Source organism: Mesoplodon mirus (assembly GCF_964341445.2).
Source record: "Mesoplodon mirus genome assembly, chromosome: 4".
Taxonomy (NCBI): Eukaryota; Metazoa; Chordata; class Mammalia; order Artiodactyla; family Ziphiidae; genus Mesoplodon; species Mesoplodon mirus.
Genome location: NC_138979.1, coordinates 197,421 through 341,173, shown reverse-complemented (window position 1 = coordinate 341,173; position 143,753 = coordinate 197,421). Strand labels below are relative to the sequence as shown.

Sequence of the window (143,753 nt, the reverse complement as noted above, 5' to 3'; positions counted from 1 at the left end):
GGTTCTATAAAGAAAACACTGGTTTTTAAAAACCTAATAAATATCAATGAGTTTGTTCGTCGTCCTTAGTTCCTCTGATTCTTCCCTTTTGTTCAGCTGAATACAACTGAAATCCACAAAGCTGGCAGCAGGGGGAGTGTCGGGATGCAGTTTATGACACACTACGTAAAGCTGTGTCAGTGTAGGCCCTCCTACCTTGATCATACGCATACAACGTCTGAATCAGAGGCAAAGTGCAACTCCCAGTACCCTCCCAGGTAATCCATGGAGAAGAGCTCTTAAAATTGAAATGAAAATCAGCATGTTAGTTCCAAGTACTGAATTTGTATCAATATACACAGAAACAGAGATGTACATGAATGAAAGCAGTAGAAAGCTTGAGGGAGATGAAATTTGTCTGCAACATGCTCATGCTGTCCTTTGTAATCCCATTTCTTCTCTGTGGTCCTCCTCTCCTAGCCTTCATTGATGGTTTCAGAGTCCTCAGATGTTCTCCTGTCCTCTTTATTCCAAACCAATCAGGAAACGTCATTGTGGAAAAGACTGATTACCTTAGTAGGCATTTAATATATAAAGGCTTCTTCTTTTTTTTTTTTAAGATGTTGGGGGTAGGAGTTTATTGCTTTATTTATTTATTTTTGCTGTGTTGGGTCTTCATTTCTGTGCGAGGGCTTTCTCTAGTTGTGGCAAGTAGGGGCCACTCTTCATCGTGGTGCATGGGCCCCTCACCATCGTGGCCTCTCTTGTTGCGGAGCACAGGCTCCAGACACGCAGGCTCAGCAGTTGTGGCTCACGGGCCCAGCTGCTCCGCGGCATGTGGGATCCTCCCAGACCAGGGCTCGAGCCCGTGTCCCCTGCATTAGCAGGCAGACTCTCAGCCACTGCGCCACCAGGGAAGCCCCTATAAAGGATTCTTAATATTTACTTTGGTGCATATTTCTGATCTCAAGAGAGCCTGCATTTTATTGAGATAATGCCTTAACCTGGGCAAGTGAAGTTTGAATGACAGCCTTCTGGGTATCAAAAACAGACTAGCAGGAAAACTGCATTTGTGTGTGTGTGTGTGTGTGTGTGTGTCTATAAACTATGGGGTGCCTCTACAATCAGACCACATTGATAGCTAGATGCTAACTGTAGAACAGATAAATCCAGCTCATATTTTAAGCAACAGTATGTTGGCTCAACATTAGTGCATTAGAATAAAATGGTTTATGGGAGAAAATGGTCTCTCAAGTATTCTAATGGAGTCAAGGATACATTGCTAATCCTACTTCACCTAACACCCAGCAGCCAGTTTCCTGACTCATCATTAAAACAGCCTAGATGATGACTAGGAGCAGAGTATACTGTGCTCTGTGCAAATAGGAGTCTGTACAAAGCACAGAGCTACTACAGAGCAAGGAGTGATAAGTTCTGTTGTGGATTCAGAGGCAACCAGAGAAAGCATCACAGAAAGACGTATCAAAACACAGATTGAGGAAGATAAATAAGACCTTAAGAGATGGACAAAGAAATGGTGTGAACTGATCTGTTTAATGTTTAATGGATGTTCATATGTATGAAGATTCTGTTTCTTTTTTTAACAGGCGTTGGGGTCGATGACATGTTTATCATGATTTTGGCCTGGCAGAAGACCAACCTCATGGATAGCATAAAAGAACGGATGTCCAATGTCTGTTCAAAAGTGGCAGTGTCCATTACAATCACCACCATCACCAACATCCTGGCCTTCTATACAGGATTTATGGCCTCTTTCAGGTCCGTACAATACTTCTGCATCTATACAGGAACAACCCTGCTCTTTTGTTATTTTTATAACCTCACCTGTTTTGGAGCATTTATGGCCCTGGATGGTAAAAGAGAAGTAGTGTTTCTACGCTGGTTGAAGAAACCAGAAACTCCTGACCAAAAGTGTTCCTCATTAAAAAAGCCTTGCTGCCTCCCATGTAATTCTCTTCGAGACAAACATAAAGCTGATATCCACCCAATGCATTAGTTCTTTAGAGACTATTTTGGTCCTTTTCTCACAAGCACTGAGTCCAAGTTTTTTGTAGTGCTTATATACATTTTGTACGTCATAAGTAGTATGTATGGGTGTTTTCAAGTGCAGGAAGGTTTAGACCTCCGAAATTTGGCAAGTGATGACTCCTACATCACACCGTATTTTAATGTAGAAGAAGAACATTTTTCAACTTATGGTCCCAGGGTTATGGTTATTGTTACTGAAGCTCTTGACTATTGGGATGGAGATACTAGGCAAAAATTGGAAAAAAGTCTTGTAGATTTTGAAAACAGTGACTATGTATATAAAAATCTTACAGAGTTTTGGTTACGAGAATATGTGAAATATATGGAAAACCACCATCACGATGTACATGACAACTTTTCTAAAAAATATTCCCAATTTTGTAATAGATTCTCCACTTTTTATGTATGGTATTAACATTACATCATCACAGGAAATCATTTGTTCCCGAGCCTTCATTCAGACCATGGGTGTTTCTTCTTCAACCAATAAGAAGCTGATGTTACTCCAGTTCCAAGACATGGCCGAAAAGTGTGAAATTCCCCTAATGGTGTATAACCAGGCATTCATATATTTTGATCAGTATTCTACAATATTAGAAAACACTGTTCAAAATGTAATTGTTGCCTCAACAGCTATGTTCATTGTTTCCTTTCTGTTAATCCCTCACCCGCTGTGTTCTTCGTGGGTAACTTTTGCTATCGCTTCTGTGATTGTGGGAGTAACGGGTTTCATGGCATTCTGGAACGTCAACCTTGATTCCATATCCATGATTAATCTTGTCATTTGTATAGGGTTTTCTTTTGATTTTTCTGCGCACATTTCCTATGCATTTGTTTCCAGTTCAAAGCCCTCAGTAAACCAAAAAACCATCGAGGCATTGTATCTGCTAGGCTACCCTGTGTTGCAAAGTGCAATTTCAACAATAATAGGGGTGTGTGTCTTATCTGCAGCTAAACCATACATCTTCAGGACATTTTTTAAGATTATGTTTCTTGTTACGGTATTTGGAGTTGCTCATGGCCTAATTTTTATTCCGGTATTCTTAACCTTTTTTTGAAAGTTTGACTAGCCACTAACCAATCAAAGACCAATTATAGAATTCCTGATTGCCCCAATCCAACCTGATAAAAATGTGCTGTTAAGAATAGTCAATAAACTAAAAACAAAGGCATGTTTCCTTGGTGTGGAAATCCCATTTTAAAATGTTACTTAAAATATCCTGAGAAAAATTAATTAGTCTTACATTAAAATATCTTTGCTAAATTAGGAAGTGTTGTCATCTTTATTATGATCTATACAACCAAGCATAACTTTCCAGTTATTTTTTTCCTTTTATTTCATCATTAATAGTTTATGCCTGGGATTCAAATATTTTATGTATTATGCTATAAATGGAATATTATTTTCATTGTACTTCCCATATGCATTATTATGTAAAAATGCAACTGATTATTATTTATTCTCCTAGTCTGGGGTTTTTCTATGCATTTTCTTAGTGGTGTATTTTGATGAACTGAAGTTTTTAAGTTTTGGAATCCAATTTATCATTTTTTTAATGGTTAGTGTTTTCTGTGTCCTCTGTAAGAAATTTTTGCCTAATCCAAGATTACAAAAAATTCATCTATGTTTTCTTCTCAAAGCTAGTAGTTTTATTTTTACATTTAGGTCTATGATTCATAGACCCATGTTTGTTGGGAAGTATGGATAGAGGTTCATTGTCTTCCCATTATAGTTATCCAGTTGTCCCAGCAACATTAGTGAAAAGACTGTCCTTTCACCATAGGGATTAATTTGGCACCTCTGTCAAAGAATCAATTGACAATTTATGTGTGGCTCTATTTTTGTGCATTGATCTGTTTTTCTATCATACCACACTGCATTGATTACTGAAGCTTTCTATTAATTATTGAAATTAGGTTAGGTAAGGTATCCAACATTTTTCCTCTTTTCCAAATTGTTTTGGCTATTCTAGGTTCTTTGCATTTAGATACTAATTTTAGAATCATTTGTCAATTTATCAAACAAAATCTGGGATTTTTGATTGGGATCATGATTGGGTTATGGTGAATCTACAGATGAATTTGGGGAAAATAGATATCTTAGCAGTATGGAATCTTCCAATCTGTGAACATAGTTTATCTCTCCATTTATTTGTATCTTCTTTAATTTCTCTCAGGCATGTCTTATAGATTTACATGGATTTACTTCTAAGTCCATTAATTTATTATATCGTTGTAAATATTTTAAATCCCCTTTCCATATTTTTTACTAGTACATAAAAATACAATTGGTTTTGGTATACCTACCTTATACTGTGTAATCTTTTTAGGTTCATTTATTAGTTCATGTAGAGTTTTTTAGTTTCTCTAATAGTTTTTATCTATGCAATTATGTAAAGGTCACATAAAGACAATTCTGCTTCTCCCTACATAAGCTTTATCTTGTACTTATTGCACTGGCTTAAAATGTCCAGTAAAATGTGGGAAAATGTACTGAAAGCAGACATCATTGCCTTGTTCTCAACTTTGTAAGGAATGTGGTCAATATCTCAGGAAGTATGATTATTACCTGGAGGTTTTTCATAGCCACCTTCTGTCAGATTGTGGAAGCTCTTTTCTACATATAGTTTTCTGGGATGTTTTAACATGAATGGGTATTAAATTTTGTTAAATAATTTCTGTCCATGGACTGAGATTATCATGTCTGTTTTTCTATCTTAATCTGTGAACGTGACAATTTATATTGAATGATTTTTTAATATTATACCAACCTTGCATTCCTAGGATGACTCACATTTAGTCATGGAATGTTACAATTTTCATATATTGCTGTCTTTGTTTTGTTAATATTTTGTCAGTGATATATGTTCCTATGTTCATGAGACATATTGGCCTACAATTCCCTTTTTTGTAACGCCTTTCTCAGGTCTTTATATCAGGGTTATGCTGTCCTCAGGAAACAAGCCAGTAGATATATATTCCTCCTCTTCTATTTTCTGAAATATATGATGTATGGTTGGTATAATTCTTTCATTTCTTACTTAAATGTTCAGTAGAATTCACCAGTGAAGTCTTCTGGGCATGGAGTTTTTCTGGGAAGGATTTTTATTTCAGATTCACTTTCTTTAACAAATAGAAGGCCATTCAGATGTTCTTTTTCTTCTTGGGTCAATTTTGGTATGTTTGGTTTTATAAGGAATTTGCCCATTTTGCTAATTGGCTAATTGATTATTTTCTTACCGTTTTAATGTCTAGTGATGTCCCCTGTGCAGTTCTTGATATTGGTAATTTGTATTATGTACCTTTTATTTCTTGATCAAGGTATTATCAATTTTATTAAGTTTTTCCAAGAACCAACTTTTGACTTTATTGATTTCTTTTATTTCACTATTTGCTACTTGATTGCCACACTCTTTATTCATTCTTTGAGTTTAACTTTCTCTTCATTTTCTAGCTTTTCAAGGTGGTAGGATAAGTCACTGATTTTAACATTTATTCTTTTCTGAGAAAGCTTTTAATGCGATAAATTTCCTTCTAACTACTCTTTTAACTGTATCCACAAATTTTTATATGAGGGATGTTCATTATCATTCATTTTGAAATAAGCTCGTATTTTCCTTGTGATTTCTTCTTTGACCATGAATCAAACAATACATTTATTTTCTCTTCATTATTTAAGAATAGTTTAACTAAGTGGTCCCCAACCTTTTTGGCACCAGGGACCAATTTCATGGGAGACAAATTTTCCATGGGCCAGGGAGGGTGGGGGATGGTTTGGGGATGATTCAAGCAAATTACATTTATTGTACACTTTATTTCTATTATCATTACATTGTGATATATAATGAAATAATTATACAACTCACCATAATGCAGAATCAATGGGAGCCCTGAGCTTGTTTTCACTTCCCACTCACCGATAGGGTTTTGATATGAGTCTGCAAGCAATTGATTTATTGTGGTCTCTGTGCAGTCAAACCTCTCTGCTGATGATAATCTGTATTTGCAGCCACTCCCCAGCACTAGAATCACCGCCTCAGCTCCACCTCAGATCATCAGGCATTAGATTCTCATAAGGAACACGCAACCTAGATCCCTTGCATGTGCAGTTCACAGTAGGGTTCACGCTCCTATGAGAATCTAATGCCACTGTTGATCTGACAGAAGGTGGAGCTCGGGCGGTAATGGGAGCAATGGGGAGTGGCTGTAAATACAGATGAAGCTTCACTCGCTCACCCGCTGCTGACCTCCTGCTGTGCGGCCCGGTTCCTAACAGGCCACGGACCTGTACTGGTCTGTGGCCCTGGCATTGGGGACCCTTGGTTTAACTGGATATAGAATTCTAGGTTGAGAAGATGTTTTTCTTTCAGCCCTTTAAAAATGTCATTGCATTGTCTTCTTGATGTAATGCTTTGATTAGAATTCATCCTTCACTGTTATATTTTTTAAATTAATTTTTATTGGAGTATAGTTGCTTTACAATGTTGTGTTAGTTTCTACTGTACAGCAAAGTGAATCAGCTATATGTATACATGTATCCCCTCTTTTTTGGATTTCCTTCCCATTTAGGTCACCACAGAGCACTGAATAGAGTTCCCTGAGCTATACAATAAGTTCTCATTAGTTATGTTTTGTTTTGGTTTTTTTTTTTTGCAGTACGTGGGCCTCTCACTGTTATGGCCTCTCCCGTTGTGGAGCACAGGCTCCGGACGCACAGGCTCAGCGCCATGGCTCATGGGCTCAGCCGCACCGTGGCATGTGGGATCCTCCCGGACCGGGGCATGAACCCATGTCCCCTGTATCGGCAGGCAGACTCTCAACCACTGCGCCAGCAGGGAAGCCCTAGTTATGTATTTTATACATAGTATCAGTGGTGTATATATGTAAATCCCAATCTCCAATTCATCCCACCCCCTTCCCTGTTTGGTGTCCATATGTTTGTCCTCTATGTCCGTGTGTCTATTTCTGTTTTGCAAATAAGATCATTGACACCATTTTTCTAGATTCCAAATATGTCTGTTAACATACAGTATTTGTTTTTCTCTTTCTGACTTAACTTCACTTTGTACGACAATCTCTAGGTCCATCCATGTCTATACAAATGACCCAATTTCATTCCTTTTTATGGCTGAGTAAAATTCCATTGTATATATGTACCACAATTTCTTTTTCCATTCCTCTGTTGATAGACACTTAGGTTGCTTCCATGTCCTGGCTATTGTAAATAGTGCTGCAATGAATATTGGGTACATGCGTCTTTTTGAATTATGGTTTTCTCTGGGTAAATGCCCAGCAGTGGGATTGCTGGGTCATATGATAGTTCTATTTTTAGTTTTTTAAGGAACCTCCATACTGTTCTCCATAGTGGCTGTATCAATTTACATTCCCACAAACAGTGCAAGAGGGTTCCCTTTTCTCCACACCCTCTCCAGCATTTTTGTACATTTTTTTGATTATGGCCATTCTGACCGGTGTGAGGTGATACCTCACACCTAGTTTTGATTTGCATTTCTTTAATAATTAGTGATGTTGAGCATCTTTTCATGTGTTTGTTGGCCATCTGTGTGTATTCTTTGGAGAAATGTCTATTTAGGTCTTCCATCCATTTTTTTGATTGGGTTGTTTTTTTCTGATATTGAGCTTCATGAGCTGTTTGTATGTTTTGGAGATTAATCCTTTGTTGCTTCATTTGCAAATATTTTCTCCCCTTCACTGTTATATTGATCTTCTTTATGGAATGTGCCTTTTTTCTTCTAGCTTCATTTAAGCTTTTTTTTATTATTGGTTTTCAGCAATTTGACTATGATGAGATTGTATATGGTGTTTTTTCTATTCAATCTTCTTAGGTATCTTTAAGCACTGAGGACCTGTGGCTTGATAGTTTCTGTCATATTTGGAAATATTTTAGCATTTATTTCTTCAAATGTTTTCCTGCCACATTGTCTTTCCCCTCTCCTTCAGTGACTTAATTACAAATATGCTCTCATGATTTTTAGTTGGTTCATAAAATTGTAATTGTCTCCAAGGTTGCATTTTATTATTAATAAATTGAAATTTATTGACACCTTTGATAAACTCTTCTCTGTAGCCCATATTTTGTTGGAAAAATACTCTTTCTACTTATGGTGAGATTCTTGGTAAGCTCAGGAAAATTCTGCTCAGTAAAGGTACTTAATTATGCTTTTATGTATGGAAATATTTAAATATTTTAGTCCAAATATTTTCATCATACTGTCCATTTTTATTTCATTGAGACTGTCATTCTTAGACAAATAATTTTTAACACAAAACTCATCAACTATGTTGTCTCTATTTCTAATTATCTTGAATATTTTGCCAAACAAAATAGAGATATCACAAAATAATAGAGCTTTTCAATTTCATTCTATTCATTACAGAATGTTAATTTATCCCCCAAATGGAAGCTCAGCCAAAAATTCTTCTCACAAGTTATGAAATTACAAAGCATAATTATAAAATTTCAATCAGGTACACTGTTTGAACTCCCTTATTTGGTTTGGTCATTTCCTTCCTCACTTTTGTAGTGACAGATTCAATGACTTCCTTTTTTTTTTTTTTTTTTTTTTTTTTTGTGGTACGCGGGCCTCTCACTGTTGTGGCCTCTCCCGTCGCGGAGCACAGGCTCCAGATGCGCAGGCTCAGTGGCCATGGCTCACGGGCCCAGCCGCTCCGCGGCATGTGGGATCTCCCCGGACAGGGGCACGAACCCACATCCTCTGCATTGGCAGGCGGACCCTCAACCACTGCGCCACCAGGGAAGCCCTGACTTCCTATTTATACACCACGTTTTCGAGAATTCCAATTTGCTAAAGGCTTCAAAACTTTAAGTTCCACTCACTGAACACTTTGATTAAAGATTCACAAGTGATTTTGAACAAATTGCAACAAAAAATAATAGAAGACTAGTTTACAAACTAGTTGAATAACTTTGTAGAGCACTAGATTGCTTTTCCAAGTAGTTCATGAAAGAAACATTTAAAAAATCTGTAATATTGGGCAGCTAAGAGGGACAAGTGTGTACTGTAATGCTTGAATATTTTTAATTCAACCTCAACTTAAATGGCAAATAATTGTTGTTCACTTACTTTAAGTATTTTATTAGCTCGTCACCTCCTTCTTCATGTATCCTGCTGGAGGAATCTTTGGTTACCCATTCATATTTACAAATGAAGCCTATTTTGCTCAGGTCACTGATAAATCCATATGCAATTGTTAATTCTGTGTCTAGTAGCTAAAACTGGTTTCTACTGCTGTTCTGGTATACTACCTATTTTAAGTTTGTCCTGGATGTCTTGCTTTAAATGAAGTATTATTATTAACAGATGAATTGAAATAAGCCTGGATTGGTTTGACATACCTCTGCTTTTTACTTTCAGATTCTTCCATGGTCTAGTCTAGTGATGTGGATGACACAAATGCCCTGAGTAGAATTTTCACTTTAACATGTAGTTAACTGTGAAAGTCACCCACTGATAAACTGCCTCCCTTCCAGATCCTTTACAAATACTATGTAACTAACATTTCCCTTTCATTGGCAGTGAGCAGAGTGTTCAATGAATAAAACAAAGTATGCTCAGACGCAAGTGCTTAGGGACAGCTATCTCCTCATTGGATTCTTTATTGGTGAAGCCATACTGGCCACTTTAATAAATAAGCCCCAACATTTTAGTGGCTCCATTTCCCTGTCTACTTTCAGGAAAATTCCCTTATGTTTATACTTCTTATCCTGACCCTTACATTGATCCCTTTCCTTCTTGAAAAACCTGTAAACCAGCCCTGTTTGCTAGGACTGAGCGCTCTCCCTTGATTACAATCCATATCCGTGGGTGATATCCTCTATTCCACCAACTGATTTTCGATCCTCAGTTGGTTGACTCGAACCATGCAGAATTGAGGATGTGGAGGGTCGACTGTACTAGCTAGTTCATATAAAGGACTTGAACATCCACAGACTTTGGTACCTGCAGGGGGTACTGGAACCAATCTCCCTCGAATACCAAATGACTATTGTAATTTCCCTTGACTTGGGGCCAGATATTTGTTTTCTAACATAGTCGTCTTATCTTGATGTGGAAGGTCTAGCACAGGCAGAAATATGAAGTCAATGAGTTACTGAATTATCAGACCATTCATTGTTTAGCTAAAGCTTGCCCACCTTCACCTCTTTCACTCAGATAAACTCATCTAGGTTGCCCCTCCCAATCATCCCATCATGTACTTCATGATGTAGGTCAATCGCTTTTGTCTTCCTTGGTTCCTTTTTGTGTTTCTCCTCTTCTGTATGCTTCTTTTTTGAGGAGACTTAACTCTAGAAGTTCTTGATCCCCTAGGGCTCAGGAAATACATTGGCAGTGAGCAGAGTGCTTGCTGAATAAAATGAAGTGTGCTCAGAAACAAGTGCTTAGGGACAGCTATCTCCTCACTGGATTCTTTAGTGGTGAAGCCATACTGGCCACTTTAATAAGTAAGCCCCAACATTTTAGTGGTTTACCACAATGAAAGTGTATTTATCACTCATGTAACAGTCACTGTAGATGTTCCTGGTCAGTGAGTACCTATCTTGACCATGGTGATTCAGGGACCCAGGTTCCTGCCAACTTATGGTGTCACAATCCAAATGGCCTCTTTTGTTGCCTGTGTCTAGATGGCAGATGGGACAGAGAACTTCTTAAAGGTCCTGGCCTATAGGTGAAACACATCACTTGGAAGTGCATATTTTGACCATATTCTACTGGTTACATGGCCACACGTATAAATCAAAGGAATTAGAAAATGTAGTCCTTGATTGGGCAGCCATGTTTCAGTTAAATTCCATATTATGGGAAGGTAGCACAATTTTTGATTGAAGAAAGCACTCAATGTCATTGTTTCTTAAACTGTTTACATTTCACTAAAATAAATTTCCAGATGGCTCAATATTTAAATATAAAAAAGGGACTTTCCTGATAGCACAGTGGTTAAGAGTCTGCCTGCCATTGCAGGGGACACAGAATCTAATGCCACTGACCTGACAGGAGGTGGAGCTCAGGCGGTGATGCAAGCGATGGGGAGTGGCTATAAATACAGAAGGAGCTATGCTCACTTGCCAGCCGCTCACCTCGTGTTGTGCGGTACTGGTCCATGGCCCTGGGTTGAGGACCCCAGGTGTATCACATTGATTGATTTATGTATATTGAAGAATCCTTGCATCCCTGGGAGAAGTCCTACTTGATCAATGTGTATGATCATTTTAATGTGTTGCTGGATTCTGTTTGCTAGTATTCTGTTGAGGATTTTTCTGTCTATGTTCATCATTGATATTGGATTGTAATTTTCTTTTCTTGTGATATCTTTGTCTGGTTTCGGTTGCAGGGTGATGGTGGCCTTGTAGAATGAGTTTGGGAGTGTTCCTTCCTCTGCCATTTTTTGGAAGAGTTTCAGAAAGATAGGTGTTAGCTCTCCTCCAAATGTTTGCTAGAATTTGACTGTGAAGCCATCTGGTCCTAGACTTTTGTTTGTTGGAAGATTTTTAATTAGTTTCGATTTCATTGCTTGTGATTCATATGTTTATATTTTCTGTTTCTTCCTGGTTCAGTCTTGGAAGATTGTACCTTTCTAAGAGTTTGTCCACTTTTTTTCAGGTTGTCCATTTTATTGCCATATAGTTGCTTGTAGTAGTCTCTTATGATGCTTTGTATTTCTTCAGTGTTTGTTGTAAATTCTCCTTTTTCATTTTTAATTTTATTGATTTGAATCCTCTCCCTTTTTTTCTTGATGAGTCTGGCTAAAGGTTTATCAATTTTGTTTATCTTCTCAAAGAACCAACGTTTAGTTTTATTGATCTTTGCTATTGTTTTCTTCATTTCTATTTATTTCTGCTCTGATCTTTATGATTTCTTTCCTTCTACTAACTTTGGGACTTTTTGTTCTTCTTTGTCTAGTTGCTTTAGGTGTACACTTAGATTCTTTGAGATTTTTCTTGTTTCTTGAGGTGAGATCGAATTGCTATAAACTTCCCTCTTAGAACTGCTTTTGCTGCATCCCATAGGTTTTTGGTCACTGTGGTTTCATTGTCATTTATTTCTATGTATTTTTAAAATTTCTTCTTTGATTTCTGCAGTGATCTCTTGGTTATTAGCAGCGTAATGTTTAGCCTACATGTGTTTGTGTTTTTTATAGTGTCTTTTTTTTCTTCCTGTAGTTGATTTCTAATCTCACAGCGTTTTGGTTAGGGTTAGGGATTAGGGTTAGGGTTAGGGTTAGGGTTAAGGTTAGGGATAGGATAGGAACCTCTTATCAGATATATATTTTTTTTCCTTTTTTTTTTTTTTTTTTTTTTGCTTTACGTGGGCCTCTCACTGTCGTGGCCTCTCCCGTTGCGGAGCACAGGCTCCAGACACGCAGGCTCAGCAGCCATGGCTCACAGGCCCAGCCGTTCCATGGCATGTGGGATCTTCCCAGACCAGGGCACGAACCCGTGTCCCCTGAATCAGCAGGCAGACTCTCAACCACTGCGCCACCAGGGAAGCCCTATTTTTTCCATTTTTTTAAATTTATTTTTTAATGCCCGACGTTGGAAGTTCCACATCTTGAGTTTTGGGTGGTTGTTTTATTTTGTTTCTTTTATTGGACTACAGTTTATCATCATCATCTAACATATTTCAAACACACACAACACACAATGTTGCATTGTACCGATGTACTGGAACTCGGTGTGTAGTGGATAGCTACTGACACACACACACTTCCCCCCCACCCGTTATTGTGGTAAGTCATGCTGAAATCCATGTCCTCATGACCACAAGTGCATTTTCCCCAGTGTCCCCCACACACCCATTTGTTGTCTTTGGACGTTGTCACGGTCTATGCAGAGATAGATTTTTATTTCCACTTGTATGGGTTTGAGCGTATCAGCCTTTCCTTTCCAGCTTCTGGGCTTTCCCTGTGCATTTGAAAGACCTCCTCCGTTAGAAAGTAAGGAATGAAAACCGACTCATTGTTGTTCTTTGAGCTTGGTTTCGGTTTGACAGTCCACGGCTTCCCTCCTTCGCAGGAGCCAGGATCTCGCTCTTGTACTCTGGGCAGCCCTTGCTGTCCACCAGGCCCCGCCGGCGTCTCCGTGGAATTTTAACCACCTGGAAAACGCGTGGCTAGCGTGTCTCCATGGCGGCAGACGCCAGCCAATATCTTCCCAGCCTCCTCTCCCCGCCCCCGCTCCCCCTGTCTGCTGCCGGGGTCGGTAGTGCCGTGCTGTGCCAGGCGAAACCGGGAGCTAAGTGCCACGAGGATGCCTCAGGGCCGAGGAGGACGCCCTCCACCCGCCCCGGGACAAGCTCTGGCTTTGGGGCGGCCAGCGCTGCGTCCTCGCTCCCGGGCGTTCGGGATCTGTCTCGCTTACTTTCGCGCCGGTTGTCGGCCGCCATCTGGCGGCCTCTTTTATATCGCTTCCCTCTGGCGCTCTGGCGACCTTTGCGATGGATGGGACGCGGCCTCGGAGCGTGAGGCGGAGCCCGGGAGTCCGGCGAAGCTGGCGGCGACTCTCCTGGTCACGCAGGGGCGTGGGCGTGTCATTCTCTCACCGCAGACGGGGCGTGCAGGCTTCCGGGCGGGGGTGGGGGGGGGGTCCACGCCGCGCTTCCGCCCGGACGTGGAGCCGCCGGGCCCGGCGTGCCAGTACCCACCAGCGCCCTTTTGGCTGCGTGGACCCACCCTACGGTGGCCCGGCGCTGCGGGGAGGAAAGGGAGAGTGTCCTGCACCCACCCAGACGCCTGTGGCGCGGTTGTTCTTTGTCAACCTTAGTAATTTCCCCACTCCCTCTACACTTCCTGCTCCTGAGGAGAAGACTGAGCGGTATGTGCTGAGGCCCGGGAGTATGGAATGGACTCCGTGGCGGGCACGCTTGAGTCCTGGTGGTTGGATTCTTTCTTAGAGATTTTTCGGAGTCGCACTCAGGAGGTGGGGACCGCCCCGGGCCATGAGAGATAACCTGGATAGGGTGGCACGGGTCTGGGTGTTGTCCCTCTTGGGGCCCAGTCGTCAGAGGTGCGTCTGCAGAATTTTCCCCAAGTCCCCATTGAGAGACATTGACGGACCGGTACCTGCCAACTTGGGCGAACTGGAGAGGGCATGCCCCGCCCACTCTCCCCCTCATTCCCGGCACTGCTCCCCCCCACCCCCCTTTGCTGCCACGCTACCCTGAGATGGCCCTGAGAGCTCTGGGGCTGGCAGTGATGGGGTGGCGCTGGGGACCAGTGGCTGCACTGAGGTGCCCGAGGCCCCCTGCAACTTGTGAATAGCCAGCCCCCATTGCTGGGTGTGGTAAGTTTTTCACCTAATGTTGGCGTTTTTTTTGCTGCTAGAGAGGTGTGGTTTTCTTCAGCACGTGTTGCCAGGGACATTGGGCTTCTGGAGCATAGGGCTCTGGGTTTGACCACAACTTTGCACCTGGCTCTCCCCTTGCTTCTTGAGCTGCCCGCCTGGGCGTGTGCATCGGCTCTTAGGTGTGTGTCCAGCTGACCCAATCCTGCATCATACTCGCCCATCTCTGGCCCCTGGCAACCCGAGGGCAGTGAGGCCATGCAGTGTGGGTCCTCTACTCTGCTGTGGCTGTGATAACCTCATCTCACAGGTGTCATGTCATGCGTGAGATGTAATAGTCCCAGAATTGTTGGGCACTGTCACCTGAGAAGAGGTGGCTGGTGAGGCTGAAGCAGGCCCTGCTGGTGACGGCCTCCCTGGGTCTCCCCTTTGGGGATTCCATGCACATGGATTGGTGGTTATGTCATGCTCTCCAGGGCTGGGGCTAAGTTGAACAAGATGAGGGCTGGAAGTTCAAAGCGAATGGGGCCACTCGTGTCCTGCCCTTGGGGCCCTTGCCCCCCCCCCCACCTATTGGTGTGTGTGGAGCTCAGGAGCGCCGACTCTATCCCGACCTTAGTGTCTTGTCCTTTGCTTCAGGGCATCAGTGTGGCTGTGGTCCTCTGACGCAACAGACGCTTTTTTCACCTTCCTGGCGTGTCTTGCAAGTGGCCCTCTGTGCCCTGGGGAGAGCCATCCCCCCGCTCTGCTGCATGCCTCCTTGGGGTGTGAGCATGTGTCACCTACTCTCTGTGGTGCCTCTGCAGTTGGACAGGTTGTCCGTCAGGTGCTGAAAACCAAGCAGTGCCATTTCCTTTTCCCAGCAAACCCCTCGTGTCACCACTGTGGTGGTGTGTCCTGTGAGTAGCTTTCTTGGGCGCCTTGATGGTAAGGTGGCACACCTGTCCCACTTGTGGGGCAAGTACCTCATTGTGGTCATCCTTACTGTGCTAGAGGGACCGAGGTTGCCGGTGAATGCCGTGAATACCTTTGTGCCAGGACTTGTGTGCAATAGTGGCAGGCTGGGCAGCACAGAGAGGGGCTCAGTCAGACTTCAGGGTGAGGGTGAGGGTTAGGGTTAGGGTTAGGGTGAGGGTTAGGGTGAGGGTGAGGGTGAGGGTTAGGGTGAGGGTGAGGGTGAGGGTTAGGTTAGGGTTAGGGTGAGGGTTAGGGTGAGGGTTAGGTTAGGGTGAGGGTGAGGGTTGGGGTTAGGGTTAGGTCAGGTTTAGGGTTAGGGTTTAGGGTTAGGGTTAGGTTTAGGGTTTAGGGTTAAGGTTAGGGTTAGGGGTTAGGGTTAGTGGTTAGGGCTTTAGGTTTAGGGTTAGGGTTAGTGTTGGTTTAGGGTTAGGGTTAGGGTTAGCGATAGTTTTAGGACCTTTGTAAGACATGGGTGAGGATATTAGCTCAGGATAATGTCAGGACTAGATATTGATGGCTGCAGGGCCTTAGAGACAGTGTCAGGGCCTGACTTAGGATGAGCATCAAAGCCTTTGTTAGGTACAGTGTTTGGGACTGAGTTCGGATGAGCCTCCAGGCCTCAGTTAGGGACAGGTTCATGGCCTCGGGGCTAATTTCATGGCCATAGTTAGGGACAGCATCAGGGGTTACTTTGGGTCAGTTTCAGGACCTTAGTAAGACATGGGTGAGGATATTAGCTCAGAATAATGTCAGGACTTTATATATTGATGGCAGCAGGGCCTTAGTTAGGCACAGTGTCGGGGCCTGCATTAGGACTAGCATCAGAGCCTCTGTAAGGTATCGTGTCAGGGCCTGAGTTAGGAATAGTGTTAGGGCCTTAGTGAGGGACAGTTCTGGTCCGGATTTAGGACGAGCATCTAAGCCTTAGTTAGGGACAGTGTCACGGCCTTGGGACTAAATTCGGGGCCTGAGTTAAATACAGCATAAGGTCTTCAGTTAGCATAAGAGGCAGGACAGTTGCTAGGGACAGGGTTAGGGTAAAGTTTAGGGATCCTGTCAGGAAATGACCCAGGTAGAGTGTCAAGTCCTTAGTTACTGAGAGTATCGGGGCCTTATTTAGGACCAGTGTCAGGGCTTCAGGTAGGGACAGCGTCAGAGCCTGACGTAGGGAGAGCGACAGGGCCTGAGTGAAGCCTAGCGTCAGGCCCTTAGCTGGGGACTCTGTCAGGGCATGACTCAGGAGCAGCATCAGGCCCGTTGTTGGATCAGCATTAGGGTCTTAGTTAAAGACATGATCAGGGCCTGAGGTCGTCACAGAGTCAAGGCCTCAGTTAAGCATAGCTACAGGGCCTGAGTTAGGCACAGCCTCAGGCCTTCACTTAGGGACAGCGACAGGGCTTTCTTAGGGATAGTGTCAGGACCTTGGTTAGAAATGGGTCAGGATATTAGCTCAGGATATTGTCCAGATTTTAGTTATTGCCGGCAGCAGGGCCTATATTAGGGACAGATTCGGGGCCTTAGTTAGAGACAGTGTCAGGGCCTTAGTTAGGACTAGTCTGGGTCTTAGTTAGGGACAGCACTAGGGCTTCAGTGAGGATAAGAGGCAGGAAATAAGCTCGGGACAGAGTCAGGTTCCAGGCCAGGGATAGTGTCAGGAAATGAGCTAGGGAGAGCATGAAGACCTTAGTTATTGAGAGCATCAGGGCCTTAGTTACGACCAGCGTCAGGGCCTTAATCAGGACCAGTGTCAGGGCTTGATGTAGGGACAGCATCAGAGCCTAACTAAGGTACGGCAACAGGGCCTAAGTGAGGCCTATCTCTAGGGCTTGAGTTAGGGACAGTGTCACGGCATGACTTAGGAGTAGTATAATTGCCTCTGTAGGATCAGCATTAGGGTCTTCGTTAAAGACAATCTCAGGGCCTCTGTTAGGGACAGCCTCAGGGCCTCACTTAGGGACAGCGTCAGGGCTTACTTAGGGACAGTTTCAGGATCTTGGTAAGAGATGGGTCAGGAAATGAGCTCAGGATAGTGTCAGGACATTAGATATTGACGGCAGCAGGGCCTTAGTTAGGGACAGTATCAAGGCCTTAGTTAGGACTAGCATCTGGGCCTCTGTTAGGTAGAGTGTCAGGGCCTGAGTTAGGAATAGTGTCAGGGCCGGATTTAGGATGAGCATCTAGGCCTTAGTTAGGGACAGTGTCACGGCCTTGGGACTAAATTCAGGGCCGGAGGTATTCACAGCATAAGGGCTTCAGTTAGCTTAAGAGGCAGGACAGTTGCTAGGGACAAGGTTAGGGTAAAGTTTAGGGATTTTGTCAGGAAATGACTTAGGGATAGTGTCAAGACCTTAGTTACTGAGAGTATCGGGGCCTTGTTTAGAACCAGTGTCAGGGTTTCAGGTAGGGACAGCGTCAGTGCCTGACGTAGGGAGAGCAACAGGGCCTGAGTGAAGCCTAGCGTCAGGCCCTTAGCTGGGGACACTCTCAGGGCCTGATGTAGGAGCAGCATCAGGGCCTTTGTTGGATCAGCATTAGGGACTTAGTTGCTAAGCAACATCCAGTCCCGTAGCCCTTCGAAGCCATTCTGTGTATGCCTAGTGTAGGGCAACACACTGTGCTCTTTCTTGGGACAGGTTGAAATCCCCAGCACTCCCACAGTTTCCCGAGCACCGTTCTGGCAGGTCCAACATGCCGTGGAAACCTGACTCATTGCCCTGGTCTGAGCGGCACTGAGAAAAACCCTCGGCATCACATTCCATCGAGGACCTCTTGCCTGAAGTCACCCTGCCTCCAGGAGAAAGTCGGCTTGCGTTCCGACTGCATCTAAAGCGCAGTTCCTTGTGTAACACTGCAGGCTTTTGAAGAGCCACAGGCCCGGAGGCCTAGCTAGGGCGCTCCTTCGTTGAGGCAGTTCCCTAGATGCAGAAAACCCTGCTTCGAGGAGTTGATTCAGGGAATGAACCACTGGGTAACCTGTGTCTCTTTTGACTTGTTAGAAACCACAGGGATGTTTGCTGCATGTGCTCATGGAAATGGGGGCCTGATGGAACTAGCCTTGCTTTCCCATTTTGAAAGCTGCATTCATGCTCCCTTGAAGCTACCTGAAATTCACTGCTGTTGAAAAGCCTCTAGCCACTGTAGGCATGGCTGTGGGAAGAAAATGAGTTTTCTCAAGCTAAACCGGGTGCTTCCATGGCCGGGGTGGAGCTCATCCTGCCATGCTCTAGAGCTAAAGGGAGACTCAATGTGAGTAGTGGCCTCGAGGAAAGGCCCTGAGTAGCCGTGCAGAAAGGGAGGCATGCAGCTCTTTCCATGAGGTCTTAGTCGCTGGTCTGCTTTATTCTAGAGGAAGTACCCTTTTCAGGACTCCTAGGCCCCTCGGATGTGCATCATTTTTCCTCCAAGATCACTGAGTACCTCCAGACCCCTGTGAGCCTGCTGAGCAACCTCGAGGCCCACAGGTCGGTCCCTCGGAGGCCCTCTGTGTATGCCGAGTGAAGGGCAACACACTGCACGTTCCTTAAGGAGAGTTACATGTCCAGAGCCCTCGAACAGCCTCAGGACCACATTTGTGGCCAGTCCGACGTGACATGGAAGTCTTCGTCATGGCCGTCGTCTGAGCTGCTATGAGAAAACACTCTGCTCAAAATTCTTCGAGGACCTCGTACCTGAAGTCACTCTGCTCGAGGAGAAAATCAGCATCCTACCATGCTGTGTTGCTAACGGGACACTCAGCGTGAGCGCTTGCCTCAAGGTAATGCCTACTGCGTGCTGTGACCCATCTCAGCTGTGAGGACACAAGCCACGAGCATGTGCCGAGTCCTGTGAGCCTCCAGCCAGTCCCTGAAGGTGAGGGCAGCCCTGCAGACCCCAGCCCTCTCCTCCACGTCTAGTAGGTGGAAGACTCACTTCTTGCCATTCCAGAAGCGGTTCTGGGGCTGTCCTGGGAGGGCTTCTGGGGTTATGCAGGCTGAGCCCCTGTGGCTAAGTCCCCACTTCCCCACAAGAGCCTCCAGAGCAAGCTGTTTGCCCTGTTGCCTGAATGACCGCCCAGACATTTTCTCAGGAAACAATCAGGGGTTTCTGTACCAGCGTCCGCAGGCAGCTCTGCATCTGGACCCATGTTCACATCTTCTGTGTAAACACCGAGAACCTTCCCTGACATGTGCCCCCGGCTGACCACCTCCGCATGCCGACCACAGGCCCCAGTGTGGGCGTCAGACTGACCGCCCGTCTCAGCCTCCTCTTGTTGTCAGAGCTGCTCCAGGCCTTGCTCAAAACCCGTGGACCCACCTTTCACAGGGTTGTCCTCCACCCCCAAACTTCAGCAGGATTTCACCTAAGTATTTAAGTTAAGGGGTCCAGAGGTAAGAAAGGAAGCCAGAAACAAACAAACAGATGGAACCAGCTGGGACCAAGATGGCAACAAATGTGACCTCCAACAGACCCTGAGTCTCATCACGTGCTGAATTTACTATATCAGCATATTAAGTGACACACCCACCGGTGGCCATGACTGGACATGAAGGACCAGAAACAGGTCAAAAGAGGTGGAACCCCACCCCCTTGGGAAAAGCCCCGCCCCTTCCCCGGAAGGCCTCTTCATCCCATCACTAGCCTCGCTCCTCCTCCCTTTGTCTTTACTCTTTAAAATTAAGCCGCTCTCTCCAGGAGGGCGAGAAGTTGATCTGTGAACTTAGTTCCCGCTTCTCCATTCTTTGGCCACTGGATAGAGCCTGTGTGTGGTGGTCTGGGCTTTGGTTTTGTTATTTGCCTACTTGAACCCACGTGGAAAAAGGAAACCTCCCCCGCTGGGGCAGAGCGCCTCGCCAGGCTGGGGCCCGAGCAGGGTCCACGTGACTTCACTGGGTAACAGTCTGTAAGGGGGCGGTGGTCTCTGCCCGTGGGGTGGGGGCAGGGAACACCTACAGCCACAGCGCCGGCTCCGTGGATGGCACGGCCCCTCATGGGCCTGGACCGTGTGCTCTCGTCCCCCCACGCCTGACACCCCCTGACAGTCATGACACGGTGACACTGGCTGCTGGGCATTCAGTCAGGGGGGACCAGAGGCAGCACCTGGTGCCAGGTGAGACGTGCCTTTTCATGGGCAGGGGACATAGGAGATATTAGGACTTTGTGTCTAGAAAACAAACCAAGCGGCTAGAAGGTGATCTGAGCTCTGGACCTGAAACCCATGTGCGAGGTGAGAGCTCCCACTGGACACTGGCTCGGAAGCTTCCGTACAGGTGAGACCACCCGCCTGACCCCTCCAGGCCTCCCTGTGGGCACAGCTGGGCCTGCGCCCCTCAGGCTCCCCGACCCAGAGCCTGGAGGGCTGATGCTGCCAGGGCCTGGGGACGCGAGGGGTCCCTCCACCAACGCTGCTCGGCCCCTCCTCCCCAGTGACCAGGGGAGGGAAGCCCCATGGAGTCTGAGGCCTGGCACAGGCAAAGCTCGCACACACACACCCCAGGACCCCTGGCCCCACCCTGTTTCCTCAGGCCCACCGTCTGCTCTTCCTAGGGCCCGCGTCCCACCGACCCACATTCCCAGTGTGGACGTCCACGTGCACAAGCTGCTCCATGTCCTCTTCCCACATGGGACACCCCCATCCCTGCTTCTCCCTAATGACGGCCTGGACCCCGAATGTTCTGGGCAGGAAGAGGGCCGAGGAGGACGCCGGCCTGTCCCGTCTGCCTCCCAGGGGCCTAGACACAGGACTCGGGGTTGCTGGGCCTTGAGGTCTGGATGCTTCCAGGTGTGGGATGAAGCTGCCACTGCCCGCTGGAGCTGCTCCTTCCGAGACTCAGGAAGCAGGGGGACCCACCACACGGAGCCCGTCCCCAGGCTCTGCTGGGAGTCTGCTTGGATCTGCTCTCCCGATCCTGAAGGTAGACCTGCAGGAAACAGGACCTGCGATTCCTATACTGATGGTGTTCCGTGGAATTTCCACTAGACCCCTTCCTACCCTGTTCTGAGCAAATTGCTAGTCAATCCAGGAAGCTGAGGCTCCGAGAAGCCAAGTAATCCAGCCGGAAGCACAGATGTGGGACACGGAGTGGGGTCTGCACCTGCCGCCCCCCCAGGGGGACTGCCCACTCCCCGCAGGTTCCACGCCTGCTCCCTTCACCCCCCTCCCGGAACCAGCTCACAGAGCCTCCTCTTGGGGGGATTCACTTCTTCTAACAGGATCCGTCTCACTGTCCTGTTTTGGGATCATCTGGAAGGCTTGTCACTGAAGCAGGATCAGCCTCACGTCACCAGGGCAGCTTTCCTGGATCACACTCACCACCTGCACGTCCACACTCAGCTCAGACCCAGAAAGGACCCCTCGGCCCCGAACCCCATGGCTCTGCCTGGGCTCCCACCTCCTCCTGCCTGGTCCGTCTCTCTCATGTCCCCTTCAGGGTCACCAGGAGCTCCCACCTGCCCCAGGCAGGCTGTCTGCTGTGTCCTGGGGAGGCCTCCGTGGTGTCAGGTGGATGACACAAGAGGTACCCGTGGGGCCTCCCTCACGCAGCACAGTGGCCAGCACCCGCCTACTGACCTCATCACTCAGGATGGACAGGTTCAGGGGGCCCGTGGCATCTTCTGGTTCTCATTTCATCCCAGCACTGCCCACAGGAAGTTGCTAAGCAACTCTGTGCCGGCTGCACAGAGAGGGCGCTCATACACACGACCCCCGCCCAGCCCACGGGGCTCTCGTGGCCAGGCCCCTCCCAGGATATGGAGCTCCCCTGGGCAGACACCCGGCAGGGCTGGGCACCCAGGAACCGTGCATGTAGCCCTCATTGCAGAGCACCCCCAGCCCTCCTGTCGGTCAGAGCTGACCCTGAGCACCTGAGAGCAGGACCTGAACTAACAAACAGCAGCTCCTGGACAGGTCTGTGACCCTGGGCTTCACTCTGTGCGGCCTCCCTCCACCTGGTCTTCCAGAGGCTTCCACTGCAGCCGGGGCACCAGGCCTCTGTCTCCACCCACCACCGCTCCTCTCCCTGACTCCTGGGTTACTCTCATTAGCAGAGTATCTGGAAGTTGTCTCCCACTCACGGACCAGATAAAATGTTGAGAATACAAGCAGAGTTGCAGCCCTGTGTCTATCCTGACCCTCAGGACCCCACACCTGTTCCTTGGACCTGGCCGGTGCAGCAAGGCCCATTTTCCGCACCTCTGAGTCCCTGATGGGCAAAGATTGGCTGACCTGGGCAGCCTGACCTGGCCGGCCAGCCCTCCCCAGGTGTGCCTGTGTTGAGGTCTATATTAACACCCTTCCAGGGAGCAAGAGCCCCTGCAGCTGTGCCTGACGCCATATTCTCTGCCCCGTTAGCAGTATCGGGGCTGGGCTGGTGGGAGGGAGTGAGGGGCTGTGGCTTTATGGGTGGCCCGGTGTGAGTGGGGCTCTGCTGAACTTTCTGCAGGAGTTGCCAGGCTGCCACCTGCTAAAGAAGAGGATGTGTCACCCATACCTGCCGCTGGAATTTCTCCCCGGGCAGAGGTGAGGAAGGAAAAAAGCAGTGGGGGCTGGGACAGGAGGGGTACCTCAGGCAGGGAAGTGGAAGGCTTCCAGAGGAGCGCCCGGGGCCAGGACCATCCTGGCTGGCCTGCAGGCACCAGGTTGGCCTGCGTGCTGTCGCTGGTGTGGCTCCACAGCCCTTCCTCTAGACTTTCAAGTCCTTGCACACATCCAGGTGTTTTACCTGGGAAGGGTGGGAACAGTTCAGCAGCAGCTGGCCTGGGGCTCAGCTCACGTTTACTCAGAGACGCCTCGGCACGGTCCCCCAGCTTTGCAATGAGGACAGTCCTTGCGGGGGTGCTGCTGGCTGCCTGGGAGACGATTCCCCACCTCTGACCAACTTCAGAATTGTTTACCACTGAAGCAAGTGCCCTGATAGGGTTTTCATCTGTGTAACTAGGGGTTTCTTAATTAGCAACGTGAACGGTGACATCAGAGGTCCTGAATCAAGATGGAAATACTTATCCCCAACATGTACAGGCGTAAAAACCTGGGGAGGCCGTGTGCAGCCAGCACCCTTAGGGATGGGCTTCCGACTGACCCCTCAACATTCTGGTGTTCAGCCACTACTCTACGATTTCTGGGGCCCAATGCTGACTCTAAGGGGTCTGCAATCCAGCCTCTGTTGGCCTTTAATGAGACCTGCACTTCCAGGATCCTACAGAGCAGGGTCGGTGTGACTGTTCTGTGGCTTCTGTAACAAAAGACCACAAGCTGGGTTGGGTGGCTTAAGACAATAGGAATTCATCTTCCCCCCAGGCCTGGAGACCAGACATCTGATATCAAGGTGTCGCAGGGCTGAAGTCCCTCCAGAGGCTCCAGGATAGGGTTCTTCCTGCCTTTTTCAGCTTCTGGGGGCTCCAGGCGTCCCCAGGCTTGCGGCTGCATCCCTCCCATCTCTGCCTTCATCTTCATGTGGCTTCTCCTCTGTGTCTGTGCCTCTCCTCTTTTGTCTCTCATAAGGACTCTCTCAATTGGATTGAGGGCCACCCTAACCCAAGATGACCTCACCTTGAAATCCTTAACTACGTATACAAAGACGCTTTTCCCAGATATGGTCCTGTTCACGTGTTCTGGGGGGACACATCTTTTGGGACCATGACCCTCATTTTAGGAGATTACCAAGGTCCCGTATAGACTGGCACAGACAGCAGCCACGTGGGTGGGGGTCTGGGCAGAATGAGGACCCTGGAATCACCTGGAAAGGATGAAGTCCTGGCTGCATTAGGTGAGCTCTTCCACCATGGGAGCCGTGGAAACAGCCACTCCACTTTGTCCGTGGAAAGAGATCCAGTGCCAAGTCTAGAAGTGGTTACCTTGCAAAGCTGTCTCTTCTGGGATTTCATCATCAATAGCATCATGTAACTAATAACTACGGGCTTGGGGGAATCGTTTTCTGGCACGTGATGACAGCAATGTCACTTCAGGTGCAGCAAGCCTAGAATAGGAACGTTTGAAGGAGAAGAGTTTGGGAGATTGCGAAACTTGGTTTTCAAGGAAACTGAGCAGGTTTGTCAAGGTTGTCAAGGAAACTTCTCCCTTAAACTGAAGGCAGAGCTGAGGGAGCTGAACTCCAGGGATGTTTTAAAGGGGCTGCTCTGAAGCACCATCACCTGAGTGGTGGTCTCAGCGTGAGCTGGGGCTTGAGAAAAGTGTGATGAGATTAAGCCTGACTTTCTCTGACAGCTGGGGAGGGCTTTGTAAAGCACCTTGGCTTTTAAGGCAAAGGTTTGTTGCTGGAACAAAGTGTCTCCCAAAAATGGGCCGAAGCTCAAGACGTCTCTGTCCCCTTCTTGTGAGAGTCCAGGGCAGGTGGGTGTCAGGGCCCAGGCTCTGTCCCCCTTGTTTCTCCTCCCTGCTTCCAGGTGAGGGCTCCAACCAGCAGGGTGGGGTGACCAGGTGGGCATGATGCCCTCCGTCCTAGGATGCAGGCTGGCCAGGGCCCTCACCACCTCCACCCCTTCCCCTTGGTAACACGAGACACTGCGCCCCAGCTCTAAGGGGTGGGAAGGCTAGGAGGTGCAGGGTAGCTGTGAACAGGAAAAAGGGAAATGGTTTCTGACAGGCAGCTCCATGGCTCTGCTGTGAGGGTCACCTGGACGGTAGCGCACAGACTCTGGGTCCTGTGAAGCTTTGATGCTTTGTGGTTCTGGAAATCCTATAGGAGACGGTCCACAGCAGGTGAAGCTAATGCCCTGAGTGGAGGTGGTGAAGCCAAAGATCTTCAGTTCAGACTAAAGGTGATGATGTGGGCGTACATACAGGACAAAACCATCTCGTGTGAATGGACTTCAGGCACGTTTAACATGAATGCAGTCATGTTAATGCCTAACATCTTCTATCTTGTGCTTCCCATCAGGGACCCCCTCCTCAGTTTCTGGGGCTCCTGTAAGTCAGGTACAGGGGGATGGAAAGTGGGCTCTGTCCAGTGTGAGCCCTGAGTTACCCTGCATGTCAGTCTGCTCAGGACCGCTGTAACAAACACCACAGACTGGGCAGCTTGAATAACAGGCCTATCTCCCAGTCCTGGATGCTGTCGGAGATCAAGGTGTGTGCAGGCTGGCTTCTGAGGACTCTCTTCTTGGCTCGTAGACAGCCATCTTCTCCCCAGGTCCTCACATGGTCTCCCCCTGTGCCTGTGTCCTAATCTCTTCTTGTAGGACATCAATCCTATTGGATTAGGATCCACCCTAGTGACCTCATTTTTACCTTGATCACCTCTTTAAAAATCCCATCTCCAAATACAGCCACGTCCTGGGGTCCTGGGGGTTAGGGATTCAGCATGTGGATTTGGGGGGACGTGGCTGAGCCTGTACCATCCTCCTTAGGAAACGAGGGTGCCTCGGTCCTTCCTTCCCTCAAGTCACACGAGGTGATGTAATGGCTCAAGGAGAGGCCACTCGTGCAGAGTTTGTGTCCCAGCTGGGGAACCCTTCTCTGCTCTCTTTGATCAGGCAGTGGCAGTGCCAGTCCCCTCCAGAGGTGAGCAGTTCTGGGGTTTCCTGCCGTGTCTCCTGGCTTGCTGAGGTGCTCACTGTCAGGGAACCCAGGAGCCAGCAGCCTAGTGGGGATGCCGGGGACTCTCAGGGCCTTGGCAGATGTCTCTCCCGGCAGGTACCCTAGTGAAAGTGGGGAAAGTTTGGGGGATTACAGGTGGGAGAGAGTCAGTCTCGTTTATGCTTCAGGAAGACCACGTTGGGGTGGGATGTGAGATGCACTGTGGGGGCAGGGAGCTTTGTCAGGCCTGATGGAGGAACCAAGCACAAGATCGGGCTTGGGCCAGGGCTGTGGGCATAGAGGGCAATTAGTGTGGGAACTGGCCACAGACTGTTGTCGAAATATCAGCTTCCCTGTGCACTGAGGCCGAGGAGAAATACAGAGACAGGGATTTTGGAGGAAGAGAGAGATGGCTTTATTTTTCTGCCAGGCAGAAGGGAAGACACAGCTAGCTAGTGCCTCAAGAACTGGGCACCCCTCCTTGAGAATCAGGGAAGATTTTATATGTGGGGCTCTCGCAGTCCGGGGTATAGGATGAGGATCAAAGTAGTGAAGGTCTTGCATTCCTCCTTTCCTTTGCATTATTTCAAAACAGTCATAGTTGGCATCAGACCGCCCGGTAATTGGGGTCCAGCAGTCTGGTAATTGCATATGTTTGTCTCTGGTTTATCGGCCGATGAACTTGTTTCTGAAATGAAAAATTAGTGGGTGATTTGTTATGAGGGGCATATAGAATGTAAGTGCTGGACATAATAAGGTTAGGGAGTGAGAGGCAGGGGATGTAACTCACACAGAGTCAGGGGTGATGGGTGCCGAATGTAAATTACATAGTGTTAGGGAGTGAGGTTAGCTTTGTAAAGTACAAATCTAGTTACTACAAATGAGTGACAAAGTAAAACAAGGAGTGATGAACTCTTTCAGGCCAGGTAATGTTTCTTCTCTAGCCTGTTCGCTGTTCCCTTTGTTTTCCTTGTTCTCAAGGGAAGGAAAACTTCGTTTCTATTTTTGCTGCAACAAGAGTCTGGAGGAGCAGATGACAGTCACTGGGGCGCAAGGAGGGTGGGAGCCTGGGAGCCCCCAGTGTTACCGAACAAAACGTGGGTCCGCTTGCCCGAGTGCAGTAAAGCCAGTCTACTGACACCGGGGGTGGTGAAGGAAAGTGCAGCTCTAATTGTACAAGTGCCAATACAAGGAGGCCAGGTGGCCTGTGCTCTAAAACCCCGAACTCCCTGAAGGATTTCAGCAAAGAAATTTCAAAGGCCAAGTGAAGGAGGGGGGTCGCAGGGTATGTGATCAGCTGGTGCACAATTCTCTGGTTGATGGTGAGGTAACAGGCGGTTAACATTGTAAATTCTTAGGCACCAGAAGCTCCGGGGCTACCTGTTCATGATCATCAAGTAGTTAATTCCTTCCACTTGGTGGTGGAGGAAGCGTGCGTCAGACACTGTTATCTGGGTACTTCAGAGAGGACCTACAGCAGAGGACGTGGGGGAGGGCTCTGCCCTGGGAAGGCCCCGTAGGGTCCTGCTCGGTTACACCCGGTGCCTGGGCTCAGCAACCTGGGAAGGTGGGGCTGCTCCTGGGTGTGGGGAGCTGCGGGATCCCAGTCCTCTGAGGGGCCTGTTAGCCCCCAAGGTGAGATGAGGGTGCAGTGGCTGGACAGAGGCGTCTGGCCTGGGGGAGGGTTCCAGGCTGGAAATGTCACTGGAATCATCGCAGGGAGGGAGAGGGAAGGCAAAGTGGGGGCAGATGGGTCACAGCAGACTACGTGCAGGTGACTGCGGTCCTGTTGGAAGCAACTCAGAGCAAGAAAGGAGTGGCCGTCAGGGGCTCAGCTCCATCCTCTTGTTCCTTTGTAAAACCGCTGTGTCAAGAGTTTGAGACACCGCCAGGAGACGTCTGGGCCCAGTGCTGCCATGGCTTCATCAAAGGGCCCAGGGGGAACACAGAACCACTGCAGGCCCCGCTCATGTCCTCACTGGGAATGAACCCCATCAGGGCTCCTGGGCTCACAGACTTCAGGGAACCTCTGTCCTCAGGAATGGTCTTCCTCCCTCCTCTCACCTGCTGGTCAGAAGCCCAGGAACCCCCAACCTGGCTCCACCCCCAGGGCCTGGATTCAGAGGCCCAGGAACCCCCAACCTGGCTCCACCCCCAGGGCCTGGATTCTGGGACAGCTTAAGGGTAAGCAAGACCCTCATGCTCCTTTATCTGCCTGGGGGTGAGAATGTCTTAAATGCTGCAATTGACTGATTAGGGAGGGCTGAGTGTTTCCAGCAGGTATGGGTGGAAAGATGGGGCGTGAAGTTCCTAGGTCTGCAGGGTCTTCCCAGCGTGAAGATGTGTTTCCCCCGGCCAGTCAGCATCCTCCCAGGAAGCCCAGATCCAGGATTATGAGGGCAGAGGCTCTCCCCTTGCTTATCTGTAACTTCCCACGCCCACAGCAAGGAGCCTGGCTGCCACCATCTCCCATTTATCTGTGCATTGCTCCTTTCCAGGTTACATGTGCAGAGGTTTCAGAATTGTTAGCTACTACACCCTGGAAGGAACTTCGTAAAATAAAGCCCACTGTTTATATATGGGCCATTTTGCCTTTAGTCTACAGGTTCCAATCATTTCCAAAGGTAACTTAGGTCAGCAGCTTTTACCCCATCCCCTACAGTGAGTTGTTTCCATATATTTCTAACACAGTTAGACTCTGTGACATTATGTATTCCATCCTGCAACACTCCTACATCCTAAATAACTAAATCTGAATAGATTATGATTGGCCCCTTGGGCTATGCACATCTTTGCGCTTAGACAAATGTATAGTGACAGGTATCCATCCTAGAGTATCACGTGGACTACTTCAAAACCCCCACCCCATGATCTGCTATCATCTATGTAGGTTTGTCTTTCCCAGAATGTCATCAATTGGGTCATACTGTGTGCAGCCTGCTCAGACTGGATTCTTTCACTTAGCAGTATATACTGAAGATTTATCCATGTCTTTCCATAGGTTGATGGTGCATTCCTTTCTGCTGAGTAGTATTCCACTGCATGTGTATGGGAGGAAAAACAATTTTCCCTCTACTTTTCTACGTTCTTGGTTGAGGGCCCCCCTGCCCCTGTAATAAAAGACAGATTACCAGGAGACAAGCAGAAGTTTAATAACATGTATACCTTCTGAATCCAGGGGGGATACCACGGAAACTGAGTCACTCCCTGAAATGACCAAAACCATCCCCTTAAATACTGTCTTCAGCTAAAAACAGAAGAAAGATACTAGGTAAGGGGGGAAGGCCCGTTATGGCAGGTTATCATGCAAAGCACAGTAAACAAGAGTATGATTGTTTGCACATTAAAGTCAGGACCTCTCCATTGAAAAGAGTTACTTAAGATTTACTTATCCTTCTATTTTTGATGCAAAGAGGGGCATACACTTATAAATGGAGATTTCTCTATTGTAAATGTCCTTCATAAAACGGCAATCTCAGTTTTCTGAGATTTTTTTAAAAATAAATTTATTATTTTATTTTTGGCTGCATTGGGTCTTCGTTGCTGCGTGCAGGCTTTTCTCTGGTTGTGGTGAGCAGAGGCTACTCTTCATTGCAGTGTGTGGGCTTCTCATTGTGGTGGCTTTTCTTGTCGGGGAGCACAGGCTCTAGGTGTGCAGGCTTCAGTAGTTGTTGCTTGCGGGCTCTAGAGTGCAGGCTCAGTAGTTGTGGCACACCGGCTTAGTTGCTCTGTGGCATGTGGGATCTTCCCGGACCAGGGCTCAAACCCATGTTCCCTGCATTGGCAGGTGGACTCTTAACCACTGAGCCACCAGGGAAGCCTTTTTTTTTTTTTTAAAGCAGACAAATAATCCTTATGCCAGGGAGACATATTTTGGGGTGGCATATTCTACTCGCCTTGACATGGATGTACCCCAATTTGCTTATGCCTTCATCTTTTGAAGGATATCCTGATTTCTTCAAGTTTTTAGCCATTATGGAAGTGCTGCTGTGCATAATTGCATCCTTGTTTGCATTTGGACATAGATTTTCAAACCAGTTGCTTAAATACTGGAAGCATGATTGTTGGATCCCAACGTGAGACTTGTTTAGCTTTGGAAAAAACTGCCAACTTGTCTTACAAAGTGGCTGCACATGCATCCCCCCAGCTATGAGGGAGAGTTCCTCTTGTTCCTCACCCTCTAGCAATTGGTAGAGTCCTATTTTTGGAGCTTAGCAGTCCTAATAGGTGTGCTGTCTTATCTCATGATTTTAATTTGTAATTCCCTAATGGTATATGATGTTGAGCTTGTTTCTGTATGACTTTTACTATCTGTGTATCTTTTTCGGTGGGATGTCTGTTCAGATCATGCTGTCATGTTCATGCTGAGAGGAGCCCTGTCTCCTCAGGACCCGCTGGGGCTTTGGCTTCTGGGACATGCGGGGCTGAGTCCACGCTGATGGCCGGGCTTTGGGACAAGCCGGGGTCAAGTCCACACTCACAGAAGCTGGTTCTCCTCAGGATCCGCTGGGGCTTCAGCTTTGGGACACTGGGGGGTCCAGTTCATGCTGACAGGAGCCTGGTCTCCTCAGGACCTGCCGGGAGGTGATGTCACTGAGGGAAAAGGTGAGGAAAAGTGGGGAGAATGTTCCTGTGCGTTTTTGACCACTGAGGGTGTCTGTCTTCAGAGGACCCAGGAGAGGAGGGGCTTGGTGTGGAAAACTGGGGTTTTGGCCCCTTTTAGACAAAGTGCAGTAGACAGAGTGCAGTGTTGTTCTTTGGCGTGTGGTGTCTAGTTTTCCCAGCACCGCTTACTGAGGCGACTGTCCTTTCCCTGGTGTATGTTCTTGGCTCCTTTCTTGTGAATTAACTGACCACATACCTGTGGGTTTATTCCTGGGCTCCCTGCTCTGTTCCTCTGGTCTGTGGGCCTGTTTTTGTGCCAATTCCACACGTTTTGGGGACTGTAGTTTCGTAATGAAGTGTGAAGTCGGGGAGCGAGATGCCTCCAGCCCATTCTCCTGCCGCAGGGTCGCTTTGGCTCTTCTGGGTTCTTTGTGGCTCCACACACAACTTACGATTGTTTGTTCTGTTTCTATGGAAAATGTCATTGGACTTTTGGTAGGGATTGCGTTGAATGTGTACGTTAATTTGGCTAGGATGTATATATATTTTTTAATTAAAAATATTTGGGGCCACACCATGTGGCATGCAGGATGTGGGATCTTAATTTCCCAACCAGGAATGGAACCCGCGCCCCCTGCAGTGGGAGAGCAGAGTCCCAACCCCTGGACGGCCAGGGAAGTCCCACCTTAGAATTCATATTTTCACAGTATTCTTTTCACTCATGAGCACGGGGTATCTTCCCATTTATTTTTGTCTGTTCAGTTTCCTTTATCAGTGTCTCCCAGTTTTCAGTGTGCAGGTCCTTTATGTCCTTGGTGAAATTTACTCCTAGTTATCTTTTTGGATGCAATTGTAAGTGGGATTTTTTAAAAAAAATCTTTTTCTGATGGTTCATTATCAGTGTATAAAATCACAAATGATTTTTGTGCATTGATTTTTCTTTTTTTTGTATCCTGCAGCTTTACTGAATTCATTTTTTAGTTGTAACAGTTTTTTGGTGGTTGAACGTGGAAAACTAGAATTCAGAAATCCCACTGTTTCAGCTACATCCAGGTCATCCACAGCACCCAAGACATAGTGACTCCCAATATAATCTTCCCATGGTGCCTCTTGTAGTATGTGGACTCCTACAAGGGTGATTAGCATCACCACTGTGGGTGAACTGGATCTGGGTAGGGGTTGGCCTCTATAACAGAGTTTGATGTCTGCATTTCTGGCGTGGTATGACATGGTTGTTTTGATAAGTATTTTATTTTCTAATAAATTTCAAGTGTTTAAAAACTTTAAATAGCAGTATAAAGTTTTCCACATTCATAAAATACTCCAGTTTGTTTTTACTCAACTTTCACCAGCTGCCCCAGCTTTGTGGAAATGTATTTTTCCATTCGAATCCACTTTTCTTTTCTTGGAACCATCACTGGGGCTTTTCCTCACTTTAAAAACCTTGCTGGATTTAAAGTGTACAAGATGAGCATGATCTGGGTGGTTTTTCTCTATGGCTTCTTTCACTTAGGATGTTTTCAGTATTTATCCACATTGTAACATTGATCATTATTTCATTCACTTTTTCCATTGTGATTAAAAACACATAACATTTACCATTTAAGCCATTTTTTTTAAGTTTTTTTTTTTTTTTTTTTTTTGTGGTACGCGGGCCTCTCACTGTTGTGGCCTCTCCCGGTGCAGAGCACAGGCTCCGGACGCACAGGCTCAGCGGCCATGGCTCATGGGCCCAGCCGCCCCACGGCATGTGGGACCTTCCCGGACCGGGGCACGAACCCGTGTCCCCTGCATCGGCAGGTGGACTCTCAACCACTGCGCCTCCAGTGAAGCCCAGCCTGTGTCTTTTTGATTCTCATCCTCTCAGGCGATAGGCCCAGCAGTGGGTTTGCTTGATTGAATGGTATAGCTCAGTATTTACCTTTTCAAGGCACCTCCTTTGTGTTTTCCTTACTGGCTCTTACCATGTCTCACGTTGAACCAAGGGTAGGCATTTCTCGACAACCCCTTCAGCATTTATTGTTTGCAGAATTTTTGCTGATGGCCATTCTGACTGGTGTGAGCTGATAGGATTTTTGTAATTTGGATTTGCATGTCTTTAATTACTCCTAATGTTCGGCATTTGTCCCCACCTTTTTTTTTTAACATCTTTATTGCAGTATAATTGCTTTACAATGGTGTGTTAGTTTCTGCTTTATAACAAAGTGAATCAGCTGTACATATACATATATCCCCATATCTCCTCCCTCTTGCATCTCCCTCCCTCCCACCCTCCCTATCCCAACACTCTGGGTGGTCACAAAGCACCGAGCTTATCTCCCTGTGCTACGTGGATGCTTCCCACTAGCTATCTGTTTTACATATGGTTAAGGACACGGGTAGGGGGAAGGGCAAGCTGGGACAAAGTGAGAGAGTGGCATGGACTTATATATACTACCATATGTCCACACCTTTTACAATTTCTGTTAAAAAGTGAAAAAAAAACGGAGAGTACAATTAACCACCTGAAATTGTCTTCTTGAAAGGTTGCCATCAAAATTGAATTTTTTGGTCAATTTTCGACCCCAGGATTGTTTTTTAGGGCAGGTGTCATTCACAGGCCTGTAATGAGTGTGAATATTTAGTGACCGTTAGCACTGGGTTTAAAGCGGCTGTTGTGGGAAACGGCCACAAGGCGGCAGCATTTTTCCATTCCCAAATCTGGTTACTAGGGCAGCAGAGCCTTTCTGGAAGTCCTGTGCCTAGGTTGTAAATTAAAATGGAATGTGCCAGGAGAAACCCCCATAAGTTTATCTTACATTAATTCTTGTTCGTTGTTTTAGTTTTTTAATCAGGGTAATGATTAGAATATTGTTTGTCCTAGGTGTACACAATCTGGTTCATTTGTGCATTATATATATATATATATATATATATATATATATATATATATATATATATATTCCTGTACAGAGCCAATTCCCATGTAAATTATTGCAGTGTTCCATAGACCTCCCTCTTTTTAATATATGTATTTAATAGGTATTTGTACACGTATGGTAACCCTAATCTTAATTTTTCCATTCACCCCACCATTCCTTTTAGATAAGCATAGTTTGTTTTCTAAGTCTGTGAGTGTCTTTCTCTGTGGAAATATGTTCATTTGTGTCAGTTGTTAGGTAACGCCTATAAGTGATATCATAGGATATATCTTTTGCTTTCCGACTTACCTCATGTTCTGTGATTATCTCCAGGATCAACTATGGTGCCTCAAAGAGCAGTGTTTCATTGTTTTCCATGGCGAATATTCCATTTTGTACATGGACCGCTCCTTCTTTTTCCACTCATCTGGTGATGGACATTTTGGTTACTTCCATGTCTTGGTTATTGTGAAAATTCCTGTAGTGCAGCTGTTGAAACCTGTGCCTTCTCGACTCTGGACTTCTCAGGTGAGAGGCTCAGCAGTGGGCCTGCTGGATGGAATGGTGGCTCAATTTTTACGTTTAAACACAGCTCCTTTCTGTTCTCATTATTTGCTGTTACCACTTTACATCTCACCAGAAGCTAGAGGGTACAGAGTTCTCTAAAACCCCTTCAGCATTTATTGCTTGTACACTTTTTGCTGATGGTAGTTGACATGTGTGAGTTGAAAATTTTTGGAGGTTAGACTTGCATGAGTCTAATAATTCCTGATGTTGAGCTTTTATCCATTTTCCTCTTTTTTGAAAATGAGTGAGTAAAACTTACCCCTCCATACTATCTCCTTGAAAATTTGCCAGTTTTGAATTTTTTTGGCCATTCCCTACCTCCACACAATTGTTTAGGGCAGGTGTCCTTTACAGCCCTGAGTCCTTGGGAATGTTAAGTGACCATTAGCTGTGGGTTTAAAGTTGCTCTTGTGGGAAACAGCCACAAGGCGGCAGCATTTCTACATTTCCAACTCGGTTTTTGGGCAACAGAGCTTTCCTGGAAATCGTGTTAGTAAGCTGCAAATTAGAGTGGAATGTGCCAGCGAAAAGCCCTAAGAGTTTATATCTCCTAAATTATTGTTTGTTTTTTAAATTTAATTTTTATTAGCAGAGCAAATTTGATAAAAATATAGATTCTCCTAAGTGTACAGTCTCTGGTTCATCCTATCAATGTATCTGTCTATTCCTCTTTGGATCCTTTCCCGTGTATGTTATAGAGTGTTGAGTAGACCTCTCTTCGTATTCCATAGGTATTGTGTGATTATATATTTCATATGTATTAGTACATGTCTGTTAACCCCCATATCCTAATTCATACATTCCTTACACCTTTCCATTTGGTTAAACATAATTTGGTTTTCTGAATCTATGTGTGTTCTTCTCTTGGAAATTATTTCATGGGTATCAATTTTTAGGTAACACCTATAAGTGATGTCATAGGATGTCTGTCTTTCGGTTTCTTTCTTACTTCAAGTTGGGTGATTATCTGTAGATCCTTCTATGGTGGTGCCAACGGCACTGTTCCATGCTTTTTCATGGCTAATATTCCACTGTGTACATGGACGACTTCTTCTTGGTGCATTTTTCTGTTGATGGATATTTTGGTTTCTTCCAGGTCTTGGGATGGTACATGTTGCTGCAGTGCAGGATTGCCAGCCTGTGTCTTTTTGATTCTGGTCTAATCAGGTGATAACCCCATGAGTGGGCCTACCAGATCACATGGTAGCTCCATTTTTACCCTTAAACGCACCTCCAATCTGGTCTCACTACTGGCTGTTACCAGGTTTCATCCCACCGGCAGCTAAAGGGTACACAGTTCTCTAAAACCCCTTCAGCATTTATTCTTTTAGACTTTTTTTGCTGATAATCATTCTGACGGCTGTGAGGTGAACGTTTTCGTACACTGGACTTGCATGGCTTTATTAATTCCTGATGTTCAGCCTTTTTCCGTTCCCATTTTTTTAACAAAAAAAGAAAGGAAAAGAAATAGAAGCCAAATGTGCATAAATTATGCCTCTTGAAACTGTCGGTTTGAAATATGGACGTCTTTTTAATTTTTTGGTCGATATATGACCCCAGGATTTGTTTTCAGGGCAGGTGTCGTTTACAGGCCTGAAATTATTTTGAATATCAACTGACCATTAGCGCTGGGATTAAAGCTGCTGTTGTGTGAAACGGCCACAAGGTGGCAGCAGTTCTCCTTTACCAAATCTTGTTACTAGGGCAACAGAGCCTCAATGGAAGTCGTGTTCTAGGTTATAACTGAGAATGGAATGTGCCAGGAAAAAGCCCCTTAACTTTATGTCTCACTACTTCTTGTTCGTTGTTTTTATTTAATTTTTATTTTTTATCACAGCAAGTTTGATTACAGGGTTTGGCTTGTTCTAGGTGTGCAAGATGTGGTTCTTTTACACATAAACATATGTCTATTCTTCCTGGGATCCTTATCCCACGTACGTTATGACAGAATGTTGAATAGTCTTCTCTTGGTATTCCGTAGGTGTTTGGTGATTATATATTTCACCTGTGTTTGTATACGTCTGTTAACCCCAATATCCTAATGTATCCAATCCTCACACCTTTCCATTGGTGAACCATAAATTTGTTTAATGAATCTCTGATAGCCCTTCTCTGTGGGAATATCTTCACTGGTATCAATTTTTAGGTAACACCTATAAGTGATATCATGCGATATGTGTCTTTCTCTTTCTGACTTACTCCAGGTTGTGTGATTACATCTAGAATCATCTATGGTGCTGCACAGGGCAATGTGTCCTTTTTTTCCTTGGGTAATATTTTGTCTGTACTTGTACCAGTTCTTCTTTGTCCACTCATCTGTTGCTGGACACTTTGGTTACTTCCATATCTTGGCTATTGTAATACTGTGCAGTGCACATTTGCCTTCCTGTGCCTTTCCAATTCTATCTTCTTTGGTTATAGGTCCAGGAATGGGCCTGCTGAATGATATTGTAGCTCAATGTGTACCTTTTAAAGGCATCTCCATTCTGTTCTCATTAGTGGATCTTTCAAGGGTACGTCCAACTGAAAGTTGAGGTTATGCATTTCTCCACAAACACTTCAGCATTTATTGTTTATAGGTTTCTTGCTGATGGTTATTCTGAGGTGTACCAGCTGAAACCTCTTTGTAGCTGAATTTGCGTGTGTCTCATAATCCGTTGAAATTAAGCTTTAAGGCATGTCCATTTTATTTTTCAAACTGTGATTACAGCTTAGCTCTTCAAAGTGTTTTCTTAAAGTATGTGTCACATTTTGAAATTTATTGGCCATTACCTCCCTCAAGGCATTTTGTGGGCAGGTCTCATTTACAGCCATGCAGTACTTGTTCACATGAAGTGACCATTAGCACAGGTTTTAAGCTGCTTTTGCAGGTAACGGCCAGAGGGTGGCAGCCTTTCTACGTTCCCCATGCTGGTACTAGGGAAACAGACCTTCCTGCTACTGGTGTTCCTCGGTTATAAATTAGAGAGGAATGTGCCCGGATAAACCCCCAATTGCTTCTGTCTCCTTACTTATATTTCATTTTAAATTTAAATTATACTTTTTATTGGAGTAATATTCCGTTGTGTACATGGACCACTGCTTCTCGGTGCACTCCTCTGTTGATGGACATTTTCGTTGCTTCCAGGTGTTGGCTATGGTAAGTATTGCTGGAGTGCAGAATTGCCAGTCTGTGAGGTTTTGATTCTCATTTTCTCAGGTGACAGGTCCAGCAGTGGGTATGATTGATTGCCTGGTAGCGCAATGTTTCCCTTTTCAAAGCACCTCCATTGTGTTTTCATGAGTGGCTCTTACCACGTCCCCCTTAGAACGGAGGGTACGCACTTCTCCACAATCGCTTCAGCATTTATTGCTTGCAGCATTTTGTTAATGGCCATTCTGACTGCTGTGAGCTGATAGGTTTTTGTAATTTGGGTTTGCATGTCTTTATAAATTCCTAAAACTCATCATTTTTCCAAGCTTTTTTTGTTTGTGTTTTTTAAAAAAGGAGAAAAAAGTATGCATACAATAAACCTTTTCAAATTGTCCTCTTGGAAGGTTGCCCTCTTTTCAATTTCTTATTCAATTTTCGACCCCAGGGTTATTTTGGTGGACAGGTGTCATTACAGAACTGCAAGATTGGTGAATAGTTAGTGACCATTAGCAGTGGGTTTAAAGCTGCTGTTGTGTGAAACGGCCACTAGGAGGCAGCATTTCTCCATTCCCCAATCTGGGTAGTAGGGCAGCAGAGCCCTTCTGGAAGTCGTGTTCCTAGGTTGTAAATTAGAATGGAATGTGCCAAGAGAAACCCCCATAAGTTTATGTCTCATTACTTCTTGTTGGTTGTCTTAATTTTTGTAATCGGTGTAGTGATTAGAATATTGTTTGTCCTAGGTGTACACAATCTGGTTCATTTGTACATTTTATATGTCTGTTCATATACAGATCCTCTTTCCATGCAAAATATTACACAGTGTTCCGTAGACCTCCCTTGCTATATGGTTGGTCTTTTTGACACATGTATATAATACGTATTGGTATACATAACACTGATCTTCATTTATCCATTCCCCCCACCTTTCTTTTTAGATAAGTATATTTTTTTCTACATTTGTTATTGTCTTTCTCTGTGGAAATATGTAAATTTGGGTCAGCTATTAGATAACGCCTATAAGTAATATCATAGGATATAGGTCTTTTGCTTTGCAAATTACCTCATGTTCCATGATTATCTCTAAGCTCATTTGTGGTGCCTCAAAGAGCAGTGTTTCATTGTTTTAAATGGGGAACGTTCCACTGTGTACATGGACCACTACTTCATTATCCATTCACCTGTTGATGGACATTTTGGTTGCTTCACCATCTTGGCTATTGTGAATAAGGCTGCAGTGCAGCTGTTGCAGCCTCTGTCTTCCCGATTCGGCACTTCACAGGTGAGAGGCCTGCTGGTGGGTCTGCTGCATCGAATGGTAGTTCAATTTTTGTTTTTCTAACGCAGCTCCTTTCTGTTCTCATGATTCACTCTTACCATTTTACATCTCACCAGCAGCTAGAGGGTACACAGTCCTCTAAATGTCCTTCAGTATTTATTGTTTGTAGAATTTTTGCTGATCGTCAGTTGACAGATGTGAGTTGTAAACTTTCTGTAAATTAGAGTTGCATGAATCTAATAATTCCTAAGGTTAAGTTTTTATTCATTTTCCATTTTTTTAAAGAGAGTGAGTCAAACGTACCTCTTCATACTCTCTTCTTGAAACATTTGCGTGCTCTGAAATTTTTTGTCGGTTCCCTTCTGCAGCACAATTTTTTTAGGGCAGGTGTCCTTTACAGCGCTGAGTCCTTGTGAATGTTAAGTGACCATTAGCTGTGGGCTTAAAGCTGCACTTGTGGGAAACGTCCACAGGCCGGCAGCATTTGTACATTTCCCACTCCATTTTTGGGCAGTACAGCCTACCAGGAAATCGTGTTAGTAGGCTGCAAATTAGAGTAGAATGTGCCAGGGAAAACCCCCAAGAGCTTATATCTCCTTTCTTCTTGATTGTTTTTAAATTTAGTTTTTATTAATTATGAGAGCAAATTCGATAAAAAAAAATATTTTGTTTCTCCTAGGTTTACAGAATCTGGTTCATTATATCAATGTATCTGTCTACTCATCTTTGGAGCCCTTCCCGTGTAGGTTATTACAGAGTGTCGAGTAGACCTTTCTTGGTATTCCATAGATATTTTGTGATTAAATATTTCATATGTATTAGTACATGTCTCTTAACCCCCATATCCTAATTCATCCATTCCTTTCAACTTTCCATCAGGTTAAACGTACTTTTATTTTCTTAATCCATGCTTTTCCTTCTCTTGGAAATAAGTTCGTGGGTATCAATTTTTAGCTAACACCTAAAAGTGATGTCATAGGATGTCTGTCTTTCAATTTTTTTCATACTTCAAGTTGGGTGATGATCTTTAGGTCCTTCTATGGTGGTGCAAACGGCACACTTTTATTCTATTCCATGGCTAATATTCCATTGTGTACATGGACCACTTCTTCCTTGTACATTTTTCTGTTGATGGACCTTTTGGGTTCTTCCAAGTCTTGGCGATGGTAAACATTCCTGCAGTGCAGGATTGCCAGCCGGTATCATTTTCATTCTGGTCTGCTCAGGTGGTAGGCGCATGAAAGGACCTACCAGATCACAAGGCAGCTCAATTTTTACCTTTAAACGCACCGCCACTCTCTTCTCCCTACTGTCTCTTACCAGTTTATCTACCCGCAGCGGCTAGAGGGTACATAGTACTCTAAAACCTTTTCAGCATTTATACCTTTGTACACTATCCTCCTGGTGATCATTCTGATGGCTGTGTGGTAAAGGTTTCTGTAGATTGGATTTGCAATCTTTATTAATTGCTGACGTTGAGCATTCCCATTCCCTTTTTCTTAAAGAAAAAAAAAGCAAGAAAAGACAAAATGTGCGTAAAATATGGCTCTTGACTGTGTTTTTGAAACGTTGACGTCTTTTGAATTTTCTGATTGATTTACGACCCCAGGATTTTTTTCTTTGATGGTAGCTGTCCATTACAGGCCTGCAATTATTTTGAATATTAAATGACCACTAGCGCTGGGTTCAAAGCTGCTGTTGTGTGAAACGGCCAGAAGACAGAAGCATTTCTCCTTACCAAATCTGGTTACTAGGGCAAGACAGCCAAAATGGAAGTTGTGCTGTAGGTTGTAAATTGGAACGGAAAGTGCCAGGAAAATTCCCTTAAGATTATGTCTCATTCTGTCCTGTTCGTTTTTTAATTTAATTACTATTTTTGATCACAGCCAATTTGATTACAATGTTTTCTTTGTTCTAGGTGTGCAAGATGGGGATGTTTTACACATATACGTATATCTAGTCTTCTTCAGATCCTTTTCCCATGTAGGTTATGACACAATGTTGAGTAGTCTTCCCTTGGTATGTCGTAGGTCTTTGGTGATTATATATTTCACATGCGTTTGTATATCTCTGAAAACCCAATAATGTAATGTATCCAATCCTCACACCTTTCCTTATGGTGGACCCTACGTTGGTTTAATGGATCTGTAATTGCCTTTCTCTGTGGAAATATCTTCATTGGTATCAACTTTTAGCTCACACCTATAAGTGACATGATAGGATATGTGTCTTTCACTTTCTCACTTACAACAACTCGGGTGATTACTTCTAGACTCATCGATGGTGCTGCAAATGGCATTGTTTCATTTTTTCCCCAGCTAATATTCCATCTCTACGTGTAGCAGTTCTTCTTTGTCCACCCACCTGTTGCCGGACTTTTTGGTTACTTCCATATCTTGGCTATTGTAATACTGTGCAGTGCACATTTGCCTTCCTGTGCCTTTCCAATTCTGTCTTCTTTGGTTATAGGTCCAGGAATGGGCCTGCTGGTTTATATTGTAGCTCAATGTTTACCTTTTAAAGGCATCTCCATTCTGTTCTCATTAGTGGCTCTTTCCAGGGTACGTCCCACTGAAAGTTGAGGGTATGCATTTCTCCACAACACCTTCAGCATTTATTTATTTGTTTATTTATTTATTTATGTTTCTTTGTTTTGCGGTACGCAGACCTCTCACTGTTGTGGCCTCTCCCGTTGCGGAGCACAGGCACCCGCGGCATGTGGGATCTTCCCAAAATGGAGTACGAACCCGCGTCCCCTGCATCGCAGGTGGACTCTCAACCACTGCGCCACCAGGGAAGCCCCAGCATTTATTGATTATGGGTTTCGTGCTGAAGGTTATTCTGAGGGGTGTGAACTGATACCTCTTTGTGGTTGAATTTTCGTGTGTCTCATAATCCCTTGACATTAAGATTTAAGGCATGTCCTTCTTATTTTTCAAACTGTGATTACAGCTTAGCTCTTCAAAGTGTTTTCTCAAAGTATGAGTCACATTTTGAAATTTTTTGGCCATTACCTCCCTCAAGACATTTTGAGGGCAGGTTTCATTTACAGCCCTGCAGTACTTGTTCACATGAAGTGACCATTAGCACAGGCTTTAAAGCTGCTTTTGCAGGTAACGGCCAGAGGGTGGCAGCCTTTCTACGTTCCCCACGCTGGTACTAGGGAAACAGACCTTCCTGCCACTGGTGTTCCTCGGTTATAAATTAGAGAAGAATGTGCCCAGATAAACCCCCAAATGCTTACGTCTCCTTACTTATGTTTGTTTTTAAATTTAATTTATACTTTTTATTGGAGTAATATTCCATTGTGTACATGGACCACTGCTTCTTGGTGCACTCCTCTGTTGATGGACATTTTCGTTGCTTCCAAGTGTTGGCTATGGTAAGTATTGCCGGAGTGCAGAATTGCCAGTCTGTGAGGTTTTGATTCTCATTTTCTCAGGTGACAGGTCCAGCAGTGGGTATGATTGATTGCCTGGTAGTGCAATGTTTCCCTTTTCAAAGCACCTCCATTGTGTTTTCATGAGTGGCTCTTACCACGTCCCCCTTAGAACGGAGGGTACGCACTTCTCCACAATCGCTTCAGCATTTATTGCTTGCAGCGTTTTTGCTAATGACCATTCTGACTGCTGTGAGCTGATAGGTTTTTGTAATTTGGGTTTGCATGTCTTTACAAATACCTAAAATTCATCATTTTTCCAAGCCGTTTTTGTTTCTGTTTAAAAAAAAGGAGAACAAAGTGTGCATAAAATATACCTCTTGAAATTGTCTTCTTGGAAGGTTGCCCTCTTTTGAATTTCTTATTCGGTTTTCGACCCCAGGAATTTTTTGGTGGACAAGTGCCATTACAGAACTGCACGTTTGGTGAATAGTTAGTGACCATTAGCAGTGGGTTTAAAGCTGCTGTTGTGTGAAACGGCCACTGGGAGGCAGCATTTCTCCATTCCCCAATCTGGGTAGTAGGGCAGTAGAGCCTTTCTGGAAGTCCTGTTCCTAAGTTGTAAATTAGAATGGAATGTGCCAGGAGAAACCCCCATACGTTTATGTTTCATTACTTCTTGTTGGTTGCCTTAATTTTTGTAATCGGGGTAATGATTAGAATATTGTTAGTCCTAGCTGTACACAATCTGGCTCATTTGTACATTATATATGTCTATTCATATACAGATCTTCTTCCCATGCAAAATATTACACAGTGTTCCGTAGACCTCCCTTGCTATATGGTCGCTCTTTGTGACACATGTATATAATATGTATTGGTATATGTAACACTGATCTTAATTTATCCATTCCTCCCACCTTTCCTTTTAGATAAGTATAGTTTTTTCCTACATCTGTGAGTGTCTTTCTCTGTGGAAATATTTTCCTGTGGGTCAGTTATTAGATAACGCCTATAAGTAATATCATAGGATATAGGTCTTTTGATTTCCAACTTACCTCATGTTCCATGATTATCTCTAGGCTCATCTGTGGTGCCTCAAAGAGCAGTAATTCATTGTTCTCCATGGTGAATATTCCATTGTGTACATGGACCTCTTCTTCTTTATCCATTCACCTGTTGATGGACATTTTGGTTGCTTCACCATCTTGGCTATTGTGAATAAGGCCGCAGTGCAACTGATACAGCCTGTGTCTTCCCGATTCTGGACTTCTCAGGTGAGAGGCCTAGCGGTGGGACTGCTGCGTCGAATGGAAAACGTAGGGAGTAACCAGGCAACGTCAGTTACCATGGCAGCCCTGGGAAAAACATTACCAAGTGACACGAACACTCCCAGGAGCCTACATTTGTTTCCACAATAAGTAAACCTTTCTCATTTCTAAAGTACTATACTGTGAAATATGCATCTCAGTCACAACTAGAGGTTACTCAGTGTCTGCTGTGAGCGGGAGGAAAAGAGAAGGGCCTTACACAGTACCTAAAGCAAAGACAAGAAGAAACTAGGGGCCACGGGCAGAGACAGGATCAGACAGGCTCCTATCCCTATGACATTCTGAGGAGATCACGTTGTAAGGGCTTGAGCAAGAGAAAGCAGCCACTAACCAGCTACCCTGTCTCAAATATTTGGAGAAAGTCAATGCAAATACATACCTATGTATTATTCTTTTCTGATCATTCTTTCAGTGTAGCCCTTCTGGCTTTGTGCAAAGCGATTCTTTGTTTTGTACCTGAAAAATGAGTGGCACATGTAAATGGATGAAACCTGTCAGAGCAGACATCCAACGAGCACTTCAGGTAATGAACGAGGAGCTCCGAGTTCTGGGAAAGAATTGTAAAAGTAGTGTAGAATCACAATATCTTAGAGCATCCTTTATATCAACTCCCCTCTATCATATCACCAATCAGTGGTTATCAGCCTATACATGAACTTTGCAGTGACAGAAAACACAGCACTCTCTAGACAGATCTAGGCATTTCTAGTTGCTACAGCAGTCTATATCAAATTCAGAATCTGATTCCCTGTCACGCATCAGTCCCAGTCTGCCTTCTGCAATGGTACACCCCATGGCACACCTCATCTCTTTTCCATCTGGCACATTTCCCAAACACATGAGGACAATTTTGTTCTTCCTAAAGCTCTCTTCTCCCACGTCACCCTCCTAAATCACTCCTTCCTGTGTTTATGACTTTGAGGAGCCCCCAAGGTTTTCTCATCCCAAGGCCATGACAAGCAATGGCATCAGTGTGCCTGCTACAGATTCTAGGAAAGGGGCAGGGCCACACAAGGGTCTGGCAAATGTGACTGACTACCTGAAGTGAGAGTACATGTGAAAACCTCAGCCTCTCTTCAGTCCTCAGCCTCTATCCAAGGTTTCTCCATAGCATGCTATTGACATTTTGGGCCAGATAATTCTTTTGGGGTGGTGGGGAGGGCTGTCCTATGCCTTGTACGATAGGTAGTAGCATCCTGACCTCTACCCACTAGATGCCTGCAGCACCACCACCCCCACACCCTGGGTGTGACAAAGAAAATTGTCTCCAGCCATTGTCAAACGTTCTGGAGGACGGGTGAGGGCAAAATCACCCTCACTCAAGAGCCACTGCTCTATCCAATGACTCTGTTCACCCATGAGTACTCAAAACTCTCTCCTTCGCTGGCTTAACAGGTAACTCTCCAGAAAGTTTATCGGGTATCAAAATGCTATTTGAAATTTAATAGTATTTATCTCTATAACAGTATCTGATGAAAGTAAAACTCTTTCGCCAGATGTTAAGAACCTCCCAGGTGGTTAATCCACGTTTACCTTATCTCCTACCCCAGGCCCTGGAAATTACAGAAATGATCGGACACCCATTTTCGGGTTCCGTTCAATAAGTACCAGTAGCGTAAGGCTTTCTGGCAACCTGAACACTGAATTCAAGTAAACTATTCTGCCTGACCGTGGCTTTGTGGGACAGGCCACAAACCTGTAGCAGGACCCTCCTCGCTGCTATTTACGGAATTGAGGTATCTGACTGGAAAGCCAGTGGAGGTGAACTACCCAAGAAAGCAGTGGGTTCAGGATTAGAAGATGTAAAGGGTGACGAGGGGAGAATGAACCTCAGCTGAAAAGAAAGGGGAAAAGTATCAAGAGATGAGTTCTCTTGACTGAAGAGAAGATACGCTGAAAGCCATCAGCTTGCCCTCGGGGCCCTCAGCTCTCTGGGGAGCTCTAAGGGAAGGGTGAGCCTGGACCTACGACTCCGGACTCCTGGTCTCGGCCCCCAGGCCTGACCATTCACTCAGACTCTCAATAAATACTTGTATTCAGAGACCTTACACGGGGACCACATCTGGGAAAACATCGCCGCACCCTCATCATAAGTCACAGGGGGAGACCCGAACTGGCCAAGCCATGACAGGAGCTGTGAGGGCGACAAAAGAGCACGGCAGGGATCGGACATCGGATCGCCAGAAGCCCTCCGCCCTCCTGGTTCGTAATGCCAAGGCCCCATCGCCGCGCATCGCCGGACCCCGGTCCTGCCTCCGTCGCGCACCTTTCCCCAAGGTTGGCCGGGGTCTGGAGTCACCATCCCCGGTTCGGACCTACAGACCTCGCCGCTGCTGAGCTCTACAGATCCCGCTCCTTCCACACAGTTCGCCGATTCCGCGGGCCTTACTGAGCCGCGCCGGCCACCGTCCGCGAGGCCTTGGCGCGCCTGTGACGTCACTGTCGTGTGCCTCTCCCGCAACAAGGGGTGTATGGCTCTCGCACGGCGGCTGCGGCTGTTGTCGCTCGCGGCTCGGTTGCTTCTGGCGCCTCGCCGGGACCTGACGGTCTGCGGTCCCATCGAGCCCCTGCCCGTGGTGCGCATCCTGTGGGCTCTACAGCAGCGGCAGGAAGAGCGGCAGAGTGGGCAGCGGAGCCCCCCGCGGCCGGTGCTGGCGCCACCTGGGCCGCTGCCACAACGACTGAGCTCACGTGCCGCAACTACTGAAGCCCACGCGCCTAGAGCCAGTGGTCCCCAACAAGAGAAGCCACCACAATGAGAAGCCGGTGCACCGCAACAAAGAGGAGCCCCCACTCACCTCAACTAGAGAAAGCCCACGTGCAGCAACGAAGACCCAACACAGCCAAAAGTAAACAAATAAATAAAATGAAAAAAGATACAATACAGTATTGTTAACCATAGTTGCCATGCTGCACATTACATCCCAGAACGTATTTGTCTCGTAACTGGAAGTTTGTATCCTCTGACCACCCGCACCCATTCCCCCCCCGCCTCATCCCCATAGGTTAAACTTTTAAATACAGGAGCCCAGATAAACTTCAATGAGAAGGTGACATCTGAGCAGAGATTTGAGTTAGCCAAGTTCGTATCTAATGGAAGAGCGCACAGGAGAGGTAAGGGCCGGTGCAAAGACCCTGGGGCAGGAGCTTGTCTGGTGTGTTGGAAGAACAGGAAGGAGGCCACTGTGGTTGCAGCACAGAAAGGAGAAGAGGGTAACGGAAGTCAGATACACAATGGATGGAGAGCAGTGAGCAGGTAGGACACAGGGGTCGGACCCCGAATGGCCTTGTCGGATGCTCTGCCGGCTGTGTTAGCGCTTCACGATAGGAGCCAGTGAAGGCTTTTAAGGAGAGGAGTGGCATGACTGATCACATTCCCCATGATCACGCTGACTGCTGTATGAAAAACAGACTGTGGGGGCCACGGTAGACACTGGCAGATCATCAGAAGGCTCTTCTGTCACCGATGTCAGAGATGATGGTGGCTCAGGACGGAGAGATAGTAGGGGAGGTGGTGAGACGTGGTCACAGTCTAAAAATATTTTGAAGGTAGAGCAACAGGAGTAAAACGAAGAAAATCCAAATCCCGTGGCCCAGAGATAACTGTTAATTTATTTATTCTAAGCAAACGCGGTCCCTCCTAAAAACCACAAAGCTTGCCAAGGATGCTCTTCTCAGAGGTACTACCTTTTTACTACTCAGCCCGCTCCGGCATGCCCTCCCCCTCTGCCACTCTCCCAAAACTGCTCTGATTAAAGTCACCAATTACCTCGAAGTGGCTCAATCTATGAGACACTGACCTGTCCTCAATCTTGTTCTGCTAGCAGCACATGGCATGGTGAAGCCTCCCCTCTTGCTTGATCTCTCTCCTCCCTGGGTTCGTCGACCGCACACACTCCCAGTTTTTCTCTCTACCCCTGCTTTGCAGTCTCTTTTCCTGGTTTCACCTCCTGCCCTCACATGTTGAGGTTGCTCCTCAGTCGTGGGCCCTCTTCCCTGCTAATTTCACACATCCTCCCCCACAAATGTATTCACTCCCATGGTATAAAATATTGGCCACGATCATCTCCAAAGGCATCCCAACCTCACACCAACTGCTCAAAACACATCCCCACTCGGATGTGTTAAGGGCATCTCCTACTCCACGTGTAGAAAACAAAGCCTTGATCAACCTTCCTAAGCCTCGTACTCTGTCTCCAATTATTTATTCAACGGACACTTACTGAGCCCCTAAGATATGCCAAGCACCGCTAGGCACTAGAGACAAAAAGATGAGGCAGGAGGGTAAGGTTCAATAGAACAGAGGGTTATAGAAAGGGAACTTACAAATATGTGTGAAAATAAAAGTGTGCATGGTGCTATGATGGAGCACTTACGTAAGGCTGTAGGAGTCTAGCTCAGCAGCGAAGAGACTGATGGGGGTTGAGGAGGGCCTCCCTCAAAAAATAATCTCTGTGGGCTTCCCTGGTGGCGCAGCGGCTCAGAATCCACCAGCCAGCACTATTTACAATAGCCAGGACATGGAAGCAACCCAAGTGTCCATCGACAGACGAATAGATAAGAAGATGTGGCACATATATACAATGGAATATTACTCAGCCTTAAAAAGAAACGAAATTGAGTTACTTGTACTGAGGTGGATAGACCTAGAGTCTGTCATACAGAGTGAATGAAGTAAGTCAGAAAGAAAAACAAACACCGTACGCTAACACATATGTATGGAATCTAAAAAAATAAAATAGTTCTGATGAAGGTAGGGGCAGGACAGGAATAAAGACGCAGATGTAGGGAATGGACTTGAGGACACGGGGAGGGGGAAGGGTAAGCTGCGGTGAAGTAATAGAGTCGCACTGACATACATACAATACCAAATGTAAAATAGCTAGGTAGTGGGAAGCAGCGGCATCGCAAAGGGAGATCAGTTCAGTGCCTTGCCACCACCTAGAGGGGTGGGATCAGGAGGGTGGAGGCAGACTCGAGAGGGAGGGGATATGGGGATATACGTATGCATAGAGCTGATTCACTTTGTTATACAGCAAAAACTAACACACCATTGTAAAGCAATTATACTCCAATAAATATGTTTAAAACAAAACAAAACAAAAACAAAAACAAGAATCCGCCTGCCAACGCAGGGGACACGGGTTTGCTCCCTGCTCCAGGAAGATTCCGCATGCCTCGGAGCAACTAAGCCCACGAGCCACCGCTACTGAGCCCATGCGCCACAACTTCTGAAGCCCGCGCACATAGAGCCCGTGCTCCGCAACAAGAGAAGCCCCTGCAGTGAGAAGCCCGTGCCCCACGACGAAGGGTAGCTCCTCGCCGCAACGACAGAAAGCCCACGCGCGGCAACGAAGGCCCAACGCGACCAAAAATTAATTAATTAAAGCTTATATTGAAAAAAAAAATCTCTGCTGGGAATTCCCTGGTGGTCCTCTGGTTAGGACCCTGTGCCTCCAGTTCAGGGGGCCTGGGTTCAGTCCCTGGTTGGGGAACTAAGATCCTGAAAGCCGGCACCGCAGCCCAAATAAAAATGAAATAAAATAAAATATATTAAAATAAAAAAAGAAAGGATCTCTGATTCAAGGTCTAAAGGGTGAGAAGGTGTTTATCAGGCCAATATGTGGGGAGAAAATTTTTCCCATTTCAGTAAGTAGCACCTCCATTTACCCAATTACACACCATTAACCCACATTCCCCACATCCAATTCATCGCTTACTCCTATTCGCCTCCAAGCCATTACTAACCTTCCAAATATGACTCTAACCTGCCTGCTTTACTCCACCTCCAAGGCCACCACTGTGCACAAAGCCAGTCTCCTAATGAGTCTCCCCAAATCTTCTCCTGCCCCCTCCTATCCATTCTCTTACAATAGCCAGTATGGTGTCTGAAAAAGGCATCTCTGCTAACACCACTTCCCTGTTTATACCCTGCAATGGCTTCCCACCAAGTTTAGGATAAATCCCAAACAGATGATGGACTGGAGGTTGGAAGACCAGAAGGAGGTAGGGTGTTAGGTTAGAAAGAGGGATAAAGGGTCTAGGCAAACAGCGAAGAGGGCTGAAAAGAAAATGATCGGCACTTGTACAACAGTCCGGATGCAGGCAGGAGAATGCAGGAATAGCGAAGGAATACGAATAGCCAGCCACTTTTTATTTCTGCAATGCCCTTGCAATTCCCAAAGTGCTTCACTTATAACTGTGATTCTCAAACCTAGCTGTACATTAGAATCATGTGGAGAGATTTTTAAAACTACCAATGGCCAGGCCTCACCCCATTTTAATCAGAATATACACTTCACTAGGGCAGGAATTTTGTCTGTTTCATTCACTGTCCATATGAAAAGTACCTGGGACATACATGGTGCTCAGAAAATATACACTGAATGAATAAATGAAGGAAGGAATGTACCACTATCACCTGAGATCCAAGGAGACATTCTTTTCAAAACTTAGGGAGTAACCAGGCAACGTCAGTTACCACGGCAGCCCTGGGAAAAACATTACCATGTGACACTAACATTCCCAGGAGCCTACATTTGTTTCCACAATAGGTAAACCTCTCTCATTTCAAAGTACTATAATGTGAAATATGCATCTCAGTCAGAACTAGAGGTTACTCAATGTCTGCTGTGATCGGAGGAAAAGAGAAGGGCCTTACGCAGTATCTAAAGCAATGACACGAAGAAACTAGGGGCCACGGGCAGAGACACACAGGCTTAGATAGGCTCCAATCTCTATGACATTCTGAGGAGATTCACTTTGTAAGGGCTCGAGCACGAGAAAACAGCCACTAACCAGCTACCCTGTCTCAAATATGTGGCGAAAGTCAATGTAAATGCTTACCTATGTATTATTCTTTTCTGATCATTCTTTCAGTGTATCCCTTCTGGCTTTGTGCAAAGCGATTCTTTGTTTTGTACCTGAAAAATGAGTGGCACATGTAAATGGATGAAACCTGTCAGAGCAGACATCCAAGGAGCTCTTCAGCTAACGAACGAGGAGCTCCGAGTTCTGGGAAAGAATCATAAAAGTAGTGTAGAATCACAATATCTTAGAGCATCCTTTATATGAAATCCCCTCTTGCATATCACCAGTCACTGGTCATCAGGCTATACATGAACTTTGCAGTGACAGAAAACCCAGCACTCTCTAGACGGATCTAGGCATTTCTAGTTGCTACAGCAGTCTATATCAAGTTCAGAATCTGACTCCCTGTCGCGCATCAGTCCCAGTCTGCCTTCTGCAATGGTACACCCCATGGCACACCTCATCTCTTTTCCATCTGGCACATTTCCCAAACACATGAGGACAATTTTGTTCTTCCTAAAGCTCTCTTCTCCCACGTCACCCTCCTAAATCACTCCTTCCTTCCTGTGTTTAGGACTTTGAGGAGCCCCCAAGGTTTTCTCATCCCAAGGCCATGACAAGCAATGGCATCAGTGTGCCTGCTACAGATTCTGGGAAAGGGGCAGGGCCACACAAGGGTCTGGCAAATGTGACTGACTACCTGAAGTGAGAGTACATGGGACAACCTCAGCCTCTCTTCAGTCCTCAGCCTCTATCCAAGGTTTCTCCATAGCACACTATTGACATTTTGGGCCAGGTAATTCTTTTGGGGTGGTGGGGAGGGCTGTCCTATGCCTTGTACGGTATGTAGTAGCATCCTGGCCACTACCCACTAGATGTCTGCAGCACCGTCCCCCCACACCCCGGATGTGACAAAGAAAAATGTCTCCAGCCATTGTCAAACGTTCTGGAGGACGGGTGAGGGCAAAATCACCCTCACTCAAGAGCCACTGCTCTATCCAATGACTCTGTTCACCCATGAGGACTCAAAACCCTCTCCTCTGCTGGCTTAGCATTCAACTCTCCAGAACGTCTATCGTGTATCAAAATGCTATTTGAAATTTGATAGTATTTATCTCTATAACGGTATCTGATGAAAGTAAAACTCTTTCGCCAGATGTTAAGAACCTCCCAGGTGATTAATCCACGTTTACCTTATCTCCTACCCAAGACACTGGAAATTACAGAAATGATCGGACACCCATTTTCGGTATCCGTTCAGGAAGTACCTGTTGTCTAAGGCTTTTTGGCAACCTGAACAACTGAATTCAAGTAAACTATTCTGCCTGACCGTGGCTTTGTGGGACAGGCCACAAACCTGTAGCAGGACCCTCCTCGCTGCTATTTACGGAATTGAGGTATCTGACTGGAAAGCCAGTGGAGGTGAACTACCCAAGAAAGCAGTGGGTTCAGGATGAGAATTTGGAAAGGGTGACAAGGGACGGGAGAATGAACCTCAGCTGAAAAGAAAGGGAAAAAGTACCAAGAGATGAGTTCTCTTGACTGAAGAGAAGATACGCTGAAAGCCATCAGCTTGCCCTCGGGGCCCTCAGCTCTCTGGGGAGCTCTAAGGGAAGGGTGAGCCTGGACCTACGACTCCGGACTCCTGGTCTCGGCCCCCAGGCCTGACCATTCACTCAGACTCTCAATAAATACTTGTATTCAGAGACCTTACACGGGGACCACATCTGGGAAAACATCGCCGCACCCTCATCATAAGTCACAGGGGGAGACCCGAACTGGCCAAGCCATGACAGGAGCTGTGAGGGCGACAAAAGAGCACGGCAGGGATCGGACATCGGATCGCCAGAAGCCCTCCGCCCTCCTGGTTCGTAATGCCAGGGCCCCATCGCCGCGTATCGCCGGATCCCGGTCCTGCCTCCGTCGCGCACCTTTCCCCAAGGTTGGCCGGGGTCTGGAGTCACCATCCCCGGTTCGGACCTACAGACCTCGCCGCTGCTAAGCTCTACAGATCCCGCTCCTTCCACACAGTTCACCGAGTCCGCGGGCCTTACTGAGCCGCGCCAGCCACCGTCCGCGAGGCCTTGGCGCGCCCGTGACGTCACTGTCGTGCGCCTCTCCCGCAGCAAGGGGTGTATGGCTCTCGCACGGCGGCTGCGGCTGTTGTCGCTCGCGGCTCGGTTGCTTCTGGCGCCTCGCCGGGACCTGACGGTCCGCGGTCCCAACGAGCCGCTGCCCGTGGTGCGCATCCCGCGGGCTCTACAGCGGCAGCAGGAAGAGCGGCATAGCGGCCAGCGTAGCCCCCCCGCGGCCGACGCTGGCGCGTCCTGGGCTGCCGCTGATGTCAGCGTGGCCACCCGAATTGAACCAGCCGGCTCACCTCACGCTGGGCTCTTGGAACCCGCGCCACTCTCTTCGCGCGGCTGGAGGAATCGGCGCACCCACGCGGGCCATTTCTCCATCGAGTGCGCGCAACATGAGGCTCCAGCGCTGCGGAACCTTTCGCCCAAGGGCAGCTGCACTGAAGTGTGTCTGGAGCTCCCCGTTCTGAGCGCGCTACAGGAGGCTGCTCCCGAAGTTGTTCGGCCCACAAACGTGCAGTCGAGTACCGTTCCCCCACTTCTTCGCGGCCGCCACATTCTCTGCGCCGCAGAAACCGGCAGTGGCAAAACTCTCAGCTACATGCTACCTCTCCTTCAACGGCTGTTGGGCCAGCCAAGCCTGGACCCCTGTCGTATCCCTGCTCCTCGAGGCCTGGTTCTTGTGCCTTCTCGAGAATTAGCCGAACTGGTGCGTGCCGTGGCCCAGGCCTTGGGCAGCTCCTTGGACCTCCAGGTGCGGGAGTTAGGGGGAGGCCATGGCATGAGGAGGATCTGGCTGCAACTGTCCAAACAACCTCCAGCAGATGTTCTGGTGGCCACTCCGGGGGCTCTGTGGAAGGCCCTGAAAACTCAACTGATCAGCCTGGAGCCGCTCTCCTTCTTGGTGTTGGATGATGCAGACATGCTTTTGGATGAAATCTTCCTGGAACTGGTGGATTACATCTTGGAGGGGAGCCATACAGCAGAAGGCTCAGCTGACATAAAAGACCCCTTCAATCCCAAAGCTCAGTTAGTGCTGGTGGGGGCCACTTTTCCCGAAGGTGGAGGCCAGCTGCTGAGTAAAGTTGCCAGCTTAGACTCTCTAACCCCCGTTACCAGTGACAAGCTCCACTGCATCATGCCTCATGTCAGACAGACATTCATGAGGCCGAAGGGAACAGAGAAGGTGACTGGGTTGGTACAGATCCTTAGGCAGCATGACAGAGCATATAGGACTGGCCCCGCAGGAACTGTTCTGGTGTTCTGTAATTGCTACAGCGCTGTGAACTGGCTGGGGTATATATTCTGGATGACCACAAAATCCAACACTTAAGACTGCAGGGACAAATGCCAGCCTCAATGAGAGCAGGCATCTTCCAGTCCTTCCAGAAGGGCTCCCGAGACATTCTTCTCTGCACAGACATCGCCTCTCAGGGCCTGGACAGCACCCAGGTGGAGCTAGTCATCAATTATGATTTCCCTCCTACCCAGCAAGACTACATCCACAGAGCAGGGAGGGTGGGCCGGGTGGGGATCGAGGTGCCAGTCACTGTCATCAGCTTTGTGACCCATCCCTGGGACGTGAGCCTGGCTCAGAAGATTGAACTGGCAGCTCGCCGGAGGAGAAGCCTTCCAGGACTGGGGTCCTCAGTGAGAGAGCCTTTGCACCAGCAAACCTTATTGCAGCAGGCTTATATATGATGCCGTAACAGGGACCTTTCCCTCTGTGCTGGACGGGTGAGCACACTTGTCAGTGGGGTGCTCTGGGCTGCCTAGTCACCTTCTGAAGACCCGGGCTGCTGTCTGGCTTCAAAAGGTAAGTTGCTGGCCAACACTGGAGGGTGATCTACTGAGCTCGGCTCTCTGTAGTCTTTCACGTGAAGAATAATGTCGATCTTGGCTCTGTATTATGTCATGGTTTCTAACAATAAGCGATGTTTCTATGGGTGCCCCTTAATAACAGTTTCCACTGCGGCAGAATTCAGTAGACCCTGAGAAGATTCACACTCCAAACTACCACACTTAGGACGAAGGCTCTTTCAATTGATGTTTTAGTTTAGATTTTGTTTCCGGCCCCCAAACATCCATTAAGCCTCCAGGAGAAGGAAAAGGGGATGTGACTAGCAATAAAGAGAAATTTTCTTCACAACAATGGCCATGGCAAGCTTAGGCACTTTTGGTGAAATCTCTCTGGGAAGTACTGGCAGAGGAATAAAAGGCAAACTGACACAGAAATATTGCTTGGTGTGCATTTCCAGGCTCTGCCTTCTTTCTCATCTCTTGGTGGCAGGTGGAGGAAGAGAAGAAAAGGTTAAACTTTTTTATAAACCAGCAGAATAAGCTTATAACATCCTCTCACTATCTCTGCATAGGTTCTAGTCTCTGCAGCATTATATAAGCTTTGCCCAAAGTAATGAACTGTTGAAAGTCAAATGTAATACTTCACCAAACAACTTAAAAATGCTTGCGCACTGGAAAGGGTTAAGTTGCAGAGAACACAAATGGACCCAGAGCAACCTTTGCCGAAAGAGAATATTGTGCTAAATGTACAGTCATAGCTCTTTTCCATATAAAGAAACAGTCAGAAGGATAAAAGAACTTGGTCAAAATCACACAAGTCAGTAGGAAAGAATCTGGTTTGTCTGTCCTCAGGGCTGTGTTCTTTAACCACCAGGCTAGCTTTTCTCAAATCTGATTCATGCATAGAATAACTATACACCTTTGCTTGCCTTGAATATTCCCTGTTTATACATATGCCTGCTGCAGTTTTTAATATTGCCCACTTTGACTCCCAAAAGCAACCGAGAATACACAATAATTTGGTCTCTCTATCCATGGACCACTGTGGTGGGACTGCCCAGGAAGCTTATGAAAAGTGCAGCTTCCTGAGCCCTACTCCAGATCTAGATAAGTTTTCTGAGGGTTGGCTCAAGAATCCAGGTACAAGGCCTTTTAGGTGGTTTGGTGGAACCCCCCAGGTGATTCTCTCACTCTCTTAAGTTAATAAACCGTTTATTCTGCCTCCCCCAGATGCCCAGCCAGGTCCTGTTAAGGTAGGAGTCCCCACACCATATCAGAGGGATGCTCCCAGCCAAGTAATCTCCGGAGCCTTGGATAGTCTGAATGGTCTCATGCTGGCCCACCTGCCATGACAAACCTCCGCCAGAGCATTCCCCTTCACATTTACCTTCTACCACTCCAAAAGGCAGTCTGCTCCAATGAGGCCTGACTTCGTCTGTCCTAACGGGCACCCACTGATTCAAGCAGTTTAGGGATAGAAGGTGCTGTGGTTCTCAACCAGGGTGGCCCAACCTCTAAAAGGGTAGCCCAAGCAGTCTCTACCTCCTGGCCACATCCCCTCTGCAACAGCCCCGGTAAACGAAGGTCCCATCTTTGCTTTTTCAAGGTCGGCAACAGGGAGTCCCCTCCTAAAGAAGGTTCTCTCTCATTGCCACACTATCAAAAGCTGCCCCAAATGTGGTTCCTTCCTGTGGGCCTGATCAGGCTAAGGGCAGAGTTGTCTCTTTCCTTCTCTGAGTCGGACCAAGTTGTCTTACTAACCCCTCTTCACAGTGTTGACCATGATTTTCACGGGGGCTGCTGCTGAGCCTTTATCTCATCCTTTCATGGTGGAGAGAGAGAGGATTATAATGATTTTTACTTCTAGGGGAGAGGGGAGTGTAATGATTATGTTGTCATTTTGTATTATGTCCTTTTGTCATGAATTTGTTTTGAATTTCATATTAAAATGGGCCCACCATTCCCACTTTGTGAGGTCATTCAGCACCCTCATTTTGCACCTTTAACATCTCTCTCAGTATCACTTGGAAATGTTTGAAACGGCATGAGCTTGTCCTTACATTCCTATCAGCTGTAAATCCGGAGCCCCGACATGAACGTAACCATTGAGCAGAACCCCTCTCCATTACCTGTGTAACACTGGGTAGGCTCCTTAACATCTTGGTTTTTCTAAGCCCTCAGGTGTAAAAATGTGAGGGTTCTATGAATTTATATTTGGGGCAGGACAAGGTCGAGAAGAGTGTGTCTTTGCTTGTATTCTTCCAAACTGGAATGTCTTCCCTCTCCTCCCCATGGGTCCAAATCTCACTTGTCCTTCAGGCCCACTGCCAAGGAGCCTTCCCTGATCCCCCAGTCCACACAATTCTCTGCCTCTTAGGGTCAGTGCCATAAAACCTAGCTGTCTCTTAACGTTAATCTTGCCTCTCAAGCCAATTTCAGAATGTGGGTCTCTCTTGCCCTCCTGGGGCCCCTGGGGCTGTACCAGCCCACCTGCACGCCCCACGTGGGGTGTCTACTAGACTAGGGCATGGGTGGGGAGGCCCAGGTGTGAGGGACCAGGCAGAGTACCTCTGCCTCTACCCTGCTCTCCTCCACAAAACTGCCCCTGCTCCTGAAGCCTGACCGCAAGTCACAGGTTCCTTCTTATGACCTCACTGGGTAGTGATGACCTCACAGGCCTTCTCACAGTTTCCATGGCAGCGTAACTATGGAAACGTGCTGCCCTCAGAGAAACTTCCCTACCAGTTCTCCACCAGATACCAATCTCTTTGGTTGTCTGAGAGAGAATGTCTGACCGGATCGTCTATATTTACTCAAACCTGTGCTCTGTTCCCTGGCTGGGCAGTGCAGCAGGTACACCGAGACCGGGCACCTGTAGAAGAGGCATGGTGTACACACAACCTCACCTGGCTGCCACATGTTCCTATGGGGCTTGCCCACTACGTAAACCTCAGCACTTTCCCAGCTGTAAGTAATACCAGTGACCTGGGACACCTTCAGGGTCCCACAGTGCTCACTGCTGAGGACAAGTGAAAGGTCATCCCTGAACTAGTGTTCAGGAAGCTTCTGATCTTTATAAATGTTGCCTTCCGCTTTGGGCTACAGGATGCTTCCATTCAGACCCTTTCCTGATTGGCCTCTTAGCAAAAGGCAAGTGCATTTTTGTTGGCAGATGGTAAACGGAGCAGTTTGAGGAAGAGGGCCACTCTTGAACCGCACCTTCTAACCCAGGCACCTCTGTGCTGTCATGTACACATCTATATCGGTCCCCTCAGACACATCCCATACTGAGCTGCTGAGTACTAGGGGAGAGGGTGGTGCCATATTCATGGGAAGACCGGAAGAACCAAGGGGGGTGATGAAGCGCTAGTGAGACTGGAGGGCTGAGCAGATGGTGTCCCAGGAGGCTGGGTGGATGTGAGCCTACACTTGGTACCCAGAACCCAGTTCTGAGTCTCCTGATCACTCTGCCTCAGTATTTGGCCTTGTTCTAATCTAGATAAAAGTATCAGAGGGCTAGAGTTCAGTGTGGTTGTAACAGGCATTATAAATGGGGCCCAAGAGGGGTTGCCAAAGTGGGAGGGGTCCTTAACCAATTTATATTAGATTATCTTTTTCCAAAACTTGAAAGACGTTTCCATTAAAGCCTCAGAAGTGACACACTGCAAGAAATGTTTTCCCTGTTGTGGAAGGGAGAGATGGAGAGGATGATTGCAATTTCTTTCGGGTTCTACTGTTTTCCCTGGCAACGGTGAAGAGACTACCTCACCTGATGCAGCCGTAGGCTCTAGGAATTGCTTTTGCAGCCAGTGTCCCTTCTCTAGGGACTCATAGAGGTGATGGGCCAAGTCTGTGTTTTGGATGTCAAGTAGATTAAAGGTCTTCAGCCAGAAACTGGGAGAGACATGAGAGAGGGAAATTCTGGCAGGAGACTGTGTACAGCAGAAGTGACTGATCAGTTCTGATTTTCTTTGCAGCAGCTGTGGCTCCCATTTCTCCTCCTAAACCTGGTCACTACCATGTCCTCAACCGAGGGTGTGGAGAAACGCAGTTGGGCCGGCATGGGGAGACATACTGCCTAGTTGGTGGCTACCGGGCCTACGGGGATGCTCCTTTGGCCATGCCAGCAAAGGCGGAAGCCGAGAAGCCAGTCCCCAGATGGGCTCCCGAGAGAAAGCACGCTCCGGAAGAGTCGGACGAAGATCTCGGTTGCTCCAGACCCCAAATCCGGCGATTGTAGCATGGTGCCAGGAGGCGGACTCCACAGAATCTTGCTGGCTGAACCATTCTGAAGACAGGGCAATGGTTTAACTGCCTAAGACAGCGAATGCCTCTTCCTGCAGTGACCCCTCCCCCCCCACTGCCCACTACCACAGATTAGAACCTGCGTCGTTCTGTCTGAGCCTTCCTCAGCCAGGAGCCTCCCTGCACACTAAATGGCCATAAGCCAGGAGCCTCAGAAAGTGAGGTTTGAAATGAGAGTCTGCCCTGAACATCCCAGGGCGGAAGCTGGCCTGGAAGAAAACCTGGCATTCCTCTGCTCAATCCTCACGGGCCCCTTTGTGAGCTGGAGAAAGTGAAGTCTGCACTCTGCGAGCCGAGGAGGATGCAGGAGCAGAGACAGGGTGCAGAGAAGCCTTAGCAGTCTACCACATGGGCTCCTGCCCTGAGCCATTGTCAGCGGCCACCACCACAAACCAGTGGGGAGCTGGGCTTTTTGAAACTGAAAGCAGCAATCTGTGGCTTCCCAAAGAGCCTCCTGCCTGGGGTCTCAGGAGGCAGAATAGAGAGGCCCAGGAAGTCCTGCTCCCTGAAGCAAGAACAGGATGGAGAGTCAAGCAGCACGCACCCTGTCCCGAGGTTCACAAGCTCCTTTATTGCCAGGCCTTTCCGTCCCCAGTGGCGTCCCTTACTGCTCAATAAAATGTTTTTCTGTAACAGATTTGTAGGGTCGCCAGTGCTCAGACTTAGGTCACTACCCCTGTGCTAGGCACTCCTGCCACCTGGGAAAGATTCCAAAGGTGGAACAGCTCTGGGGGTGCCAGGGATCAGAGCAAAAACTTGAGAGGCTGGGGATGCAGGAGTTTGGGCACAGTCCCTAAATCATCTCAGTGGTTGAGCTGCTGTGAGAAGGCACACCCCCAGTGTGCGTGTGTGTGTTTGTGTGTGTATGTGGGTTGGGGGGAGGGGGACCCTAGAGGAGGCAGCTAGCGGGAGGGCCTGAGGCTGGAAATGGGGAATGGCGTGCGGCCTCTGAGCAAGCACAGGCACTTAGCCCTTGAGGTTTCTGGGAAAGCTAGAGCCACAAGGGCCACGAGATAAGGCAAGTGTAGCAGCAGAGCCCAGGTGCCAGGTCTTTCTTCAGAACCTACACTTCTCCACGAGGCCAGGTCTTCCACGCTGAGGTAGGAGGGATCCTGGCCAGAAGGCCAGCCAGCAGCTCTGGGACGAAGGTTGCTGTGGCGGGGGCTCGTCTGCCATGGAAGCGACTTCATTTCCTTCCACACAAATAGCCTACTGACTGAGTTCCTGCTCTGTTGAGTAAAAGGGTCGTTGACTCTCCCCAGAAGGTTGTTCAGTTCACGTCCCAAAAGTCCCTCTATTCAGGCCCTGGGGAGGTGTAGCAGCTCCTGAGGGCGCTCTCCTGAGGCTGGCTGACAGAAGTGGGGGAGGTTCCTGATAGTTCCCAGGTGCTGGTTCAAGTCCCCAGAGAATGGTCATGCAGGTTGGGGAGTCAAGTAGGAGGAGAGAGAAGGTTGGCGGCAGAGGGCCCCCTCCTGAATCCAGAGCTCACAAGGTTACCTCCTCCATTTCCAGAAACTCTCTCTTCCCCCACACCAGCCCCCATGGCCCAGTACCGGGAAACCGGGAGCCCAGAGCACTTGTGGCCACAGAGACCCTCGCACGCAGCCCTCGGGGTGGGCGGGGCCGGCTGCAGGCAGATGGGGACGAGGTGTGCTCCCGGGAGGCCACGGGCTGCAGGTGGCCCTCTGAGAGAAGCACCCCATTTTGGACAGGAAGGTTAGAGGCGGGGGAGAGCAACCTAGGGCGCCCCCTCGGAGCAGTGGGTGTGGGAAGAGGGGCGGGGGCGGAGGGAACCCGCGATGGGAGGCGAGTGGGCTCTCAGCAGAGGCCAGCTTAGCCCGCGGGAGCTGCCTCTGAGCAGGGGGCGGGAGGGCAGTGCCGCCCTGTGGCTGCCGGGCTTCCCAGATCACGGCTCTCGGCACACGGCTCGCAGGGTCCTGTGACTCTGTATCCCCTCCCTCACCCCGCCCCCCTCGCGAGGCCGCGCCGCTGGGTGGCCTGTGTCGACGGGCAGAACCCCATCGCCCGCCCCTCTCAGACACCCCTCTGCCCGCCTGCCTTGCCCTGCGCAGCTTGCGGCCCGGGGGCCTCGAAGGTCCCCGTGCACGCAGCCAGCGGCCTCTGCTGTGCCTGCTGCTCCTGCTGGGTCTGCTGCTGTGATTGGTAACCCTCGTGCAGACCACGCTGGGCACCTCCAGCACCCCAAGTCCGCGGGAGCGCACGCGGGCCCTGATGCGGGACTTCCCGCTTGTGGAAGGGTGGCTGCAGTGTGTGCGGGCTGCTGGGGGCCGGTGGGGGCCTAGCCTGGCCCTGGGCAGGGGAGGAGGTCCGGAGCATGTCGCGCTAGTGGGGAGGCTCCCTCACACCACCCCTGGATGTCCTCTCCATCATCTATGGATGCCCTTCCCCTTCTCTGTCATCCCCTCCCTGGTGGGAAACCCTCAGCCCAGGCCTCAGCTGCTCCTAGTATAGTCTGTGTGACAGTGTGAGGTGGGGGACCCCCAGGCTGGCCCAGGCCAGGCAATGTGTCCTGCCCGATCCCAAGACCTAAGGAGCCCACTCATTTGCCTTGACCTCCCTCCAGCCACAACAACATGCCCCTGGTCCTGAGGCAGTTTTACCACAATGGGCTATAGCATGTTAATCTGCGCAATTTCAGCCATGGCTAGACCAGCTTGGACAGGCTGAAAGATGGTCTCGTGGGTGGCCAGGTACCAAAGGGACACACAAGGTGCCACCATGGCTGCTGGGGAATGTGGGGCAGTTTGGGGGCCACAGAGACCACAGGTTAGTCACATTGGAACGAAGTTACCATAGTGACCTAGAAAGTGCCATGCCATGGATGCTGGGGGCTACAGGGGTCACAGTGAGCCCACCTGACAGGCTTCCAAGTACCACAGAAAAAGCAACGCATTACATGTGACTTCTGGGCACAGTAAGTGCTGTGCCAGCTGAGGAGGCTATGAGAAGCCCAAGGAGTTCCAAAGCCCAAACTAAGCCCTGGCCTTCCCTCAGTTCTGGTCAGCCTACCTCCCATGCCAGACCCACGAACGGGATGCTGTGCGCCTCACCCTGGAACAAATTGACCTCATCCGCCTCATGTGTGCCTCCTATTCTGAGCTGGAGCTTGTGACCTCAGTTAAAGGTAGACGGGGGACTTCCCTGGTAGTCTAGAGGTTAAGACTCCACGCTTCCACTGCAGGGGGGGTCGGGTTTGATCCCCGGTGGGGGAACTAAGAGCCCTCATGCTGCGTGGCACGGCCAAAAAAAAAGGTAAACAGACGGGTGGTAGTGGGTGTTAGGGACTTCAGTAAGCTACCCCTGCCTCTGAAAATGATCATCTGACCTATGTGCCCCCAGCTCTCAACAATACCCGGAAGTTTGCTTGCCTTACTGGTGTGGAGGGCGGGCACTCACTGGACAGTAGCCTCTCCATCCTGCGTACCTTCTATGCGCTGGGTGTGCGCTACGTGACACTCACCCACACCTGCTACATGCCCTGGTGAGCACCTGAATATATTCAGGAAAAAACGCATTCGCCCTTTTTGGCCAACCAAACAAGCGGGCAATGCAAATCAACACTGCAAAGAAGTCTCACTAGGCATTGGTCAAAAGGGCCATGCTGAAAAAGTGTAAAAACCAGAAATGCAGGGCAACTCAAGGAGAAAAGGGAGCTTTTTTACGCTGATGGGCGTGATATAAATTGCCAACGGCCACTCTCGAAAATTGTATGGTGTTTCCTAAAACATCTAAAAAACAGAGCTACAGAGCACAGGGCACTTCCACTCATGGGCTTATATCTTGAGAAAACCAAAAATCGACAGGACACAGGAACCCCAAATTTTAGGGCTGCTGTGTTCACAAAATCCTCGACTCGGGTACACCTTAAGTATCTCATTAAAGAGAAAAATGGATAAACAAGTTGTAGTACTTATGTACAATGGAATATCACTCAGCCATGAAATCAATGTCCTAAGGCTAGTAGCAGCATAATGAGTGGATTTAGGTACGATGATTCTAAGAGAAATACGTCACACAGATAAAGAAACTTATCATAGATATCAGTTATAGACGGAATGTAAAAATTACTACATGAACTAAATTACAAAACAGAACAGAGTCACACATTTAGAAAACACACTTATGGCTGCTTAAGGGGAAAGGTGAGGTGGGGTGATGCATAAAACAATAGTTTGAAAGTAGCACAGATACCGTTCCATCAACCAAATATGTAATAGAGAAGACCTACTCATTGCTCAGTGAACTGGACTCAACACACCTTATTCACCACAGAAGAATATATCCGCATAGTAAGAATCTTAAAAAGTATTTATTGATATTTCTCGGTAAGTGAATATAGTGGGTGTAAAGGGGCACAAACACAGCATTGAAAATCAGCTAAATCCCATCATAAATACAAATTACAAAAAAAAGCAAAGATAGTGAAAGAGAGAGAAATTCTTACAAAATTCATTCAGTGGCTGTGATGCAACCTGGATTGACCACATCTAGACCCACAGCTGGAAGAGACATAAGGTTGGACACTCTTGGGGGCGACCGGATTGGTGAGGTTGCGTGAGCAAATGCAGACCCTTTAAAGTAATACTGCGTGCTACCCATTCTATGGGTCAGAAATCTCCAGGTTCAAGGGAATCTTCCTACAGCTAAAACATGCATGGGAAACCCAGAGGATGGTACACCATATGATCGGGAAACGTTTCTAAAACGCACCTCATTTTTCATCTCGTGGTGCTCGGGTTCGCCATTCCAGCTGCTTTACCAACAATCTCCCCACTTGGAGAATCAGCACCTTTAACCTCCTGTTTCATACAGTTTGCAATTTGTCCAGAGGTTGAATGGGTAGAGGGGGAACCAATGAGAGATCAGCTCTAGGTGTTTGGACAGACACATGTCACTCTAATTTCCAATCAGGAAGAAGAATTAACCAAAGGCTCTGCCTGCCCCCTGGAACCAGAATAGGACCTGAAGCAATCCTGCGGTTTGGAGGCCAGCTCCCAAAAAGGCGAGTTGAAAAATGGATCTCAGAGGCACTAAAATTCACAAACCTGCAGGATAATAAATGATAACTTTCGTACCTTATTGAGGTAAGGCAACGAAGAGGATTTGAAAACAAGGCAGAATTGCAGGAAACCGTTTTCAAGAGGTAGATCGGAATCGCCTTTAAAGCACATGAAAAGCGGCAGAACTTCGACAATGATGCAGTTGGCCAAAAAGGGCGTACGTTTTTTTTCCCTGAATATATTCAGGAAAAAAAGCGTAGGCCCTTTTTGGCCAACCAAGCAAGTGGGCAATGCAAATCAGCACTACAAAGAAGTCTCACTTCGCATCATTCAAAAGGGGTTTTACCATGTTTGAAATTCCAATATTTTAGCCTGACATGTTTTTGGATTTTAGAAAAAAAAAATATTTTAAATGAGACAAAAAATCTTTTTTATGACCCAAAAAGACAGCAATAGTTTTATATTTTTATCTATTTCACTTGCACACAAAAGTCTCATGGGGTTATGTAAAGCAGTCCTGTAGGATGCTGTGCATGGTGCAAATATGGATTAAAGCTTTGGAATCTTAAGCTTCACTCACCTGAAACTTTTAAATTAGGATGCAAGCAATCCTTTCCAACATGTGAACAGAGAAAGACACTGTCTTTATTTTATTTGTCAGGTAATTAATCTGTCTTTTGCCCCAAGGAGAGAAACACCTGGCACTTCTATCAATGTGTTGTACAAACATCTTTGAACACAGAGTGCAAGCAGAGGCTGATACAAGATGTGAAAGAAAAAAAAAAAGAGAGAGAGACCCCTGTGGCATTTTCTCCTAACTTATTGCAATCTCCCATTTAAAATGTGGGAATAATCAATCTTCTGAGGAAAAAGGCCCAAGGAAGCTTTTTGCTTTTGTGGAATAATGCAATGCCTAAAGATTTCATGAGGCAAGAAGAATTAATGAGAATGACCATGAGAAATCAAGAAAAGTCAGATCCATGGATGAAGTGATGTTTACCTCTGTGAATCAATGAGAAGTAGGAGCAAATGAAAAGAAAGCTGACTACAACATTTTCTGAATAAATGTAACCTTTCAGCTGTCATAGACAAATTAATGCTCACTATGATACAACATATTTAGTTCAGAAAGTTAACTTAAATTTAAAGCTTATCAATTAGATTTATTGAAGAAACGAAAACATATTTGTGGTTTAGAATATATAATGTGTTCTGCAACAGATAAGAAGATTACATAAATAAATAGAAATAAGACTAAATAGAGGAAAATAACAAATTAGATGTTATTAACATTAAAAACTGACACTCATCTAAACAAAGAGGAGAGACAGAAAGAGAGAAGAACTTATATCAAGTATATATTTAAAACTCCTAAATAAGAAGTCTTCAGATGTTAAAAAAAAAAAGTCTTCAATAAGAAGATAATGTAAGGGCCTCCCTGGTGGCGCAGTGGTTGAGAGTCCGCCTGCCGATGCAGGGGATACGGGTTCGTGCCCCGGTCTGGGAGGATCCCATATGCCGCGGAGCGGCTGGGCCCGTGAGCCATGGCCGCTGAGCCTGTGCGTCCGGAGCCTGTGCTCCGCAACGGGAGAGGCCACAACAGTGAGAGGCCCGCGTACTGAAAAAAAAAAAAAAAAAAAAAAAAAAGAAGATAATGTAAGAGCAAAGATGGGAAAAATATACCAAAAGATATTTCAAGAAAGAGAGTACAGAACGTTAAGTAAACATATCAAAAGATGCTTGGCTTCTTAGTAGTCAATTAAATGCAAAAAAGTCATACCTGGAATTATCACTCACCAACCAGAAAGTTCAAATGAAAATGACAGGTATTATCAAGGTTGACAAGAATGTGTGTAATCCTTGAATCTCATTCACTGCTGCTGAGGATGAAAAATCATACAAATGTTTTGAAAATATTTAGAAATATCTAAAAAGATAAACAGATGAAAGCTATGAGTCAAAAATTTTACTACTACATGTATATTGAACAATAATTTATACACATACCACCAAAGCTCAAGTTCTAGTATGTATATACCAGTGCAATTCTCAATAGACCCAAACTGAAAATCACTCATAATACATTTTGGAAAAAATTAATTAATAGTTAAGTATTTACACTATGGAATCCTATGCAACAGTGTCAGTGCATGACAACAACAACAGGCAACCATATAGGCGTATTCATAAACAACATAAAATAAAAAAGCCCAATCCAAAAGTGATTTTACTGTGCCATTACATTTATATAAAATACAAAATACAGGTAAAGTGATCTTTTTGTTAGATACCAGAACAATATTAAACCTTAAGGGGAGTCACTAGAATTGGACAAGGGGGGCTCTGAGTATCTGGCAATTTTCTGTGTCTGTATCTAGAAGCTATGTATAGAGTGTATGCAGATTCTGAATTTTCTGAAATTTGTCATTTCCTTACAAACCATGCATATTTTTAGTTGTTTTTTATACATAACAAAAAGTAAAAATGATAGACTAGGGAAGGTAATTATATTAGCACTTTAATATCCATGCTTTTCAAGGTGGAAGTGAAAGGTATTATATACTTGACACTGTGATTACTTCTTAAAAGTAAGGTGAAAATTTCAGATTAATAAATAAGACATACTTCTTCATATATCATCCTCAAAGAGGAGGGGTAGAAAGGAGTATTATTATTTTTTATTTAATATAGAACAGTTAAGATAGAAAATAATGAAAACAGACTAGGTTTAAAAAAGAGCACACTGGACTTCCCTGGTAGCTCAGTGGGTAAGAATTTGCCTGCCAATGCAGGGGACAGGGGTTCAATCCCTGGTCTGGGAAGATCCCACAGGCTGTAGAGCAACTAAGCCCGTGTGCCACGACTACTTGGCCTGCGTTCTAGAGCCTGCAAGCAACAACTACTGAGCCTGCGTGACACAACTACTGAAGTCCATGCACCTAGAGCCCATACTCCACAAGAAGAGAAACCACAGCAAGGAGAAACCCATGCACCACAATGATGAGTAGCCCCTGCTCGACACAACTAGAGAAACCCTGTGCAGCATCGAAGACCCAACACAACCATAAATAAATAAAATTAAGTATTGTGACTTGTGAGATGACTCACTCATGTGGCTGTAAGTAAGAGGCCTCAGCTCCTTGCCACATGAATCTCTCCTTAGGGCTGCTTGAGTGTCCTCATGACATGGCAGCTGGCTTACCACAGGAAGAGTGATCTAGCAGAAACCAAAGCAGAAGTTCCAATATCTTTTATACCTTTGGAAGCTGCACTTTGTCATTTCTGCAATGTCTTATTAGTTAAAACATCAGCCCTTTTCAACTGTGAGGAGGCACACAGGTGCATGATGACTGGGAGATAATTAGGGTATGATTAGGGCCTTCTTGGAGGCTGGCTACCAAGGTGGCTGACTCACCGAACACTGAATTTTGTTTTCTTCACTGATGGAGAGAAAATGGTGAGTGAATCTCATTGGTGTTCTTTGAGATGTACCAAAGCTAGCTCTTGCTCTCACCCCCAGCTGTGTGGCTGAGAGGGTCTTGGTGCTCCAGCCGGGTGTCAGGCCTGTGCCTCTGAGTTGGGAGAGCAGAGTTCAGAATATTGGTCTACCAGAGACCTTGGGCACCTTGTAATATCAAAACGGCAAAAGCCTCCCAGAGATATCCGTCTCAATGCTAAGACCCAGCTCCACTCAAAGACCAGTAAGATCCCGTGCTGGACATCCAATGCCAAACAACTAGCAAGACAGGAATGCAGGCCCACCAATTATCAGAGAGGCTGCCTAAAATCATAATAGGTCACAGACACCCCAAAACACAACACCGGATGTGGACCTGCCCAACAGAAAGACAAGATCCAGACAAACCCACCAGAACACAGGCACCAGTCCTCTCCACCAGAAAGCATACACAACCCACTGAACCAACCTTAGCCACTGGGGGCAGACACCAAAAACAACGGGAACTACGAATCTTCAGCCTGCGTAAAGGAGACCCCAAACACCGTCCACAAAGCCAAATGAGAAGACAGAGAAACACAGAGCAGATGAAGGAACAAGGTAAAAACCCACCAGACCAAACAAATGTAGAGGAAATAGGCAGTCTACCTGAAAGAGAATTCAGAGTAATGATACTAAATATGATCCCAAATCTTGGAACTGGAATGGAGAATATACAAGACATGTTTAACAAGGACCTAGAAGAACTAAAGAGCAAACAAACAATGATGAACAACACAGTAAATGGAATTAAAAATTTTCTAGAAGGAAACAATAGCAGAATAACTGAGGCAGAAGAATGGATAAATGACCTGGAAGATAAAATAGTGGAAATAACTACCACAGAGCAGAATAAAGAAAAAAGAATAAAAAGAATTGAGGACAATCTGAGACACCTCTGGGACAATGTTAAACACACCAACATTCGAATATAGGGGTCACAGAAGTAGAAGAGAAAAAGAAAGAGACAGAGAAAATATTTGAAGAGATTATAGTTGAAAACTTCCCTAATATGTGAAAGGAAATCGTTAATCAAGTCCAGGAAGTGCAGAGAGTCCCATACAAGATACACCCAAGGAGAAACATGCCAAAACATATATTAATCAAACTATCAAAAATTAAATGCAAAGAAATAGTATTAAAAGCAGCAAGGGAAAAACAACAAAAAACATACAAGGGAATCCCCATAAGGTTAACAGCTGATCTTTCAGCAGAAACTCTGCAAGCCAGAAGGGACAGGCAGTACATATTTAAAGTGAAGAAAGGGGAGAAGCTACAACCAAGATTACTCTACCCAGCAAGGATCTCATTCAGATTCGACAGAGAAATTAAAACCTTTACAGACAAGCAAAATCTAAGAGAATGCAGCACCACCAAACCAGCTTTACAACAAATGCTAAAGGAACTTCTCTAGGCAGGAAACACAAGAGAAGAAAAAGACATACAATAACAAACCCACAACAATTAAGAAAATGGTAATAAGAACATACATATCAATAATTACCTTAAATGTAAATGGATTAAATGCTCCAACCAAAAGACATACACTGGCTGAATGGATCTGAAAACACGACCGGTATATATGCGGTCTACAAGAGACCCACTTCAGACCTAGGGACACATACAGACTGAAAGTGAGGGGATGGAATAAAATATTCCATGCAAATGGAAATCAGAAGAAAGCTAGAGTAGCAATTTTCATATCAGAAAAAAGAGACTTTAAAATAAAGACTATTACAGGAGACAAAGAAGGACACTACATAATCATCAAGGGATCAACCTAAGAAGAAGACATAACAATTGTACATATTTATGCACCCAATATAGGAGCACCTCCATACATAAGGAAAAGGCTAACAGCCATAAAAGGGGAAATCGAAGGTAACACAATCATAGTAGGGGACTTTAACACCCCTCTTTCACCAATGAACAGATCATCCAAAATGAAAATAAATAAGGAAACACAAACTTTAAATGATACATTAAACAAGATGGACTTAATTGATATTTATAGGACATTCCATCCAAACACAACAGAATACACTCTTTCTCAAGTGTTTGAGGAACATTCTTCAGGATAGATCATATCTTGGGTCACAAATCAAGCATTGGTAAATTTAAGAAAATTGAAATTGTATCATGTATCTTTTCTGACAACACTATCAGAATAGATATCAATTACAGGAAAAAATCTGTAAAAGAATACAACCACATGGACGCTAAACAATACACTACTTTATAACCAAGAGATCACTGAAGAAATCAAAGAGGAAATTAAAAAATACCTAGAAACAAATGGCAATGAAAACATGATGACCCCAAACCTATGGGATGCAGCAAAAGCAGTTCTAAGAGGGAAGGTAATAGCAATACAATCCTGCCTCAAGAAACAAGAAACATCTCAAATAAACAAGCTAAACTTACACCTAAAGCAATTAGAGAAAGAAAGAAAAAAAAAAAAACCCAAAGTCAGCAGAGGAAAGAAATCATAACAGTCAGATCAGAAATAAATGAAAAAGAAATGAAGGAAACAATAGCAAAGATCAAAAAAACTGAAAGCTGATTCTTTGAGAAGATAAACAAAAGTGATAAAACCATTAGCCAGAGTCATCAAGAAAAAAAGGGAGAAGACTCAAATCAATAAAATTACAAATGAAAAAGGAGAAGTAACAACTGACACTGCAGAAATACAAAGGATTATGAGAGGTTACTGCAAGCAACTATATGCCAGTAAAATGGACAACCTGGAAGAAATGGACAAATTCTTAGAAAAGCACAAACTTCCAAGACTGAACCAGGAAGAAATAGAAACTATAAACAAACCAATCCAAAGCACTGAAATTGAGACTGTCATTAAAATCTTCCAACAAACAAAAGCCCAGGACCAGATGGCTTCAAAGGCAAATTCTATCAAATAGTTAGAGAAGAGTTAACACCTAGCCTTCTCAAACTCTTCCAAAATATAGCAGAGGGAGGAACACTCCCAAACTTATTCTATGAGACCACCATCTCCCTGATACCAAAACCAGACAAAGATGTCACAAATAATGAAAACTACAGGCCAATATTACTGATGAACATACATGCAAAAATTCTCAGCAAAATACTAGCAAAAAGAATCCAACAGCACATTAAAAGGATCATACACCATAATCAAGCTGGGTTTATCCCAGTGATGCAAGGATTCTTCAATACATGCAAATCAATGTGATACACCATATTAAAAAACCTGAAGGATAAAAACCATATGATTATCTCAATACATGCAGAAAATGCTTTCGACAATATTAAACAGCCATTTATGATAAACCTCTAGAAACTAGGCATAGAGGGAACTTTCCTCAACATAGTAAAGGCCATATATGACAAACCCACAGTCATCATTGTTCTCAATGGTGAAAAAGTGAAACCATTTCCACTAAGATCAGGAACAAGACAACGTTGCCTACTCTCACCACTATTATTCAACACACTTTTGGAATTTTTACCTACAACAATCAGATAAGAAAAAGAAATAAAAGGAATCCAACTCGGAAAAGAAGAAGTTAAGCTGTCACTGTTTGCCACTAGATGACATGATACTATATAGAGAGAATCCTAAAGGTGCTACCAGAAACCTACTAGAGTTAATCAATGAAGTTTGTAAGGCTGCAGGATACAAAATTAATGTACAGATATCCCTTTCATTCCCATACACTAAAGATGAAAAGTCTGAAAGAGAAATTAAGGAAACACTCCCATTTACCCATGCAACAAAAGGAATAAAATACCTAGGAATAAACCTACCTAAGGAGACAAAAGACTTTTACTCAGAAAACTATAAGACACTGATGAAATAAATCAAAGATGACACAAACAGGTGGAGAGATATACCATGTTCTTGGATTGGAAGAATCAACACTGTGAAATGACTATACTACACAAAGCAATCTACAGATTCAATGCAATCCCTATCAAAATACCAATGGCATTTTTCAGAAAACTACAACAAAATATTTCCCAATTTGTATGGAAACACAAAAGACCCCGAACAGACAAAGCAATCTTGAGAAGAAAAACAGAGCTGGAGTAATCAGAATCCCTGACTTCAGACTATACTACAAAGCTACAGTAATCAACACAGTATGGTACTGGCACAAAGACAGAAATATATATCAATGGAACAGGAGAGGAAGCCCAGAGATAAACCCACACACATATGGTCACCTTATTTTTGATAAAGGAGGCAAGAATATAGAATGGAGAAATCACGGCCTCTTCAATAAGTGGTGCTGGGAAAACTGGACAGCTACAGGTAAAAGAATTAAATTAAAAGACTCCCTAACACCATACACAAAAATAAACTCAAAATGGATAAAAGACTTAATGTAAAGCCAGACACTATAAAATTCTTAAGGAAAACATAGGCAGAACACTCTATGACATCAATCACAGCAAGATCCTTTTTGACCCACCTCCTAGAGAAATGGAAATAAAAATAAAAATAAAAACATGGGACCTAATGAGACTTAAAAGCTTTTGCACAGCAAAGGAAAACGTAAACAAGATGAAAAGACAACCTCCAAAATGGGAGAAAATCTTTGCCAATGAAGCAACTGACAAAGGATTAATCTCCAAACTTTACAAGCACCCCCTGCAGCTCAATATCGAAGAAACAAACAAGCCAGTCCATAAATGGGCAGAAGACCTATTAGACATTTCTCCAAAGAAGATATACAGATTGCCAGGAAACACATGAAAGAATGCTCAACATCACTGATCATTAGAGAATTGCAAATCAAAATTACAATGAGGTATCATCCTACACAGGTAAGAATGGCCATCAATCAAAAAATCTACAAACAATAAATGCTGCAGAGGTGTGGAGAAAAGGTAACCCTCTTGCACCGTTGGTGGGAATGTAAATTGATACACAGACACTATGGAGAACAGTATGGAGGTTCCTTAAAAAACTAAAAATAGAGCTACCATATGACACAGCAATCCCACTACTGGGCATATACCTGGAGAAAACCATAATTCAAAAAGAATCATGTTCCACAATGTTCATTGCAACTCTATTTGCAATAGCCAGGACATGGAAGCAACCTAAGTGTCCATCAACTGATGAATGGATAAAAAAGATTTTGCACATCTTCAATATAAAATGGAATATTATCAGCCATAAAAATAAATGAAATTGAGTTATTTATAGTGAGGCGGATGGACCTAGAGTCTGTCATACAGAGTGAAGTAAGTCAGAAAGACAAAAACAAATACTGTATGCTAACACATATATATGGAATCTAAAAAAAGAAAAAAATGGTTGGGAAGAAACTACGGGCAGGACAGGAATACAGACGCAGACGTAGAGAATGGACTTGAGGACATGGGGAGGGGGAAGGGTAAGCCGGGACGAAGTGAGAGAGTGGCATTAACTTATATATACTACCAAATGTAAAATAGATAGCTAGTAGGAAACAGCTGCATAGCATGGGGAGATCAGCTCAGTGCTTTGTGACCACTTAGAGGGGTGGGAAACGGAGGGTGGGAGGGAGATGCAAGAGGGAGGAGAAATCGGGATATATTTATATGTATAGCTGATTCACTTTGTTATACAGCAGAAACTAACACACCATTGTAAAGCAATTATAGTCCAATAAAGATGCTAAAAATAAATAAATAAATAAATAATTTGTACCTCCCCCAAATTAAGTCTTTTTAAAAATAAATAAATAGGGCTTCCCTGGTGGCGCAGTGGTTGAGAGTCCGCCTGCCGATGCAGGGGATGCGGGTTCGTGCCCCGGTCTGGAGCCTGTGCTCCGCAACGGGAGAGGCCACAACAGTGAGAAGCCCGCGTACCGCAATAAATAAATAAATAAATAAATAAATAAATAAATAAATAAATAAATAAATAAGGGTACTCAATAACATGGTAACTCTATACCTAAGTATTTTCAATACTACAGCAAAGGTAAATGGATTAATGTCTCCTATTAAACTGTAATTTTTTATATTATGTGCAACTAAAATTTTTTCCCAATATACAGGTAAAATAAAATAATTACTTTAGAAAGGTGAAAACATTCCATGTATTTAAAAACAGTAAAACGATAAGCATATGATATGCATCTTAGATAAAGTAGTGTTTAATTTCAGAACAATTTGTCATTATTGTAACTAGTACTATTATCCCAATTTCTTAAAAATATTTCAATACTTTTTCTATTTGAAAAAATACTTTAATATTTTTTTCTTTGCTCTTTTGTGGTCTAATACATGGTAAGTATTTAGCTGCTAACATAACTTAAAAATATATGTTGTTTTTTACAGCCAAACAAAACGGAATCAAGAAGAAATAGATAACTTGAACAGACTGATCACTACAAGCAAAATAGGAACTGTAATTTACAAAAACTCCCTACCAACAAAAATCCAGGATCAGGTGGTTTCACAGGCAAATTCTACCAAATATACAAAGCAAAACTTACACTGATTCTTCTCAAGCTCTTCGAAAAGATTGAAGATTAAGGAATACATCCAATGACATTCTATGAAGCCACCATCACCCTGATATCAAAACCAGATGGGGGGGGGGACTTCCCTGCTGGCACAGTGGTTAAGAATCCATCTGCCAATGCAGGGGACATAGTTTCAAGCCCTGGTCCGGGAAGATCTCACATGCCGTGGAGCAACTAAGCCTGTGTGCCACAACTACTGAGCCTGTGATCTACAGCCCACGAGCCATAACTACTGAGCCTGATAGCCACAACTACTGAAGCCCACGCACCTAGAGCCCATGCTCTGCAAAAAAGCCAGTGCAGTGAATAGCCCGCACACCACAACGAAGAGTAACCCATACTTGCCACAACTAGAGAGAGCCCGTTCACAGCAACAAACACCCAATGCATCCAAAAATAAATAAAGAAAGAAATTTACTGAAAAATAAAAAAACACAGATGGGGACTTTTCTGGTGGTCCTGCAGTTAAGATTTTGCCTTCCAGTGCAGGGGGTGTGGGTTCAATGCCTAGTGGTGGAGCTAAGATCCCACATGCCTCACAAATAAGAAACCAAAACATAAAACAGAAGCAATACTGTAACAAATTCAATAAAGACTTAAAAAAAAAAACACAGAGAAAGACACTAGCAAAAAAGAAAATTGCAGGCCAATATCTCTGATAAATATGGATGCAAAAATTCTCAACTGAATATTAGAAAACCGAATCTGACAGCACATAAGAGGATCATACACCATGATCGTATTTGATTCACCCCTGTGTCACAAAGTTGTTTCAACATATGCCAATCAATCAACATGATACACTCCATCAACAAAGGAAAAACACAAAAAAATGATCATCTCAATAGATGCCGAAAAAGCATTTGAGAAACTTCAACATCCATTCATGATAAAAACGCTTACCAAAATGGGTATAAAGGAAACATATCTCAACATAATAAAAGCTATTTATGACAAACCCACAGCCAATATAATATTCAATGCTCATGACAAAATATCAAAGGAGCACGGAAAAGTGATGGAGGAGATGGAGAAACTTCTCAGTGTGCAGGTGCAGGCTCAACATCAGCGCTAAATCCTGCTCACCTTATGGTGATTCAAGAAAAAGCTAAAAGCCTTTATGAAGACTTGAAGAAGAAACACAGGAAAGAATCAGAGGGCATATTTTTTAATGCCAGCCATGGCTGGTTTCATCGGTTCAAGAGTAGAGCCAACCTCAACAAGGTAAAAGTAAGTGGAGAGGCAGCAGGTGCAGATAGGGTAGCTGTCCAGGAACTTCCTGAAACACTTTGAGAAATTATTGATAATGGTGTGCATTTACCCAACCAGGTGTTTAATGTGGATGAGACACAACTGTACTGGAAGAGGATGCCAGACCGAAGTTACATCAGTAAGAAGGAAAAGTTGATGCCGGGCTGTAAAGCAGCAACAGATAGGCTAACCGTTGTTTGGTGGCAATTCTTCCAGTGATATGAAGCTGAAGCCTCTCTTAGTTTATCATTCAGAGAACCCAAGAACCCTTAAAAACATAGCCAATGACTCTCTTCCTATTGTGTGGAAGTATAACCCCAAATCCTGGATTACACAGGCCACGTTCCAGGACTGGTTTTGCCAACACTTTATCCCAGATGTAGAGAAATATTGCTCGGAGAAGGACGTCCCAGAAAAACATTCTTTTGCTGCTTGACAATGCTCTGGGCCACGCCCCTTTCATGGATGACTTTTCCCAACGTCAAAGTAGTGCATCTGTCACCGAATACTGCATTGCTCATCCATCCTATGGACCAGGAAGTTATAGCGACTTTCAAGAAATATTATTTATGTCACACTTTTTGTCAGGCAGTAAAGGTAAGTGAGAAATCAGGAAGAACCTAGGGACAATTTTGGAAGGACTATAACATCTACAAGGCCATAAAAAACATTGACTTTGCATGGTGTGAGTGTATGTTGGTCACCATGAATGGGGTTTGGAAGAAACTTTGCCCACAGTTTGTTCATGATGTTTGTGGATTTGAGAAGGCAGATCAGAAGTCTGAAGAGGTCTTCAGCAACGTAGTGACCCTCAGCGAGAAGCTGGAGCTAGATCTGCAAGAGGACAATTTCACTGAACTCCTTGTTGTGCAACATGAGGAGCTTACTGATGGAATTGGAGGCGCAGAGAAAGGATGAAGAGGGACAGGAGGAAGAAGTAACTGAAGAACTGAAGAGATTCACGACACAGAAAATGCCAAGGGCATCTTCTAAATTTGAGGAGGCACTGTTAGTTTTTGAGGCACAGGGCTCGAACCTACAATGGTACCCAAAGGTGGCAGCAGCCATTCAGAATGCAAACCAGTGCTACCATGTCATCATCTATGATGAGAAGAAACGAGCTACAACCCAGACATCAATGGATCATTTTTTCAAGAGGGTAGATAGAATTAAATCCAGCAAGGAACCAGAACCTGTGTCATCAATGTCAGGTATGAGTGAAATTGGAGCTTGCCCCGTCTCCCACTGCTGATAATCCTTCACCTCTATCATCTCCCACCTCCTCTCCCTCCTCCAATCAGTAACTCTTCTCGCCTGTTCCCTCGATGCCAGCCCCAGTATCCCAGCTGTTGTACTGTATTACTGTACTTTTCAAGTTACTGTACTGTAAGACTAAAAATGTCTTTGTTTTTGTGTTTGTTTCTTATATACTATTTGTGTGAAAAGTATTATAAACCTATTATGGTACAATACCATATAGCCGACTGTGTAACCTGGGTACCTCGGCTAACTTTGTTGGACTTACAAACAAATTGGACTTACAAACGCACTCTTGGAACAGAACTTGTTCATACGTAGCGGACTTACAGTAAAAGCAAAAAAGAAACAGGGACTAATCAAACTTATAAGCTTTTGCACAGCAAAGGAAACCATAATCAAAATGAAAATACAACCTATGGGCTGGGAGAAAATATTAGCAAATGATGAGACTGACAACGGCTTAATTTACAAACTATACAAACAGCTCCTACAACTCAATAACAATATAACAAATAACTCAATGGAAAAATGGGTAAAGACCTAAATAAACATTTCTCTAAAGAAGACATACAGATAGCCAATAGGCACATGAAAAGATGCTAATCATCACTAATTATTAGAGAAATGCAAATCCAAATTACAATGAGGTATCACTTCACACAGATCAGAATGGCCATCATTAAAAAAAATCTACAATTAACAAATGCTGGATGGGGTATGGAGAAAAGGGAACCCTTCAGCACTGTTGGTGGCCATGTAAGTTGGTGCAGCCACTATGGAAAACAGTATGGAGGTTCCGCAAAAAAACTATAAAGAGAGTTGCCATATGATCTAGCAATCCCACTTCTGGACATATATCTAGACAAAATTATAATTCAAAAAAATATATAAAACCCTATGTTCATAGACGCACTATTTATAATAGCCAAGACATGGAAACAACCTAAATGTTCATTAAAAAATGAATGTATAAAGAAAGTGTGGTATACGTATACAATAGATATTACTCAGACATAAAAAAGAATGAAATAATGCCATTTGCAGCAACATGGATGGACATAGAGATAATGATACTAACTGAGGTAAGTCATAAAGGGAAAGACAAATACCATATAATATCACTTACATGTGGAATCGAAAACAGGACACAAATGAACATGTCAGCAAAACAGAAACAAACACACAGATATAGAAAACAGAGTTGTGGTTGCCAAGGAGAGAGTGATGGAAAGATTGGGAGTTTTGGAATAGCAGAAGCAAACTATTCTACATAGGATGGACAAGCCACAAAGACCTACTGTACAGCAGGGGAAACTATATTCAGTATCCTGTGATAAATCATAATGGAAAAGAATATATACATATATATATATATATATATATATATATATATATATATATATATATATATATATATATATATGACTGAATCACTTTGCTGCACAGCAGAAATTAATACAATAATGTATAAAGGCTGCAGAGGGTGTGGAGAAAAGGGAACCCTCCTGCACTGTTGGTGGGAATGTAAACTGATACAGCCACTATGGAGAACAATATGGAGGTTCCTTAAAAGCTAAAAATAGAACTACCATATGACCCAGCAATCCCACTACTGAGCATATACCCGGAGAAAACCATAATTCAAAAAGATACATGTATCACAATATTCACTGTAGCACTATTTACAAGAGCCAGGACATAGAACCAACCTAAATGTCCATCAACAGATGAATATAGAAAGAAGATATGGCCTATATATATAATGGAGTATTACTCAGCCATAAAAAGGAATAAAATTGAGTTATTTGTAGTGAGGTGGTTGGACCTAGAGTCTGTCATACAGAGTGAAGTACGTCAGAAAGAGAAAAACAAATACTGTATGTGAACACATATATATGGAATTCAGAAAAATGGTACTGACGAACCTAGTGACAGGGCAGGAATAAAGACACAGATGTAGAGAACAGACTTCAGGACACAGGGCTGAAGGGGACACAGGGACTTAGTGAGAGAGTAGCACTGACATATATACACGACCAAATGTAAAAGAGCTAGTGGTAAGCTGCCGCATAGCACAGGGAGATCAGCTCGGTGCTTTATGTCCCCCACAGGGGTGGGATAGGGAGTCTGGGAGGGAGCCTCAAGACGGAGGGATATGGGGATATATGTATACATATAGGTGATTCACTTTGTTGTAAAGCAGAAACTAATACAGTGTTATAAAGCAATTATACTCTAATAAACATGTATTTTAAAATACCACAACGTTGTAAATCAACTACACTAGAAAATATTTATTAAGTGAAAAAGATTTTTTTTTTTTTTTGGTACGCGGGCCACTCACTGTTGTGGCCTCTCCCGTTGCGGAGCACAGGCTCCGGCCGCGCAGGCTCAGTGGCCATGGCTCACGGGCCCAGCTGCTCCGCGGCATGTGGGATCTTCCCGGACCGGGGCACGAACCCACGTCCCCTGCATCGGCAGGCGGACTCTCAACCACTGCGCCACCAGGGAAGCCCGAAAAAGATTTTTTGAATGTATGTTTTATTGTGTGTGTGTACCACAGGTTCAATATATATGAATTATGTCAAATTGATTACATTGTTTTTCAAAATAAAGAATTTTTGATATTCTACATCAGCTGCATAATATAAATGCAGAAAAACTATATTTTTTTTCTAAAGTTCAGAAATACCCATTTTGCTCATTCAGTATACTATAAACCACTAACTGTTAAAAAGGGATTCATGACCTCTTTCTTCCAAAGAAATATTTCTGCACTCACACAAGTTTAATAGAATGTTCCACCATGAACTGGCTTCCCACCTTAGAGACACGAGATTTACATCCTGAAATCTCTTTCTTGCAAAAATGTCCAATTAGCATCCTAGCATTACAGAAAAGAAATGCTTTTTGCCAGATCTCAAATTACATACAACTTTATCACGACATCATGTATGTTTTTTTTCCACACACACAGACTGCATTTTATTTTTACAAGAGAAAAATCAACTGACACCAAACATTGTAAATGGACGACCACAGCAAAAGCAACAATGATTGTAATTACCAAACATGAAACACACTAGTACTATTGTCATAATATTGACATTCATTCCAGGAATCCTCCACAGCTCCTTTATTTTGCAGTGAAAGACACCATGTTTTGTTTTTTTTTTGCGGTACGCGGGCCTCTCACTGTTGTGGCCTCTCCCATTGTGGAGCATAGGCTCCGGACGTGCAGGCTCAGCGGCCATGGCTCACGGGCCTAGCCGCTTCGTGGCATGTGGGATCCTCCCGGACCGGGGCACGAACCCGTGTCCCCTGCATCGGCAGGCGGACTCTCAACCACTGCACCACCAGGGAAGCCTGACATCATATATATTTAAATTATCAGCACTCACCTGAGATCTTCAAAAATCAACAAAAACATAATTTTGTGCTCTCTTTCATTTATTCTGGTTCTAAGTGGTCATTTCTAAACGAAAGTATTTAAGTATGTTAACGTCATCTTATAACATCATATTTCAAATGACTACCGTCTCTCCAAAGATGCAATATGAGGAACTCATAATTAGGCTCTCCAAAGTTTTACTCTTTGAATCTGTATTACACTTCTGCTGAACTTCACACTGTTCATTATTCTCTGAGAATATTCTTTTTCTTGTATGCCCATCTCACATGCTCTTTCATTTCATGAAGTTTTTTCCTACAATTTTATGCCTAGTTTATTTCTGAGAAAATGCATTATTCCAGATTGATAATTATAGACACAAAGACTTCTATATAATTCCCTGAGTTTCAAAAACTCCTTCTTCTTTTTTTTTTAAATACCTAGATTCTGAAGCTCTCCACAAAGCATTACTAAAATTGCACTTACATAGTATCTACATATTAATCACACATTAATGCATTTACAATTGTATTATGCTTTATTGCTAATTTTGGAGCATAAACGTAGCTGTCTTATTTACCACCCTCTTGGAAATCACTTTAATATTTGCACTTAGGACTTGAAAGAGAATGGATAAATAAAAACCTGAAGAATATGCAAATACAATTTATATATTTCTCATAAAATTAGGTGATTATCTAACCTTTATCCAGAAAAAAGAAGAGCCCACATACTCTGCAGTCATGATACTCGAGAATGTGTGGTCTTCCAGCAGGAAAACATGCAGTAATCCACGTGGCAGAGTTTACCTGTGACCAGCTGGGGTTAGTGTCCTATGCATTCCTTACATGCAACATATCAGGAGTGGCCAAAGTGAATTTGTCAGTTGTGGCAATAAGTATAATGAAGATTTGTAGCAGGTCATGCTCATATATGCAGCACAGGTACAATCAACATTTTGCTCAATTCTGGTAGATCTAAATCTATATCTGTTACCTTGTCTTTAACGAGGAAATGTCAGAACTGACTTACCAAAAAAAAGTGTTTTGTTTGTTTGTTTGTTTTAATTACAGTCACAGTGAGTAAGACATAGCTCAGAACAACTAATGTGACTTAGTGATTCTCTCATCAGGAAATGCAGTTTCTACCTCCCTGTTTATTCTCCACATCTTGTAGTAAGTTAAGTTTCAGTGAAAGATAAATCTACAGGGTGAAAAGAAAAGAAAACTTACATGTGTTGATAAGATCATTCTGACAGGTTTTACCACGTATGTCAGTGCTTCTGGTGATGGACACAAGCTAGAGCTCCCTACTCTGACATTTTCACTGATGTCATTCCCCTTGACCCTCAATTTGAAAGTGGATAAAAATGTTTTCTATGTTTTCTTCTTTAAGAAATTAAATAAAGAATGCTGTCTAGACATGATCCTCTAATGACTTTCAGTCAGTGGTCATCAAGAGAAGAAAAGCACAGAATCTCATCCCCACAGAAGGGTGACATTCAGTCAGGTAAGAAAATTCTCCCCAAAATCAGAGCTTCATCTTTAACATTCAATCAAAGGCTTTCACAGGTTCTTCATACTCTGCACTCAGCTTTACCATACGGGATTGGCTCTGAGAATCTCACACCAGATGACTGACAAACATGTCATAGTACACTGATCTGGGACCAGATCCTGCCTCTCTTAATGATCTCCCGCAGGGACATTGTAATATTCTAGGATATTTCCTGGAGCCCTCTACTCTATACAGGTACACTTCCAAGTAGAAACAGAAGCTTTGATTCTCACTGGGACCCCTGCTCTGTCCCACCAACCTCTCTAGAAATATGATGTTTCTAATCTCTCCTGATTAGAACATTGCACGGTCTCTCACTGTGCTAATGTAGTAAAGGTAAAAGAGAAACAAGAAAGAGCAAACTATGCAGGGAGCAATATATAAGATTCCTTTACTTAATGTATTTATCTGATATACACAAATATTGAGAAATATAGATTCATTTCATAACGGTCAAGAAAAGAGGAGGAGGAACCTCCATGCCAACAGTATATATAAATTGGAATCAATCCTGCATAAGCTCCAGCTAAAGCTTAGCTACGAGGTACTAACTCTTCTCATAAAGCAGCAATAGTTCTCCATCATTTGAAGCACACTGAGGACTCAGACAGCTGGACACTGAGGGTGTAGTCTCCTCACTTGAATTCTGTACCTGCATCACAGAGCAATGAAATATTCCCAAAGAATTATTAAGGATGAGGTGGGGAGCCGAAATAAAAAAGGTGAATCCATAGTCTGCCCTACCATTCGTTCTGCTGGATGTTACCACCATCTTGGCCCAGTATGACCTTCCCACTTTTCTCTGGGCCTCCCTACTTCCCACCTCCATCCTCTCATTATATCTTACCTACACTTGGAAACGACTCTAGTTTTTCCACTGATCTTCATCAACAAGCAATCCAAATAGCAACTGTGTATATAACTCCTTAGAAACCTCAGGTATGACTCAGTAATACGTGACCTTCGAAGTCAAAAGTTTTCCTAATTCCCTTTATTATTATTTTTTCCAATTTCCATGTACTTACACTCTCAGGACCTCCACTGTCCTCAGGTTCGTCTTCCCTGCAAAATCTGTCAACTTAGACATAGACTTAAGTACCACCTTCTAATTATCTCCTAGGGAATCCAGTTTTTAAAAAAGCCTCAGCAAGCCTTATGGACTTTATTAAAGACTCTTAAAGATAACCCATGGGAGATAGCAGTACACCCACAGATATCTATTTAATACACCCTCAGAGTAATTTTTTTTCTTTTTTATAAAGTCTCTTCTGTCCAATGAAGACTCTCAGCTCTTCTTCTTCAACATATGCAGTGTCTCACCCTTCTGATTACTCTCTGCTGTATCCCAGGGCCACTCCCTTTCCTGATATTACATTCTTTCCCAATTTTGTATGTTAGTAACATCAAATAACATAAAGTATAACATGTTAATTATTATAAAGTGCACCGTTCAGTGATATTAAATACATTCATATTATTGGGCGATCAACATCGCCATTTATCTAATTCTTTTCTACATTTTAAAACTGTAACTCTATATCCTTTAAACATAACTTTCCTTTTTGTTCCATAACCACCTGAAAAGCATCATTACCCTCCCAATTTCTATGGTTTTGACTACACTAAATACCCCATATAATTGAAATAAGTAGTTGCATTGTTATGACTCACTAAAAGTCACAAAAATGGCATATTTGGTAGCTAAATTTCCTCAGGATTCATCCATGTTGTAGCATATTCCTAGATCTTTTCCTTCTTAACACTGAATAATATTGTATTATATGGGTATACCACACTTTGCTTATCCAGGAACTAGTGGATGAACATTTAGGTTGCTTTCATATTTTAGCTACTGTGATTATTACTGCTCTATACACTGCAGTACAAATATTACTTTAAGACCCCGATTTCAATTCCTTTGGGTATACCTCATAGTAAAAATTTCCTGGATCATGTAGTAATTCTATTTTTCAATATCTGAAAAATTGCCATACTCTTTTGCAAAGCAGCTATATCATTCTACACTCGCACTGACAGAGCACAATGCTTCCAACTCCCTCACATCCTCACCAATACTTGTTTTCTGCTTGTGTATGTGTGTGTGTGCTTGTGTGTGTATGCATGCACACAAATATATAAACATGCATTTAATGATATGGAGCATCTATTCAAGTGCTTAGTCATTTGTACATCTTTTTGAAGAACCATCTATTCAAGTCTTTTATCCATTTTTGAATCAGGGTGTTTGCTTCTTGTTGAGTTGTAGGAGTTCTCTGTATATTCTGAATAGAAATCTCTTGTCAGATAGATGGCTTTCAAATATTTTCTCCCATCTTGTGGGTTGCCATTTTATTCTGTTTACATTCCTTTGATACACATTTTTTTAAATATGTACTGCAAATTGTTTATTTTTTTGTTAGCTGTACCTTTGTTGTTCCTTCGTTTCATATTGAGGAAATCACTGCCAAATACAATGTCATGAAGCTCTTCTGCTGTGTCTTCTTCTAAGACTTTTTATTTTATTAGGTCTTATATTTAGTTTTTTGATATGTTTTCATTAATTTTTGCATATGATGTTAGGTAAGAGTCCGTCTTCCTTCTTTTGCATGTTGACAACAAGACTTCTCAGCATCATTTGTTGAAAATACTATCCTTTCTACTTTGAAAAGACTTGGCAACTTGTCAAAACCCATTTGGCCATATATCAGGGTTTATTTCTGGGTGTTCTATTCTATTCTATTGGTCTTGAATAAGGGAAAAAATAGTATAACCTATCCAGGTTGATGAAGAACATAAAGAAAGACCAGGACTGAGAATTAGGAGGGCAATATAAAAAAGCAGGGAGTAAAAGACAGTGTGAGAGAAGATCTTGTACTTGCAAGTTCATGGAAATATGATCATGTTAAATCACTAAACGCCTGACTTTGAACAATACCGTAAATGTGCTAGCAAGAAACGTAACACTTACCCATCTCTGGGAAATACAGTATGGGCAAAAAGATAAACTACACACAAATATATTAAAAAGGGAAGGGTTTTCATGGTGTGAGAATATTGTGGGATTTGAAATACAATTTACTTCTCTTCTACCATTGTCTCTAAAATTTATCAAAGTGTATATACAAGCAATTCCAATTTTGGTAATGTGCTTGACAGGTTTAATATGAACTTCAGCAGACCAGTAAATGTACATTGATAGTAGGACTGTTCCCTAATCCAAAAAACAAAACACAAAAACTGGAAAGACTAGAGTTCACTTTGTCAACACACATACAGATGCAGCGATGGTTAACGGTCCAAAAAAAGAAGGTGAGCATGGGTGCAAGAGGTTAATCCCCAGTCTGGTGTGGGGTGCAGAGTTTGAGGGTAAAACCGGTAGAAAATGCTTTTGTTCTACCCTTGATTTTTGAGGTATGGAAATTCACAGGTCACTACCTTCATTTCAAAATGAATGAATGCACTATTCAATTTTTTTTAAAACAGGAGAAGTAAACATGAGTGATAATAAATTTTAAACTGTCGCTAGTCAAATAAGATACTAAGAAAAATTAAATCATATGATTTAAGAATGAAGTGGAGAGATTGTCTAAGATGGTAGCATTCAAAGACCCAGAGCTTGATGCCTCTCATGGGCACACCAAAGTCACAACTGTTTACAGAACAGCAATTGATGAAAAAGGCCGGGACCTACCATAAAAGATGTTTTAGAGCTAAAGATATAAGGAAGGCACCTCGGCAAGACAGGAAGGAAGGGCAAAATCTCAACAGAGTCAAGACCCATCCCCCCAGGTGGGTGGCCCACAGATGGGAGAATAATTACAATTTCTGAGGTGCACCCAGGTGGCAAGGGGTATGAACCCAACATCAGGCTCCCAAGCCCAGGGACCCTGTGCTGGAAAGAAGGGTTCCTAGAAAGTTGGGCTTTGAAGACCAGTGGTGCTTATTTTCCAGAGAGCCAGAGGGTTGTGGGAAATAGAGATTCCACACTTAAAAGATGCTCACAGGGCTTCCCTGGTGGCTCAGTGGTTGAGAGTCCACCTGCTGATGCAGGGGACACGGGTTCGTGCCTCGTTCCGGGAGGATCCCACATGCCGTGGGGCGGCTGGGCCCGTGAGCCATGGCCGCTGAGCCTGCACGTCCGGAGCCTGTGCTCCGCAACGGGAGAGGCCACAGCAGTGAGAGGCCCGCATACTGCAAAAAAAAAAAAAAAAAAAAAAAAAATGCTCACAAAATCCCACATGACCCGAGAATCAGAACAGAAGCAGTCATTTGAACGGATCCTGGGTCACACCTACCTCCTGATCTTGGAGAGTCTCCCAGAGAGTCCAGAGGCAACTACAGCACAGCCTCAGGGACATAGACACTGGCAGCAGCCACTTGGGGGAGCTCCTTCTACCTCGTGGCCACTGGTACCAGCAAGCATAATTTCAGAGTCCTCCCTCTATCTTTTTAGCCTCAGGGTCTAGCCCTACCCATTTCCACCAGACTATAGACACAAGTACTAGGATGCTGCAGGCCAAGCAACTGATTGAGCAGGGGCATAGCCCCATCCACCAGCAAACAGGCTGCTTTCAGACCCTCTCAATGCACAGCTGCCGCTGGACATGGGCCCAGCAACCAAAAGCCCCAGGACCAGCCTCCACACCTAAGTGGAGAGGCACCAGCCCCAGAGTCCTTGGCTCCTCTGACAAGTGAGCCTGCTCTGGCCTTGGAATCAGTCTCACCGTCGGCAGGTGATTACTGCACAGGGACTGGATGGAGCTTGGACCTACCCAACAGCAAATCTGCTCTAGCAGTGGGATCAGCCTCATACACCAACAGGCACACACCAGCTCCAGGAATACCACAGCCCAGCAGCCTGTGTGACCAGAACACTCACTTGCAGGCCAGAAGCAGCCATGGACTCACTTGGGTCTTGACCCTGCCCATCAGAATGACAGCACAAGATTAGGGATACCCCAGACCCTGCAGATAGCTGTGTCAGGAACAGTGATCCAACACCAACTCTGAGACTCCTGGGCCCTGCAGCCAGAACTCAGGACCTGTGTCTTCCTCCCAGTAGCCAGCATCACCCCAGTGACTGGGCACTAGCCCTGATATCACCTGGACTGCAATTCTACCCATAAGTGAACCAGCACTAGATTTGGTGTCCCACAGAGTCGTGCAGCCAACTGCCTTATGATTTAGCCTCACCAAGCAGCACAGACAGCCTCCATACAAGGCAGAGTCTGTCAAACAAGCAGTCTGGGGGCAGCCAAGCCTACCAGACCACCCACAGTAGTCAGCCCACCACAATAGAAGAGCCCAAGTAGCCAACATAGGGGGTACACCTAGAACATATAGTTCTAGTGACCAGGGGACAGTGGGCTTCTGGGACACATAGGACCTCTCCTACAAAAGGCCACTTCTAGAAGGTCAGGAAATGTAACGAACCTACTACATACATAGCAATAAAAACAGCAAGTTAAGAAAAATGAGGTGACACTGAAACACGATCCAAATGAAGGAACAAGATAAGAACTCAGAAGAAGATCTAAGTGAAGTGGAGGTAGCCAATCTCCTCAAAAAATAGTTCAAGGTAATGACTATAAAGATGATCAAAGAACTCAGGATAAGAATGGACGACCAGAGCAAGAAGGTAGAATTTTTTTAAAAAGAGTTAGAGCACTAAAGAACAACAAAACAGAGATGAGGAATACAATAACTGAAATGAAAAATACACTAAAAGGAAACTACTGTAGACTAAATGACACAGAGGAATGAATCAGAAAACTGAAGGACAGAGTACTGGCAATCACTGAAGATGAACTGTAAAACAATAGATTAAAATGAAATGAAGAAAGTTGAACAGACATGTGAAACATCAAGTGTACTAATATTTGCATTATACTGGTCCCAGAAGCAAAAAGGAAAGAGAAAGCAGTGTAGAGCATACCTGAAGACATAAGAGCTGAAAACTTCCATAACCTGGGAAAGAAAACAGACATCCAAGTCCAGTAAACACAGTAAGGCCAAAACAGGGTCAACCCAAAGAGGACCACACCAAGACTCATTGTAATTAAAATGGCAAAAAAATAAAGATAAAAAGACACTATTAAAAGGAGCAAAGGAAAAGCAACAAGTTACAAACGTGCGAACTTGCATTAAGTTATCAGCTGACTTTTCAGGATAACCTCTGCATGCCAGAAGGGAGTGGCATGGTATATTTAAAGTCATGAAAGGGAAAAGCTTATAACCAAAAATACTCTACCCAGCAAGGCTCTCCTTCAGATTTGATGGTGAGATCTAAAGTTTTACAGAGAAGCAAAACTAAAAGAGCACAGTATCGCCAAACCAGCTTTATGAGAAATCTTAAAGGGGCTTTTCTCAGTGAAAAAGAAAAGGCCATGACTGAAACATAAAAATTAGAAAAGGAAACTTACTAACGGAAAAACCTCATTGGATAAGGCAAATATTCAACAAAGGCAGTAAATCAACCATGTACACAGCTAATAGGAAGGATGAAAGAAAACAGTAATAAAATCATCTATATTCACAATAAGAAGTTAAGGGACACACAAAACAAGTAGATGTAAAATATAAGGTCAAATTCAGTAACTGTGGGGGAGCAGGGTAACAATGCAGAGTTGTTAGTGTCCATGTAAAATTAAGAGCTCAGCAACTTAAATAATCACACACACACACACACACACACACACACAACTGAAAGAAATCCAAACATAATATTAAAGATAGTCCTCACATCACAGATGAATAAAAGGGGAAGAAAGGAACAGTGAAGAAATTAAAGAGGGATTCTAAAAATACCAAAGAGAAATGAAAATGAACACACAGTGATCCAAAATCTATGGGACACAGCCAACGCAGTTCACAGGGGGAAGTTATAGTGATACAAGCTTATTCTTAGGAAACAAGAAAAATATCAAATAAACAACCTAACATTACACCTGAAGGAATTAGAAAAAGAAGAAAAAAACAAAACTCAAAGCTGTCAGAAAGAAAAAAATTAAGAAAACAATACCATATGCAATCACACTAAAAATAATAAGATACCTAAGAACAAACACACCTAAGCAGGTAAAAGACATGTACTCAGAAATGTATCAGCCATTGGTGAAAGAAGTTGAAGGCAACAGAAAAAGATGAGAAAATATAGCAGGTGCATGGACTGGAAGAATTAATACTGTTAAAATAACCATACTGCCAAAGACAATCTACAGATTTAATGCAATCCCTATCAGAATACCAAAGCATTTTCATAGAACTTGAAAAAGTAATTTTAAAATTTGTATAGAAACACAAAGACCCCAAATAGCCAAACAATCTTGAGAAAGAACAGAGCTGGAGGCATCAGGCACCTTTACTTCAGATTATACTGCAAAGCGACAGTAATCAAAGAGCATCGGACCGGAGCAAAAACAGACACAAAGATCACTGGAATAGAATAGAGATCCCAGAAATAAGCCCACACGCGTATATTTAATTGATTTATGACAAAGCAGGCAATATGGAGAAAGAACTGTCTCTTCAATAAGTGGTACTAGGAAAACTGGTCAGCTACATGGAAAAGAATAAAATTAGAGTATTTTAGCACACCGTATATAAAATTAACGCAAAACTGAATAAAGACCTAAATGTAGGACCGCAAAACCCCGAGAGGAAAATACAGAACATTCTTCAACATAAATGATAGCAACAGTTTTGCGTTCAGTCTACTAAGGCAAATGAAACAAAAGCAAAAATAAACAAATGGGACTTCACTAAACTTAAAAGATTTTGCACAGCAAAGGAAACCAAAGACAAAATGAAAAGACAACCTGCTGAAGGAGAGACAATATTTGCACATGATAAGAGGTTAACACCAAAAAGATGACCAAGCAAGGGTTCATATCTAAACTACAGAAACAGCACATACAACTCAATATCAGAACTGCACCCAAAATATTTGTTTAAAAAATGAGAAGACCTAAATAGACATTTTTCCAAGGAAAAAATACAGATAGACAGCCAGAATGCACAAAGATGCTAAACATAGCTAATCGGCAATAAAATGCAAATCAAAACTATGAGATATATCACCTCAGTCTTGTCAGAATGGCTGTCATCAAAAAGGTCACAAGTAACAAAGGTTAGTGAGGATGTGGAGAAAGGGAAACTCTTGTAAACTCTTGATGTGAATGTGAAGTAGTGCAGCTACAGTGGAAAGAAGAATGGAGGTTCCACAAAAAACTAAAAATAGAACTACCATAATATCCAGCAATTTCCCTCTTGGGTATATCAGAAGAAAACAAAAACACTATTTAAAAAAAAAAATAACTGCACACCAATGTTCATAACAGCGTTATTTGCCATAGCCAAGATATAGAGTCAAACTGAGTGTTCATCAGTAGGTTAGGGGATAAAAAATGATATTTATGATGACTTCAGCGAAAAATGAAATGTTGCTATTTGCAAGAACATGGATGGACTTGGAGGGTATTGTGCTTAGTAAAATAAGCCGCAGAGGAAACAAGCCTGGTAGGTTATCACTTACACGTGCATCTAAAACATTGAATACAACAACAACAATGAAACAGACTCACAGATTAAAGAACAGACTAGTGGTTACCAGCAGGGAGAGACAGGGCGGAGCAGCAAAATAGTGGTAGGAGGTTCTGAGGAAGAACCCACTTCGTATAAAATCAATAACCTACAGTGACGTTCTGCATAGCCTGGGGAATAGAGCCACTCTTTTATAATAAGTATAAATGGAGAAGAACCTAAACATTCATGAGTCACCATGTTGTACCTCTGAAACTAATATAATAATGTAAATTAACTATAGATCAATAAAATATAAAGTAAGAAACAATAAAGGAGAGACAGATTATTAGATAGAAATCAATTAAATAAACACAAGTTTCGGAAATCAAGGAATTAAAAAACAACATGTAAGACAACATTGGCCTTTAAAGTGTACGATCTATTCATTTAAAAGAAATCATTTAAGTGGTGAAAAATGGCACCCATTCTCACAATTTTGTATATCTAGGATAAATTATTATCTACAAAAATATGTTACAAATATTCACTCAAAAAGAAAGAGAAAATTTGGATTAACCCATTTTAGTATACAAATTTAATATCAAAGTCTCTATGTAACATTGATGTGAATAAGTTCTGTTAGCCACTTCTAGTTTCTTTGTGATGTAAAATGTTTTAAAGCATAAAAATCAGCCTTTCTACATCATTCCATTAGACATACATAGAAATTAAAAGAAATGAGAAGACAGAAAAATCAACCAGGAAGGTGAATTTACTGAGAAACAGCCATTCGTTCTCCCTCCTCCTTTGCTTTTCCTCCTTTCCCAGGTCTCTTTCGGTTCCAATCAAGAGAAGTCTTGAGAATTCTGAGAATATTTCTTTGAGGGCTTCAAACCACCATACCTATGTCCTCTGCCACAACTACACACACGGGAACAAAAATAAACCTCTGCTATCTACTCATGCAGGAGAGATTCATGCAAAATAAACTCCTACATGGAGACCAACAGGTGAGTTTTCTACCTGTTCTTTATAATGTCCTTCCATTATAGTAAATCCCACACATTATGAGGCAGAAGGGGTTATGTGAGCTCTTCCTTGAAGTCAAAAACCTTGCATTCATTTCAAGTACCTGGTGATCATAGGGTACAGCCAGGGAAGGTGCCATCACCCTCGGGGGGGGCGGTGAATGGGCTTCCGCAACCATGCACCTCCTGATGAACAGATTCTGAAGAAACAAAGGGCAGTCACACCGCAGCCAGCCTGTCAGACTCTCGGGCCACTGGGCAACCCCACCAGTCTGGAAGTGCCCCATAAGTTGCTCAAAGCAAAACTCTGCCCCCCCCCACCATGAAGCCAGGCAATTTGGGCCAGAGAGTCAGAGGAGACCGGTAATCAACTCCTCCTCTCTGCTCACCTCCTTGGGGTTACAGCAACCCCATCTCCAAACCCAACTCTGATCCTGGAGTGCCAAGGTGGGAGCGCAGGTGGGCTCTGCCGGTGCTTCAGCGCCTTCTGGGAAGCCCCCTAGTTTGAATATGATTTGAGTTTGATCCTGAGAAACCATCAGAACTTCCCACCAGAGATAAATGAGGAGATTCTGGCCTTTATTAGTGCGCACGGTGAGCCCGGTCGTCCTGGCTGTACTTGCCAACCCTCCTATTTTACGCACCTATGTTTATCCACCTTCCTCCCTGTGAGTACCTTTGATTAACCCTGAGCTCAGACTCCTGACCTATTACAGTGACTTTTTCAGTCTTTCTTTAAAAATGTACAGGTAGGGTTTCTCTGGTGGTGCAGTGGTTGAGAGTCCACCTGCAATGCAGGGGACACAGGTTCATGCCCCAGTACGGGAGGATCCCACATGCCGTGGAGCGGCTAGGCCCATGAGCCATGGCTGCTGAGCCTGTGCGTCCAGAGCCTGTGCTCCACGACGGGAGAAACCACAACAGTGAGCGGCCCGCGTACCGCAAAAAAAAAAAAAAAAAAAAAAAAAAAAAAAAAAGGACAGGTAATAAAATGAATTTAACCTAGAAGCAGCAGCTCAGTAAGGGAAATAAAATCATCAGAAGTTATCTAATCACAGCCACAGCCATCCAGGGCCCTGTCTTATCTGCTGGGGCATAAGAATGGGACCTTCCTAAACTTGAAGGGCATCCAATCAGATAAGTTGATTACGCTCACCTCTGGCTCTTGGAGGGACTGCTAGGCAGTCTACCCAGTGTATACTGACTGCAAAACACGGTCATGGTTTTGAAACACCTATGCTCCAGGAAAGATTTTTGCGGTGCATGGGGAAGGTTTCTTTTTGACATCAAGCAAAAAATAAGTCACCAAGCCCTTTGAGCACAGGGCTTCTTAAGAGGGAAGTAGAAGGAAGGAATGGGCAGAAAACATGATCTCCTCGGAAGTGCAGGGCGTTTTTCCAAAAGAGTAGGATTTAGTCCCAGTTTAAGGAGAACACCTTTAAATAGCTGGGACAGCTCCAAACTGCAGTTTAGGGAATGAGTGCTCCAAAAGAACAGTGCTTTACAAGTCCTGGCCAGGCAGCAAGAGGATGAAGAGTTGGTTTTGCATAGTTTTGAACGCAGGAGTAAAGAAACCGAGGCATCCCTGACTAAAAGGGCCTGAGATCCTATGGCATCAGTGGGTCAGTCAGTTGCAGGGGGCAGGGGGTGTGGGGGGCGATATTTCTCTCTCAACGTCTCCCAGGGCAGCCACCCCTCCCAACCCCACCCCCCTACTCCCTTCACCCTTCCTCCCTCCACTGTTGGGTCCCCAGGGACAGCACTTCTTAAGCTGGAGCGCTCAAGCACCATCTCTGCAGTCTGGATTCTTCCTGGAGCCTGGCAAGTTCTGGGACAGGAAGCCAGGTCTGCAAGGCCGCTGGGGTGCAGTCAGCCCTGGAGGTCTGGAGGGGAAATGGAGCCCTGAAGCCCACCCACGTCCTTGAAGCCGAGGGAGGAACACATCCTTCTAACAGTACTTCTCAGGGGTCAGCATGCTCCCCACCCGACGGTGATCCATACTCACTTGAGGCAACACGGACTGCCTCTAACTGGCCCCCTCGATTGCGCCTTAAGGGTCCTCGCACATGTGTGATAGCGCAGGCCCTGGATCTCTTTAGTCAGCCTAGGCCAGTGCTGCCGGGGTCCCTCCAGTCCCATCCCCCAGCCCCTCCCTCTGGGACTGTATCTAATAGAAGAAAGAGCACAGAGGAATTGGCTAAATCAAGGGACCGGGGAGCCTGGGTATGAGTTTGAAGACCGAGAACCTAAGGCACAATTACATATTATTGGAGACTCTTGTGGGGTGTGTGGGGTGAGGTTAGGAGGCTGAGAGGCTGAGTCGACCTGGTGAGTCCAGCCCCAGGACACCACACAGCCCCGTCCCCCCTTCCCTGCCATCAGACAAGGGGTGCCGCAACTCCAGCCGGGACTCTGCACTTCCCCCTCCCTGATTCTCCTCCAGAAGAGCAGGTGGTCCCGCTCTGAGGGCAGCGGCAAGACAACGGACCAAGTCCCCCCGCACTAAGGCGCTACCGGAAGCTCTTCCTGCACAGCAGTGCCGGCTTGGAGCAAACCCGAGCAGCGCCACAGTTGGTCTCGTCCTGCAGCGGAGGGACGCAGGGTTTAAGCCAGCTGCCCTGGCTTTAAAGCAACCAGCCCCCCCTTTAAGTCAGGTGACCCGACTTTAAATCCCTGTGTGCCCCTCAAGCCTGCAACTTCAAAAGTTGGGAACTTCACTTTGATCCCAGCACCTCACATAGCTGAAGGCACACTAGTCACCCCCAAGCCTGGCTTAGAGGCAGGATATAAGGTAAGGGGATGGGCGTGCACTCATGGTGATGAGGGTGCACTTCATGTACCAGAAGGGTCCAGGCACCCTGGGGTACAGCTACCAGTGCACCGTACAGCAGCTCCCTGGCAAAGCTGGTGAGGCCCAGGGAGAGCAGGCACACCCATGCGTGCAGAGGTTCCAGGACGGGAGCTGGGGCACAGCCAGCCGGGAGGGTGTGAAAGTGGAGGATCTGAGCCTTTTGTGAAAGGCAGACACAGAGGATGGATGAGAAACAAAGACCAGATGAAATATGGATTTGAAAAACACACCCTGCTCTTGAAATTGGGGTGGGGGGACCCCAGACTTGAGACTTCTTACTCCCCAGTACCTAGTGCTTTGGCCTTTGCCCAATTACTTATAAAATTTACTGATAATATCTAACCCATAGAATACCGCATTTGTAGTGGTATTGCATGTTAATGTTTCTATAGTGGAAAAATCTTTTCTACAAGAAACATGTACACTATCTGAAATCAATTAAAACCCCTCTTTATAAAGTACTATATTGGACTTCCCTGGTGGCGCAGTGGTTAAGAATATGCCTGCCAACGCAGGGGACATGGGTTCGAGCCCTGGTCAGGGAAGATCTAACATGATGCGGAGCAGTTATGCCCATGCGCCACAACTAGTGAACCTGCAGGCCACAACTACTGAAGCCCGTGGGCCTAGAGCCGGTGTTCCACAACAAGCGCAGCAAGAGAAGCCACTGCAATGAGAAGCCCGCGCACCACAACAAAGAGTAGCCCCCGCTCGCCGCAACTGGAGAAAGCCCGCGCACAGCAACGAAGACCCAACACAGCCAAAAATTAATTAATTAATTAATTAATTTAAAAAAGTACTATATCCTTCTGTACAACTTCTCTGGGAAGCACAGAGATGGCGTGGGAGAGTGAGAAAGACCAATATTTAGTGCACATCTCTCATGCAGGTGCTCTGCTGGCTCAGATACATTTATCCCCACTTTACAAAGGAGGAAAAAAGCTCAGAGAGGTTTAGTAATTTTCCCAAAGCCAAACAGCTATTGAGTGGCAGAACCAAGATCTGAACCAAGTCTGTTACCTCCAAAGCCTAAGTCCTCATCACAACAAAACTCAATTAATATATTTACATTTATCGAATTACATTGCAGCCTGGGGAGTTCTTGGCACAATCCTGAATAAGAGTGAGAAAGAAAGAAATAGCATTGTTCCTACAGTCAACCAAAATTTTTGGAGCAGCGGCTAGATGCCTGGTCCTTTTTGGGGTTCAGCAGTGATCACGACAGGAAAAGTCGTGCTTTCATGAACCATGTAGTGGGGAGGAGAGACGGGTGCAACTTGGGTGAGGGATTTCACCTTGCTGGGCCTCTGTTTTCTCATCTGGAAAATGGGATGGGTGTTCCTCATTTTCTGGGATTGTCCGGCTGGACATTCTCTGATTCCATAAGAAGCATTTGTTTTCCTGTTTCTTTAAAATTCATTCAAGCCATGAGCCGTGATGCATGTTGTTAGCTGCTCCCCAAATCACTCTTCCCCACCCTTTTCCCGTGATCAGGTCTTTCCCGAAACATGACTCACAATCAGTCAAGTCACAGAACCTAAGGGGCACCCAGCAGAAAAATTCCAACCCTTGCTTCTCAGGAGCTCTGGGGTCTACCTGCCAGGTAAACTTAACTCACCTGGGACAAGGTGGCCATCCCTGGTTTCACATCAACATGATCTCAGGCACAAACCTCCTTTTTTTCCATTTGGTCTTTAAGTTACTTGTTGAAACAACTGTACAAATATGACAAAGGTATAAAATCAGGCATCTTCTGCCCCCAGTGCCTACTAATACATGATGTTCTGCCACTTTAATGATAAAGATAGAACATTTCAACATTCTGCTGCCCTCATTATTTGTCATTTTTGTTGATATTTCTATTGAAGACATCTTTCAATATTTTAACAATGGAACATTTATTTAGGTTGCTCCAGACCCAGCCTTTAGTGGTAAGGGATTTGTTGTTATATTTCTATTATGTTTCCTTTAAAGACCATTATCCTATTTAAATGGATTAAGTCAATTCTATAGGCATTTATCTTATGATATTCATGAAGTTAATACATAGAGGGCAGTGGTGCAAGTTGATCGCACTTGAGAACCTCCAGTAGCACAGTTAAGTGTACATATTATCTACGTGTAAACCGAAGTACATGCCGAGTGAGATTCTCCTACCCTCTTCACTCTGTGCCCCTCAAGCCTGTGAGAAATGGAATATTTCTTGCCATCTCAGTAAACAAAGGATATCACAGTCATTAGCCCTTGCAGCCCTCCAGCGTGAGCCGCGAGCCCTGAGGATCTCAGGATATGCAAATACAGAATGCAGGCCCAGAGCGCTGAGGTGCATATGAAAGGAAGGAATTCAGGGAGCCCAGCCTCTGGCATCTCCGCAAACAAAGAAAAGCGCTGCATTCCTCACGTTGGGAGAGCCGGTTTTCCTTAGTTAACAATCACCTGCTGATGGTCCCCATTACCTGCGCCAGTGCCCTGCCCTGTCCCCTCCCCCCGGTCCTTTAGCTCAGGGAGGAAGGAGGGCAGAGGGACTCCGCTGAATAAGGGGCCTGCGAGCCTCGGGAGGAGTTTTTACCCGCCTTCCCCGCAGTCGGGGGGAGGCGCGCTGACGCTGCAGCCGGGCCCTGCGCCTCCCTTGCCCCGTTTCCCCTCAGGACACTCAGGCCGACCCCCTCCCCACGCCCCCCAGGCCCCGCGAGCCAGGCCGAGGGCAGGGGCGAGAGGAGGGACCGAAGTTCCCGGGACCAGACGCTGGGGGCCGCCCTTTCTGCACAGCAGCGGCGGGTGGCAGCGAACCCCTGCCCCTCAGAAGCTGGTCTTGCCCTGCCGCCAGGGCACCGTACCAGGCGGAGGGTCGGCGCCCACTTACCCGGCCCGCCGTCCGCATGACTGTCGCGGCTTCGGCCTTCGGGGCCCCTCCAGAGCCGGCAGCGTCAGTGAGGCCGCCCTCGCCGCGGGCTCCGGGGCAGTTCCGTGAAGGCGGAGGGAAGAGACCCCGAGCCGGGAGCTCCAGCTCTGCGGAAACGCGGGCTCCGTTCTGGGCGCAGTGGGTGGGACCGCTCTGCCCCGAGGCCTTCTGGGAGGGACGGAGGCGCCGGGGGAGGGAGCCGCCAGGAGCGCAGGGCCCCGTCGGGGGTCCTGGAGGGGCGGCCCGGCCTGAGGGCCCCGCCCACTGTGACAGCAGCCCAGGCATTTTTCCTGGAGTCCTACACACTACAAAGTTAGAAAGATACACGGTCTATAGTAAATATTCACAAATGATTGTTGCTGCTGTGCTTACTATCCTATTAAAGGTGTAAAATCCATAAAACACTTTAAGTTCAAAATTAAATATGAATTTTTACCTTTCTAATTATGTCTCTGCTATTCACAATTGTCGTTAATGAATCAGAGACTGTGGCATCACTAGTTAAAAGTGAGCTTGTTAAAAAAATAGAACTCAGGCCCACCGGACCTACTGAATCACAATCTGAACTTTTACAATCTCCCCAGTGTACTTGTGCACACATGAATAGTTGAAAGGTACATTTCTACCTCGACACGTCTTTTCTGTCTGAGAAATACACACATTTTATCCAATTTGATATAAATAAAACACTCAAAAATGCATATGCCTGTGTTGAAACCATCATTTTATCATTTCTTTTCCAGATAAGTATAGTCTCTATACTGGTTTTGTGGATCACATGCCACACTCTTTTCTTGTAGTTAGAAATAAGATAGAGAAACTTACTTTGTAAAAAAAAAAAAAAAAAAAAAAATATATATATATATATATATATATATATACATTAGTGGGTAATTGAAGACATTCTTCTAAATTAAAACCAGTTCTCTTAACTTGCTCTTTTCTTCTTGGGTCACATTATGAACTCTTCCCGTGGCCACACGGTATGTGTACTTTTAATTTCAGGGACTGCTGACATTCCAGGATATGGCCATAGTTTTCTCTCAAGAGGACAGGCAATGCCTGGACCAAGATCAGTGGGAACTGTCCAGGTATGTGATGTTAGACAAGTATAGGAACCTGCTCTCCTCGGGTGAGGATACCTTCCTTCCAGAATTCCTTATCCAACCACAGGGTTTAGAGTCCTTCATTTGTAGAATGTCTCCTGGAATCTTCTGCTTCCTACAATAGGGTTCCAGATTGCAACGTTTCAGGAAAGATTGGGAGTTTGTGGGTATAATTTATCTTATTCTTTTAACATTGCAGCCTCCCTCAGCCGCATAGCACAGGGAGACCAGCTCGGTGCTTTGTGACCACCTAGAGGGGTGGGATAGGGAGGGTGGGAGGGAGGGAGATGCAAGAGGGAAGAAATATGGGAACATATGCTTATGTATAACTGACTCACTTTGTTATAAAGCAGAAAATAACACATCATTGTAAAGGAATTATACTCCAATAAAGATGTTAAAAAATAATAAAAATAATAAAATAAAATTGCAGCCTCCCTTTTAATATACTTTGTAACTGCTTGGGCTGTGTCTATATGAACTGTGTACTATATGCTTCTGTTACAGTCCTTACAATATTTTGTCTTATTTTCTGTAACAATTCTCCATGGATTCTTTGGGCTTAAGGTATACTAAAAGGGAGACTGCGATTCTGGGACTTCCCTGGTGATGAAGTGGTTAAGAATTCGCCTGCCAATGCAGGGGACACGGGTTCGATCCCTGGTCTGGGAAGATCCCACTTGCCACAGAGCAACTAAGCCAGTGGGCTACAACTACTGAGCCTGTGTGCCACAACTGCTGAAGCTGGTGCGCCTTGGGCTCGTGTGCCATTTATTTTTTGGAGAAGCAACCACCTCTGAGTGATCAAAATTTAGACCAACTAGTCAAAATGCTTTATCACCTGTTCTAAAACACTGATCAACAGAACAAGTTTTACTAGGGATAACAGTGTAATTGTGTTCTGGAGTTCATAGAGGCAATATGGTTTATGACCTTGATGCTGGATCACGACATTTCAATGGTATAACTGCTTTTAATTGTTCAACGATCAAAGTCTCACGTGATCTGAGTTCAGACTGGAGTCATCCTGGTTGCTTTCTGTCTATTGCAGATTTCTGCCAGTAGGAAAGGACAAGAGCATTACGGCTTACTTTACAAAATGTCTGGAAACTAAATGATGATATAATCTACATTCAATTAATTTATACATACCCTACTGTAGAACCATGTTTGTTAAGGTGGCAGAGCCCGGTAATTATGTAAAAGTGAAACCTTTATCTGCACTGGTTCAAGTCCTCGTCCTAAGAATATGTTTATAATCAACATTCTTTCACAAATGACCCAATTTAATTCACCATAGCATTCCTCATATTAATTAAATGGAAAATCCTAGGCTATATAAAAATCCAGAAAGGGCCAACAATCCTCAGCCCCCATGGATGATTACAAACCATTGCTGAGGCATACAAATTACTTATTAAAGAACCACTATGTCCATCAACATCATCAATTTATATATTATTGCCCCAATGCTAACCTTAACCCTGGCTCTCAAAACATGAATTCCTCTTCCCATATCTTACCCACTAATTAATATAAATGTTGGCCTATTATTTATATTAGCCATATCACACCTAGCCATTTATTCTATCCTCAGATCTGGATGAGCTTCACATTCAAAATACTCACTCACTGGAGCCCTAGGGACAGTAGCACACACAATCCCATATGAAGTAATGTAGCAGTTATTCTATTCTCAGTCTTACTGATAAATGGATCATTTACACTTTCAACAGTAATTATTACACGAGAACGCCTATGACTAGTTTTCTCCTGACCCCTACCCAGAATTTGATTATCTCCGCGGTAGCAGAAATCCAATGAAGCCCCACTTGAGTTAACAGAAGTAGAATCAAAACCTGTATATGTCTTCAATGTAGAAAATGTAGCAGGCCCATTCACCCCGTCCTTCCTAGAGAATATGTTAATTTCCTTATAATAAACGTTTCCCCAACAATCTATTTTTAGGAGCATTCGACAATCCTTAGGTGCCAGAATTATAGATTCTTTCATCTTGTGAATATAGTTTTTTTTAAAAAATATTTTTTTATAGTTTTACTGCCTTTAAACAAAATGTACTCCATTGCTGTGGAATATTCCTTCATAGGAGCGTGCATGGTTCATTTCTGCATCTGCTTGTGATGGTCTTCAGGTTCTTTCAGGTTTGGCTCCTGTGGCTGCAGAGTCCATGTCCGTGTGTCCTGGTGCAGGGCTGGGGGGGTTGTGTTCAGCTGGGAGGAACACTGTGGGTCTGTGTGCACGGACTTCGCTCTCTGAGGCCCGATTGTTTCAGAAGTGGTTGCACCCCCCGCTGCGCACCAGGCTTTCCATTGCTCCACATCCTGCTGATATTTGATACTGTGTCTTCATGTCTGCCATTCTGGTAGGTGTGTGCACAGTAGTTTTCTTATGGTTTTAATCCCTCAGTTGTTAGTGAAGTTGTGCATCTTGTGTTATTCACGGACTACTTCCTGTTGTTTTTTTTTTAAAGTTTTAAAAATTGTGGTCCAATATACAAAACATAAACTTTACTATCTTAACCGTTTTTAAGTGCCCATTTCAGGGTCCAGAAGTAATTCGCACTGTTGTGCAAACCTGACCGCCATCGCCCTCCAGAATTTTTTCATCCTGCAAAATTGAAACAGTCCCCATTAAACACTCAGTCACCATTGTCCCTCCCTCAGCCCCTGGCACTCACCATCCTACTTTCTGTCTCTATGTTTCCGACTGCTCTAGGGGCCTTGTATGAATGGATCAAGCACTGTTTGTTTGTTTGTGTCTAGCTTACATCACTGAGCATTACTGCCCTCAAGGTTCATCCCTGCTGCAGCCTGTGTCAGAATTGCCTTCCCTTTTAGGCTGAATAACATTCCCTTGTATTGATGGACCATGTTTTTCTTCTCCATTCATCCATTAGTGGACACAGGTACTATCTACATTCATTTCTCCTGTCATAATATTTGTGGAATAACGTCAGAAAGTCCTATGAATCAAAAGTCATTTGCCATTAACTTTTTCCTTAAACTTTTTATTGTGAAAAACATCAAAGCTAAGAAAAGGGAAAAATACATGTCAGCTTCACTTGTGTTCAGGACTTAATGCTTTACGGACTCACTTTATGGATTCACTTTATTCCCTGTGTGTGTGCTATGTACATGCGTGTGCATGTGCCTGTTTGCATACCTATGCTGTGCATGTGCATAGGTATGTGCACTTGCACACGTTCGTTAGTGTGCACTTGCTCACGTTAGTGTGTGCACGGGCATATGCGTGCATGTGTGTTCATATGCTAGTGTGTGAATATATTTGTGCTGTGCACCTACATACGTTTGTGTGTGTGCTATGCCCGCCTGTGTGCACAACTGTGTGTTTGCTGGAACCACTTGCAGATATATCCACACGCAGCTGCTCTAACAATCCTGCGTAGCCACGTAAAGGTCACAGATCTCAGGGATTTAAATGGATGGAGCAGGATGTCCTGACACAGAGTCTGTCTTCCAATGACTGTCACGGTCTCAGTAACATCCTTCACACCTTCCTTAAGCCCCATTCAGGGTCCAGTTTAGACACCCATTACATTCAGTCACCTGCCCCAGGTCCCCTAAAGCTACAATGTCACAGTTGGAGAGGCCGGCCAAGGCTGGGGATGCCCCTCCTGTTGGCCTGGCCTCCAGGCCCTGCACTTGGCTCCTGTGTTCCCATCTCTCAGCCAGGCCCCGACTTGGATGGGGCCGTCGCCTCTTTCCTCACAGTGTCCCATCACCCAGTCAAGGGGGTTCATTCTCCCAAAGTCAGCATCAGGAGTGGGGGCGTGACAGTCCCCACTGGGTCTCCTTCATGTGAGACCTTGTCCTTTTGAAAGAGCAGGTGCCCTGCCCTCGGGGGTGGGGGCTGGGGGGTGACATGCGGCCCACGATGGGCAGGCGGGTCACCAGGTGGGGCGAGCCAGTGTGCAAGGAGCTCCGCGGTGGGTTCTCCTCTCCAACAGCTTCTGTGCCCCTACCTCTCCCCGTGACTCTCCTCGAAGACAGCGCGGTGCCCGGGACGGGAGCCATGGGAGCCGTCAGCCACCGCCCCCTCTACACACACCCACACGCACACGCACACACACGCACATGCACATGCACACGCTGCAGGGAAGCAGGACCTGAGTGCAGGGCTCTCAGCGGCCCTGAGCGCCCCGCCCGGAATTGGCCAGTGGAATGGACAGACCGGATCTCCCGGCCCGGACCATGCAGGACTGTCCTGCCTGGGTTCCAGTGCGGCCGCCTCCTTCTGGAAGCTTGGGAGGCTGGAATCAGGCCACTTCTTGTCTGTCCTGGCAGCAGACGGGGCTGCACTCTCAGAAGTTCATGGCTCACCCATGGATCCTGACCATCAGGTGGCCAGAGAAACTGGTAACATTTCTGTTTTGCCTGTTGAAATGTTTAATGACAAAGATTTTGTTCAGTTTCCTGATGTGGGTGTCCAAAGATGAGAGACCCATGTGTGTGATCTGTACCTCCTATGAGATCAGCCCTAAGCTAGTTTAAACATGGTCAAGTTCTGTCTACACGGTAGATTTAGACCTCTGCATGTCCTTTCTACTGATTATGTTCAGAGCTGACCATGTGTTGTCTATAAGAAGATTTAGGCCTGACCATGTTCTGTGTACGCTAGGACTATGGGAACCTGGGTAGAAACCCGGCCTGGCCTCAGGACTGGGAAGCTCCGTGCCTGCATCTGAAGGTGAGTGCTTAAATGTCTGGGGTCTGGAACTGAGGTGGGCTTCTCTAAGTAACAGCCTCTCTTCTGAGTGTGGTTACTTGGTCCTCCCAAGGGTCAGTGCTGTGGTCGGGGCCTTAGTCTTAATCCCTGTAAGGTTCACCTTCCCTGGGGTTCGTGGAGAATCCACAGGAGGGCTACCTGGCAATAATTCCAATTCACCAGCACGTGCATGGTGCGTAGGGAGGCAGGTTTAGCTGGTGAATTGATTGCAGGGCACGCAGATCGGGCAAAAGCCCGATGGGTAACAGCTGAGGCTGCTGCTGAGCTCTCCTTCCATTCTACCGTCCCTACTCAGAAGCGTCCAGAGCTGCCCCTCTGCTTTCAGCCCTGCTGTCCTGTGAGTTATCTCAACAAGCATGTGAGACAAGAAAGGACTGAGCCTGCCAGAACCAAGTAGTGTGTTCAACTTTAGCATGAAAACTTTAAAAACAGGTAAAATCAACAGAATCAAACTGAAAAGAGGAGGACTTCTCTGGGACAAGTGTGGGGAGAGGAGACCCACCTGCCACATTCTCCTATCCCAGGAGGCCCCAGGAACACAGTTTGTTTCCACATGAGGGGATCCACCAGCAGAGCCATGGTGTCCTGACCAAGGGGACATGTCACCCCAGGTGCAGGGTCTGGGGAGGTGAGGTCACCCTGGAGACTGTGCACATGTGACCTCAGTTGGGGGAGTCTGGGGAGGGCGGTTCACCCTGGGACTGTGGACATGTGACTCAGGTGGAGAGGTCTGGGTAGGAGGGGTCACCTGTTGAGAGAGAACGTGTGACTTTAGGTGCAGGGTCTAGGGAGGTGGGGTCACCGTGGTGAGTGTGGACGTGCGACCCCAGGTAAAGGGTGTGGGGACTGTGTGGCTCTCACCACATCTGCATGGGTCAGGATCACATGTACGGGGAGAGCCCATATGTGCTCTTTGCCTGCAGTGTGTCTTTTCCCCTTTGAGATTTCCAACCTCTGCATTAAGGGTGTTGACCTGATTAACCTGTGGTACCTTTTCTTCTCTTAGTCTTCTCACATTCATGTGAGGTCAGGCATGTTTGAGTGGGTTGCTGCTCTGTGTTCTGGTGAGTGACAATGCTTGGTGGTATCGTATTAATAACATATCATATCATATGTCTAATCTATGGGGGTCACCACTGCCTGGGTCCCCCTGGACAGAGGTCAGGTGAGCACAGACTAGCCCCCCCTAAGAATGGTCTCCCATGTGCCATGTGAGGGTACCGTGATGGCCCCTAAGGTAGTGGACTGTGTCTGGGCCTCCGACATCTGTGATGAAGGGGAGTCGAAATGGAATCACAGTGAACAAGACATTATTTTAAGAATTTATTTTAAGTGAAATAAAACACACGTCACATACCCTTTACCATCTTCACCATTTTAAGTGCACGTTTCTGAGGCATCAGATCTATTCACTTTCTCGTGGAGCCATCACCACCATTCCTAGGACTTTTCATCTTGCAAAACCAAAGTTCCACAACCACGAACGTCTCACTCCCCATTCTCTCCCACTGCCCCTGGCACCGATATCCACTTCAGTCCCTGAGTTGTGGACTCCAGGGCACCCACTGGAGTGGAATCCTGCCGTGTTTGCTGAGGGGTCACTTTGGAAGAGCTGACTTTCAGCCTGAAGCTCTGCCTGTTTGCATCTGAAGAATCTGCATTTAAGGAGAGGGTGTATGAGGAAGGGGCTGTATGAGGGACAAAGGTGTCTGGGGTGCAGATGAGCCAGGACCTGACCAGCTGCCTTTTGGGTCCTCTGGATCCATCTCTTAGTCTGTGCCTCATCTGCATCATCACTGTTCCCGCTGGCACCCTTGGGGTGCTGTCTGAGTGAGATTCCCCTGGTGCCCCTGCTCTCCTCCCCTCCTCCTGCTGGTTGGGGAGGAAACTGCTTGCTGTGGGGTCTTTACTCCTGAGGCAGGAAGGACCCTGCAGCGTGGACCTGCAGAGTGTGGGTGTGGTCCCAACAGCATGGGACCCACATAGGGACACAGCATTGGGGCATGACAAGTGCTAGGGCTGCCTCATCACTGACAGGGAATGTTGCCAAGATGCTGCTCGGGAGGGCGTGGTGGGTGGCCTGGGACCCCAGAGGCCCCATTCCTATCCTGGAGCTTGGAGGGTGCATCCCCATGGGCTCCAGATTCACCCCATATCTCAGCCATATCCCTCTGTCCTGTCTTTGACCTCAGGAAAACGAGCTCTCTTGTCCACAACATAGGCCTGGTCCTGTCTGTATTAGGATTCTTTAATTTAGGCGTCCTGGGATAGCAGCTCTTTTTAGGCCTGAGAAGGAACAGCTCAGGAGTGTACAACAATTTCAGATAAAACTAATATTCAATGACTATCTCTATAGTGCTAGGTTGTTGACTTCTATTAATCACTATTCTCTTGGTTTTAGCTCTGATGTGGGGATTACAGAGCAGTCAACATTTAAATCTTCATAATCTGTGTATTTGTAGCATCAGTATCATTACTGACCCATAGTTTTTATGCTTTGGGAAGAGTTATTGATTTCATGTATCATGTAAAGGATTCACAATGATGATAGAGCAGCTAAGATTACAATAATGGCTGGTAAAATGTTCAAATTTTCTCTACCTGTGCACCTATTGTACATATATGAGTTAGTTTAATTGTCAATATTAGTGAAATAATATAGAAGACTAGAGAACTTCTTTTAAAAATCACTATTAATGTGTGTGATGAAAATGTAAAAGTTCTTCCATAATCGGTGATGTTGTATCTTGAGAGCTTAGATGAAATTGATATGCCTTCGTGATGTACACTATTTTAGCCTATGATTTCACTTTGAAAATTTTACATCACTTTTTACTTTTATCTCATTTATTGAGAAAGACATAATTGTTATGCTGTTGGCTTCAAACTGCTTGAAAAGGACTTGAGTCCTACCTTATTTTACATTTACATAGGTAGGACTTCAAATATAGGATATGGTGGAGGGCATCCGTGCAACCATTCTAGGTTAGGAGCAGCAGTTTCCACTGCTGAGACTTCTCGTTTGGACACAAATGGTTTTCACAGTATGAAGATTATTAGCATTACTGCTGCTACTGAGACGAATGAGCCTAAAGACAAAATATTTCATGTTGTGTGTGCCTCAGAGGAATGTAGTAACCTCCCTGAGAGGCCAAGAAAGTGCTGCAGGAAGTCATATTTACTACTACAAATATACCTGTGAAGTGAGTTTTGCTACTGCTGAGTTAACTGTGTAACCTGAGAATAGTGGGAATCAGTGTAGGAAGTCTCCTATAATAGTGAAGACTGCTCCCATGGACACTACGTCATGGAAGTGTGCTACTACATAGTATGTATCCTGGAGGACAATGTCTGGGGATGAGTTGGCTAAGATGATTCCTGTCAAACCACCTACTGTAAAAAGGAAAATAAAGCCTAAAACTCATAATAGAGTGGGATCTCATATAATATTACCTCCGTGAAGAGTTGCTAATCAGGGACTTCCCTGGTGATGCAGTGGTAAAGAATTGGCCTGCCAATATAGGTGAAACGGGTTTGATCCCCGGTCCAGGAAGATTCCACATGCCGCGGAGCAAAAAGCCCGTGCGCCACAACTACTGAGCCTGCCCTCTAGAGCCCGTGAGCCACAACTACTGAAGGCCACATGCCTAGAGCCTGTGCTCTGCAACAAGAGAAGCCACCGCCATGAGAAGCCTGCGCATGGCAACGAAGAGTAGCTCCCGCTCACCGCAACGAGAGAAAGCCGGTGCGCAGCAATGAAGACCCAACGCAGCCAAAGATAAAAAAATAAAAAAATTAAATAAAGAGTTTCTAATCGGCTAGATACTTTTACTCCTGTAGGGATAGAAGTAATTATGGTAGCTGATGCAAAGTATGCTACTGAGTCGACAGCTATCCTTATGGTAAATATAAGATGGGCCCACAAGAGAAATCATAAAAGGCCAGTGGACATGACTCATAATATTCCCAAATAGCTGAAAGGCAGTTTTTGTCCTAAATCGTATGTAATGATATGTGAAATTATAACAAACCCTGGTAGGCCATGAATACACACACTTCAGGGTGACCAAAGAATCAAACTAGGTGTTGCTATAGGATTCGGTTTCCTCCTGCAGGGTCAAAGAATGTAGTGTTGAGATTTCTATCTCTTAACAGTCTGGCAATTCTGGCTGCTTGGACTTAGAGTGGTAATTATAGTAATATGGCTATAGTTAGGGAAGACTAAACAAATAATGGCGTTTGGTATTGGGATTTGACTGCTGGTTTTGGATTAAAGACTGTAGTAATACAAGAAATAGCACGAAGAATTGAAGAGACACCTGCTAAAGGTAAGGAGGAAATGGTTAGGTCGACAGAGGCTCCTGCATGGGCCAGATTGCAGGCTAGAGCTGAATATACAGTTCCACTTTTACCTGAACCAGCTTCTACTATTGGTAATATGAGTAGGAGTAAGAATGATGGGGGAAGTAGTCAAAAGTTGACATGATTTATTTGGGGAAATGCTACCTCAGGTGTCCCAGTTATTAGTGGCCCAAGTCAGTTTCTGCACCCTGCAGTGTAATGGGCACAACTACAAAGAGAATTATTACAAGTGCAGGGACTGTTACGACTACGTTAAAGACTTGGGCATCTCCAAGCAGCGCTCCAGGTTAGCATAGCTCAGCCAGGATTAATATCCTCAAGGCGCTGCCTGCTACTCCAGCTCAAGCACCAAATAGTAAATATAAAACACCGATATCTTCGTGATTTGTTGAAAATAATCAGCAGTGTATGAACAGAGGTAAAATGACTTGAGCTCGCATTAGACTGTAAACGTAAAGACAGAGATGGAGCCCTCTGCTCTTGTCCCGTTTCACTGTAGATCTAGATGGGGTCAAGGCAGGTTTCATCACAGCCCCTGAACGAATTTTGTAACAGTTTCTCCTTGGTTTTTTTTTTTTTTGTAATTTATTTTTATAATGGGGTATAGCTGATTTTCAATGCTGCTGCACATCCACTTGATTAACTTACAGAGAGACATCCATAAATTCTTTTTCAGATTCTTACCAGTCGTATATATTCTTTTATGGTGACTAGAGTGTGCCCAGTCTAGTTTTTGAGCTGTAGAGTAGGTCTTGTCAATTACCTATTTGGCCTTTGGAACCCTATCTGTGCTCATTTCAACCCTCTGGTTTATGCCTCGCCCCACCCCACCTTTCCCCTTTAGCAGCCTTAAGTTTGTTTTCTAAATGTGTGACTCTCTTTTGTAATTTAGTTCATGTGTAGCCATTTTTAGATTCCACCTATAAGTGATATCTTATGCTAAGTGTCTTTTTGTGTCTGACTTATGTCATTTAGAATGATTGTACCTAAGTTCACCTGAGTTGCTGCAACTGGCCTTATTTCATTGATCTCATGGCTGAGTAATATTCCACTGTACATAAGTACCATATCTTCTTTATCCATTTTTTCCTTCCAAGGACATTTATATTGTTTCTAAGTCGAGGCTCCTGCAAAGGGCTGCACTAACAGTTGAAGTGCCTGTGTCCTATGGATTTATGGTTCTCCCGAGATGTACACCCGGGAGTGGAAGTGCTGTATGCTCTGGAGCTCTATTTTTTAAAATTAATTATTTTTTTTGGCCTGTGTTGGGTCTTTGTTATTGCACGTGGGCTTTCTGTAGTTGCAGCAAGTTGGGGCTACTCTTCGTTGAAGTGCATGGGCTTCTCATTTCAGTGGCTTCTCTTCTTGCAGAGCATGGGCTCTAGGCTTCGGGCTTCAGTAGTTGTGGTGCACGGGCTTAGTTGCTCCGCAGCATGTGTTATCTTTCTGGACCAGGGCTCGAACCCATGTCCTCTGCATTGGCAGTTGGATTCTTAACCACCGCGCCCCCAGGCAAGTCCCTATAGCTCTGTCTGTATTTCTGGCATGGTATGACATGGCTGTTTTGATAAGTACTTTATTTTCTAGTAAATTTCAAGTGTATAAAAAACTTTAAATAGCAGTATAAAGTTTTCCACATTCACAAAATACTCCAGTTTGTTTTACCCTGTGAGAGTAGGAGGGCCACTCTCCCAGGGAACGAGCACATAACCCCCAAATGAGGAATAATTATGGTTTCCACATTATAATCCTATCTACAGACCTGCTTCAACTTTCACCAGCTGCCCCAGCTTTGTGGAAATGTATTTTTCTATTCGAATCCAGTTTTCTTTTCTTGGAACCATCACTGGGGCTTTTCCTCACTTAAAAAACCTTGCTGGGTTTAAAGTGTACAAGATGAGCATGATCTGGGTGGTTTTTCTGTATGGCTTCTTTCACTTAGGATGTTTTCAGTGTTTATCCACATTGTAACATTGATCATTATTTCATTCATTTTTTCCATTGTGATTAAAAACACATAACATTTACCATTTAAATCATTCTTTAAAAACTTTTTTTTTTTTTTTTTCTTTTTGCGGTATGCGGGCCTCTCACTGTTGTGGCCTCTCCCGTTGCGGAGCACAGGCTCCGGACGCACAGGCCCAGCGGCCATGGCTCACGGGCCCAGCCGCTCCGCGGCATATGGGATCCTCCCAGACCGGGGCACGAACCCGCATCCCCTGCATCGGCAGGCGGACTCTCAACCACTGCGCCACCAGGGAGGCCCTAAAAACTTTTTAAAAATTATTTTATTTTATTTTCTATTTTTTGGCTGTGTCGGGTCTTTGTTGCTGCACGCAGGCTTTCTCTAGTTGCGGCGAGCGGGACTACTCTTCGTTGCTGTGTGCAGGCTTCTCATTGCGGTGGCTTCTCTTGTTACGGAGCACGGGCTCTAGGCGCACAGGTTTTAGTAGTTGTGGCACGAGGGCTCAGTAGCTGTGGCTCACGGGCTTAGTTGCTCTGCAGCATGTGGGATCTTCCAGGACCAGCGCTTGAACTCGTGTGCCCTGCATTGGCAGGCAGATTCTTAACCACTGTGCCATGGGGAAAGCCCCATTTAAACCATTTGTAAGTACACAGTTCTGTGGCATTAACTACATTCACATTGTTGTAAAAATATCCTCACCATCCATCTCCAGAGCTTTATTTTCCCCATGTGAAACCGTAACCATTAAACACGAACTCATCTCAACCCCTGGCAACCTTATTCTACTTTGTCTTTGAGTTTGACTTATCTGGATACCTCATACTAGTGGAATCATAGAACGTTTGTCCTTTTTGTGTCTGGCTGGTTTCACTTAGCATAATGACTTCAAGGTTCATCCACATTGTAGCATGTGTGAGAATTACCTTAGTTTTAAAGGTTGAATCATATTCCATTGTGTATATACTACACTGTACTTATCCATTCATCTGTTGAAGGATGTGTTGTGTTGCTTCCACCTTTTGGCTATTGTGAATAACGTTGCTATGAATATGGGGTACAAATGTCTGTTCCAGCCCTTGCTTTCTAATATTCTGGGTGTACACCCTGGAGTGGAATCAAGGGATCACATCCATGTTTTTTAGGAGCCACCATACAGTTTTCCACAGCGGCTGTATAATTTTACTTTATTCCTTTATATGACAGAATAATGTAGCTTATGAATCTACCTTATTTTGCTTATCCGTTTACCTGCTGATGGACATTTAAATCTTTTCTACCCTGGGCTATTGTGAACAGTGCTGCTATGAATAATTGGTGTACAAGTTTTTGTTTGAATGCCTGTTTTCCATTTTTTTGGTATATATCTAGGAGTGGAGTTGTTGAACCACATGGTAATTATATTTTATATTTTTAAGTAAATGGTAAAGGTTTGTACGCATAGACTGCACCATTGTGCATCTCCACAAGTAACTTTTAAGGGTTCCAATTTCTCTGCATTGCTGCCATTTGTTATTTTTATTTATATATTTTAAAATTGATTTTAAAGTTTATTTTTATTCTAGTGTGTGTGAAGGGGCATCACACTGTGGCTTTCATTTGCATTTTCATCATGACTACTGACGTTTGACATCTTTCCATGTCCTTGTTGACCATTTGTATGTCTTGCCTGGAGAGCAGTCCATGCAGCCATTTGTCTGTTTCAAAAATGCTGTTGTCTTTGTGTTGATGAGTTGGAAAAGTCCTGGGTATATTCTAGGTAAAGAGTCTTATCAGATATAGAATGTGCCAATATTGTCTTCCATTCTGTGGGCTGTCTTCTTCCTTTCTGGATAGCCTCTTTTGATGCACAAAGGTTTGTAATTTTGAGGAAATCCAATTTATCTATTTTTTTTCTTTCATTTCTTATGCTTTACTGTCAAATCTAAGAAACCATTGCTAAATTCATGGTCAGGAAGATTTAATTCCTTGGTTTATTTGAGAGTTCATACAGTCATCCCTCGGTACCCACTAGGCCAGGCTTTAGGCCTAGGTTTGAGTCAGTGTGAGGGTTCAGGGGTCACAGTTTAGGGTTAGGGGTCATTGTTGGAGCATCCTGGTAGAGGGCTGTGGCTAAAGGGTCGGGGGTTAGAGTTTAGGGGTCGGGGCAAGGGTCTAGGGGTCTGGGGCTAGGGTTGTTAGGGGGTTACGGTTAGAGGTTAGGGTTCTTAGGGTAAAGGTTAGAGTTAGGTTTAAGCACAATTGGCCCTCATTGCCCTCCCCTCTCTTTCTCTCTGAAGCCTCCAGAATGGATAGGACTTGCCCAGGGTCAAACGGGAGTCAGGGAGCTGAGGTCAATAACTGGTTTTCTGGCATCCCTTCCCCCAGTCCTGGGCTCTGAGAGAAGAATGAAATGTCTGTTCTTGTCTTGGACTGTTTCTTATCCAACTCAACCTCTGTCAAGGATTGGGGAGGGTGTCAGAAGTCATGCATGGTTTCCTTCTGCCCTCCTACCTGGGAAAGGTGATGCTGGCCCTACTCTGCCTGGGCAGCCCCAGGTTCCAGCACAGCCAGGACAGGAGGGCACTCAGCGGACACGTGTGGATTTATACAGGACTGGGGGCAGTGACCTGCCAGCCCCCAGATGCCGCCTTCTTAAGGGCTGGTGGGGCCCTCCTGGCCCTGGAGGCATCCTTTGTTCCATCTGAGTGGGCATGAATAGATGATCAAGTCTCAGGCAGGACAGCCTTTGACCTCTGACTATCCAGGCAGGCATCTGTGGTCCTCTAGCTCAGTCCAGCCTGGGCATTGTCAGGCCCTCATGTACAGTTACGGAGCTGACCATGATGCTGGGCAATTCAAGAGCTACCTGGGCAGTGTAGACATTTCTTGGAGAAGTTTCAACTACTAACATGCATGTGGCTGAGAAAAAGGCCTCCCGCTCACAGCCTCATAGGCTGCCAAGAGAAGTAATAATCCTCTAAACATTGGAGTGTGTCCCTGACACAACACCCATACAGTAGACCATGGCCCTGCAATCCTTTGTCCTTTCAGTCGTTAGAAACTTTTGACATGCATATTCATAAAGAATCAAAGATATGGGAGCACCTGGACCGCCCAGTGGGAGGTTTACACTGACACTGCCATTGTCTTGGAGAGCCATATGCATCCATGTGGCCTCTGGAAGCCTGCCAATTATGGGTTCCATGGCATGGAATAATTCTTGAGCCTCCCGTTACTTCATTGCACAAGAGTTTCCTTACCGCCCTAGCATTTGGTTTCTTCCCTTAGAAAAGGAGAGAGAAGAAACTGGAAAAGGAGCAGTATTGTTTTTCAGGGATGGGTAGTTAATATGGCCAGGGAGATGGCATAACTCACGGGATCCCACATCTCAGGGGCAGGAATGAGGTCTGTGGGTCTTCTGAGGGCACATGGGCTGTTCTGGGCCAGCCTCTGAGATGTGAGGACATGATGCCCAAGGAAAGAGACTTGAGTTTACCACCACCAATGATCCTGACTTTTCAGCAAGTGAAAGAACTTCTTGCAGTCTTGGGAGGGACAGTAAGAGCACTGGATACATAGCTGCAGCCCCTGACCCTAAGTGAACCCCTTTCTTCCTTTTGTGTCAGATTCTGTGCTGTGCAGTGAGCTGTCATTGACTTAGAATCTGTTGCTTTCTCCCAGCGAACATCTGTTCTCAGGCCCAAGTGCCTCAGTTTTCCTTTGGGAATTACATCTCACCTGCTTCCAGTCCAAACAGTTGCAGAAGGATGACCCCATGTTCCACCCAGCTCGAAGAAGGGTTTACAACCCACATCTAGCCAGTCCCATTTTCCATCTTCTGGTGTTGGGTCAAGGATGAGAATGCAACCCAAGCCAGATCAAAGGCATTTAAAACCATGACATTTTGGAATCCAAGAATAGGAGAAACTCTTTCTCGGAAAATGGATGGTGAGTGGTTGTCAGCCTAGAACTGTTGTTGGCCCAAGGGCAGTGAGAGAGCCTGTGCCTGTGAATGGGGTCCCCCAAAGGCACTGAGCGGGACAAAGGTTTGGAGAGAAGCAAGATCACACTGAGACAGTGTGAGCCGCTGGACCTGCCAGGTCCAAACCCATTCTTCAACTTTTCACTTGCAAGTATTAATGTATTTCTACCCTTACAATAAATACTAATTTATTTTACTTCCGTAAGTGTGTCCAGTCGTTGGGAAAAGAAAAAGTCCTGGTTGATACATCTGAGTCAATAATCCCTGATCCTTCCTCAGGTGTCCTCACTGGGTAGGCGTGGCTGGAGGAGGTGAAGACACTGGGTGGGGTCATATACTAGGGGAGCTGCCAGACATCTCTGTCCCTGCTCCTTCCCTGTCCCAGGAGAGGGAAACCCTGGAAGAGTGATAGGATAACCAGTAGAGGAAGAGGTTCCTCAGTGATTAATTGGCCTTTTTGTGTTTCCCTTAATTTAGGGACCATTTTGGTAATGTGTTTTTACAAAGAAATCCCCCTTTTCCTCTAGGTTTCCAGTTTGTTACAGTAGGTTTCTCTTATTTGACGTTTACTTTTTCCTGTCTAATTTTCTACAGAATCATGACAAATAATGAACAAATACTGATACTTTACTATTAACTGAAGTCCCTATTCACGTTCCCTTTGTTATACCTTTCCTTGTTCCAGGGTCTCAAAGGACATGGGGTCATCATGTCTGTTTAGTCTCTTCTGGGCTTTGACAGTTGCTCAGACTCTCCTTGTTTCCATGACCTTGACAGTGTGGAGGAGGACTGGTCAGGTATTTTATAGACTGCTGGGCACTGGGATTTGCTTGGTGTTTTTGTCGTGGTTAGACTTGGCTTTGTAAAAGCAGATCACAGAGGTGAAGTGCTTCCTCTTCACTATATATCAAGAGGACAGGCTCTTAAGGAAACTTCTCACTTATATTCTTAACTTTGGTCACCTAGCTGATGTAGTGTTTGTCAAGTTTTCCCACAGGTTAATTTTTTTCCCATGTCCATCCTGTGTGTCTTATTTAGGAGGAAGTCATAATGCAGAAGCCACACTTGAGGAGAGAGGGGTTACAGCTGAGTGTCTATATGAATTGTTTAGAAGCTTTGTGCATAGGAGATTTCTATTTAACACCATTCATCGAAAACTATGTAATTTATTTTTACCAGTTTGGACACGTGAATGATTACTGTAAACTTTTGTTTATAATCCAGCACTACATTATTAGACTGCTTAGTTCATTCTTGCTTTGGCTGTTGAGAGCTTTTTCCATTTGCTCCTGTTTTCATTTTACATAATTTTTCTTTTGTGGGTTTTTAAAATTTTGGGTACTTCTTTACTTTCTGATATTTTAAGATTACGCTGCTTCATATATTTACTGTCTCAGTCCTAGCATCAGCCCTTTCTTCAAAGAGCCCTTGTTCCTTTTATTAGAGAATGGTATTAAAAACTTACATGTGGGAGCTAAATATGCTCAGCTGACAGTACATAGAAATACATGCATGTATCCCAGCCTATGCATATACACATAATTATAAAGATATCCATGTGGAACTATGTGTAGGCTAAAGATAGTTTATACCGATGTCTCCAACCGGATCTGTTATGACATGGATATCATAACCTTTTCCCTTTGTTTGACTGTAACATCCCACTCCAGTGGTAAGAAACCTGGCTTCCACCATTTGTCATTTATTAAATTCAGTGCTTGTTCCATTCGATTACTGATATAGTAGTTTCAGTACTGTTAGCTACTACCCCTCATGGGAAAGAACTTAGAGTCCACTGTGTATGTATGGCACATTTTGTCTTTGGCCTACAGATTCTGTACATTTCCAAAGTTAACTTAGGTCAGCCCATTTGTCCCACTACCAACAGTGAGTTTTTCCATACATTTCTGAAACAGTTAGATTCTTTGTTACATTCTGTATTCCAGGCTTTGACACTCCCATATCCTAAGTAGCTAAGTTTGAATAGATTGTAAATTACTTGTTGTGTTGTAAAAATCTGTGGGTGTAGACAAATGCATAGTGACAGGTATTCACCACTAAAGTATCATATGGACTATTTCTACCACATATTCCTTAAACTGTTTACCAGTGTCAGTTTTACCTTTTCTAGAATGTCATATAAATGAGGTCATACAGTGTGTAGCACTTCAGACTGGATTCTTTCACTTAGCAATGTACGTGTTAGTTGCATCTATATCTATCTATATATATTTGCATGGGTTGATGATCCATTCCTTTATATCTCTGAATACTATTGCACTGCATGTATATGAGAGGAAAAATAATTTTCCCTCTACACTTCTATGTTCTTTATTGAGATCTCCCTTGTAATGAAAAAGAGACGAACTGGAGAAAACAATCAGAAGTTTAATATATACCATGCGTACCTCCTGTATACTTGAAAGATACCCAGGAAAACTGAGTCACTCCCTGAAATGGCCCAAGCCATTACCTTAAATGCTATCTTCTGCTGAGAACAAAAGAAAGATGTTAGGGAATGGAGGAAGCCATTTAAGGGATGTTATTAGTCAAAGCCCAGTAAACAAGGGTATGGTTGTTACACAGATTTACATCCAGGCCTATTTCATTGACAAGCTTTTTTTTTTTTTTTTAAAACATTTATTTATTTGGCTGCACTGGGTCTTAGTTGCAGCCTGTGTAATCTTTAGTGGCGGCATGCAGGCCCTTAATTGCAGCATGTGGGATCTAGTTCCCTGACCAGGGATTGAACCCTGGTCCCCTGCATTGGGAGTGTGGAGTCTTAACCACTGGACCAGCAGGGAAGTCCCAACAAACTTTTCTTGATATTTAGTCATCTTTCAATTCCTGGTCCAAAGAGGGACATACCCTTACAAATGGAGATATCCTTAATAAATGGAAATTTACCTCCTAAAAGGGCATTTTCTACTTTATTTATTTATTTATTTATGTTTTTGTGGTACATGGGCCTCTCACTGTTGTGGCCTCTCCCGTTGCGGAGCACAGGCTCTGGACGTGCAGGCTCAGCGGCCATGGCTCATGGGCCCAACCACTCCGCGGCATGTGGGATCTTCCCACACTAGGGCACGAACCCGTGTCCCCTGCATCGGCAGGCAGACTCTCAACCACTGTGCCACCAGGGAAGCCATCTACTTGGTTTTGAAAGATTCTCCTGGGTCTGCTGTTTCTTAAATTAACCAGTCCAAAATAATCCCTTTGTCAAATGGGCATATTTTGGGGTGGTGTATTCTGCTCCCCTTGACATGTATGTGCCCTAATTTGCTTATGAATTCATCTACAGAAGGACATCCTGATATCTTAAGTTTTTAGCCATTATGAATAGAGCTGCTGTGCATTACTTGATGCTAGTTTTGGTTTGAACACAGTTTTTCAAAGCAGTTGTCTAAATACAAGAGGTACACTTCTTGGATCCTAAGGTGAGACTTTTTAGATTTGGAAAAAACTGCCAAACTGTCTTCCAAAGTTGGTTGTACATGCATTCCACCAGCATCTTGAGTATATTCTTGTATGCTTATTTACTGCCTGTTTATCTTCCTGGGCTAGGTGTGTGTTTCAATCTTTACTAAATTTTAATGGCGCTGTTGGCATAATTTGAGTACAAATCCTTTAACAGATATGTGTTTTGGAAATAGTTTCTTGCAGTTTGTGGTTTGTCTTCCTGTTTTCTGAATAAGGTCACCAGACCCAAAGTCATGTAGATTATCTTTTTTTGTCTAGGATTTTTATAGTTTGGTAATTTAAATTTGTCTATGGGCAATTTTGAGTGAATTTTGGTTTAAGTTGTAAAGTTTGTGTCTACATTCATTTCATTACATATGGTTTGTAATTAATTGCTCCTTAACCAATTTTAGAGAAGATACAGTGAGACACTTGGCTCCATTTCAGTTTGGATTTCCAAACTTAGTATATACAGCAGAACTGCCTTCCGGATGAGGCCTCTGGGTTTGTGAGTGCGGCACTCCCGGCACTTTTCTCACGTCCCACAGGGGGCGCCAAACCAACCTGTCTGACCCTGGGGGCACAGGTGCACCCTGCCCACAGACTTTGCTCTGTGACAAGCAGACGGGAGCTTTGTCTCCTGTCAGGGCTTAGGTTTCTGGAACATGAGGCATTGTCCACACTGACAGGAGCTGGGTTTTCTCAGGAGCCACTGGTGAGGAGACTCCGCAAGAGGAAAAAATGAGCAAGTGTGGAGAATCTTCCTGTGCAACTGACTGCTGGCTGGGTGGGGTGCATCTTCAGGGGACTCAGGAGAGAAAGAGTTTAATGTAGAATACTGTGTGCTTTTAGTTAGCTTTATATGCAGTGTAGATGGTGACCACTGTCGTTCTTTGGAGTCCGTTGTCTAGTTTTCCAGGCACTGGTTGTTGATGGCTTTAGGTAGAATAAACATTTTTTTACAACTTTATTGGAGTATAATTGCTTTACAATGGTGTGTTAGTTTCTGCTTTATAACAAAGTGAATAGGTAAAACATATACATATGTTCCCATATCTCTTCCCTCTTGCGTCTCCCTCCCTCCCACCCTCCCTATCCCACCCGTCTAGGTGGTCACAAAGCACCAAGCTGATCTCCCTGTGCTATGCGGCTGCTTCCCACTAGCTATCTATTTTACGTTTGGTAGTGTATATATGTCCAAGCCAATCTCTCACTTTGTCACAGCTTACCATTCCCCCTCCCCATATCCTCAAGTCCATTCTCTAGTAGGTCTGTGTCTTTATTCCTGTCTTAACCCTAGGTTCTTCATGACATTTTTTCCCTTAAATTCCATATATATGTGTCAGCATACGGTATTTGTCTTTCTCTTTCTGACTGACTTCACTCTGTATGACAGACTCTAGCTCCATCCACCTCATTACAAATAGCTCAATTTCGTTTCTTTTTGTGGCTGAGTAATATTCCATTGTATATATGAGCCCCATCTTCTTTATCCATTCATCTGATGATGGACACTTAGGTTGATTCCATCTCCGGGCTATTGTAAATAGAGCTGCAGTGAACATTTTGGTACATGACTCTTTTTGAGTTATGGTTTTCTCAGGGTATATGCCCAGTAGTTGGATTGCTGGGTCATATGGTAGTTTTATTTGTAGTTATTTAAGGAACCTCCATACTGCTCGCCATAGTGGCTGTGCCAATTCACATTCCCACCAGCAGTGCAAGAGTGTTCATTTTTCTCACATCCTCTCCAACATTTATTGTTTCTAGATTTTTTGATGATGGCCATTCTGACTGGTGTGAGGTGATATCTCATTCTAGTTTTGATTTGCATTTCTCTAATCATTAATGATGTTGAGCATTCTTTCGTGTGTTTGTTGGCAGTCTGTATATCTTCTTTGGAGAAATGTCTATTTAGGTCTTCTGCCCATTTTTGGATTGGGTTGTTTGTTTTTTTGTTATTGAGCTGTATGAGCTACTTGTAAATTATGGAGATTAATCCTTTGTCAGTTGCTTCATTTGCAAATATTTTCTCCCATTCTGAGGGTTGTCTTTTCATCTTGTTTATGGTTTCCTTTGCTGTGCAAAAGCTTTGAAGTTTCATTAGGTCCCATTTGTTTGTTTTTGTTTTTATTTCCATTTCTCTAGGCGGTGGGTCAGAAAGGATCTTGATGTGATTTATGTCATAGAGTGTTCTGCCTATGTTTTTCCCCTAAGAGTTTGATAGTGTCTGGCCTTACATTTAGGTCTTTAGTCCATTTTGAGCTTATTTTTGTGTATGGTGTTAGGGAGTGATCTAATCTCCTACTTTTACACGTACCTGTCCAGTTTTCCCAGCACCACTTATTGAAGAGGCTGTCCTTTCTCCACTGTACATTCCTGCCACTTTATCAAAGATAAGGTGACCATATGTGCGTGGGTCTGTTATTATAGGTCTTTTCCTTCTCTTGTGTTTCTTGCCTAGAGAAGATCCTTTAGCATTTGTTGTAAAGCTGGTTTGGTGGTGCTGAACTCTTTCAGCTTTTGCTTGTCTGTGAAGGTTTTAATTTCTCCATCCAATCTGAATGAGATCCTTGCTGGGTAGAGTAATCTTGGCTGTAGGTTGTTCTCCTTCATCACTTTAAATATGTCCTGCCAGTCCCTTCTGGCTTGCAGAGTTTCTGCTGAAAGATCAGCTGTTAACCTTATGGGGATTCCCTTGTGTGTTATTTGTTGTTTTTCCCTTGCTGCTTTTAATATGTTTTCTTTGCATTTAATTTTTGACAGTTTGATTAATATGTGTCTTGGCATGTTTCTCCTTGGATTTATCCTGTATGGTACTCTCTGTGCTTCCTGGACTTGATTAACGATTTCCTTTCCCATATTAGGGAAGTTTTCAACTATAATCTCCTCAAATATTTTCTCAGTCCCTTTCCTTTTCTCTTCTTCTTCTGGAACCCCTATAATTCAAATGTTGGTGCGTTTAATGTTGTCCCAGAGGTCTCTGAGACTGTCCTCAGTTCTTTTCATTCTTTTTTCTCTATTCTGCTCTGCAGTAGTTATTTCCACTATTTTATCTTCCAGGTCACTTATCCGTTCTTCTGCCTCGGTTATTCTGCTATTGATCCCTTCTAGAGTATTTTTAATTTCTTTTATTGTGTTGTTCATCGTTGCTTGTTTCATCTTTAGTTCTTCTAGGTCCTTGTTAAATGTTTCTTGCATTTTCTCTATTCCATTTCCAAGATTTTGGATCATCTTTACTATCATTATTCTGAATTCTTTTTTCAGGGAGACTGCCTATTTCCTCTTCATTTGTTAGGTCTGGTGGGTTTTCATCTTGCTCCTTCATCTGCTGTGTGTTTTTCTGTCTTCTCATTTTGCTTCTCTTACTGTGCTTGGGGGTCTCCTTTTTGCAGGCTGCAGGTTCGTAGTTCCCGTCGTTTTTGGTGTCTGTCCCCAGTGGCTAAAGTTGGTTCAGTGGGTTGTGTAGGCTTCCTGGTGGAGGGTGCCTGTGTTCTGGTGGATGAGGCTGGATCTTGTCTTTCTGGTGGGCAGGTCCACGTCTGGTGGTGTGTTTTGGGGTGTCTTGGACTTATTATGATTTTAGGCAGCCTCTCTGCTAATGGGTGGGGTTGTGTTCCTGTCTTGCTAGTTGTTTGGCATAGGGAGTCCAGCACTGTAGCTTGCTGGTCATTGAGATAAGCTGGGTGTTGGTGTTGAGATGGAGATCTCTGGGAGATTTTCGCCGTTGGATATTACGTGGAGCTCGGAGGTCTCTTTTGGAACAGTGTCCTGAAGTTGGCTCTCCCACCTCAGAGGCACAGCACTGACTCCTGGCTGCAGCACCAAGAGCCTTTCATCCACACGGCTCAGAATAAAAGGGAGAAAAAGCAGAAAGAAAGAAAGAAAGAAAGAAAGAGGATAAAAGAAAATAAAGTAAGGTCAAATAAAATAAAGTTATTAAAATAAAGAATTATTAAGAAAAAATTTTTTAAGTAAGAAAAACAAAACCCCCCAAAAACGGGCGGATAGAACCCTAGGACAAATGGTGAAAGCAAAGGTCTACAGACAAAATCTCACACAGAAGCATACACGTACACACTCACAAAAAGAGGGAAAGGGGAAAAAAATCATAAATCTTGCTCTCAAAGTCCACCTCCTCAATTTGGGATGATTCGTTGTCTCTTCAGGTATTCCACAGACGCAGGGTACATCAAGTTGATTGCGGAGCTTTAATCCGCTGCTTCTGAGGCTGCTGGGAGAGATTCCCGTTTCTCTTCTCTGTTCGCACAGCTCCCGGGGCTCAGCTTTGGATTCGGCCCCGCCTCTGCGTGTAGGTCGCCGGAGGACGTCTGTTCTTCGCTCAGACAGGACGGGGTTAAAGGAGCCGCTGATTCGGGCGCTCTGGCTCCCTCAGGCCGCGGGGGAGGGAGGGGCACGGAGGCGGGGCGAGCGTGCGTCGGCGGAGGCCGGCGTGACGTTGCGTCAGCCCGAGGCGCGCCCGTGCGTTCTCCCGGGGATGTTGTCTGTGGAGCCCGGGACCGTGGCGGTGGCGGGCAGCACAGGCTCCCGGGAGGGGAGGTGTGGAGAGTGACCTGCGCTCGCACAGGGGCTTCTTGGTGGCGGCGGCAGCAGCCCCAGCGTCCCACGCCAGTCTCTGGGGTCCGCGCTTTCAGCCGCGCCTCGCGCCCGTCTCTGGAGCTCCTCCTTTCAGCGGCGCTCTGAATCCCCGCTCCTCACGCACCAGGAAACAAAGAGGGAAGGAAAAGTCTCTTGCCTCTTCGGCAGCTCCAGACTTTTCCCCGGACTCCCTCCCGGCCGGCCGTGGCGCACTAACCCCCTTCAGGCTGTGTTCACGCCGCCAGCGCTCTGACTGAAGCCCGAGCCTCAGCTCCCAGCCCCGCCCGCCCCGGTCGGTGAGGAGAACAAGCCTCTCGGGCTGGTGGGTGGCGGTCGGCACCGGTCCTCTGTGCGGGAATCTCTCTGCTTTGCCCTCCGTACCCCTGTGGCTGCGGTCTCCTCCGCGGCTCCGAAGCTTCCCCCTCCGCCACCCGCAGTCTCCGCCCGCGAAGGGGCTCCTAGTGTGTGGAAACCGTTTCTCCTTCACGGCTCCCTCCCACTGGTGCAGGTCCCGGCCCTGTTCTTTTGTCTGTGTTTATTCTGTTTTCTTTTGCCCTACCCAGGTACGTGGGGAGTTTCTTTCTTTCTTTCTTTCTTTTTTTTTCGGTACACGGGCCTCTCACTGTTGTGGCCTCTCCCATTGCGGAGCACAGGCTCCGGACGCGCAGGCTCAGCGGCCATGGCTCACGGGCCTAGCCGCTCCGCGGCATGTGGGATCTTCCCGGCCCGGGGCACGAACCCGTGTCCCCTGCATCGGCAGGCGGACTCTGAACCACTGCGCCACCAGGGAAGCCCCGTGGGGAGTTTCTTGCCTTTTGGGAGGTCTGAGGTCTTCGGCCAGCGTTCAGTAGGTGTTCTGTAGGGGTGGTTCCCCGTGTAGCTGTATTTCGGATGTATCTGTGGAGAGGAAGGTGATCTGCGTGTCGTACTCTTCCGCCATCTTCCCCCTCTCCCAAACATTTTAATAATAGTAATTTTTCTGACGCATGAGCGTGGAATATTGTTTCCTATTGTGCCTTCAGTTTCTTTACGAGTGCTTTATAGTTTTCTGAGTATAGGTCTTTCGTGTCCTTGGTTAAATTTATTGCTAAATAGTTCGTTCTTTTGGATGGAATTGTAAATGGGATTGTTTTCTTAATGTTTCTTGCTGGTGGTTCATTATTAGTGCATAGAAACGAAACTGATTTGTGTATATTGAGTGCATATTTTGCAACTTTACTGAATTTATTTTTAAACATATTTTTTGAAGTCATGTGAAAAATTGCAAGACTAAAATCTCACCGTTTCTACTGCCCCCCAGGTGATCCACAGGACCCACGACATGGTAGCTACTAATACACTCTTCCCACGGTGCCTCTTAATACCGTGCGGACTCCTACAAGGGAAATAAGTATCACAACTTTGGTTGAACGTGGTCTGGGTAAGTCTTGGCCTGTATAAGAAAAATTTGATGTCTGTCTTCTCTGATTTTCTGGCATGATCCTGACATGGTTGTCTAGAAAAGTAATTTACTTTCCAGTCATTTAAAATGTACAGAAAAGTTGCAATAATGTCAAAAAGTACTCACATTTGCCACTTGACACAAAATGCTCAGTGTGTTTTGCCCAAGGCACCAGCACATAACCCCTAAATGAAGAAATCCTGATGTCCACATTATAATTTAATACTCAGCCCCACTTCAACCTTCACCTACTGTCCGAACGGTATGAAAATGTCTTTTTCCATCCTGATCCCGTTTTCTTTTTCTGGAACAATGACTGAGTTTCCCAGCTACAGCCCCAGGCCTAGCCTGAGTCCAAGCCCCAGAACCAGCTCCAGCCCCAGATGCTTATCCTACAGAGGCCATTATGAAGCTCCTAGGCCTTGCCCTGACAATGTCCTTAACTAAGGACTTGACGCTATTTCTCACTAAGGCCCCAGCCCCAGCGCCAGCCCCTGATCCTGATCCTACAGAGGCCCTTATGCTCCTCCTAGGCCTTGCCCTGACACTGTCCTTAACTCAGGCCTTGACACTACTAAGAACTCAGGCTGTGATACTGTCCCTAACTAAGGCCCTGACAGTGTCCCTAAGGGACTGGATGTCCTCCTAACTCTGGCCCTGCCATTATACATAAAAAAACCTCTGACGCTCGTCCTAACCGAGGCCCCGATACGGTCCCTCACTAAGGCCCTGACACTACTTCTAACTCATGCCCTGACATTATACCTAACGTAGGCTCTGACGCTAACCCTAAGTAAGGCCCTGACTGTGACCCTAACTAAGGCCTTCACACTATTCCTAACTAAGGGCGTAGCCCTAGCCCTAGCCGCAGCCCCAGCCCCAGGCCCAGGCCCAGCCCTAGCCCTAGCCCCAGCCCCAGCCCCAGCCCCAGGCCGAACCCCATCCCCTGATGCTGATCATACAGAGGCCCTTATGCGCCTCCTAGGCCTTGCCCTGACACTGTCCTTAACTCAGGCCTTGACACTACTACTAACTCAGGCCCTGTCATTATACCTAACGAAAGCTCTGATGCTAAACCTAATTAAGGCCCTGACAGTGACACTAACTAAGGCCCCAGCCCTAGCCCGACCCCTAGACCCAGCTCCAGCCCCAACCCCAACCCCAACCCCAGCCCTAGCCCCAGCCCTAGCCCCTGATGCTGATCCTATAGAGGCCCTTATGCTCCTCCTAGGCCTTCCCCTGACAATGTGGTAACTAAGGCCTTGACACTATTTCTAACTAAGGCCCCTGGTCCAGCCCCAGGTCCAGCCCCAGCCGCAGCCCCAGCCCCTGATGCTGATCCTATAGAGGTCTTTATGCTCCTCCTAGGCCTTGCCCTGACACAGTCCTTAAGTAAGGCCTTGAACCTATTCCTAACTAAGGCCTTAGCCCTAAACCTAGCCCCAGCCCCAGCCCCAGTCCCAGCCCCAGCCCCAGCCCCAGCCCCAGCCCTAGCCTTAGCCGCAGTCCCAGCCCCAGCTCAAGCCCCAGCCCCAGCCCCAGCCCCAGCCACAGCACTAGCCACAGCCCCAGCCCCAGCCCGAGCCCAAGCCCCAGCACGAGCACAAGCCCAGGCCCCAGCCCTAGCCCTAGCCGCAGTCCCAGCCCTGGCCCCAACCCCCGCCCCAGCCCCAGCCCCATTCTTAGCCCCTTATGCTGATCCTATAGAGGCCCTTGTGATCCTCCTAGGCCTTCTCCTGACAAGGTGGTAACTAAGGCCTTGACAGTATTTCTAAATAAGGCCCCAGGTCCAGCCCCAGCCGCAGCCCCAGCCCCTGATGCTGATCCTATAGAGGTCTTCATGCTCCTCCTAGGCCTTGCCCTGACACTGTCCTTAAGACCTTGACCCTATTCCTAACTAAGGGCCTAGCCCTAAACCTAGCCTCAGCCCCAGCCCCAGCCCCAGCCCCAGCCCTAGCCCTAGCCCCAGCCCTAGCCCTAGGCCCAGCTCCAGCCGCAGCCCTAGCCCCAGCCCCAGCCCCAGCCCCAGCCACAGCCCTAGCCCCACACCCAGCCCTAGCCCCAGCCCCAGCCCCAGCCCCAGCCCTAGCCCTAGCCCCAGCCCTAGCCCTAGCCCCAGCCACAGCCACAGCCAGAGCCCTAGCCTCACACCCAGCCCCAGCCCAGCCCTAGCCCTAGCCACAGCTGCAGTCCCAGCCCTAGCCCCAACCCCCGCCCCAGCACCAACCCCATTCCTAGCCCCTTATGCTGATCCTATAGAGGCCCTTGCGATCCTCCTAGACCTTCCCCTGACAATGTGGTAACTAAGGCCTTGACAGTATTTCTAACTAAGGCCCCAGGTCCAGCCCCAGCCGCAGCCCCAGCCCCTGATGCTGATCCTATAGAGGCCTTTATGCTCCTCCTAGGCCTTGCCCTGACACTGTCCTTAAGTAAGGCCTTGACCCTATTCCTAAATAAGGGCCTAGCCCTAAACCTAGCCCCAGCCCCAGCCCCAGACCCAGCCCTAGCCGCAGCCCCAGCCCCAGCCCCAGCGCTAGCCCCAGCCCCAGCCCGAGCCCAAGCCCCAGCCCCATCCCTAGTCCTAGCCATAGCTGCAGTCCCAGCCCTAGCCCCAACCCCCGCCCCAGCCCCAGCCCCATTCCCAGCCCCTTATGCTGATCCTATAGAAGCCCTTGCGATCCTCCTAGGCCTTCCCCTGACAATGTGGTAACTAAGGCCTTGACACTATTTCTAACTAAGGTCCCAAGTCCAGCCCCAGCCGCAGCCCCATGCCCTGATGGTGATCCTATAGAGGCCTTTGTGCTCCTCCTAGGCCTTGCCCTGACACTGTCCTTAAGTAAGGCCTTGACCCTATACCTAAGGCCCTAGCCCTAAACCTAGCCCCAGCCCCAGCCCCAGCCCTAGCCCCAGTCCCAGCCCCAGCCCCAGCCGCAGCCCTAGCCATAGCCCTAGCCCCAGTCCCAGCCCCAGACCCAGCCCCAGTCCTAGCCCCAGCCCCAGCCCTAGCCCCAGCCCTAGCCCCAGCCCTAGACCGAGGCCAAGCCCCAGCCCCAGTCCCAGCCCCAGCACTAGCCCCTGCCTCAGCCCTAGCCCCAGCCCCAGCCCTAGCCTCAGCCCCAGCCCCAGCCCCAGCCCTAGCCGCAGCCCTAGCCCTAGCCCCAGTCACAGCCCCAGCCCCAGCCGAGCACTAGCCCCAGACCCAGCCCCAGTCCCAGCCCCAGCCCCAGCCCCAGCCCCGGCCCCAGCCGAAGCCGCAGCCCTAACCCTAGACCCAGTCCCAGTCCCAGACCCAGCCGCAGCCCTAGCCCTAGCCCCAATCCCATCCCCAGCCCCAGCCCTAGCCCTAGCCCCAGCCCCAGCCCTAGCCCCAGCCCTAGCCCCAGCCCTAGACCGAGCGCAAGCCCCAGCCCCAGCCGCAGCCCCGTCCCAGCCCCAGCACTAGCCCCTGCCCCAGCCCTAGCCCCAGCCCCAGCCCTAGGCCCAGCCCCAGCCCTAGCCTCAGCCACAGCTCCAGCCCCAGCCCTAGCCGCAGACCTAGCCCCAGTCACAGCCCCAGCCCTAGCCCAAGCCCTATCCCCAGCCACAGCCCCAGCCCCAGACCTAGCCCTAGTCCCAGACCCAGTCCCAACACCAGCCCCAGCCCGAGCCCAAGCCCCAGCCCTAGCCGCAACTGCAGTCCCAGCCCCAGCCCCAGCCCCAGCACTAGCCCCAGCCCCAGCCCCAGCCGAAGCCACAGCCCTAGCCCTAGCCCCAGTCCCAGACCCAGACCCAGCCCTAGCCCCAGCCCTAGCCACAGCCCTAGACGGAGCCCCAGCCACAGCCCCAGCCCCAGCCCCAGCCCCAGCCCCAGCCCTAGCCTCAGCCCCAGCCCCAGCCCTAGCCGCAGCCCTAGCCCTAGCCCCAGTCAGAGCCCAAGCCCCAGCCCCAGCCCCAGCCCTAGCCCCAGCCCCAGCCCCAGCCCTAGCTCCAGACCCAGCCCTAGCCTTAGCCTCAGCCCAGCTCCAGCCCTAGCCCCAGCGCCAGCCCCAGCCCCAGCCTCAGCCCTAGCCCTAGCCCCAGTCCCAGCCCCAGCCCCAGCCCCAGTCCCAGCCCCAGCCCCAGCCCTAGCCCCAGCTCGAGCCCAAGCCCCAGCCCCAGCCCTAGACCCAGCCCCAGCCCCAGCCCCAGCCCCAGCCCTAGCCCCAGTCCCAGCCCCAGCCCCAGCCACAGCCCCAGGCACAGTACTAGCCCCAGCCCCAGCCCTAGCCCCATCCCCAGCCCTAGCCCCAGCCCTAGACCGAGCCCAAGCCCCAACCCCAGCCGCAGCCCTAGCCCTAGCCCCAGTCCCATCCCCAGCCCCAGCCCCAGCACTAGCCCCAGCCCCAGCCCTAACGCCAGCCCCAGCCCTAGCCCCAGACCCAGCCCCAGCCCTAGCCCCAGCCCTAGCCCCAGCCCTAGCCCCAGCCCCAGCTCGAGCCCAAGCCTCAGCCACAGCCCGAGCCCTAGCCCCAGCCCCAGCCCCAGCACTAGCTCCAGACCCAGCCCTATCCTTAGCCTCCGCCCAGCTCCAGCCCTAGCCCCAGCCCCAGCCCCAGCCCCAGCCCCAGCCGTAGCCCCAGCCCCAGCCCCATTCCCAGCCCCAGCCCCAGCCACAGCACTAGCCCCAGATCCAGCCCTAGCCACAGCCCCAGCCCTAACCCCAGTCCTAGCCCCAGCCCCAGTCCCAGTCCCAGCACTAGCCCCAGTCCCAGCACTAGCCCCAGCCCCAGCCGTAGCCTCAGTCCCAGCCCCAGCCCCAGCCGCAGCCCTAGCCCTAGCCCCAGTCACAGCCCCAGCCCCAGCCCCAGCATTAGCCCCAGCCCCAGCCCTAGCCCCAACCTCAGCCCCAGACCCAGCCCCAGCCCCAGCCCGAGCCCAAGCCCCAACCCCCGCCCCAGCCAGAGCCCTAGCACCTTATGCTGATCCTATAGAGGCCCTTGCGATCCTCCTAGGCCTTCCCCTGACAATGTGGTAACTAAGGCCTTGACACTATTTCTAACTAAGGCCCCAGGTCCAGCCCCAGCCGCAGCCCCATCCCCTGATGCTGATCGTATAGAGGCCTTTGTGATCCTCCTACGCCTTGCCCTGACACTGTCCTTAAGTAAGGCCTTTACCCTATTCCTAACTAAGGGCCTAGCCCTAAACCTAGCCCCAGCCCCAGCACCAGCCCCAGCCCCAGGCCCAGCCCCAGCCCCAGCCCCAGCCGAAGCCGCAGCCCTAGCCCTAGCCCCAGTCCCAGCCCCAACCCCAGCTGCAGCCCTAGCCCTAGCCCCAGCCCCAGCCCCAGCCCCAGCCCTAGCCCGAGCCCCAGCCCTAGCCCCAGCCCTAGGCCAACCCTAGACCGAGCCCAAGCCCCAGCCCCAGCCCCAGCCCCAGCACTAGCCCCTGCCCCAGCCCTAGCCCCAGCCCCAGCCCTAACCTCAGCCCCAGCCCCAGCCCCAGCCCCAGCCCAGCCACAGCCCTAGCCCTAGCCCCAGTCACAGCCCCAGCCCCAGCCCCAGCACTAGCCCCAGCCCCAGCCCCAGCCCCAGCCTCAGCCCTAGCCTCAGCCCCAGCCCCAGCCCCCCCCAGCCCCAGCCGAAGCCGCAGCCCTAGCCCTAGCCCCAGTCCCAGCCCCAGCCGCAGCCCTAGCCCTAGCCCCAGTCACAGCCCCAGCCCCAGCACTAGCCTCAGCCCCAGCCCCAGCCCCAGCCCCCCCAGCCCCAGCTGAAGCCGCAGCCCTAGCCCTAGCCCCAGTCCCAGCCCCAGCCCAGCCGCAGCCCTAGCCCTAGCCCCAGTCACAGCCCCAGCCCCAGCCCCAGCACTAGCCCCAACCCCAGCCCCAGTCCCAGCCCCAGCCCCAGCCTCAGCCCCAGCCTCAGCCCCAGCCCCAGCCCCCCCAGCCCCAGCCGTAGCCGCAGCCCTAGCCCCAGTCCCAGTCCCAGCCCCAGCCCTAGCGGCAGCCCTAGCCCTAGCCCCAGTCACAGCCCAAGCCCCAGCCCCAGCACTAGCCCCAGCCCCAGCCCCAGCCCCAGCCCCAGCCCCAGCCCAAGCCCTAGCCTCAGGCCTAGCCCCAGCCCCAGCCCCAACACCAGCCCTAGCTCCAGACCCAGCCCTAGCCTTAGCCTCAGCCCAGCTCCAGCCCTAGCCCTAGGCCCAGTCCCAGCCCCAGCCCCAGCACTAGCCCCAGCCCCAGCCCTAGCCCCAACCCCAGCCCTAGCCCCAGCCCTAGCCCCAGCCCTAGACCGAGCCCAAGCCCCAGCCCCAGCCCCAGTCCCAGCCCCAGCACTAGCCCCTGCCCCAGCCCTAGCCCCAGGCCCAGCCCTAGCGTCAGCCCAAGCCCCAGCCCCAGCCCTAGCTGCAGCCCTAGCCCTAGCCCCAGTCACAGCCCAAGCCCCAGCCCCAGCACTAGGCCCAGCCCCAGCCCCAGCCCTAGCCTCAGCCCTAGCCCCAGCCCCAGCCCCAACACCAGCCGAAGCCGCAGCCCTAGCCCTAGCCCCAGTCCCAGCCCCAGCCCCAGCCGCAGCCCTAGCCCTAGCCCCAGTCCCAGCCCCAGGCCCAGCCCCAGCCCTAGCCCCAGCCCTAGCCCCAGCTCGAGCCCAAGCCCCATCCACAGCCCTAGCCCTAGCCCCAGCCCCAGCCCCAGCACCAGCCCAAGCCCCAGCACCAGCCCCAGGCCTAGCCCTAGCCCCAGTCCCAGCCCCAGCCCCAGCCACAGCACTAGCCCCAGCCCCAGCCCTAGCCCCAGCCCCAGCCATAGCCCCAGCCCTAGCCCCAGCCCTAGACCGAGCCCAAGCCCCAGCCCCAGCCCCAGTCCCAGCCCCAGCACTAGCCCCTGCCCCAACCCTAGCCCCAGCCCCAGCCCTAGTCTGAGCCCCAGCCCCAGCCCCAGCCCTAGCCTCAGCCCCAGCTCCAGCCCTAGCCGCAGCCCTAGCCCTAGCCCCAGTCACAGCCCCAGCCCCAGCCCCAGCACTAGCCCCAGCCCCAGCCCCAGACCCAGCCCCAGCCCTAGCCTCAGCCCTAGCCCCAGCCCCAGGCCCAGCCCCAGCCCCAGCCGCAACACCAGCCGAAGCCGCAGCCGTAGCCCTAGCCCCAGTCCCAGCCCCAGCCCTAGCCCCAGCCCCAGCCCTAGCCCTAGCCCCAGCCCCAGCCCCAGCCCCAGCCCCAGCCCCAGCCCCAGCACTAGCCCCAGCCCCAGCACTAGCCCCAGCCCCAGCACCAGCCCTAGCCCCAGCCCTAGCCCCAGCCCTAGACCGAGCCCCAGCCCCAGCCCCAGCCCCAGCCCCAGCCCCATTCCCATTCCCAGCCCCAGCACTAGCCCCTGCCCCAGCCCTAGCCCCATCCACAGCCCTAGCCCTAGCCCCAGCCCCAGCCCCAGCCCCAGCCCAAGCCCCAGCCCCAGCCCCAGCCCTAGCCCCAGTCCCAGCCCCAGCCCCAGCCACAGCACTAGCCCCAGCCCCAGCCCTAGCCCCAGCCCCAGCCCTAGCCCCAGGCCTAGACCGAGCCCAAGCCCCAGCCCCAGTCCCAGCCCCAGCACTAGCCCCTGCCCCAGCCCTAGCCCCAGCCCTAGTCTGAGCCCCAGCCCCAGCCCCAGTCCCAGCCCTAGCCGCAGCCCCAGCCCTAGCCGCAGTCCCAGCCCCAGCCCCAGCCCCAGCCCCAGCCACAGCACTAGCCCCAGACCCAGCCCTAGCCCCAGACCCAGCCCTAGCCCCAGCCCCAGCCCGAGCCCAAGCCCCAGCCCCAGCCGCAGCCCTAGCCGCAGCTGCATTCCAACCGTAGCCCCAACCCCAGCCCCATCCCCAGCCCCATTCCTAGCCCCTTATGCTGATCCTATAGAGGCCCTTGTGATCCTCCTAGGCCTTCTCCTGACAATGTGGTAACTAAGGCCTTGACACTATTTCTAACTAAGGCCCCAGGTGCAGCCCGAGCCGCAGCCCCAGCCCCTGAAGCTGATCCTACAGAGGCCTTTATGCTCCTCCTAGGCCTTGCCCTGACACAGTCCTCAAGTAAGGCCTTGACCCTATTCCTAACTAAGGCCCTAACCCTAAACCTAGCCGCAGCCCCAGCCCCAGCCCTAGCCCTAGCCGCAGCCTCAGTCCCAGCACTAGCCCCAGCCCCAGCCCTAGCCCCAGCCCCAGCCCTAGCCCCAGCCCTAGCCCCAGCCCTAGCCCCAGCCCCAGCCCCAGCACTAGCTCCAGACCCAGCCCTAGCCCCAACCCCAGCCCTAGCCCCAGCCCTAGCCCCAGCCCTAGACCGAGCCCAAGCCCCAGCCCCAGCCCCAGTCCCAGCCCCAGCACTAGCCCCTGCCCCAGCCCTAGCCCCAGGCCCAGCCCTAGCGTCAGCCCAAGCCCCAGCCCCAGCCCTAGCTGCAGCCCTAGCCCTAGCCCCAGTCACAGCCCAAGCCCCAGCCCCAGCACTAGGCCCAGCCCCAGCCCCAGCCCTAGCCTCAGCCCTAGCCCCAGCCCCAGCCCCAACACCAGCCGAAGCCGCAGCCCTAGCCCTAGCCCCAGTCCCAGCCCCAGCCCCAGCCGCAGCCCTAGCCCTAGCCCCAGTCCCAGCCCCAGGCCCAGCCCCAGCCCTAGCCCCAGCCCTAGCCCCAGCTCGAGCCCAAGCCCCATCCACAGCCCTAGCCCTAGCCCCAGCCCCAGCCCCAGCACCAGCCCAAGCCCCAGCACCAGCCCCAGGCCTAGCCCTAGCCCCAGTCCCAGCCCCAGCCCCAGCCACAGCACTAGCCCCAGCCCCAGCCCTAGCCCCAGCCCCAGCCATAGCCCCAGCCCTAGCCCCAGCCCTAGACCGAGCCCAAGCCCCAGCCCCAGCCCCAGTCCCAGCCCCAGCACTAGCCCCTGCCCCAACCCTAGCCCCAGCCCCAGCCCTAGTCTGAGCCCCAGCCCCAGCCCCAGCCCTAGCCTCAGCCCCAGCTCCAGCCCTAGCCGCAGCCCTAGCCCTAGCCCCAGTCACAGCCCCAGCCCCAGCCCCAGCACTAGCCCCAGCCCCAGCCCCAGACCCAGCCCCAGCCCTAGCCTCAGCCCTAGCCCCAGCCCCAGGCCCAGCCCCAGCCCCAGCCGCAACACCAGCCGAAGCCGCAGCCGTAGCCCTAGCCCCAGTCCCAGCCCCAGCCCTAGCCCCAGCCCCAGCCCTAGCCCTAGCCCCAGCCCCAGCCCCAGCCCCAGCCCCAGCCCCAGCCCCAGCACTAGCCCCAGCCCCAGCACTAGCCCCAGCCCCAGCCCTAGCCCCAGCACCAGCCCTAGCCCCAGCCCTAGCCCCAGCCCTAGACCGAGCCCCAGCCCCAGCCCCAGCCCCAGCCCCAGCCCCATTCCCATTCCCAGCCCCAGCACTAGCCCCTGCCCCAGCCCTAGCCCCATCCACAGCCCTAGCCCTAGCCCCAGCCCCAGCCCCAGCCCCAGCCCAAGCCCCAGCCCCAGCCCCAGCCCTAGCCCCAGTCCCAGCCCCAGCCCCAGCCACAGCACTAGCCCCAGCCCCAGCCCTAGCCCCAGCCCCAGCCCTAGCCCCAGGCCTAGACCGAGCCCAAGCCCCAGCCCCAGTCCCAGCCCCAGCACTAGCCCCTGCCCCAGCCCTAGCCCCAGCCCTAGTCTGAGCCCCAGCCCCAGCCCCAGTCCCAGCCCTAGCCGCAGCCCCAGCCCTAGCCGCAGTCCCAGCCCCAGCCCCAGCCCCAGCCCCAGCCACAGCACTAGCCCCAGACCCAGCCCTAGCCCCAGACCCAGCCCTAGCCCCAGCCCCAGCCCGAGCCCAAGCCCCAGCCCCAGCCGCAGCCCTAGCTGCAGCTGCATTCCAACCGTAGCCCCAACCCCAGCCCCATCCCCAGCCCCATTCCTAGCCCCTTATGCTGATCCTATAGAGGCCCTTGTGATCCTCCTAGGCCTTCTCCTGACAATGTGGTAACTAAGGCCTTGACACTATTTCTAACTAAGGCCCCAGGTGCAGCCCGAGCCGCAGCCCCAGCCCCTGAAGCTGATCCTACAGAGGCCTTTATGCTCCTCCTAGGCCTTGCCCTGACACAGTCCTCAAGTAAGGCCTTGACCCTATTCCTAACTAAGGCCCTAACCCTAAACCTAGCCGCAGCCCCAGCCCCAGCCCTAGCCCTAGCCGCAGCCTCAGTCCCAGCACTAGCCCCAGCCCCAGCCCTAGCCCCAGCCCCAGCCCTAGCCCCAGCCCTAGCCCCAGCCCTAGCCCCAGCCCCAGCACTAGCTCCAGACCCAGCCCTAGCCTTAGCCTCAGCCCAGCTCCAGCCCTAGCCCCAGCCCCAGCCCCAGCACTAGCTGCAGACCCAGCCCTAGCCTTAGCCTCAGCCCAGCTCCAGCTGTAGCCCCAGCCCCAGCCCCAGCCCCAGCCCCAGCCCCAGCCCCAGCCCCTGCCACAGCCACTAGCCCCAGATCCAGCCCTAGCCACAGCCCCAGCGCTAGCCCCAGTCCTAGCCCCAGCCCCAGTCCCAGTCCCAGCACTAGCCGCAGTCCCAGCACTAGCCCCAGCCCCAGCCGTAGCCTCAGTCCCAGTCCCAGCCCCAGCCCTAGCCGCAGCCCTAGCCCTAGCCCCAGTCACAGCCCCAGCACCAGCACTAGCCCCAGCCCCAGCCCCAGCCCCAGCCTCAGCCCCAGCCCTAGCCTCAGCCCTAGCACCAGCCCCAGCCCCAACACCAGCCGAAGCCCCACCCTAGCCCTAGCCCCAGCCCCTGCCACAGCCACTAGCCCCAGATCCAGCCCTAGCCACAGCCCCAGACCTAGCCCCAGTCCTAGCCCCAGCCCCAGTCCCATTCCCAGCACTAGCCCCAGTCCCAGCACTAGCCCCAGCCCCAGCCGTAGCCTCAGTCCCAGTCCCAGCCCCAGCCCTAGCCGCAGCCCTAGCCCTAGCCCTAGCCCCAGTCACAGCCCCAGCCCCAGCCCCAGCATTAGCCCCAGCTCCAGCCCTAGCCCCGACCTCAGCCCTAGACCCAGCCCCAGCCCCAGCCTGAGCCCAAGCCCCAAGCCCCGCCCCAGCCAGAGCCCTAGCCCCTTATGCTGATGCTATAGAGGCCCTTGCGATCCTCCTAGGCCTTCCCCTGACAATGTGGTAACTAAGGCCTTGACACTATTTCTAACTAAGGTCCCAAGTCCAGCCCCAGCCGCAGCCCCATGCCCGGATGCTGATCCTATAGAGGCCTTTGTGCTCCTCCTAGGCCTTGCCCTGACACTGTCCTTAAGTAAGGCCTTGACCCTATACCTAAGGCCCTAGCCCTAAACCTAGCCCCAGCCCCAGCCCCAGCCCTAGCCCCAGTCCCAGCCCCAGCCCCAGCCGCAGCCCTAGCCATAGCCCTAGCCCCAGTCCCAGCCCCAGACCCAGCCCCAGTCCTAGCCCCAGCCCCAGCCCTAGCCCCAGCCCTAGCCCCAGCCCTAGACCGAGGCCAAGCCCCAGCCCCAGTCCCAGCCCCAGCACTAGCCCCTGCCTCAGCCCTAGCCCCAGCCCCAGCCCTAGCCTCAGCCCCAGCCCCAGCCCTAGCCGCAGCCCTAGCCCTAGCCCCAGTCACAGCCCCAGCCCCAGCCCCAGCACTAGCCCCAGACCCAGCCCCAGTCCCAGCCCCAGTCCCAGCCCCAGCCCCAGCCCCAGCCCCGGCCCCAGCCGAAGCCGCAGCCCTAACCCTAGACCCAGTCCCAGTCCCAGCCCCAGCCGCAGCCCTAGCCCTAGGCCCAATCCCATCCCCAGCCCCAGCCCTAGCCCTAGCCCCAGCCCCAGCCCTAGCCCCAGCCCTAGGCCCAGCCCTAGACCGAGCGCAAGCCCCAGCCCCAGCCGCAGCCCCGTCCCAGCCCCAGCACTAGCCCCTGCCCCAGCCCTAGCCCCAGCCCCAGCCCTAGGCCCAGCCCCAGCCCTAGCCTCAGCCCCAGCTCCAGCCCCAGCCCTAGCCGCAGCCCTAGCCCTAGCCCCAGTCACAGCCCCAGCCCCAGCCCTAGCCCAAGCCCTATCCCCAGCCACAGCCCCAGCCCCAGACCTAGCCCTAGTCCCAGACCCAGTCCCAACACCAGCCCCAGCCCGAGCCCAAGCCCCAGCCCTAGCCGCAACTGCAGTCCCAGCCCCAGCCCCAGCCCCAGCACTAGCCCCAGCCCCAGCCCCAGCCCCAGCCCCAGCCGAAGCCACAGCCCTAGCCCTAGCCCCAGTCCCAGACCCAGACCCAGCCCTAGCCCCAGCCCTAGCCACAGCCCTAGACGGAGCCCCAGCCCCAGCCCCAGCCCCAGCCCCAGCCCCAGCCCCAGCCCTAGCCGCAGCCCTAGCCCCAGTCAGAGCCCAAGCCCCAGCCACAGCCCCAGCCCTAGCCCCAGCCCCAGCCCCAGCCCTAGCTCCAGACCCAGCCCTAGCCTTAGCCTCAGCCCAGCTCCAGCCCTAGCCCCAGCGCCAGCCCCAGCCTCAGCCCTAGCCCTAGCCCCAGTCCCAGCCCCAGCCCCAGCCCCAGTCCCAACCCCAGCCCTAGCCCCAGCCCCAGCCCCAGCCCCAGCTCGAGCCCAAGCCCCAGGCCCAGCCCTAGCCCCAGCCCCAGCCCCAGCCCCAGCCCTAGCCCCAGTCCCAGCCCCAGCCACAGCCCCAGCCCCAGCCACAGTACTAGCCCCAGCCCCAGCCCTAGCCCCATCCCCAGCCCTAGCCCCAGCCCTAGACCGAGCCCAAGCCCCAACCCCAGCCGCAGCCCTAGCCCTAGCCCCAGTCCCATCCCCAGCCCCAGCCCCAGCCCCAGCACTAGCCCCAGCCCCAGCCCTAACGCCAGCCCCAGCCCTAGCCCCAGACCCAGCCCCAGCCCTAGCCCCAGCCCTAGCCCCAGCCCTAGCCCCAGCCCTAGCCCCAGCCCCAGCTCGAGCCCAAGCCTCAGCCACAGCCCGAGCCCTAGCCCCAGCCCCAGCCCCAGCACTAGCTCCAGACCCAGCCCTATCCTTAGCCTCCGCCCAGCTCCAGCCCTAGCCCCAGCCCCAGCCCCAGCCCCAGCCCTAGCCCCAGCCCCAGCCCCATTCCCAGCCCCAGCCCCAGCCACAGCACTAGCCCCAGATCCAGCCCTAGCCACAGCCCCAGCCCTAACCCCAGTCCTAGCCCCAGCCCCAGTCCCAGTCCCAGCACTAGCCCCAGTCCCAGCACTAGCCCCAGCCCCAGCCGTAGCCTCAGTCCCAGCCCCAGCCCCAGCCCTAGCCGCAGCCCTAGCCCTAGCCCCAGTCACAGCCCCAGCCCCAGCCCCAGCATTAGCCCCAGCCCCAGCCCTAGCCCCAACCTCAGCCCCAGACCCAGCCCCAGCCCCAGCCCGAGCCCAAGCCCCAACCCCCGCCCCAGCCAGAGCCCTAGCACCTTATGCTGATCCTATAGAGGCCCTTGCGATCCTCCTAGGCCTTCCCCTGACAATGTGGTAACTAAGGCCTTGACACTATTTCTAACTAAGGCCCCAGGTCCAGCCCCAGCCGCAGCCCCATCCCCTGATGCTGATCGTATAGAGGCCTTTGTGATCCTCCTACGCCTTGCCCTGACACTGTCCTTAAGTAAGGCCTTTACCCTATTCCTAACTAAGGGCCTAGCCCTAAACCTAGCCCCAGCCCCAGCCCCAGCCCCAGGCCCAGCCCCAGCCCCAGGCCCAGCCCCAGCCCCAGCCCCAGCCCCAGCCGAAGCCGCAGCCCTAGCCCTAGCCCCAGTCCCAGCCCCAACCCCAGCCGCAGCCCTAGCCCTAGCCCCAGCCCCAGCCCCAGCCCTAGCCCCAGCCCTAGCCCGAGCCCCAGCCCTAGCCCCAGCCCTAGGCCAACCCTAGACCGAGCCCAAGCCCCAGCCCCAGCCCCAGTCCCAGCCCCAGCCCCAGCACTAGCCCCTGCCCCAGCCCTAGCCCCAGCCCCAGCCCTAACCTCAGCCCCAGCCCCAGCCCCAGCCCAGCCACAGCCCTAGCCCTAGCCCCAGTCACAGCCCCAGCCCCAGCCCCAGCACTAGCCCCAGCCCCAGCCCCAGTCCCAGCCCCAGCCCCAGCCCCAGCCTCAGCCCTAGCCTCAGCCCCAGCCCCAGCCCCCCCCAGCCCCAGCCGAAGCCGCAGCCCTAGCCCTAGCCCCAGTCCCAGCCCCAGCCGCAGCCCTAGCCCTAGCCCCAGTCACAGCCCCAGCCCCAGCACTAGCCTCAGCCCCAGCCCCAGCCCCCCCAGCCCCAGCCGAAGCCGCAGCCCTAGCCCTAGCCCCAGTCCCAGCCCCAGCCCAGCCGCAGCCCTAGCCCTAGCCCCAGTCACAGCCCCAGCCCCAGCCCCAGCACTAGCCCCAACCCCAGCCCCAGTCCCAGCCCCAGCCTCAGCCCTAGCCTCAGCCCCAGCCCCAGCCCCCCCCAGCCCCAGCCGTAGCCGCAGCCCTAGCCCTAGCCCCAGTCCCAGTCCCAGCCCCAGCCCTAGCGGCAGCCCTAGCCCTAGCCCCAGTCACAGCCCCAGCCCCAGCCCCAGCACTAGCCCCAGCCCCAGCCCCAGTCCCAGCCCCAGCCCCAGCCACAGCCCCAGCCCTAGCCTCAGGCCCAGCCCCAGCCCCAGCCCCAGCCCCAACACCAGCCCTAGCTCCAGACCCAGCCCTAGCCTTAGCCTCAGCCCAGCTCCAGCCCTAGCCCTAGGCCCAGTCCCAGCCCCAGCCCCAGCACTAGCCCCAGCCCCAGCCCTAGCCCCAACCCCAGCCCTAGCCCCAGCCCTAGACCGAGCCCAAGCCCCAGCCCCAGCCCCAGTCCCAGCCCCAGCACTAGCCCCTGCCCCAGCCCTAGCCCCAGGCCCAGCCCCAGCTGCAGCCCTAGCCCTAGCCCCAGTCACAGCCCAAGCCCCAGCCCCAGCACTAGGCCCAGCCCCAGCCGCAGCCCTAGCCTCAGCCCTAGCCCCAGCCCCAGCCCCAGCCCCAACACCAGCCGAAGCCGCAGCCCTAGCCCTAGCCCCAGTCCCAGCCCCAGCCCCAGCCGCAGCCCTAGCCCTAGCCCCAGTCCCAGCCCCAGCCCCAGCCCCAGCCCTAGCCCCAGCCCCAGCCCTAGCCCCAGCCCTAGCCCCAGCCCTAGACCGAGCGCAAGCCCCAGCCCCAGCCGCAGCCCCGTCCCAGCCCCAGCACTAGCCCCTGCCCCAGCCCTAGCCCCAGCCCCAGCCCTAGGCCCAGCCCCAGCCCTAGCCTCAGCCCCAGCTCCAGCCCCAGCCCTAGCCGCAGCCCTAGCCCTAGCCCCAGTCACAGCCCCAGCCCCAGCCCTAGCCCAAGCCCTATCCCCAGCCACAGCCCCAGCCCCAGACCTAGCCCTAGTCCCAGACCCAGTCCCAACACCAGCCCCAGCCCGAGCCCAAGCCCCAGCCCTAGCCACAACTGCAGTCCCAGCCCCAGCCCCAGCCCCAGCCGAAGCCACAGCCCTAGCCCTAGCCCCAGTCCCAGACCCAGACCCAGCCCTAGCCCCAGCCCTAGCCACAGCCCTAGACGGAGCCCCAGCCCCAGCCCCAGCCCCAGCCCCAGCCCCAGCCCTAGCCGCAGCCCTAGCCCCAGTCAGAGCCCAAGCCCCAGCCACAGCCCCAGCCCTAGCCCCAGCCCCAGCCCCAGCCCCAGCCCCAGCCCCAGCCCTAGCCCCAGTCCCAGCCCCAGCCACAGCCCCAGCCCCAGCCACAGTACTAGCCCCAGCCCCAGCCCTAGCCCCATCCCCAGCCCTAGCCCCAGCCCTAGACCGAGCCCAAGCCCCAACCCCAGCCGCAGCCCTAGCCCTAGCCCCAGTCCCATCCCCAGCCCCAGCCCCAGCCCCAGCACTAGCCCCAGCCCCAGCCCTAACGCCAGCCCCAGCCCTAGCCCCAGACCCAGACCCAGCCCCAGCCCTAGCCCCAGCCCTAGCCCCAGCCCTAGCCCCAGCCCTAGCCCCAGCCCCAGCTCGAGCCCAAGCCTCAGCCACAGCCCGAGCCCTAGCCCCAGCCCCAGCCCCAGCACTAGCTCCAGACCCAGCCCTATCCTTAGCCTCCGCCCAGCTCCAGCCCTAGCCCCAGCCCCAGCCCCAGCCCCAGCCCTAGCCCCAGCCCCATTCCCAGCCCCAGCCCCAGCCACAGCACTAGCCCCAGATCCAGCCCTAGCCACAGCCCCAGCCCTAACCCCAGTCCTAGCCCCAGGCCCAGTCCCAGTCCCAGCACTAGCCCCAGTCCCAGCACTAGCCCCAGCCCCAGCCGTAGCCTCAGTCCCAGCCCCAGCCCCAGCCCTAGCCGCAGCCCTAGCCCTAGCCCCAGTCACAGCCCCAGCCCCAGCCCCAGCATTAGCCCCAGCCCCAGCCCTAGCCCCAACCTCAGCCCCAGACCCAGCCCCAGCCCCAGCCCGAGCCCAAGCCCCAACCCCCGCCCCAGCCAGAGCCCTAGCACCTTATGCTGATCCTATAGAGGCCCTTGCGATCCTCCTAGGCCTTCCCCTGACAATGTGGTAACTAAGGCCTTGACACTATTTCTAACTAAGGCCCCAGGTCCAGCCCCAGCCGCAGCCCCATCCCCTGATGCTGATCGTATAGAGGCCTTTGTGATCCTCCTACGCCTTGCCCTGACACTGTCCTTAAGTAAGGCCTTTACCCTATTCCTAACTAAGGGCCTAGCCCTAAACCTAGCCCCAGCCCCAGCCCCAGCCCCAGGCCCAGCCCCAGCCCCAGGCCCAGCCCCAGCCCCAGCCCCAGCCCCAGCCGAAGCCGCAGCCCTAGCCCTAGCCCCAGTCCCAGCCCCAACCCCAGCCGCAGCCCTAGCCCTAGCCCCAGCCCCAGCCCCAGCCCTAGCCCCAGCCCTAGCCCGAGCCCCAGCCCTAGCCCCAGCCCTAGGCCAACCCTAGACCGAGCCCAAGCCCCAGCCCCAGCCCCAGTCCCAGCCCCAGCCCCAGCACTAGCCCCTGCCCCAGCCCTAGCCCCAGCCCCAGCCCTAACCTCAGCCCCAGCCCCAGCCCCAGCCCAGCCACAGCCCTAGCCCTAGCCCCAGTCACAGCCCCAGCCCCAGCCCCAGCACTAGCCCCAGCCCCAGCCCCAGTCCCAGCCCCAGCCCCAGCCCCAGCCTCAGCCCTAGCCTCAGCCCCAGCCCCAGCCCCCCCCAGCCCCAGCCGAAGCCGCAGCCCTAGCCCTAGCCCCAGTCCCAGCCCCAGCCGCAGCCCTAGCCCTAGCCCCAGTCACAGCCCCAGCCCCAGCACTAGCCTCAGCCCCAGCCCCAGCCCCCCCAGCCCCAGCCGAAGCCGCAGCCCTAGCCCTAGCCCCAGTCCCAGCCCCAGCCCAGCCGCAGCCCTAGCCCTAGCCCCAGTCACAGCCCCAGCCCCAGCCCCAGCACTAGCCCCAACCCCAGCCCCAGTCCCAGCCCCAGCCTCAGCCCTAGCCTCAGCCCCAGCCCCAGCCCCCCCCAGCCCCAGCCGTAGCCGCAGCCCTAGCCCTAGCCCCAGTCCCAGTCCCAGCCCCAGCCCTAGCGGCAGCCCTAGCCCTAGCCCCAGTCACAGCCCCAGCCCCAGCCCCAGCACTAGCCCCAGCCCCAGCCCCAGTCCCACCCCCAGCCCCAGCCACAGCCCCAGCCCTAGCCTCAGGCCCAGCCCCAGCCCCAGCCCCAGCCCCAACACCAGCCCTAGCTCCAGACCCAGCCCTAGCCTTAGCCTCAGCCCAGCTCCAGCCCTAGCCCTAGGCCCAGTCCCAGCCCCAGCCCCAGCACTAGCCCCAGCCCCAGCCCTAGCCCCAACCCCAGCCCTAGCCCCAGCCCTAGACCGAGCCCAAGCCCCAGCCCCAGCCCCAGTCCCAGCCCCAGCACTAGCCCCTGCCCCAGCCCTAGCCCCAGGCCCAGCCCCAGCTGCAGCCCTAGCCCTAGCCCCAGTCACAGCCCAAGCCCCAGCCCCAGCACTAGGCCCAGCCCCAGCCACAGCCCTAGCCTCAGCCCTAGCCCCAGCCCCAGCCCCAGCCCCAACACCAGCCGAAGCCGCAGCCCTAGCCCTAGCCCCAGTCCCAGCCCCAGCCCCAGCCGCAGCCCTAGCCCTAGCCCCAGTCCCAGCCCCAGCCCCAGCCCCAGCCCTAGCCCCAGCCCTAGCCCCAGCTCGAGCCCAAGCCCCATCCACAGCCCTAGCCCCATCCACAGCCCTAGCCCTAGCCCCAGCCCCAGCACCAGCACCAGCCCCAGCCCTAGCCCTAGCCCCAGTCCCAGCCCCAGCCCCAGCCACAGCACTAGCCAGAGCCCCAGCCCTAGCCCCAGCCCCAGCCCTAGCCCCAGCCCTAGACCGAGCCCAAGCCCCAACCCCAGCCGCAGCCCTAGCCCTAGCCCCAGTACCATCCCCATCCCCAGCCCCAGCCCCAGCACTAGCCCCAGCCCCAGCCCCAGCACTAGCCCCAGCCCCATCCCTAACGCCAGCCCCAGCCCTAGCCCCAGCCCCAGCCCCAGCCCCAGCCCTAGCCCCAGTCCCAGCCCCAGCCACAGCCCCAGCCCCAGCTACAGTACTAGCCCCAGCCCCAGCCCTAGCCCCATCCCCAGCCCTAGCCCCAGCCCTAGACCGAGCCCAAGCCCCAACCCCAGCCGCAGCCCTAGCCCTAGCCCCAGTCCCATCCCCAGCCCCAGCCCCAGCCCCAGCACTAGCCCCAGCCCCAGCCCTAACGCCAGCCCCAGCCCTAGCCCCAGACCCAGCCCCAGCCCTAGCCCCAGCCCTAGCCCCAGCCCTAGCCCCAGCCCTAGCCCCAGCCCCAGCTCGAGCCCAAGCCTCAGCCACAGCCCGAGCCCTAGCCCCAGCCCCAGCCCCAGCACTAGCTCCAGACCCAGCCCTATCCTTAGCCTCCGCCCAGCTCCAGCCCTAGCCCCAGCCCCAGCCCCGGCCCCAGCCCCAGCCCTAGCCCTAGCCCCAGCCCCAGCCCCATTCCCAGCCCCAGCCCCAGCCACAGCACTAGCCCCAGATCCAGCCCTAGCCACAGCCCCAGCCCTAACCCCAGTCCTAGCCCCAGCCCCAGTCCCAGCACTAGCCCCAGTCCCAGCACTAGCCCCAGCCCCAGCCGTAGCCTCAGTCCCAGCCCCAGCCCCAGCCCTAGCCGCAGCCCTAGCCCTAGCCCCAGTCACAGCCCCAGCCCCAGCCCCAGCATTAGCCCCAGCCCCAGCCCTAGCCCCAACCTCAGCCCCAGACCCAGCCCCAGCCCCAGCCCGAGCCCAAGCCCCAACCCCCGCCCCAGCCAGAGCCCTAGCACCTTATGCTGATCCTATAGAGGCCCTTGCGATCCTCCTAGGCCTTCCCCTGACAATGTGGTAACTAAGGCCTTGACACTATTTCTAACTAAGGCCCCAGGTCCAGCCCCAGCCGCAGCCCCATCCCCTGATGCTGATCGTATAGAGGCCTTTGTGATCCTCCTACGCCTTGCCCTGACACTGTCCTTAAGTAAGGCCTTTACCCTATTCCTAACTAAGGGCCTAGCCCTAAACCTAGCCCCAGCCCCAGCCCCAGCCCCAGCCCCAGGCCCAGCCCCAGGCCCAGCCGAAGCCGCAGCCCTAGCCCTAGCCCCAGTCCCAGCCCCAACCCCAGCCGCAGCCCTAGCCCTAGCCCCAGCCCCAGCCCTAGCCCGAGCCCCAGCCCTAGCCCCAGCCCTAGGCCAACCCTAGACCGAGCCCAAGCCCCAGCCCCAGCCCCAGTCACAGCCCCAGCCCCAGCACTAGCCCCTGCCCCAGCCCTAGCCCCAGCCCGAGCCCTAACCTCAGCCCCAGCCCCAGCCCCAGCCCCAGCCCAGCCACAGCCCTAGCCCTAGCCCCAGTCACAGCCCCAGCCCCAGCCCCAGCACTAGCCCCAGCCCCAGCCCCAGTCCCAGCCCCAGCCCCAGCCCCAGCCTCAGCCCCAGCCGAAGCCGCAGCCCTAGCCCTAGCCCCAGTCCCAGCCCCAGCCGCAGCCCTAGCCCTAGCCCCAGTCACAGCCCCAGCCCCAGCACTAGCCTCAGCCCCAGCCCCAGCCCCAGCCCCCCCAGCCCCAGCCGAAGCCGCAGCCCTAGCCCTAGCCCCAGTCCCAGCCCCAGCCCAGCCGCAGCCCTAGCCCTAGCCCCAGTCACAGCCCCAGCCCCAGCCCCAGCACTAGCCCCAACCCCAGCCCCAGTCCCAGCCCCAGCCTCAGCCCTAGCCTCAGCCCCAGCCCCAGCCCCCCCCAGCCCCAGCCGTAGCCGCAGCCCTAGCCCTAGCCCCAGTCCCAGTCCCAGCCCCAGCCCTAGCGGCAGCCCTAGCCCTAGCCCCAGTCACAGCCCCAGCCCCAGCCCCAGCACTAGCCCCAGCCCCAGCCCCAGTCCCAGCCCCAGCCCCAGCCACAGCCCCAGCCCTAGCCTCAGGCCCAGCCCCAGCCCCAGCCCCAGCCCCAACACCAGCCCTAGCTCCAGACCCAGCCCTAGCCTTAGCCTCAGCCCAGCTCCAGCCCTAGCCCTAGGCCCAGTCCCAGCCCCAGCCCCAGCACTAGCCCCAGCCCCAGCCCCAACCCCAGCCCTAGCCCCAGCCCTAGACCGAGCCCAAGCCCCAGCCCCAGCCCCAGTCCCAGCCCCAGCACTAGCCCCTGCCCCAGCCCTAGCCCCAGGCCCAGCCCTAGCGTCAGCCCAAGCCCCAGCCCCAGCCCTAGCTGCAGCCCTAGCCCTAGCCCCAGTCACAGCCCAAGCCCCAGCCCCAGCACTAGGCCCAGCCCCAGCCCCAGCCCTAGCCTCAGCCCTAGCCCCAGCCCCAGCCCCAGCCCCAACACCAGCCGAAGCCCCACCCTAGCCCTAGCCCCAGTCCCAGCCCCAGCCCCAGCCGCAGCACTAGCCCTAGCCCCAGTCCCAGCCCCAGCCCCAGCCCCAGCCCCAGTCCCAGCCCTAGCCCCAGCCCTAGCCCCAGCTCGAGCCCAAGCCCCAACCACAGCCCTAGCCCCAGCCCAAGCCCCAGCTCAAGCCCAAGCGCCAGCCACAGCCCCAGCCCCAGCCCTAGCTCCAGACCCAGCCCTAGGCTTAGCCTCAGCCCAGCCCTAGTCCTAGCCCCAGTCCCAGCCCCAGCCCCAGCCCCAGCACTAGCCCCAGCCCCAGCACTAGCCCCAGCCCCAGCCCCAGTCCCAGCCCCAGCCCCAGCCCCAGCCCTAGCCTCAGGCCCAGCCCCAGCCCCAGCCCCAGCCCCAACACCAGCCCTAGCTCCAGACCCAGCCCTAGCCTTAGCCTCAGCCCAGCTCCAGCCCTAGCCCTAGGCCCAGTCCCAGCCCCAGCCCCAGCACTAGCCCCAGCCCCAGCCCTAGCCCCAACCCCAGCCCTAGCCCCAGCCCTAGACCGAGCCCAAGCCCCAGCCCCAGCCCCAGTCCCAGCCCCAGCACTAGCCCGTGCCCCAGCCCTAGCCCCAGGCCCAGCCCCAGCCCCAACACCAGCCGAAGCCGCAGCCCTAGCCCTAGCCCCAGTCCCAGCCCCAGCCCCAGCCGCAGCCCTAGCCCTAGCCCCAGTCCCAGCCCCAGCCCCAGCCCCAGCCCTAGCCCCAGCCCTAGCCCCAGCTCGAGCCCAAGCCCCATCCACAGCCCTAGCCCTAGCCCCAGCCCCAGCCCCAGCACCAGCCCAAGCCCCAGCCCCAGCCCCAGCCCTAGCCCTAGCCCCAGTCCCAGCCCCAGCCCCAGCCACAGCACTAGCCCCAGCCCCAGCCCTAGCCCCAGCCCCAGCCATAGCCCCAGCCCTAGCCCCAGCCCTAGACCGAGCCCAAGCCCCAGCCCCAGCCCCAGTCCGAGCCCCAGCACTAGCCCCTGCCCCAACCCTAGCCCCAGCCCCAGCCCTAGTCTGAGCCCCAGCCCCAGCCCCAGCCCCAGCCCTAGCCTCAGCCCCAGCTCCAGCCCTAGCCGCAGCCCTAGCCCTAGCCCCAGTCACAGCCCCAGCCCCAGCACTAGCCCCAGCCCCAGCCCCAGCCCTAGCCTCAGCCCTAGCCCCAGCCCCAGGCCCAGCCCCAGCCCCAGCCGCAACACCAGCCGAAGCCGCAGCCCTAGCCCTAGCCCCAGTCCCAGCCCCAGCCCCAGCCGCAGCCCTAGCCCTAGCCCCAGCCCCAGCCCTAGCCCCAGCCCTAGCCCTAGCCCCAGCCCCAGCCCCAGCCCCAGCCCCAGCCCTAGCCCCAGTCCCAGCCCCAGTCCCAGCCCCAGCCCCTGCCACAGCCACTAGCCCCAGATCCAGCCCTAGCCACAGCCCCAGCGCTAGCCCCAGTCCTAGCCCCAGCCCCAGTCCCAGTCCCAGCACTAGCCCCAGTCCCAGCACTAGCCCCAGCCCCAGCCGTAGCCTCAGTCCCAGTCCCAGCCCCAGCCCTAGCCGCAGCCCTAGCCCTAGCCCCAGTCACAGCCCCAGCACCAGCACTAGCCCCAGCACTAGCCCCAGCCCCAGCCTCAGCCCCAGTCCTAGCCTCAGCCCTAGCACCAG

The 143,753-nt window shown here is 48.9% G+C and overlaps 1 protein-coding gene, 1 long non-coding RNA gene and 1 pseudogene across 10 annotated transcripts in view; 2 read left to right on the top strand and 1 right to left on the bottom strand.

Moving 5' to 3' along the window:
- PTCHD3 (patched domain containing 3) overlaps nucleotides 1-3,247 on the top strand; it is a 23,173-nt gene extending 19,926 nt beyond the window's left edge. The window contains 3 exon segments of the mRNA XM_082618024.1: nucleotides 1,587-1,993; nucleotides 1,997-2,382; nucleotides 2,384-3,247. Of these exon segments, the coding sequence (XP_082474150.1) occupies nucleotides 1,587-1,993; nucleotides 1,997-2,382; nucleotides 2,384-3,086 (1,496 nt within the window). The 3' untranslated portion in view covers nucleotides 3,087-3,247.
- A 23,051-nt stretch (nucleotides 3,248-26,298) lies between these two features.
- On the bottom strand, nucleotides 26,299-95,980 carry LOC309803005. 8 transcript variants are annotated; one of them, XR_014293877.1, is made up of 6 exons: nucleotides 94,498-94,589; nucleotides 49,852-49,928; nucleotides 43,385-43,461; nucleotides 42,733-42,975; nucleotides 33,629-33,871; nucleotides 26,299-26,502 (listed from the first exon to the last, which is right to left on the bottom strand). It is a non-coding gene; the product is annotated as an uncharacterized lncRNA (long non-coding RNA). The 8 variants fall into 8 exon arrangements; XR_014293878.1 differs by lacking the exon at nucleotides 26,299-26,502 and having other exon boundaries at nucleotides 33,593-33,871; XR_014293879.1 differs by lacking the exon at nucleotides 26,299-26,502 and having other exon boundaries at nucleotides 33,593-33,868.
- LOC309803004 (putative ATP-dependent RNA helicase DDX28) lies at nucleotides 51,894-58,634 on the top strand (annotated as a pseudogene). The gene is made up of 2 exons: nucleotides 51,894-53,712; nucleotides 57,674-58,634. The product of its transcript is annotated as a putative ATP-dependent RNA helicase DDX28 (transcript).
- Nucleotides 95,981-143,753: the final 47,773 nt, after the last annotated feature.